The sequence below is a fragment of the Lutjanus erythropterus genome, chromosome 10, assembly GCF_056507025.1.
Source record: "Lutjanus erythropterus isolate fLutEry1 chromosome 10, fLutEry1.hap2, whole genome shotgun sequence".
Lineage (NCBI taxonomy): Eukaryota > Metazoa > Chordata > Actinopteri > Lutjaniformes > Lutjanidae > Lutjanus > Lutjanus erythropterus.
In genome coordinates, this window is record NC_139326.1 from 2,711,899 (window position 1) to 2,856,077 (window position 144,179).

The 144,179-nt window shown below is 39.0% G+C and overlaps 1 protein-coding gene across 8 annotated transcripts; it reads left to right on the plus strand.

Annotated features, from left to right (window-relative positions):
• Positions 1–20,906: 20,906 nt before the first annotated feature.
• pbx3b (pre-B-cell leukemia homeobox 3b) lies at positions 20,907–111,631 on the plus strand. Of its 8 annotated transcripts, none has more exons than XM_084727870.1 (11): positions 20,907–22,435; positions 23,339–23,418; positions 88,394–88,635; positions 92,304–92,494; positions 93,516–93,651; positions 96,408–96,437; positions 103,304–103,469; positions 104,935–105,012; positions 105,461–105,573; positions 107,025–107,114; positions 110,859–111,631. In XM_084727870.1, the coding sequence occupies exons 1-11, from the start codon at positions 22,188–22,190 to the stop codon at positions 110,949–110,951; spliced, it is 1,467 nt and encodes a 488-aa protein (XP_084583996.1). In that variant the 5' UTR covers positions 20,907–22,187; the 3' UTR covers positions 110,952–111,631. The 8 variants fall into 8 exon arrangements, with proteins under 8 accessions (XP_084583996.1, XP_084584000.1, XP_084583997.1 ...); XM_084727871.1 differs by having other exon boundaries at positions 20,908–22,435; positions 23,345–23,418; XM_084727874.1 differs by lacking the exon at positions 105,461–105,573.
• Positions 111,632–144,179: the final 32,548 nt, after the last annotated feature.

Consider the following 144,179-nt stretch of genomic DNA (forward strand, 5'->3'; position numbering starts at 1 on the left):
TCCTAGGATGAAACAGACATCCTAAGTGCACAGTACATAAAAAAAACAGTTCTTATAGCAATACAAGCCGACATCTCCAGTTTGGTAAGGTCACATGTTCCGTTACAGTGAGCAGAGAGTGGATCCCCCCCCCTCCACCCCCCCGTACATCCAACAACTCAGCCCTGCTGCACACCAACCCTTCTGAGAACAGCCAAGCATGGAAGAAATATTCTTATTTAGATGAGGGCTCTGCGAGGGGCATAGTATGGGATAACAGAAGAAGAATACAATGTACTGTGGCACGCATTGAGAGTGACTCCAATACAGCCCCCTTTACAGAAGGCAATCAAATCTGGCAGTCATGTGTAAAGATACTTATCTGCCTGGAGAGGATTTCAACACCATATTTCTGTGAGAAATGGAAATCAATGCTGACAGCAGCATGTCAGTGTTATATATTCAGAACATCTGATCTCAATAGAGAAACTTCCCTGTGAAAAGGGGAATAATGAAGAGATATTTCGTAGTGAAAGGTCAATCCTACATTGTGAATAAAGTTAAAACACAGAGCAGGAGAGATTTGTTCGTGCTGTAACTATTCACTATCCAGTCACACTTTATTTTACAGTAATGAGACATAACAAGATGTCCTTTGGATTGAAAACTAAAAATAACAAGCTATTTATAAGACAGTACAGTACACTAATAACATGTAGCAGTGCTTTGTATCAAATTAAACAAGAACTAGACAATTGTTCTTTATCAGACAGTTTTAGACCATTTATTAGACCCTTATTAGACTTTCTTAGAGGATAATTAAGGACACATTACAACAGAACTGTACTGTAAACTAAAGTTTCCCACTGTTACCCAAAGATAAAATACATCTCTACCTTTACAAGTCTGGCTTTTACTCCGTAGATCTGTTCACTTATTGTGTAAAAACAGAGAAGTAGCAGATATGCGGTTTCACTTAAGTTTACAGTACAGTTCGGTTGTCATGTGTCCCTGATTATCCTCTAATGAAGTCTAACAAGGGTCTAATATACTTTAGTTAATAGTGCAGCTCTGTTTTCATGTATCCTCAATTATTCTCTAATTAGGATCTAATAAAAGGTCTAATACTGTTTAATAAAGAACATAGTATTTCTAGCTTGTTATGTCTTATTAATGCACTGTAAAATAAGTACAACCCAGTATCCAGCTGACAATAGATATTTCAAGAAAACACACTTTTCACTCCACTTTTCTTCTTGGTTTTGTTTGAAATTTGGAACATTGCATTGCTTCACAAAGGAGAACATATCTGAATACCTCTCCTCTGATGTGGTGTTTCAGATATGTTGTTCTGCCATGTTCCTTTGACATATCTATGAATTTAGTGTCAAAACTAACCACACCGTCGCCTTCTGGGAGACTCGTGAAATATGACAATACTCCAGCAAAGAGAGACTTTGGCACGGACAAAGGCACTTTTTATGAGCTGGTATTCCTGCAAATGTGGAATTATCGCCCCAACCAGCGAAACGACTTCACAATTCCAGCAAGCGGCGTTAATCAGATTTTCCCAACAGAGCTGTAGTTCATTGTCATTGCTAATGGAGCCTCCTCTGCAGGTTGTTGCTCTTCACTAAATTAGTGTGAAGTCTTATCCCAAAAACATTGACTAATACTGCAGTTAATCTTAGAAACTCTCAACTCCTGTGAAAAATCTCATCTGGAATGACACTGATGCATCGGAGCGTCGGGCCGCACTGCATTCATCATGTTCCTGACAAAATTAATCTTGATAGACTGAAACCAAATTACACCTGAGTTCACACCCATTGCTCACCACAATCCACTGAATAAATATTTATTGATGATATGTGTAATTTCTTCTGCATGTGTGTGTGAAGTTGTTTTAGAAAATAAAGATGAAATAAGAAAACTTTCAAAACAGGATGCAGAGTTATTTGTGCTAAAGAAGACGCTCCCGGGCAAAAAGTAGAAAAGAGCCGAGGGCATCTCCTGAAGGTGGAAAACATGAAAGACTCCACTGAAGGCAAGTTGAAACAGAACAATTAAAAGCTCAAACACGGCGTCTCGTCTATACTTGAGGTTGGAGTCACGATTTATTTCAGTATGAAGCAGCTTCTGTAGACGGTCTTTTTTTTTTATCTCTCTGCTCACTGTGGTAACAGAAAAACTCCCAAAAGTTAGAAATTTGGGCTAATTTCAAATTGCCAAACCACCTCATTTTCTTTGCCGTCTCTCTGTTTCCTCCTGAGGTCACAATCGTCCCGTATTTCTCTTGATTTATGTCAAATTTTCACACCTTTTTTCTTTTTTTGCCTCACTGAAAGTTTTCAAAGTTAGTCAGAGCAGCCTAATTAATATACCCTTCAAAATGGTAAAATATTAATTTTCTCTGTTATTGTAATCAAATTAACAGTCTGTACAGTGTGCAACACACTCTGTCCTGTAAACACTTGCAATCAAATTTGAAATTGAAATACTAGGCGAGGCTAAATGCTATGATCCCAAGTGTTTTCCAGCTAATAATTGTCATCTGCAGGCATCTGTGTGCAAAAAAATAATACCCTATTTATTATTTTGTTATGTTCATTCTTTTAAAGTCACCAGAATGCAGGAAACAAAGTGAAACTTGCTCATAGATTAACTAAATCGCAGGAGCAAGTTATCCAGTGGACTTACTTTGTTACTGCATGGAGCATTTTCATTAAGTTGCATTGGACATGATTACACTGCATATATAGCAATATTTTGTGACATAAATTACTATTTTACTGGTTACACTATAATTTTCTAATATTTAAAAGGATCATGAAACCTGTTTAAGTAGCCTTGTAAGCTGTTATATTATGTTATTAGTCTGGCAATAGAAAATTTAGAAAAGTTTGTGCTGATTTGCTCATGGGGTCACAATTCTCCTGATTTATGACACATTTTCACACCCTCCTTTTTCTCTCAGGGAAATTTTTAAAGGAAATTAGCACATTTTTTAAAGAACATCCTAATTCAAACACCCGTAGAAAAACATTTCAAAAATATTAGCTCTCTGTGTTATTGTAATCCAGTTTGAAATTGGACCACCAGACAAGGCTAAATGTGTTTTTCAGCTAATAGTTTAGTTTTAAGTCATCTTCAGGCATCTGTTTGCATATTTATGTTGTTACTGTCATTCTTTTAAAAGTCACCAGAATGCAGCAAACAAAGTCTCCAAAACTCAGACGGCTCATAGATTAAGTCAATGACAGAAACAAGTTAGTAAAATAATGACTTTTTGTCGCTGCATGGAGCCATTAACTAACATTTTAATCAAGTAGCGTTGGACATGATTACAGTGCACATAAGGCAATATTTTGAGAATGTTTTCGATAAATCCCTTCCACAAACATTATTATTTCATTTGCAGCCCACTCTATAATTTTGTATCATTTTAAAGGATTATGAAACCATCAGCGTTGGTTTTTAAGTAGCTTAACAAGCTATTATATTATGCTGTTAGTGTGGCAACAGACTGCACTGGCATCTCATAGACACACTTGCCAACCCTTTCGATTTTCCTGTGAGACTCCCGGTTTCCTCCGGGGGTCACAATCATCCCTTATTCCTCCAGATTTATGAGAAATTTTCACACCCGTTTTATTCTATTTTTTTCTGACAAAAAATTTTAAAGGATCCCATTGTGCTCTCCAGCAAATTAGTATCAATTAAAAGTCACCCGCAGGCATCTGCTTGCAAAAAAAAATGTGTATGTTACTTAGAATTTTGTCATTTTCATTCTTTTAAACATCACAGGAATGCAGGATAGAAAGTCTGTGAAACTCAGATTGCTCACAGATTTAGTCAATGACAGAAATAAGTCAGCAAAATAATGACTGTTTACTTTTTGTCGCTGCATAGAGCCATTAACTAACATTTTAATCAAGTAGCGTTGGACGTGATTACAGTGCACATACAGCAAAATTGAATGGATGTTTTCAATAAATCCCTTCCATGAACATTACTATTTTATTTGCAGCCCACTCTATAATTTTATATTATTTTGAAGGATTATGAAACCATCACTATTCCTATTTATATAGCGTTGTAAGCCATTATACTCTGCTATCAGTGTGGCAACAGAAAACTTTCAAAATGTGCTTGTACTGGCATCTCATAGACACACTTGCCAACCCTCCCGATTTTTTCCTGGGAGACTCCCGGTTTCCTCCTGGGGTCACAATTGTCCCATATTTCTAAAGATTTATGACAAATTTTCACACCCTTCTCTTTTTTTTTTCTCATGGAAAGTCTTAAAGGAAAGGGGCACATTTTTGTAAGAGCAGCCTAATTAATATACCCTGAGACAATCATTTGTAAAATATTCATTTTCTGTGTTATTGTAATCAAATTTGACACTGGACTACAAGGCAAAGCTAAATGGGTCATAATTGTCAGTTATAAGTCATCTGCAGGCATCTGCTTGCAAAAGAAATGTGTACATTACTCATTATTTTGTTATTTTCATTCTTTAAAAGTCATCAGGATGCAGGAAACAAAGCCTATGAAAAACTCTCCCTATTTTTGAGATAGAAATGACAAAAACAACTTAGCAAAATAATGACTGTTCACTTTTTGTCACTGCATGAAGCCATTAACTAACATTTTAATCAAGTAGCGTTGGACATGATTACAGTGTACATAAGGCAATATTTTGAGAATGTTTTCAATAAATCCCTTCCACAAAGGCTACTATTTTATTTGCAGCCCAATCTATAATTTTCCATTTTAAAGGATTATGAAACCATCAGCGTTGCTCTTTAAGCAGCTTCGTAAGCTATGCAAATTGTGCCTCTCTCCTCTGTGCGAGAACGGGGTGAAAAACACCCATCTTTAGCCCTGCCAACCAAAAACAGACATGCACAGCTCACGTTATTTATCTTCCAAATGAACTCATTTTTCACGACTAATTAAAACATGTTGAGATGAGGAGGAACATGGAGGAAGGGAAGCATTTGTTTGAGAACTGCACAGTCATTCATTTAGACACGTATGTTTGGCTTCTGTTTAAAGAAAGCAAAGTGATGTACGAACACGGAGCAAGTTGTTGTCACTAATAGCGAGCGGGAGTCGTTTGTATTGTCACCATGACGCTGACACGCCGAACGGATTGACAGGCCTTAAAAATATCGGGAGGTTTGCCAACCTTTTCGGCCGCCATGTTTTAAAATAGATCATCCCGTCGCTTCTTTAATGTACCTTAATCTATTAGGTACACAGCAAAGCAACAAGAATATTTTTAGATGATGGGTTTTACGGCTTTGTGTCGGTGATTAATTGAATAAAAAGATGGCGTTTCACAAATCATCCCTTTAATTAGTCTGCGAGCGTCAGAGTGACGACGCTGCCTCTGTCTGAAAGCTCCGAGACGGGGCTGGAGGTACCAGCCAGAGCTCCAGCAGGGGCCGGGGGCCGTTAGGGGGCTTTGAAGAGGAGGAGGGGGGGTGTGCGCCAGGGAGTGGTGGTGATGGTGGTGGGGGGGGGCCAGCGCAGCCCCAGGCAGCCTGTGCTGCACACCCAGGTGCTGTTGTCAGCTGGAGTCCTGCTCCAGCTGCTCGCCAAAGATTGATTTAATTATTTCCATTCCCTCTGTCCCTGTATTTCTTAAATTCTTTGTCTTCTCTACCTTGTTGCCTTTTGGCTTCTCTCTCAGTCTCGACTCCGTGCTGATATGGAAACCTAAAGAGCCATTGTTGCCAAAACAATACATGATATATATTCAAATCTGCACATTTAATTTCATGCACATATAAAGCCTCCGCGTCTTACATTTCAAAGCAGCACGCAAATTGAAAAACACTTGATAACTCACATTTTCTAAGCCAAATTTTTGACTCTCGTATCACTTAATCTACTTCCTTTCATTCGGTTCATTTTCACACATAATGAGACAGATTCATTTTATAATTACAGATGTACTGTATTGTTACAGTCCATAAGTGCTGAAGGAGATTTCGGCTCCGCTCGCTGACTTTGAGGTCACAGGACTCGTGTTATCAATTCTCAATGATTTAAATTACCAAAGTTCTTTTTCTCTTATCTGATCTTGTAAAGGGCAATGAAAAGGCCCATCTTTTCACTGAAACCCGTCCTCAATCACTGTTAATGTTAAACTCCATGTACACATAAGAGGGCTGATAAAGAATCATTAGTCTCGTTAATGGAATCACAGGTCCAATCCCTCTATCCTTTTCTATTGAAAAGCGCTCTTCATTTCAAAGTTGTTCTGCTTTATTAAAGCTCATTACCATTTCTCTTTTAATAAGCACTCTTTAAAGTCATTACCTGCAGTGGAGTTAAAGGCTCAGCTATTAAAAGGTTACTTTAATGTGAATAATGGCCTCCCGATATACTCAAGTTAATTACTATTGGATACTGGATCTGGTTTAATCTAATGCTTAAACCTTAATGAAAGACATGTCACAGTACAATGAAATGGCAAAAAATTGTTCCCGATCAACAGAAGTGTTTGTGCTATCTCTCTTCACACAGGAAGCGTTCCTCCATCTTCAGCTCCAAAGCAGCCCTCCAATACTTTGAATTGCAATGTGCACTATTTTCTCAGAATATCAATAGGCGCATGGTTAGAGTAGTTAATTGCAATTGAAGTCAATCTTATTAACATTGTCTTCATCAATCACCTTATGTTGCAGCCACTTAACGCTCGTTCCTTTTATTCTTCATGTTATAACTTTCCGTTTTAAAATCAAAAAAGCTAATCCATGCTGCACTACAGTGATGCTGCAGATGTTGCAAATGCTGTGATGAAGGACACAGTGTTAGTAATGTTATGTTTTTAAATAAACATAAAGTAGCTGAAAAAAAAGCTTCCTCAGTAATGTTATACTTAAAATAATGGGGAAAGCCTTTTAATGAATATATCTGCCCTGTCCAAAAGCACCAAGGCTGAACAAAATGTACGCTAACATATCTGCTCATAACCTCTCTAATGCATGATAAAACTTTTCTGTATCGGTATTTTTATATTAAAACAATGAATCAAATGACTGCTTGACTGTAAAAGGGGGTGTTTGAACCCGTAGATGGAAGAGTGGGCTCAGCCAGGCAACAGATGGTGAAGCACCTACTGCAATGCCACAACGTTCCTCCCACATTAACACGAACCCCACGTGTGCTGTCCGTAGCTGAAGCAGTTGTCCAAGTGGACGCTCGTATCAAGTTTCAAGAAATAACCTCCAAATATTTCTGAGACATGGCCTTCTGGAGAACGGGATGGACATGAGGTCATGGTGACCTTGACCCTTGACCTTTGACCACCAAACTTTAAGCAGTTCATCCTTGAGTTCAGGTGGACATTTGTGTCAAGGTTGAAGAACCTCTCTGGAGGCGTTCTTGAGATATGGCGTTCATGAGATTGGGCCATGGCCATAGCTGTCACCTGCGTGGACTCATGGACTTCTCATGGGTGTGTTCGGCTGGTCACAGGCATGGCAGATTGTCTTCACTGTCGTCTGCGTTGCCCTGAAATATAGCAGAGGAACGCACTCCTTCACAGCAAAAAGATGCAAAGCAGTAGAATGAATGTTATATTCTACAAATACAGTTTCTATCTGTGTACACACCAACATTTTGATCAGTAACTGTAATCTAGTTATATATTTTTATAGTTTTTTCTCAGTACTTGTAACTGCTAACAATTTGATCGTGATTGATTTTGTAATTTAATACAGGCAGTTATATGTGACTAGTTTTTCCCCAGAGCTGGAAACCGTACCAAGATTATGTTAGCAACTAGCTAATGAACAGCTGAAGTGATAGATGTTTCCCTCAGCAAAGCAAAGCTAAAAGAATGTGTGGAAATTTTTATTATTTTGTTCAAAACATTACTGGGAACATAAATTAGCACTATATAGGCCTTATGTAATGTCTAGAGGACAGGGTTGCATTCAAGGCAACAAATTAATGTAGAACAAAGGACCACTGAGAACACCAAATCTGTGGACATATTTGCAAGAGAAGCAGTCAAAACCCAGAGCGTGCACGTCAAATTATTCACTGCTCACAATTCACTATATTCCAGGCCTGTAATATGACACCTTTGAACTCTGTGTTATCTTCCTCTGTGGGGGCACCTGGTCAGATGATGAAAGCTGACCTCTCTGTTTCAAACAGTTTTAATTCACAAGTGAAAAGCCTAATTGCGGTGATCTGCACAGAAGGCCAGAGGTAAAGGCTCCTGAGAAACATTAACCTTGAGAACTTGGTGCAGCACACTTTGCAGAGAAATCGGTGCTGCAAACTTCAGGAGAAAATGTGGAATGAATTTTACCAAACAATCGAGTCGGGCTGATCTGAGCGTGTTGTTAAAACAAAACCTCAACACCTTTCGTCTCGCTCACTCACTTACTTTCCACTGCCCCTCTGGGGACTGACGTACAGATACACGGTATAATTACTGAATTCTAAGATGCTCTCGCTGACACACTGAAAACCTTTCAAATCAGCAATTTTCTGTAATTCGCATCTCATCACAAGAAAAATAATTATAGCCACGATGATATCACCAGTTAACAAATTACATGTAGTCCTAATTGCTAAAGAGCAGATTCCTTTAATGTCTAAGATAGAGAATAGAACGCATCAGTCTAAGGCTCCATTTTTATTTTTCCTGAAGTGAAATATGTGTCGTATTCATGCACAGAATTAATGTGCACCAAATGCACCACATTAGCATTTTCCAGTGATACGTTTCCCTCTCTCTTAAGGTCATGTGGCTTTAACGGGAGGCTTAAGTAAGACTCATGTGCATGCGTATGACCCATTTCATAAATCCCATCGCCTCCTCAGTGAGATAGTGGATACTAAATGTCACAAACCAGTGGGTCATCTAATCCCTTTTCCTCGACAAACTGCATTAAAACAATGATAAGGAATGAGCAGCGGTTGTGTTGGAGGGCCTCACCGTGCTAAAATACTCTGATGACAACAAACATTTTCCATCATGTCAACAACAAACGGTGCATTCATGAATAGGTTTGTTGAGATGTGGTGGACAGATGTTGTTATAGTCGTTGGTCTCCACGCTTGACAGATTATTTGCAGAACTTCAATGTATCTTTGAAGCCCAGGGGTCGCCCACTGCCAGCCAAACAGAAATGGCACTGTCAGAGAAAGGATGGACAAGCGACTTCCAGCGAAGAGCGGCATGATGAAAAGACACAACATTGTTTCTTGATCAAGAGCATGAGGCTTCTATTGTGTTGGCTTTTAAGATCAAATATTTCAGCAGAAAATTGGCTGCAGCGCAGGCTGTATGTTGGTGTACTTCATAAATATTGTACTGTATGTTTCACATGAATGCCTTGCTAACAAGATGAGCGCGACACAGACAGACATATTCACCTGGAGATGTTTGAAGAAGGCTGACAATAAAAAGTGTAATCCTGTGACTTCATAGAAGCTAAAAATAAAGAGTTTTGCTTTTAGCATTTATTAAAAAGCTCCTGATTACACAGACCAGACTGACTGCTGAGATGCACCTGATCTTTTTCTTGCTTTCTTTTGTTTTCATTTCCCTTTTCTTTGAGCTCTCCGTACAGGACACTTAAGAGAAAAAAAGACAGGTATTGGTGAGTACGGTCACATTCGCACCGCCGCTTGTCAGCACTCCAACATTAATGAACTCACTGCTGAGTTGTTAGCTACAATAGGATCATTTTCTATCTGGCGTGTTTTCATGAGAAATAAAGGATGACAAATGTTTGGACAGGGGAAAAACAACTGTCTTAGCTACTGCCTGACATGTGTGTCAGCATGTCATAAAGAAACAATAAAAAGTAAACCTCATTACTGTAAAAAGAGACTTTTAAGATCATATTATAGGAGTTTGTAATTAAGAATCTGGAACACGTTGTAAAAGAAGCTTTTTATTTTAAGCTAGCTCAAAATCATTGGATTGTAGTTTTTATACTGCAGAAATGTGCACAAAATCTGAGAAATTTAAAGAAAATTATAACATTTTTGGGAAATACATTTATTTCCATTCTTGCTGATTGTTAACTGGGAAGAAATTATGGATCTAACGTAATAACTTAATGTGAAAAAACTTAATGTGTGTTACCAATTTAGGTATGGGTGTAAACTGAAAAAAGAAATTCTTCAGAAATATATTAAGTATTTTTCCAAATCAACATAACTAGTTAGATTAACACAATTACTCTTAAATTTACATGAAAAAATTAAATTCATTTGTGTGTTCACATCATTTCTAAGTCTTTTTCAGTTTAGCTTAGCACAAAAAAAAGCTAGCCCGATTTTGTTAAAAAGTACCAAATGCCTCCCAGCATCTCTAAAGTTCATTAATAAACACATCACACCTTGTTTGTTTAATGCTTACTAAAACCAACATGTGAAATTGACACTTCACCCTGTTTTCGGTTGTCATGCTAAGCTACTATAAACTAACCAGCTGCTGGCGGTAGCTTCAGACATCAGTTGAGTATTGTGTCCTTGTCTACTTAAAATAAATTAAATTTTCTCATAGTTTTCTCCTGAAAAGTGTAGTTACTTAGCCAGTCTTAAAAAAAGAATAAGCTTAACACGTCACTAATGAGCGGCATACAACAACAGCTTAAGAACTCTCTGGCCCTAAATTTTCCGGTCCGAATTTTGACCAGACCATACATGACACGTTTGACCACAATTTATATCTAGATGTACTGGGAAACTCCTGTGGGGCCTTGTTACACAGAGATAAACTGGTTTAAATCCTATTTGAAGAACTTGCAGTACTCTGTGTCGTTTGGTAATTACACATCTATGAGTGTAAACATGGAGTTCCCCAAGGCTCTATACTCGGGTCCCTTCTTTTTCAACATCCATCCCAGTAGTGCAGATCATGGAAAACAACACGTACAACATCAGATTGCTATCATGTTCAGAATATAGCAAGAATTAGAAAAGCTACATCTCAGAGGGATTCAGAAAAGCTTGTCCACTGTTACGCTGTCTTTACTGCTCTTTCTAAAAAGTCAGATTCAGAACACTGCTGGAGTCCTCACCAAGACCAGGAGTCTGTCTGTGTGTCAAAAGCATGACTTTAAAATACAGCTGTTGGTTGATAAAGCACTGGCCCCAAAATATATGCTGCTCTGGTATGAACCGTCCAGATCTCAGATGATCTGGGACAGGCTTGCTTACCGTGCCCGGAGTCAAAAATAAATATGGAGAAGCAGCATTCAGTTATTAGCATTAGCATTCATATGTGAAATAAGCTCCCAGCAAACTCACAGTTCTTTTAAATCAAGGCTTAAGACTTTTCTGTTCCCACCTTTAATGTGTATTTATTTGGGATCACTCATTCATATTGGTGTTTCCTCTATCCTGGTCCTCAGAGCTCACTGACCTGCATGTTTTAGATGTTTACCTGCTCAAACACACCTGATTCACATGATCAACTCATTATCAGGCTTCAGGCGATCAGGCAGAGGCTTCATGACGAGCTGATCACGTGAATCATGTGTGTTTGAGCAGGGAAACATCTAAAACATGCAGGTCAGTGAGCTCTGAGGACCAGGATAGGGGAAACACCGCATATGATGCACTGCACTATAGCTGAGCTTCAGTTTTTGTTCTCTTTGTTTGTCTTATATTTAGCTATTTTTGTCTTCTCATTTATTTTACTCATCAATTCAATGTAAATGCGTCTTATTGTCTTGTTTCTATTCTTAATGTCTTTTATGTCTTATGTAGAGGACTTTCAATTGCCTTGTTGGTGCCAGAAGCTATAAATGTTGAACTTCGAGTTTGGATTTTATCAGGTTTTACATGCAACAATTTTCTATCCAAAATGTGTTTCTATCCAAAAGCAACCAACTTTTCTTTCATGCACCAAAGATTTTCAATATAATGACAAGACAGTCTATTTCTGAACAATGCACAATATACTGCTCACACCACATTCTTCCCCTCAACTGAGAGAAAAGATAGCAACACTGCACCTCCATAAGAGCCTCATAAAAATAATGAAACTCCCATGCTAGCTGCTCTGCCTGCTTCCAGCTACACTACATTTGAACTGTATGTCGACAAAGCAACAAAGTCATCACTATCTGCAGCGAGCGCTTGCATTTTGCTGATGAATGGAGAGCCCTGCCAGATTACTTGATTTGATAAGCAGTACAACCCATCGGTAACATAATACATCACAAATTGTTTTGTCAACAATTTATGATACCATTTATCAAATGACCATCGCAGTGGGCTGAGTTATGGTGTCATAGCTGGCATAATGTCAATACTCAAGCTGAGTTGAGGGCAGTCTGGCCACAGTGATTTAGACGCGCTACACTCTGACCTCTTTGGAGATTTTCTCTTCATTACCAGACAAATTGATGTTGAAGGGAGAAAAAAGTTGTAAAATTTAATGTTTAAATCTTTACAATTAAATATATGAAGGAGATAAAACAAGTGAGATTAAGTCGATGTTGTGTAGGTCTGCTGTTCTTCAGTGGAGACTTCAGACGCACAAAATGGGAACACGGTCGAGCTGAAATTTAAATTTTGACTTTAAAAAATCATGCAGCTGTTAAAAAAATTAACAATTAAAGATTTAATTTAATACTACACTATAAAAGGAATTTTTAGTCAACCGATCTCTTGCCGTTAACATAAATATACAAGTTTTATCTGTATGTATATTTGTTTATTTTTCATGATCAGTGGCAGAGCTCACATATCACGGGTTTAATGCAGACATACACCATACCAACACATTTTCATCACAACTCTCAGCACTGTATCTGATGCTGAAAATACTTGCAGTCCGGTTCAGTTTAGGCACAGAAATAACTTCGGTAGATTTAGAGTAAGACCGTGTTTGGAATTCCAATAACCATGTTATGTTACGTACATCATGTGACATCACTGAGGCGACTTGCAAAACGAAATTAAATTTAATAAACATTTGTCACAGTTACTGAAGAGTCTTTGGGTCAACTGAAGTAAAACTGAATTAATATCAAGTTCATTTGACTTTGATTTGTTTAGAATCATTGTAAAATTATCTCAACATGTCTTTTCAGATTCAATCAAGTTTAAAATTGTAGGATTTGTCTGAGTTGTTTATTTGTTTGTATGAGTCTATACATTGTTTTTTAGGAAAATTTTGCACATTATGCCTTTAGCTTAACTTTAACTTTTTTTTTAGGTCAAAACAAATAGTTTATTTTTGCAGTGTAGCTGATATTTATGGTTTGTATGAAAATCTCTCTTAACTTTTTATATCTGTCTATTTTCAAGCAGCTGATCTGCATCAGTGTCACAGTGGCAACAGGGCGGGCAGATCACTACAGACGTCCCCCTCCACGGCAAATTCCTCCAGCTTTCAGTCACATAAAAAGCCTTTAGAAAATCTGTCAAATGCATGTGAAATTTGCAATGAAAGCACTGCAATCAAGGTCTGATTTTATTCCCCGTGCAAGGAGGGAATCAATTTGGGCTGCAGCCTGGATGACAATTAAAATGTAAGGCCTTAAAATGCCTCCTCAAGTCAATCCGTGTCTCTGGTATTGACCACAGTATATGGCCCGTGTCCAAGCCACCACCACTCGCTGGCCAATCTTAAAGGTTACTGCAAACCACTACATGTACCCACATTAGCAGGACACTCACCTCTCTGGGTTTATGGCCTGTGTAATAATTTTAAGCAAAGAGAGAAGTGCATTCAGTGGAGACAGTAACAGCGAGCGAGTCGAGGGAGGACAAGTATAGTATGATTGATCGCGGCGAGCAGTCTAGCTGTGTACCTCTCACAACCCCCCCCCCCCCCACCCCCGATTACTGCCTGCTCCTGATCTCTCACATCTGTCTCAACTTCCTAAAGAAACAGATTTCTGAGATATGATACTTTTCACTCTTGGGATTAAAACTTTGTCACAAGGTTGCTTTACGTTTGTGCAGTTATACACATGGATGAAGTGTCGAGTGGAGCGGCCAAGGTTACAGCAGGTGTAGTGTATTGATTACGAGTATTTAGATGGTAGACGATCAAGGAAAGGAGATTTCTCTTTTTGGATGTTTATCACACCAATTTTTTCCAGCTATTCAGGTCCAACAAACCACAAACAAACTACAAAGTAACTGGACAAATCCACTCCTGTCCTACAAACAGTGCATTTAACATTCTAAACAGTTTATTAGTTTACCTCCCACACAAACACTTGAAATTATTTAATAACCACAGGGGGAGTTACCAACACTCATTAACAGATGCAATATTTCCTACATAGTTATCTACCTTTCAAGCACACTCCTGTACATGCAGTCTGTGCTGGGATGTAACAATGTGCATTTACTCAAGTACTGTACTTCAGTATAATTTTAAAGGTGCTATATTTGAGATTAAGTCCAAAGTCAGTGTTGTGTGGACCTGCTGTACGAGAGGAAGACTTCAGATTCACAAAATGGGCACAAAGTTTGGCTTAAATTTAAGTTTTGACTTTAAAATGACACAGCTTATGCTCAAAAGAATTTAAGAATTAAAATTCTTAATTGTAAACTAAATTTTAATACACTGTAAAAAACAAAAACATACAGGACTTTAGTGGAATCAACTAATCTTTTCTCATTAACTTAACATCAATATACTTTTTTAATTTGTATGTACAGGAGCGTTTCTAAATTCTCAAAGTTAATCTTATCTTATTCAGCTCAACCAGTGATATGCATGTGCAGTCAGGGTGCAGTCAGGAAAGCTAGAAATAAATTATGATGAATTTATTTACAAATTTCATGAAGATTTGATAATTTATCTCAGGATTACAAAGTCAAAATAGTTGTTTTAAAAGTCTGCAGAGGCTCTCATAACTAAAATTATCAAAATTGAGGCAAATCCAACTGTGCCTCATTGCTATAGTCATTGGATGTTTCATGTCATGTGACATCCACTCCTTCTCACTCTGGACCACGTCCTTCCCCACTCGACTAGCAGCGCACCAGTTCACAAACATGAGTGTGTAAAACCATCTGCTGTGAGTTGAGCTAACACGTTAGCTTACATGTCATGGTGGGATTATTACGACGTTTTAAAAACCAGTAGCTTCTAGGGTGACCAGGCAGTCCCACTTTATGGGACTGCTTATTTTCATCTCTTGCCCCACATCCCACATATCAAGACCATGTCCCACATCTTGACTGGCCTTACTTTTCAAAAGTCAAACCTCTGCAGGACAGATGCTTTTCTGAAGTCTGGCTCTTAACCAATGGCTGTGGAGAAAGCAGGGAATATGTCATCATGGGCTTGTGTTTGATGTCAGTCAAACTGCACACTCCTGGGTCGAGAGCAGGTTAACCTGTCACCGTCTTTGCTCCTTTACGCCCATCGTTGAAAATTGCAAGTCACCACCAAGTCGCAGGCTCTGCAGATTTAGGCAGAATATGATGGAAACTACGACAAAGAAAAGGACATGCTACTATTTTTCAGCCAGAGGGGCACAGCATAGAGGTGTTTCCAGTAAAGGCTTTATTTTTTAAGGCCTAATATTAAAAATTTAGACTATCTATCAGCATTGGTAACATGTCCCATATTGTCCCACAGGTTAGCTGGGCTATGGTCACCCTAGAAGCATCCATTAAAACGACATATGGACACCATGTGGATATCATCTGCAGTTTTAAAGACTTTTTTGTTTGAGTCATATCTGTGGAGTTGTAATGTGCCCTTAATGTACCTTTTCTGTGCAGATGTCAGCGGCCGACGTGGATGCTTCTTAACTAAAGAAGATTATCAACATTGAAAGAAGAAAAACAGAGCGTATGTGTTCGCTCAAGGAAAACCAAAACCTCAGGTAGGCATTTGTTGATTATCTGTTGTTACCTATTTGTTGATTGCCTAACTATTGTACTCTATATTTTACGTATCCATGCATAATATGAACTTTGGCTGCTGCATTAAAAAGAACTTTTCTGCATTAAAATGTCTATAAATGCTATGTTGTATATTTTGTAAGTGTGTAAGTTGTGTACTAACATTATTGCAAATGTTTCCAACAATGGACAAACCCAGAGAAATGTAGCCACATGCCACATTGATAGGTCACTGCTTACCCATGCAAAGATTTACCGTGCATTACTGTGCTCAATATTATCATATCATATGTTTTTTTACACTATGGTAGTGCTGCTTTTTCTTAACGTGCAAATATATATGAAAAACAATCAGAAATTAACTTTATGATACAAAATGTGAAGGAATGACAGTTTTGACATTATGTCTTGTAATTTCTTGCAGCTTCTTAAGCCCCTGCCTGTCCTGTTTGTCTGTTATACAACTTTGCACCTCAAGAAGCAAATCGATGCTGCTTTCCACCTCTGGAGACAGTGCTTGGTGAGCAAAGAGATGAAGTTTGATGCTGAACATGCAACGTTTCTTTCAGACTGGTAGGTAAACAGCTGCTAATGCTAACACTGGCTAGTTAGCGATGGCTTATAGAAGTAACTAATTGTCTAACGTTACTCAGAGTGTTGATATATTTGCTAAATTAGATGTTTGTCAAGAGAAATACAGAACTTACGGAGGGACCATGCATTTCTTGTTTTTATGAATCAGACAGGTGACCAATTTTTACATGGAGCTCCTTTAAAGACCAGTGTAGAATTTAGTTTCATCTAGCAGTGCTAGTGTTCGGTTTGTCTCTTCTGGGCTACCGTAGAAACCTGTAGATATAAACACCCCCTCTGTAGATATAAACAGCTCATTCTGAGGTAAAGAAAAATACAACAATTCTCATTTTCATGTGATTATACACCAGTGAAAACATACATGAATATTATGCTTCATTTCTGCCTTATTCTGTTAAATGCTCATAAATCTTTTGCTGTTTATACTCTTGAATGCACTTTATTTGTAATGGAGTTTTTTTTTTTACACTGTGTTAGTGCTACTTTTTCTTAAATGTTGATCTGAATACTTCTTCAACATCTGCCTGCAATACACAACAAGTATTTTGCACTTTGAATATCAGCACTGAAACAAACATCTCAATATTTAAAGGCACCATTCCTTGGATATCAGTTTACTACACGCAACCAAGGAGCAGATTCAACAAATATTCATGCTACCTCTCTCTGCTTTCACATGTGCGACCGTAATGAAGACAAAGTGCACGCATACCAGCGTCAAATACCAGGAAATAAATAAGAATAAAGTATCCAAACCAAATGAAAGACTGTTCATAATTAGGTTAGTAATGTCTCTGGCACCGTCTGCTCGGTCATTTCCTCCAATCTCCCCGAGCAACAGGGGATCACACAGGCGACACTCAAACCAGGAGCTATGTCGCTGCCGTGTGACAGGCTGCCGTCACCGGGCTCCTGCATTCTTTCACCGCCTTCAACTCTGATGGAAGGAAGCTGAGAGAAAAGACGAGCCGCATCTTCAGATGTAAAACACGCAGCGATTTCACAAATCTTTTAATGATTTGTGACCCCTTTGTGGACAGCGAAATTGTGAAATCATGCACCCATAACTTCTCACTTAATCTGTATTACTCTCATCACAACAGAGCAAGCCACTCTATCAGTAAATGCTAATCTCCTAATTAACAAGCTAATTAGGCAATTACAGCTTTGCAGAAGGATGCCTAAATGAAATATGACAACACAGTCACTTTCTACAGCACCTGTGGGTCTTTTCAGATGTCACAATGAGAAGCATGATGACAAAGTGTTGTCTCTACACTCATAGGTGCTAATTCCTATGCCTCGCTTAGCTCGTTTGTAAAAATATTGTCATTTTATTTAACCTAATGTACAGCGCATGTGGAAACAACTTGTCAGCTTACATGTAATTTATTTCTCTTCAAACAAACTGACCTGCAGCGTTTTTCAGGACATTTTTACAGCGATGTGATTTTAGAAACGAAGTGTGCAGATAACAGTGGATAGCACAACCTTTTGGTTATGTAAACAAGGTTTTGTGAACTAGTAGCGCCACAGTGTCTCCCTGTAAGGAGCTGTCACACACGGAAATGAATTATGTTGACATATGGCTGAAAACAACGGCGAATAGGCCTGCTATGCAATGCAATGAAGAATCATGCACTGCAACAGAGGAGAGGAGCCGGAGCTGTACCTTTGAGCCCTTCTTGACAGGTATGTAGTGTGACTTGACAGCTCAGTATTTCAATGATAAATGCAGTAGTCCTGGGACTCCCAGTCACTAAACTCAAGAGCGTGTTGCTCCAATACTTCAAGGTCAAATGAGTGAGCAGAACCACACAGACCGCTAAAGACAATCTGTAGTTTATTTCACGTGTATTGAAATCTTGTGATGATGTGAACTTTAAGATGTTTCAACATCAGCAATGTCCTCAAGTTACCTTGTAAGGACAAATTCAACCCCTTAATCATAATACATGAAGCTGATATTTTTATGAATAAAATTATATATATGAATCTATTTTAATTACATCCTGTATCAAACTAAATGTAGTACAATTATTGTATGTTATTCCTCATTTATTTTTGGATGTCTTTGAGTCATCCTCATCTAGTGACTCAAAAGTGAGAAGCAGACAGGTAACAGCAGTGGGGTGATGTTCACTTCCATCTCTAGGAAGATAATCAAATTTTATTCAAAGTGATGACTCACTGTATTGTGACCTTAACTGAACTTCTTTTAGGAAAAGTTACTTCCTTCTGAAGATGAATCCAGCCACTCACTTCTGACTCATGAAGATGAATCATGATGTACAGTATCAACTACTTTCTACTGGTAAGTAAGAAAACAGTCTTTCAGAGGATCACTGACTAATTCCAAAAGTATATTCAAATGGATGCACAGTTTAAACCCATATTTTCCTTTAGAGCTGTAGACTTATGATATGAAATACAATACGATATCATGTATGTACAATACTTACAAAACACATCAAACAGTCAACACACATTACATCCTTTGGATTCAGCTCTGAGTTAAGCGCAAAAAAATTCGGCTACTGGAGGGCAGAAGTTGGCGATTCCCATTTAAAACCTTTGCACGAATTTGAATTTGATTACATAGTATCCATTTTTTGACAGAGGTGACTAACTCCAAAAGATCTGAGTTTCCCAGTATCTTTTTACAAATAAATTCAAATGAGGAATCCATGATAGGCTGCTGTCTATTTGTATGAAAAAACCTGTACTTGCACTTCAATGCACCTGCAATCTAAGTCACACCATGCAAATATCAATACTTATACTTTTTATCACAGACATTTTTGTCTGATTTCATTATTCTATGAAATGTTTAGCTCTATTTGTGTTTTTCCCCAGTTTGTACCTTAAAATCTTTCTTTTGCTGCAAAGCAGTCGAGCAGGTTCCAAGTCAAATCTGACCCAAAGGCAGCCATTGTAAAACACAGGGACAGTTGCAGAGTACCAGGCCAGTGATGCCCAACACTCGACGTTCTGTTCTGTTCTTTAAATTAAAGTAATTTTTGATTGTGTCAAAGAATCTGTAAACACTGGTCACTCAAAATGCTGCATAGTGCCTTTAAAAGACAAAACAGCACCTCATCGTATGTTAAAAACATTTTGTGTGCACAATGAAAATCAGCACACTAAATAAAAACATGCCAACAACAAGACCTCTGGAACAGGAAGAGATTATTTAGAATTTCCTCATAAGAATTGAAGTGCTCACTGCCTTCGGTGACTGCAATGCTATTTCTTCCAGCAGATGAGAATAAACTGGCGTCTGAGAGGATGAAGTTTGTCAGGACCTCAGTCTGTTTGGCTCGTCAAAGTGTAACTTCAAAAAAGATGAACAGGACTGAAATTAGAAAGGAAAACGGAAAAAGTGTTGCAGACAGTCAGATTTTCCAGGGATCATCATGATCATTGCACATTTCCTCTTATTCTCCAAACTACTGAGAAGCCACAGTTTAAAACATTTATTGATTCTCTGAGAACTAGTTTTGGTAGAAATTACATCCACAGTGGTTTTTTGTGCTCTTTTCTTTTTTTTTTATTATTGTTTTCCATGCTTTTAAATGATGAATGATGAATATATATATACATATATGTGTATATATTAAACTTCTTTCCAGGTACAACAGATGAAAAATACTGACTTTGGCACATTACAGCAATGTTGATTAAAGCTACTACAAGGATTTTTCATACTGTGATAATTTTGAGCCCCCTGTGGACAAAAGTGGTAGTGTTTCTTCCGCCACAACCACAAAATATAACATCAAAAATGAAATTATCTAAAAAAAAAAAAATCTCATTCTTCCTCCTTGTAACTGGTGAATGTAACTTTTCCTGGGAAAATGTAAACATGGGCTCATTCTGACCTGGTGGCAGGCAGTAAGTATAACTGTCTTATGGTCCTGTTTGCTTATGTAGGTCATATAGAGGCATCAGTAATATATTGAGACTGTAGGAGCTTTAATGTGAATTTTCCCTGTTAAATAAACCAATAAATAAATAAAAATAAACTTCCTCATCAAACCCATGCAAACTCTGTCAAAAGTTCAGCATCAAAGCCTCATGTTGCACCAGACCTGCTGTCCATAAGTCCAACCTGCCTGTAACTCCTCTCTTCATCCCTGCATTGTTACCATGAAATGCCCTTTAAAAATAAAGTAAAACCTCTATATTTTATTTTTCCTTTATAAATTAGGAGATCTAGATGCTTAGTAGAGCTGCACAGTATATTTGCTGCCTTGCATCCAGCTCAACAACTTGTCTGCTGCCATAGCAACTGCGGAGGAGCACCGAGCAGCGCCGCCTGCTTGTGCAATGGATGTCACTCGTGGCAACGTCCAATCAGAAGTTCCCATCCTTTTGTACGAGCGGTGTGAAGATGGAGGGATGGAGTGGGTGGGCTCTGAGCATCATGCATCTGCCAGTAATAGGACCCGAGGATCGTCAGTCTCCGTCAGTCCGGGCTGGGATTGGTGGAGGAGCTTTACTTTCCAATAATATAAACATGTCTACTGCTCGCCTGGCTTGAACCAAGGCTTACAGGGGACTATGCAGTTCTACATCAAACTGTATAAAAACTCTCATTATGTATTTGCCTGTGTTGTTGCAGGACTAAATCTTGATTATTGCTAGAGAATATGCACATAGCTGCCCGTGCACGCGTGAGGAAACGAGGATACCCTGCTGCTGCTGCAAGAGACAGAGAGAGAGGGGACTGTGCCGTGCTTTCATCATTATAATCACCATCCTAAGTACTAGCTCTTAACATTTTGTTTTTCGGTGTTCAGGCGAGAAGTGACAAGAATATAGACCCCTCCTCTGCAGGGCGGAGCGTGCATTTTCATTCCGTATTTTGTATTTTTTATTTTTTTTTTCTACCCCTGTTCCCTGCTCTGACACGTCTGCACTGAGTGAGTGGCATTGGCACACTGTCAATCGCTCACTACCGCTGCCATCAAACAACATAAAACACACACAGGCAGAGGCTGGAGCTCATAAATTTCAGCAGGGCAAAGATATTTTTTGCGCATCGCCTTTATACAGCGCTGTGTCCTCATTAATTTCTTCTGCCTTTTTTTCTAAAACAGAAAATCTCCCAACTTTTTTGTACATTTCATATTTTTTATAGTCACATTTGGACACCTTAACGCTGCAGATTGTGTATTTTTTTAATGTCAGTTGTCGCGGGAATCATTTCTGCACATTTATAGTTGGCAACACCTGCAAGATTTTCTGATTTCTTTTTTTTTTTCCTACATTGGATATTTTTGTTGCCGCTGCTTCTTCCCGTGGAGGATTTGGACATTTTTTTTTGGAGAGGTGGAAATGCGCCGGGAATCCCATGAAGAAGAGCGCTAATAAATGAGAGATCACCAAGGAGCGTTTCTGTCTCCAGCAGCCGTCAAATCCAAGAGAAAAGACAGATTGGCATGAGGATCCGTGCGGGAGACGATGGACCGTCAATTTTGACAAAGAAGAAGTGTTAAAAAGAAGAAGAAGAAAACATTGATGCATTTTTCTACAAACATCACAGTCACGCGTTTTGGCACTTTGGACCGCGCGTAAAAAAGCGAGGATCAGCAGCGAGAACTTGGACACAAGATTTTACGCTAAAAACATCCCTGATAGGCATTTTTTTAAACGTGTGTGCTCCGTATCTGCGAAAAACCCCACAGCCGTGCATCCCTCCGTGTCTGCGGCACATGTTGTAGCCGATTTCGTATATGAGTTTTTCAATTTGTGTGGCTCAGTGCACAGACTCTTTAGCGACTACCATGGACGATCAAGCCCGGATCATGCAGTCGATCGGCGGTGTCAGTCTGGCCGGCCACTCGGTACAAGGAGGCATGGCACTGCCGCCTCCACATGGACACGATGGGACAGACGGGGACGGAAGAAAACAAGACATTGGTGACATTCTGCATCAAATAATGACCATAACTGATCAGAGTCTGGACGAGGCGCAAGCAAAGTTGGTTGATTTATATGTTTTATTAACTTCGCCCCCCCTCAAACACGCTGAACGCATCATTATTGAGATGTGGCCCGCTTAACTCAACTCCCCCATGTGTAACAACAATAGGCTGGAGTGGATTTAATGATAATCTCACACTAAAAGGTGTATTTACTGCACATGAGAAAGTTGTCACTGAGGAAACAGCAGCATTTTGTATGTGAAGCTGAATGAGCTTGAGTCAAAAAGTTTCTGTGCACATGTCCTGTAGTAAACCTGCAAAACTATAACTGCTGATGAAAAATTATGTAATATATGTCAGAAAACGCATTACATATTATATGACGACAATATATTTATAATAGAGCATTTTATTAGTGTAAAATATTTAACAGGTGCTTTTATTTTGTTATTTTTTACTTTTCGTGACGTGTTGTTTGGGACATTGAAAGGCATGACACAGTGACAACTAAACTAAATAACTTCAGTATTTTATTTACTCCTTTATATCTAAATATTATATTTATAATGCAGCATTATAATAGTCTAAACCAATCAACAGCTACTTTTATTTTGTTATTTTTTATTTTTGAGAGTTGTGGGTTTGGACATTGCAAGCCATAACAGTGATAGCTCTTAAATATCTGAAATAATCTATTGTTAATATCCAACACGTGGTTTATCAGTGAATTTGTTTCAGTATTATTTCTTGTTTTATACTGAAACTGCATTATTTTAGTCTAAACCAATTAACACATGCTTTTATTTTGTTATTTTCTACTTGTGAGACACGTGTGGATTTGGACATTGCAAAGCATTACATAGTGACAACTAATATCTTCAAAAATCTATATACTTGTTAATATATAATATGTGATATATCAGTGAATTTATTTCAGTATTATTTCTTGTCTTATACTGAAACAGGAAACATGGACTGAACTGTCACAGAATGAAACCAGCACTCTTCAGCGTTCTCTGTGAAATCAAAGAAAAGACAGGTAAGATCTTTGTGTACAAATATATTCTACTAAGAAAAATAATATTTGGGCACACAGACATTTACTCTTTACCTCTCAGTGACCCGATGGCACCCTGCATCCAGGTTACAGGAGACCTCTGTCCACGTGAATCAATCACTTTTTTAAAATATGCCATAGTGCCACGCAGAAACGCTCAGAGGTGTTTTTGTCTGCAGGAGCGTCTTTTCCAGCATTGGTTTGTTTCTTGGATTTAAACAGAACGAGCACACGCTCCTCCAGCTTTCAGCCCTCAGTACTCTGGCACTGAGCAGGATGGGGAAATCCCGCAGCATATGCTCTACATAGCTGAGATCACAGTGAATTCATGCTTTATAACCTGACAATTGACACACTTGTTTTCTACATGTGGAGGCAACTACTCTCTCAATCAAATCAATAATTGTGTTAAAATTGCTTGCAGACTCCTGTCCTATAAATGTGGGCAGTTAAAGGTAAAATGCAAATAATAGCATCAGCTTGGAGAAAATTATTGATAAAATTAATTTAGAAATTAAATATATTTTTGTTGCATATTGTGCTCTTTGTAAGCACCAAGTCTGCAGATTTATATGAGCATAGGTGAAAACTTTAAGCGTGTATGCACACACATACATATATATACATACATATATACATATATGAGAGACAGCTGAAATTATAGTTCATGCTTTCATGTTTCATAACTTTTGTTGTGGCTCAAACATTTCTATAAAAGTCACCTTTGTACAGACAGACTGCTGTTTTTACACTTCAACCACAGTGCTTATAGGACACATAATAAACTGTATGCTTTAAATTAAACTTAAATGTAAATGTATATAAACTTCAATGAGTCTTAGTTCTAACAGCTTTTTACAGACCATACAAATAGACCAAAAAAATAAGTGTTAACAACAAGGATGGAAAAATTAAAAAGGCTTTATTGTTGTGGCTAGATTATTTAAAATGTCAACATGTTTTGACCACGGCAGGTCTTCGTCAGGGCTTTGAACACACCTGCTTTATATTTATGGGATTGTTCTGCTCTTGAAACTAGGAAGTGAACAGATTCTTTAAATAATCCGACTACTCTACATCACCAGTCATTTGTATGTTTCTTAGTCAAAGAAAAAATAAGAATACAAGGAAAACAATGCTGGTGTAATTTACCAAACCTGATGCCTTTGTCAGATTTGTGACCTTTGTGCCGTTTATGAGGAAATTGGCCTGGGAGAGATCATAAAAGTTTATGAACTTCCCCAACACAGGTGGTGTCCACAGGGGCAGGCAGGCAGAGGGTCCACAGTCTAGCCGATGTGTTTTAGTGTGTGTTTGTGAGTCTGTTGAGTTTAGACAATGAAAGAGACACAGCAAGAAACGCACTTTTATTTTGTATGCAGTCATTGATTTGATGGGAAAGTGTTTTTCTGCACAGGAGCAGTGTTGCATCTGTAGACAGTAGACGTCAGTGCAAAAAAAAGCAGATATGTGATTTTATTTTCAGGTTAAGTTGTGTAAAAATCCTGTTACAATGTCAGGTTTACTCTGCAAGTTACTTTAATCAGTTTGTATGTCGACGCTTGTATGTTTCTGCTCTCAAGTTGGGAAAAGATGCTCAAAGAAGCATGAAAAAGTTATAGAAAATGAAAAATTTTAAAATATATGTACATGTGCGAAATCTTGTACGTGCACTGTGGAATGAGTGTGTTTGAGAAAGAGATGAGACGGAGGAGGAGAGGGAGAAGTAGTGTGTGTGTGTGTGTGTGTGTGTGTGTGTGTGTGTGTGTGTGTGTGTGTGTGTGTGTGCATGGTTAACCTGTGGTTTAGAGTCACAGCCTCCCCCTCTTAGCCATTGACAGAGCTCAGCTGGTCCGGTGGCCTTGTTGACCGGCCTGTTTTTGCAGCACACAGTGAGCCTTTCACTGGCTGCTGCTGCTGCTGCTGTAGCATCGTTCACAGGGGCTTCCTTGGCCCCTTTCATGTCCGCTCAGATGGCACAGGGGCCGCTGTCGTTTGGCCATGGGATCCAAAACGACTTTTAATAATAAATTTGAAAGCGGTCCAAGAATCATGGGTGTAATTACTGCGCGCATGTATCATGTTATCCAGACTTATTGTCTCGTGTGTGGATGAATAGTGTGAGTCCAGGGTTCAGCTTCAAAGCTTTGGAAGCATTTATGTTAAAAGTGTTTTTTTGGTGAGACAAAATCAAAGAGAACATGAGAGCAATCTTGAATTTCTTTGTTTTTTTTTGAAGATGAGATGTAAAGAAGTGGATTTTCTAGTAAACTCAAGATATTTTGCAGACTTTTCAGGCTGTTTAGAAGTTTCTGGCACTCTTCTAACTGTTATTGTAGAGCCACAGCGTATTTCTGCATTGCTAATGCCCTAGAAGTATTAATTCACTTTGATATGCTAATTAGAGAGCATTATGCAAGAAATGAGATTAAGTGGCAGCATGAAGTCATTTGCCTGTCACTAAATTGAGTGTTTTTAGCAGGAGGGATTTTTTCCCCCAAAATTTCTTGGTTTTGCATTTAGATAAGCTAAATGTGAGATTCGCCTGGCAAGTGCAGTTCTTTGTCCTTCAGTGTGTGATGTTTTTCTTTTGCTACATACATGAAAAAAATGGCAATTAAAATGTTTTATTCCCTCGTGTTTCTGGCTGTTTTCAGGACAAAGGATACATTCATGTTGTACCTTTTTCCCTGTAGGCTACACGAGAGGACAATGAATGCATTGAGTGAAAATTGCCTGCGATTCAGATGAGTTTTGCAGTTATTCCTCTGCGCTGGGGTTTGTTTTATCCTGCTGGCTACTCCCTTGTCTTGCTCTCATGCTCGGGAGGAGAGAGGCTCACAGCAGCAGCAGCAGCGGGAGCGGCAAGAATAACAAAGGTGAAAGATTACCTCCATATGGTATTTCTGACCAGGAAAAGAGAGGTTCTGTAGCAAGACTCCTCTTTGATGTGAGGTTTAATCAATAGAAAGAGATTACAGAAAACTATTACAGGCTAAATCACGGAGTGCCACAGAGAGGCTTAGCCTTCTCCACAGCTCTCTCAGCTGCATGGCGCTTCTTTTGGCTGCGTATTGACTTGTTGTTTTCCTGACCTTTGACTCATCAGGTTCAGAAACAGGGGGTCTGGAGAGGTAGAGGAGGGAGGGAGAGGAGAGTGTGTGGCAGATTCAGGCTGATAAATGCTCCGACCCAGTGTTCAGAGCAGTGGATTAAGGGAGGGACTCCACTCACAGTCCGAGCCAATGTCGCTGTTTTGTTGCACGTTTGATTAGGCTCCTGAAAATCTAAACGTGCTCTCGTGTATGTTTATTGGTTTGTCTGCGATATATGTAACGTTCAGCTAGGAGAGACTGTGTTAATTAAATACAGTTCAGGATGAGGCTGTAATTAACCACATGCAAGGCTGACTAAAAGCATTACCTGGAGTAAATAGAGTTAGGGCTGAGGAGGTAAGCATTTCTGAAATCTACAGGGAACATTAATTTCAATGTTTCCTGACAAAGTTAATGACCCCTCTCATTCCAATTGGGTTATTAATACAAATCTATTATTATTATTATTATTATTGCAGCTGCAGCTAAAATAAAAATAAAGGGAACAAAAATATAATTTATTTTGTTTTATTTTTCTACCTTGTGTGTTTTTTTTTCATGCTGCAAAAGCTCCAGTAAATGCATGACAGAGAACAGAAAGCTATTCAGCAGCAGAGACAATTGACTTTGGCTGCTTTTTGTCTCAGAGAGCCCCAGTGATGCGGCTGCAGTGACTAGATAGTGTTGTGCCGAATAGCTTGCGCACAGCTGGGTTCCTGACTGGCTCAATGGCAGGGCCACTAGTGCTTCCTCCTCTAAAGCACGAGGGGGACCGGGGAAGATGTGGCTATTATCTAAGTAGCTCCCAAATACCCTCCATTTCCCCATCAGCAAAGATGAAAAGAAGGAGAGAGCCAGACAAAGAGGGAAAAAAGGGGGGAAAAACAAGAGTATACATATCAGTTTCATTTGGAAGGGAAAATGCTTTTGTGCCGTGGAGATAGATGCCTCTGCACCGGTGCTGCTATCTGCACACACACGGCTCCTCAAATCTGGTTTTTTGCACGATGATTCAGTGCTGTCCCTCCATCTGCACACACACGAGCACCCATCTTGCAAACGTCTCCCTCGCTCCCTCCTCCATGGCTCCGAGCGTTTTCTGCGGGGCTCCTGCGCGATCAACAGCTCATAATTGTTTTTTGCACATACGTTATGCAAATGAGTCTTTATGGCAACTGGCATAACAATTAGCATCCTCCAACAATATTTTAGTAGGTTAATTGCGAAATTTCTGAATTGTACATCTGAGTTGTTAATTAGGCATGACAGAGGTGGTGAAATAGTTATCTTCAGGCGGTGGCAGCCAGCAGAGGCTGCTTGGGATGCAAAAAGGAAGGATTGATTGAAATTAGTTTACAGCAGGAGGAACGTGGCTGTTGTTGGAGACTCTTTGCATTTCTCCTTTTTTCCTTTTTGAGACTTGTGTCTGTCGCCGGATGTGGAAATATAAACCTGAAGCAGAGAGTGAGAAGCTGTGACCCCCCCCCCTGTAGAAATAGACTGCACCTTTGTGTCCATTTGAAAAAAATTATGTAAATAGAGACGTGAACGATACAACTTGTTGTCATGTCAGCATGGGGATTTTTTTTTTTTTTAATGCATCGTGAGGCTGCACGCTTGTCAAAACACTGAAACACCTTTGACCTGCAGGACACAGTTAAACCAGGTTCTCAGTTTTTACAAGTTGCAATATGGAGTTTTCACTGCTTTAAATACATTTAATGCCACACAAATTTAAGACACTTTTATGGGACAGGCTTAGAAAATAAAACTCATATTTGTGTTATTTTTATTGCAGGTTAATGTTGTATACAGTCCACCTTGGTACACACTGTAGAAAAGCAGTAGTTCAGTAGTAGTTAGAGTAATGCAATGTCTCACTCAGATTTCTGCGTTGTGGATTCACAACTTGAAATAACACTATGTTCACCCTGATATTCTTATTTTAGTTAAAGCCTCTTTGGTTTCTCTTGGTGTTGTGCGTCTGACGTCATGATGTCAGTTGACACGCCATTTTCTCTTGATGACTCAGAAAATCATAGGAGCAGTATTTTACTTTTGGATGAACAATTGAGTTGGGAAATGGGAAACTTTTGAGTCAAATTTAAGTTGCATTAAGGCAAACTGTTGATTTGAAACATCTGATTTAAAGCTACTCTGTTCATCTAACTTGTTAACATTCTGAAAAAAAAAACCTTTAATGTCCTAAAACTGGTGCCCACGCCTGATCAAACACTCGTCCCTCCTCTAAACAGAGAATCTCACTCAGCTCTCTACAAATGAAGGCAGAGCGTCAGACGTCATTGCAAAATAAGTTTGTTTTTTTAGCCTACACAGTATCCAGACACACAAACCATTTGTTTTGTTAGTAGTTTTTGGCACCAGGAAAAAAAACCTAAAAAGTGCATTAAATGTGTTAAAAAAAAATTAAAACTTTAAATGTGCTTGTGATTATGAGAAACAAATGTGTTATTTTGTGTTTTATAGGGTAAAAATTTGTGTGCACATACTTTCGATGTTCAGCAACAACTTATTTATTAAAATCAAAGGGCTGCAGCTAACGATTACTTTCACTGTTGATTAATCTGTCGGTTATTTCCCAATTAATCGATTAGTTGCTTGGTCAATTGATAATTGTCAATCACTGTGTCCCAAAGCCTCAGGACGACATCCTCAAATTTCTCGTTTTGTTCACAACACAAAGATTTTCAGCCTTTTTTTCTTAAAAAATTACTCAAACTGATTAATCGATGATCAGAATAGTTGAGGATTAATTTAATAATTGATTAATAGGCTTAATCATTGCAGCTGTATAGCATATATTTATTTATGGCTAAAAAAAAGCGTGAACTTTTCCCTGCATCTCCTCCTGTGTCCTGACGTTCATTACTGTGTCACTCGATGGCCGAGCCCACAGTATGTAATGCCATAGAGCTGGTTATTAGTGTAAAAAGGGTTAGAGTGAAAGACTGGTGCAAAGCAAGTCCTCTCTCAGTAATGACTCTGCTATTTATAGGTCCCTATTTCATTAGCTCTAGTGTTTCAGGGAAGAGTTTTCCTCATGGGACAATAGACACCATGATGTTCATTTACTCTGTACACATTACATGTGGACAACTAAATGACCTATCATCTGTGAGTGCTCCAGCGCTGAAAACAATCCTGATACTACTTTTGCTTTGGCTCCACTAATATTTTCTGAATTTAATCTTTTTGATAGATATACTGTTACTTATTTTTTTTTAAATGTCTTTATCTTAGCCTGTTTTGTAGAGAGTGTAAGTGTGACGGTGTTACTCCTACAGGTGATGGATTTCTGTAGATAACATGGTGAGACGTCAGTAAACGCTACACATTTTAAATCTCATTTGTAATATTTTAACACTAGCAGTTGTTACCTGACAAAAACAGAGTGACGCATTGTTGTCACCTTTCTTTCCTTTACGTGAGATTGTTTTCCAAAAACAGAGAAAAAAAAAAAAAGGAATCGGTGCTGTCTTTTTCCTCATTTGTGAGCAAGAAAATGAAGCCCCCTCTTCTTCCCATTGTTCCATATGCCATTGTTCCACATGTTTCATACATTAGAATGATATATTGAAGGCAGAAATGGGAAAAAGACTGCAATGCAATGAAATTTTAATCAGCGTCTTCTGCTGCTTTAATAAGGCAAATAATTCTTATTGGCTGCTGTGTTAAGATTTCTAATATTTAATTCATAACAAACCTTGCATTATTCTGCTTTAGCCCTAAGACAAGCTCTGCTCTGCCACACTGCCTGCCAAAAGGCAACAATGTGGAGGAAAAAAGATGCAAAGGGAAGTGCACACTGAGCATTTTGTCTTATCAGTTGTGGCATTATGCTTTCACAATGTTTTGATATTACTTGTGAATTTAAACAATAATTTAAAATAAATTAAAATTGTTTTTGGAGTTACTGACAGAAAAACTGGACTGGTGATTGGTGCAAAACACCTGAAAATCCTCTCCTTTTGTAATTTTGTCAGTAAATTCTGAGCACTCGCTCCCGTCTTTTTTATTTTCTTAAGTCCTTGAAGTTCATTTTTGTGCCTGAAGTCATGGAAAGATGGCGAGGGGCCAGCAGCTAGGTGCTGGCTCATGTTACAGCGAAACGGCGGGCCCTGTTTTCGTCTCCCGGTGAAATGGCTTAATTGGTGTCAGAGCCCCAGGGATAAAGGCCTCTTGCTCTGAAACACAGCCACACAGGCCCTGTCTTCCCTCAAACCAGGAGGAACGGCCGGCGTCTGCTGGTGAATGAGGACTAAGCCGTGGCATAACAATACCAAATGATGTTTGGGATGACAGAAATTAATATGCGCTTGCTCCCAGAAAGCTATGATTAATGACGGCGAGCAGGGGAATGCTGTCCCTCCTTTTTGCTCCTCTTTGATGGGGATTGAAAAGCAAAAAAAAAAAAAAAAAAGGCTGGTTTCTCCTCTCTTTAGAGAGTGGAGGTCATCCAGAGTACATTACTGCTATTCTTCTCCTGCTTTTTCCTCAAGCAGGAGACAGGAGAGGACTGAGCGCTTGTAATGAATTTTGGAATGATTCACTAACATTGTGAGTCGTGTGTATTGTCCTCAAAGAGACACATACCTGATATGTATCTGTGCTAAGAGATTCCCCTCACTGCTTATAATAATTAAAGGCCTGAATATCACACTGATAATTACAGATTTATTCTTTTTGGATCATTTGAAGTGATAATTTGTGCCGGAAAAGTAGCAACTCTTATTTTAATAAGTGAGTTAATAACGGATGTTCTTACAGTTCTTTCATATGGAATTTTAATACACACATCAGGGCTGAGCGACAGGGCTTATAAATAATATCTCAGTATTTTTCCTGATATATCTCCATATACACATTTTCTCTAAAATAGCATACTGTAAATTAAAAAACAATGCAAATAAGGTTTGTTAATGATCACTAATTAATCGACTAACTGCCATTAATGATTTGGTTTTTATTGTATTTTTTGTGTATTATTTCTCCAGAGCTCACAGGATTTTCTCACTGTTTAGTTTGTTTATTTGACATGGAGGAGTATTTATGGCATTTATACTTCATGAATTAATGTATCACATCACTAATGTGCTGCTAGAATTGTTTAAATATCACTTAAAATGACAAAAAAAACATGTGCATTTTGTATCTTATTAATTATTAATGAATCAATTGTGAACATTTTCAACAATTGGTTTAAAGGAAAATGCTCAAAATTTGCAGCCCCAGTCCAAACATACGATGATCTTATTGAATAATGATGCGTTGCTGTAGATTAAATTGCTAAACAGTATATAAAGTATTTAGGGCAGGGCGATATGGACACAAAATAAAATTTTTGAGAAATAATCAGTGATGTGGATGTCATGACTAAGTTGATAAGTTCAGAAAAGGAAAAGACATATTTAATATTTATCTCGAGATTTTTAGGCTATGCTGCAGTATACGATAAATATCTCAATATGCACGTTTTCTCTACAATAACATCGGAAATTCTAAAATAGTGCAAACATGATGATCTTATAGAGCAGTAACAGATTAATGATGCATGGCTGTAGATTAAACCAGGGGTTCCCAAACTTTTTCATGTCAAGGAGCTCCCAACGACCCCTTACCACCAACTCAAGGACCCCTGTAGGTCCCCAGACCCCAGTTTGAAAACCACTGGATTAAACTACCCAACATTAGGCTTGATGACATGGACGTTTCTGCTGTCACAAAATAATAACAGTGAGATTTTTGCTAAATAATTTTTAGTAATGTGGATATTTATGACAAAGTGGGTAAAGGCAAATATGTCTGTCCATATGTCTCTCATTGTCTCTCTTTTCTTATGGAATTTGTATACACACACACACACACACACACACACACACACACACACACACACACACACACACACACATACAGCTTCGGAGCCAAACGTGTGAACAAAATGGTGGTGTGCTGTTGCCATGATAATGATCTGTATCTGTTGTGTCCTAGGAGGAGACACATGAATATTTAATTGTGTCTGCTCGAGAGATCCCCAGACCCTTCTGTTCATTTCTTACTTTCTCTAATGTGTTTCCACCCTCCCAGGTACTTCCTCTCTAAGTAATGGAGAATTAAAGCGTGCATTAAAAATGATATAAATTGCAATGTAAGGGATTTCTGAGGACATTTGTCTCGGCACAATATGGCTGAAAATTCAAATGGCAAGTTTTGACAACGGACATTCTGCTGACACGGCGCATTTGCCTCCACGTTGGCTCCTCAAATAAGCATTCCCTCTGTCAGAGTGATTGATATGTATTAAGCATGCACTTTTTTACATGGCGGTGCTCCGTGAGATGATGTGGGTGCAAGGATATGAGTTTTAAACAGTGAGCGAGTTCCCCCCCTCATATTGATCTATTTGTGTTGGCGGAGTGGCAGGTGCTATGCGCAGACTGTGTCAGCTTTGATTGTTTGTGTCAGTGATCCGAGCCGACACTGAGCTCTCTTACTGTTCGTCACTGCGCTGGCTTCCTCTTGATGAATGGCAGCGCACTGCACAGATCCTCAGAAAAACTCATGTCTGCGCTGTCTCACCGATCCCTGTGAATCAGCAGTGGTCTTCGCAGGTTATTTATCACTCACGTACTCAGATTTCTACATGCAAAATTGTGGGATGCACCTGTAGGGCTGCAGCTAACCAATATTTTCATTTCATTATTTTCTCGTTTAGTTGTTTGTTTGGTGATCGGTGTCTTCCAAAGTCCAAGATGAAATGTCCTCAAATGTCTTGTTTTGTCCACAACCCAAAGTTATTCAGTTTATTGTCAGAGGGGAGTAAAGAAACCAGGAAGTAGAAGCTGAAATCAGAGGTTTTTCTCTTAAAGAATTACTCAAATCGAATATCAAAAAGTTGGTTGATAGTTGATAACTAATCGATTAATCGCTGCAACCTGTATTCTTTGCAGAAATTGTCTTGAGGGTTATTCTTGGTCTTTACTGAGCCAAAGTCAAAGATGCCAGAAGACAACAGAAAATGTTCACATTTAAGAAGCTGGAAGAAGAAATTTTGAATTTTGTTCTTAAAAAATGACTCAGACCGATTAATTGATTAGTTGTTTGGTTTATAAAAAAAACGTGAAAACTGTTCACATTGGGTCAAGATATTCAATTTACTCTCATAGACAAATAAATCAGAAGATATTCACATTTGAGAAGCTGAAATCAGAGAATTCTGACTTTTTTCTTTTACTTAAACTGATTAATTGATTATCAAAATAGTCAATTAATATAATAGTTCGACAACTAATTGATTAGTTGTTGAAGCTCTACCTGTTATTCTTTGTTCCTCGGGTTGTTTGTGGTCTTTAATGCAATTATGTAAAAGCTTCCTGTGTGAATGTCAACATTAGTTGTAGCGGGACAGGAGGTGTGGTTCCCTGTCCTTCTCTAAAATAGTCAAGATTAGTTCTTAACCTGTGTCCAAGACTAAGATGACGTCCTCAAATGTCTCATTTTGTCTTGCGAAGTAAAGAAACCAGGAAACAATAGCATTGAAGAAAATGGAATCAGAGAATTGTGACTTCTTTTTCTTAAAAAGTGACACAAAATTTTCAGAAAATGATGAAAATTGTTGGTTGTTTTGTCCACAGCACAAAGATATTCATTCATTCATTCATTCATTCATATTCATAAAGTATCACAGCTGAGGAGATTATATCAGACAACTTAAAAAAAAATGCTCTGATTAATCACTTATCAAAATAGTTGGCGATTAATTAGCTGACAACTAATCGTCTAATCGATTAATCGTTGTAGCTCTACCTGTTTTCTTTGTCCCTCGGGTTGTTTTTGGTCTTTTAATGCAATTATGTAAAAGCTTCCTGTGTGAATGTGAACATCAGTTGCAGAGAGACAGGAGGTGTGGTTCCTTCTCCTTCTCTAAAATATTCAAGATTACTTCCTAACCTGTGTGTGTGTGTGTGTGTGTGTGTGTGTGTGTGTGTGTTGGCAGGCCCACTAGGCTGTGGCGTGAAGGTGAGGTGCGTGATGCTCGCAGCCTCTGTAAGTATGCAGAGCACGGCGGGCCTCTCGCGGGTGCTGAAGGAGAGCATGGAGTGGCAGAGTTAATTTATTTAATGACTGAGCGTCTTATATCTCCCCAGCCCTGATTAGAATCCATGCTTGATGAGGGAAGCGATAGAGGGGTGTGCACTGCCCCTAGGCCCTCGCACGTACGTTCACGGTTTTCTTTCTCCAGTGCCTTTATTTCCCCTTCCCCCAATCCGCTGGGTTTGAAAGTAAAAATTAAGGAAAAAGGAAGAATGCAGCACAGCCTGTTGTGATATTTTGCGATTATGTCCGTACGTGTGATCGTTTTGTCGCGCGGGAGCTCTGAGGCTGATTAAATGTGTGTGTTTGTGTGTGTGTGTGTGTGGCGTGCTCAGTGATAAAGACGGAGTGCCGTGGAGCTCTATGAACGTGGGAAAGCCAAACAGAGTGTGTCACTTTGGCAGCGCGGGCTGTCAGCATTGGGGAGCTGCAGTTGTAAAAACCATGACCTTCCTCTTTGCCAGCATGTCTCTCGCAGAGCCAAAGTGCTGCCCTGTAGATCTGGAGCTGGCTGTGGGAGGGAATACAAACACAGAGGAAAGGACAGACAGTGGAAAAAACCCGTAAGAGCCATAATTGTGAAGAAGAAGAAGAAGAAGAAGAAGCAGAAGAAGAAGAAAGGGGTGGAGGGGGTTGAAGTAATGAAATACTTCTTGGAGCTATCATGACTGAGAAGGTGAGGGAGGGACCGGCGAAGAGGGAGAAAATACTCCTCGGCTTCTAACATTTCCATGAGCCATCATCAGTAATGCCGCAGCAGCCTCACAAACCAGAAATTATTTCTTCAGGCGTCGCTGTCAAGTGTTATTCAAATAACACCAGCCTCACATTTGAATAACAGCCGACATTTTGAATTAATTAATCAGACAAGATAGTCTGGGCCTTTTCTCATTAGTCTACAGGTCAGGCTGGGGAAGATATATGCGCTGGTGATGATATACTTGTCTTTAATAGTGATTTATGGAGATTTTGGATTGTACTCGATTTGTCAAAGGGCCCGGGAGCAGAAAAATAGGACGGTGCATATTTCATTACCTAATCTTTGATACGTTCCACGATGCTAAAAAGATACAGTCCTGTTGTTTAGATGCACGGGAAGCTCGTTTTATGTTCTTGAGTGAAGAGAGGCACACACACACACACACACACACACACACACACACACACACACACACACACACACACACACACACACACATACACATTTAATCTCCTCTCATAGACCTCTCCCATTTTACTTTTCCTATGCAATTAAGCGAGGGCTGTAAATTATAACTGTGTCGTACTTTAATTATCATGGTGTAAAAATAGAGTTCCTGTCTTTGAGAGGATTTCATTAACTTACTCAATATTCCATGTCAGCGCAGAGAATCACGAGATTGCAGCGAGGTTTGTGCTCAACATGCTGTGAAGTGTTTTTTATTTAGACCTTTACATATATTTATATATCTAAACTTAATAAAAAAAGAAAAAAACAAGCAAAAATAAGTGAGATTACGTGAGCATATTAGTTCCAGACAGACATATTAGTCAGGTGATATTATTGGCTGACACTGGCCTGTATCCAGTATATGTCATCTGACATGAAAACTTTCTTTTTAAAATAACACGATGCAGATTGTTTTAATTACTTTTTGTTTTAGAGGCAGGATTTTCTGTTTATTTGATCTTTTTTCTTAATTCATGTTTAATACACATAATTATTAAGTATATATATTTCTGTGCGTACCTCATTTTTAATTATAATTATTTATAATTATTGAATATACCAATGAAAGTTCACTGTTACAGGAAAGTTTTTTTGTTGAACTGTAAAATATCCTGCTTCTAGTTCCTGACCGATACTGGAGTTTTTGGGACGATACAGAGTCAAAAAAGAAAAAAACAGTTTACACACGTTTTTGCAAAGATCCCTCAAATGATTAATCCCTTGAGAAGATATAATGGAGGCATTTTTTTTTTTTTTCTACAGTGTAACAGTGAACTTTACTGTCCAAAATGACATCAGTGCACAGATTCAGTAAACTTTAATTGGCATTTTTAATAACTACAAATAGCTATAAATAAAAAAAAATAATACAAACGGCAATAAATATATATTCGTTAAACTCAAATCAAGAAAAACATACATTAATATATACAGAAACGCTGTCTTTAAAGCTAAAAAATGAAAATAATCTGCATTATATTCTGTTAAAAAAAGTTTTCAGATACACGTTCATGCCAATACTAATATTGACTGATATAGCTGTTATAAACCAATTTCAGGCTGATAAAATGGGTTGGCTGATATATATTGGTTGGGCTCTGCTGTAAAATGTCCTGACTATACTTATATATATTTATTTGATGAGCACATCTGAGAAATCATTGTAGTATTGACCCATATATCAATATTAAACATTTTTTTACTCCCTAATATAACCAGAAATCCAGTATTGGCATGGTGCTGTTATATATAAATGTATGTTATATTATTTCATGACTGTTTGTGGCTTCACCTCTGCTCACCAGCTGCTGTGACATGTCATGTTTAGTGGGTTCATACAGGGTGGCGTGTGTGGTCATGGAGGTGTAAATGAAAATATATATTTTTAAAGGGATGCTAACGACGCAGTGTCACCTGCTTTATCGGGTGTTAAATATTAATGAACACATCCAGTTTACCAACACTATTTTTATTTTCCGAACGTACACAGGTTTTAATTATCCAAATGTAGCACATGCAGGATGCATCTGTGATTTTCTGCCAGTCCAGGTGTGTGTGTATATGTGTGTGTATGTGTGTGTGTGTGCACAAGTGTCAGGGAGCTACGAGCTGTTGCCATTCTGGTGAGCAGCCCACACAAAATGCACCAACACCAGTGTGACAAAACATTCAAATAAATTGCTGTCAGGCTGCCGAAACACCAAGTGCAGCGATTTTTATCTGACATGTGGAAGACCCAGACATGCAGTCCTGACAAGTAGCGCCGGAGCACCTGTGAGAGACGGGCGATAAAAATCAGGATATGCCTGATCCTCGGCATAACAATACCTATCATTACTTGATATTATTACTCTTCTTTAAGAGAGAGCTCAAGATGGAAAGATAGCACGCACGTGTTGGCTTTTTTTTTTAAAGATAATAAATGATGTGAGGCCGTTGTTTGCATAGATGCACTTAAAATGTACAGTGAATTATGCAGTCTGGGGGCATATCAACAAGTACTGAACCGGCTTTTATATTCATGCAGAATTGTTTAGTACTCGGAGCAAGCTCGGAGTTTATTTGTCTGCAGGCTCATTGCAACAAATCCAAGGTTAGGACATTTATTTATTCCAGTCCAGCCTTGTTGTACACAGGTGTATTATTTAGAGAACACAGTCGGATTCATGTGTACAATAAGTGTGTGGGATTTGTATTTGGGCTGCAACTGACGATTATTAGTTGTTTGGTCCACAAAATGTGAGAAAATGTCTGTGGTTTGTCCACAACACAAATGTATTCAGTCTACTGTCATAGAGGAGGAAGGAAACCAGAAAATATTCACATTTGAGAAGCTGGAATCAAAGAATTTGGACATTTTCTGCTTAAAAAATTACCCAAAAGGACAAAGCAATTATCAAAATAGTGTAGTAATTGATTAAGCTCTAATTTGTAGCAAGATGTAAGATGTAGCTCTAATTTATAATTTTTTTTTTTGAAATGACAAAACTTTTCATTTATAATTTTTCCTGCACGCTGCACTGTTAAAAACGCTGAAATTCTACCTTGTAAAATATAATTTAGTCCAAATTCAATACGACTGATGGCACTGATTGACCGTGTTTTCCTTTTTAAAGCAGCGTGGAGGCACAAATAAACACAAAGCGAGCCTATGTTGCTTCACTTATTTTCATTGAGTCTACAAAATTGACTCGGTAATTCTTAAATCCAATTGAGGAGCGTAAAAAAAAATGCTTTTCAGAAACTCAGAGACAAAGGAGTCACTGTGGAATGCGCCATCCATTCTCTACTGTATTGTTATTTTCTCCCTTATAGGTTACTAATGAGGAATCGGCCCTCATTATGATTTTAAGGATGAGAGAGGAAAGCTTTTAATTAATGATATGTAAATGGTTCTGAATTGATTATGTTAGAATATCAAGAGAGATGGGTAGAAGCTGTGGTGTAATATATTTTAATTAAGAATTAATTAAAAATGATGGCAATTTTATAGAGGCTCACAGAAAATAGAAGAATTTATTCTCTGTCACAAGTAAATCAGCCCTTGATTAAATAAACAGACACATGCTGTATTCATTGAGGAGTTATATTTATACTTTGCCAGGAAGAATTATCCCGATTATTAAAAAAAAAAAAAAAAGATCAGTGCCGTGTGTCAGTGGTCGACCACAAGCTGGGTTCTCTGGGGTTAATGGTGATTTATCTCATTCCTAATTCATGAGATCCTCCTGGTCTGTGTTAGGTGGATCAATAAAGCTGTGTTTCCTTTTTGAATTCAGTGTCTACAATTAGATTTGCGACGTGGAACACAATTAGAAGTAAGACATGAATGCGTGTTTTTATCACTTGTGGCAAGCGAACGTGCAACCCCCCCCCCCAAAGATATCAATCTGTTTATGAGGTAAAAAGATTTGTGTGAAAAAGATGAGTTGTGACGAGACGTGGACCCTCGTTAACCTTTTTAATTGCTATCTGCTTTCTTTCATTCATTCTTCAGGGCAGAGGCAAACACAAGACGTTAGCTGCATTAACGGCGCGCGCCACTATTAAAGGCAGAGAGGTCTTTGTTTTCTGCTAACGGTGGCATGCATGCTCTGTGCTAAACTCCGCGATCAATGGCAGAGAGGCTGCTATCACAGCACTCGGAGCAGGCGTAGCTCAGGGGGGAGGGAAAGGGGGGTCCCTGGTGGTTCATTTTGATTGGAGCGCGGAGTTTTGTGTTGAAAGGCGAGGGAGAGACAGGCTGTTGGAAGCAAATCCCCCTGGATCAGTTAGAGCTTTGCAACAAAAACACCTTGATATTCCTGGGAACATTTGCTTAGGAAAAAGAATGAATTTAAATAAACGGGCAACGAGAGAACGCAATGATCTAAAGCATTTCTGAAGGTTTGTGTGTTCAGAGAAAGCTTGTGTATCTCCAGCTTAGAATTAATTTAGAAAGCATGTTTCAAATCATGGTAAATCGCTGCAGTGTAAAAGGGGAAATCAGTGTAACTGTATTTTATCGATACGCTGTTCCATATGTTCTAAAGAGATCTTGTAAATGAAAATATATGTTAAAAGATGGTGTGTTTTTACTATCTGTTGACTAGCAGACAGAGGCAGTGTGTGTGGAGCCTTTATGAGCTCACCAATCTGTTATGGGCGGCAGGGAGGATGTGCTGCTTGAGATGGAGGGAGTGTTGAATGGATTATTAGTCAGAGTCCCCCCATAGCAGGTCACATGTAAAGGCTTAGAGGCATCATGAACATGTGCGCACACATACACACACACACATCAAATGTCTGCGAGCGCACACACCCATGTACACATACGCACGTTCCGAAAAAACATGCAGGGGCACAGACGTGTGCATGCATGCATATATACTGTACAGTGCATGCACGCCAATGGCTGGCAGAGCATCTTCTTTTTGACACCTGCAACTAGTTGCAATACATCACTGTCAGGATCGCTTTCTCCACCTATCCGCATTTGTGCGTTAGTTATCCGCGGAGGCCTTCGTCAAAAAGTTGAGCAGTCTTGACATCAGCTCCCCAGTGGGAACAGAAAAGGTGAAGTTGTGCTGGGAGGTGCCACGGCGGGCGTCTGTACTATCTGCACCCAACAGCATCCTAATGACAACTGAAGAGAGAGATGATGGGTTAACATACAAATATTATGCCACAATTAATTCTGTAATTGACATGTGAAGAGAAAGCAAATATATTTATCGTGAGTCATACATGTGACTCTGCTCTGCACTAGAATTGTCATGATGCCAGAATTTTAAACTTTGATGCAAAACTACTCCATGCTTCTTTCGATACCCCAGTAAAAAAAAAAAAAAAAAGCAACTAAGGAACAAAGAAGGAAAGTCTTTATTTTTGTTTTAACCTACATGTATGTGGACAATATTTCTTCTATCTGAAATAACTCTGATTAGAAATTCAAACTTAACTATTTACATGGATGCTAAAGAAAATGATCTGATAAAACGTGTTTATATGCCCCAAAGCATTAGTGATGTGATTTGCTGCCCTGTAATTTTCAAGATCGACCCACATCTTATCCTGGGAACAATATTAGCATCTTTAAATCTGCTGCTGACCAGTTCTGTTTTGCTACCGCCGTGTTTCTGTTCCTCCCCGGAAACTCATTCGTGACACTTCATCTACCCCCACGTGGGGTAGACATGCGCAGAAAGCATATATTTATTCCAGCCAGAGAGAAACGATTGAAACAAGTGTCAACATGGTTATTATTTTCATATTGAACAGATTACCAAATGTTTACACCATCCCTCTCTTGAAAATTTCTTCCGATTCAACTGACTTGGGTCATTCTCTTCCGATTGAGGGTTTACATGGGGCAGTTTTGTTCTGATTGGGGTATTAATCTGATTATTTGTGCAAAATTGAGAAAATAAAGGCATGAGCACTTTATTATAACTTCAGAGCTTATACTGAATGTTGGTACTGTATTGTTTTGGTATGCATCATTGAAAAAGGTACTGGTACTATAGACTATCTTACTCTGCAGTAGGGGTGTTGCAATATGCTAGTATTGACAACAACTGTGATTTTAAAGATGAAATATTGATATCGTGTCAATAACAAACATGATAATGATAATCCAGCACCTCTTAAACATACTGTATACTCTTGAATCCTTTGTGTTTCTTTGTTTCTCTGGTTTATAAGTTCATCCAGTTGTCTTTTAATTATCCATTTCAGTGTAACTGCACTTTTGCAGATGCATTTTTGCAGTTATGGTTACAGACTCTCTCTCCACCTCCCTACACTCAGACCTTTATTGTGATTCATTTGCCACAAAAGAGACAAAATGCACAATAAACAAAGCTGAAGATTTAAAAAAAACAAAAACTTCTGTAGATAGCGCAATAATATCATTATCATAAATTCTTCTCTTCGTAATCATATAGTGAAAATCTGATATTGTGACAGCCCAACTGTACATGCCAGTGGTTTATTTTGTAGTGAATGTATGTGCTTATGTAATTGACAGTGAGTGTAGCTGTTGAGGAGGAAGTGAGGGCACGGCGCCTCCTGTGTGAGCTCACTGTGGAGATGACGAGAGTCTGCCAGTGGCACCGCTAGTGGTGAGCACCAACAGCTCCGGCCACGACAGAAGAGAGGAGGTGGGGAGTAAAAGGGGGAGGTAGTGGTAGTGGTGGGTGGGGGGGTCAGTGTCTGAACTGGCTGATGGGAGCCAGAACATGAAACAATGCCGGGGGAACGTCTGGTGGGTTCGCTGCACAGAATTACAAGCGAGGGAGCAGGCCTGCTGAGGCAATTACAGCTTAATGGGGTCATTTGGAAGGCAATTGCCAGGGGTTAATGTAGTATGGAGAGATGAGGTGAGATTGAAGTGAAATTTTTGGCTAGAAAATGTGTTCAAATGAAAAGGGAGCAGGCAGACAAGTTGTGCACTGATGGGGTGGGAGGTTGATTGGGGGAACTGGAATGCAGGCTTTCACTGCCACACAGATAGACGCGAGACCTGGTCGCTCGCTCGTATGTGCATTGTAGATAGAACAAGTGGACAGAGCTTCAAGGTCTGATAAGTGAAGCCAGTGCAGAAGTGCCTCAAACATGCATTCTTTCCAATGGCCAGCAGGGGGCAACTTCACTGGTTGCAAAAAGAAGTCTGATTGTATGGAGTCTTATGAGAAAACAACCCTACTTCTCACTTGATTTATTACCTCAGTAAACTGTTTCCTAATGAGTCTCAATCCCTAGTCTCAAGTCTTCTTCAATACTGCATGATGTTCATTTTGTAGATTATGGTCCCACTTAGAGTAAAATAGATAATACAGCAGGGTAAGCCTTAGGGCGGGGCTAACGCGTGATTGACAAGTAATTCTCAGTGAGTTTGTCCAGTGCAACACACAAGGCTCACAAAACTCAGATCTAACTGTCTAACTAGGCAGTATTGATCAAATATGCATTAAGAAACTAAGATTATACTGTAAACATGGCAACGTTGATTGAATATGGATCAACGTTCTGTTCTACTTTGCTTATTTCTTGCTCAAAATGTAATATATTTTGAGAAAGATCGCAACCAGGCAGGCCGCCATTATTTTCTGCTGAACAGAATAGCCAAAACCAAGCAATGCCCAAGTTGCAGCACATAAACCACCAGCTCTTCGCTCTTGTCGGTACTGCACATGCTCAAACAAAACAAAATTTGGAGTACTATTTAGTTGTAATACAAGAAAGATTGTGAGCAGGCAGACTGCCATTATTTCCCACTGAAGGGATCGGTACGTCAACCGTCAGCTCCATGCTCTTGTCGGTATTGTGCATGCTCTGGTTGCAAAAAAACAAGATAATGACTGCCTTAATCCCAAACTTGTGGTTTCAAAACGGTAGTGCACAAACCATTGGCTGAGGTCACGGTGGCTCTGTCCACTTATTCTACTGTCTGTTATGTCCACAAGTGCAGGCGAATGCTCGTGAGTGTGTCCACACAGGTGCTTTTGCCTTCTTTCTCCTCTCTGCTCCTTTGACCAAGCCTGTTCCCTGTCATCTGGCCTAACAAGTGCTCCACTGTTCTGCTTGTACTGGCAGACTGTTTGTTTTACTCACAGACATTCCTAGCAGTGGTTTTCTTTTGTCTTGAATTACCTGTGATATCATTTCCTGTTTTGGGAGCAGGACACAAAATAGAAAGCAAAGTGATACAGAGAAAGACGTGTCAGAGAAACTACAAGAGGCACCTCAGAGAACGGGGATAAAAAGGATCATTATGCGTTGTTACGTTAGCCAGTTCATTACCTTAATTGCCCAACATAATCCGGTGTTGGAAGGGTGCACTGGAGCTTTGGGAAGGAGTCTTTGCCAGGACCTCCTCGCCCAGGTCTCATCTCCCTGATCCCCTGATCTGTAGCAAGCGGACCGATCGTGCTAAACTTTGATCAAAGCCAAACTTATTTAAGGTCAGCCATGTGAAATCCCCTGGGAGCTGCCGTGTTCGCCGAAGCGGACTGCAGTATAGGAAGTAGTACAGCACTGTGCCTTGCTGCTGCTGCCTGTGACCGTGCTGGATCACTGGACAGCAATAGCATTATCATCAGCCCTTTCAAGTCTTCAGCATTTTTTCGCGATTATGCTCAACAGTGGAACTTAACATCATCCATGGGTGGAGATTCCTTGAGAGTTTTGCTCTCTCTGTCTGTCTTTCTCTCCCTTTCCCTCCCTCGCTTTCTGTCATCTCTGTGAAGTCTATGCCCCCCTCCTCCCCTTCCCCTCTACACAGGGTTTTGGCCAAGAGCCGGCCACTTCACTGAGGCAGATTTTCCCAGGCTCCCCAAAGGCTATTTTACCAGGATTCCCATTAGGTCTTTACCCATTACCAATGTTCCAAATCATTTACAGAAGAATCTATTTACTTTATGTGGTAATGGATTCATTTGACATGGCTTGCTCTGAAGAAACTCAGCATTTAACATGCACTTCGCGCCGATTGAATCTCTTACTGTATTTTCGTTTATTTTTTATCTTTTCGAGCAGCGATTGTGCCTTCAAATCGTCCCCTGCACTATGCTTTCCATCACAGTGCAATATTGCACAATGTAGAGGTGGTGGAGCATTGTGTCAGTGCTGCAGGAAAAACAAGTATGATGCAACTCTGTTGTCATTTAAGAGTGACAAATAGACAGTGGCAGACCATCAGAAAGGGGGAGAGAGTGGAATGGTGTCACTGACAAACTGCTATGACCTTTGGGTCCCCTGGCCTCCAGAGTGCACGGCACATACAGTGTTTACCTCAGGTCAGCAGCAGCGTGAACATGCCGGTCCCCCCACATGGAGGAAAAGCCTGGCCTATTGCACTCATCACATTTGAATCATCAATATCAATAATAAGGTAACCCTTAGTTAAAATTGGATGTGTCTGGAATCAGATGCAGTCTGTATGTCTTTTTACATATTAAAATACTATTAGTTGGCCATGCTAAATCATACTTAATTCACAAACGGTCCATAAAGCAGAGCCGTTACAACAGCAAAAGAGAAGCATAGCGCCTAAAGCTACTGCACACTTCTCCTGCCTCGATTCCATGTCACCAAAGCATCCCATCAAAGCCTGCCTCCTTCCTGTTGTAAGGTAGGAAAAAAAAAATCAATGCCGCAATCTTTTCTTTTTGCCTCCTCCAATCCGTAATTGAAATGGAAAATCAAATGAACGGCAAGCAGATAATTGTTTTATCAATATTCCCTGCCTGCCCTACAAGGGTCAGTGCAGAATGATCATGAGTCGGGGATATGACGAGGACAAAATGTGAAATTGAACAGCTAGGAGGCAATAAATCAGCCTTGACAACTAAGAGTGACCAGCATGTAGCTGCAGCAGGCAGCTCTCCCTTCAGAATTTGTCCTAAAGCTGTCTACACTAAATGGGGAATATTCATCTCATTATTGTTGCACTTAATATTGCTATCAAATATTATTCTTAGAGTCCAGACGGGAAGTCAAGGTCACTCGTGCTATTATTGTTGTCATTGTTAGTGTGTGATATTGAGACTATAATAGAGGGCAAAGCCATATGGACTGCTGGGCTTATGAAGAGGCAAAGAATAAATTTAGTCATTTGTTAGAGTTGAGGAAAGAACTGGTTTGCTGTTTTGACATGTTCATGACTATTACTGCTGAATGTAAATAGTTATGGAATTCTTAAACCAACAAAAATGTTGTACGAGAACACACAACATTACCATCACTGTCACTGATTCCAGTTTCTTACGTTGGCAAGTTGATGAAGTTTTTCCTCAACACTGTCGCCTCAGTGCTTGCTCTTGAAATTCATTCTTTTGTCTTTTTGAGCTCCTGTGATTACTAATAATCATTATCAGCCCTGAAAAAAAAAAATGTATCGGTTGATCCCTAGTTTGTATTGTGCTTATAGACGCCTAATATGGTCACAGCTCAAACTCTAGAAATAATATGTTCACTCAGACATGAGACAGACAGTCAGAAAAACCTGGACCTGGGTAACGTTTGGAATTGATGCTTAAAAAAATGATTGAAATGATTAATCGACTACTAAAATAGTTGCCTTTTAATTTTCTACCCATCATCTAATCCATTAATGACTAATTGTTTTGCACACCGGCTTATTTTTGCCTCCCCTCCATTATATGTCTTAAAATAAACCCATCGTGCCAGCTTTCTAAGTCTTGTAAAAACTGCAGATAAAACTGTTGCCAGAAAATCGACATCCTAAATCATGTGACGTCCCTTCCCATCTGGCTCATCCAGTTGCAAGGCATTGACAAAAATATGAAATTGATTTGGTTGAAGGGTGTTAAAGAGCCGACAGGAGAATGTCACAAACAATGAATGGTCACAGCTTGGAGGAAAATCAATGGCAGAGGTTGAAGCCAGTCTAGAGTGCTACTTGGCAGCGTTACACTCTTCTCCTGGAAAAGAGCTGTCTTCTGTCTGCCTGTCTGATCAAAAGGAAAACTTGATAGGTTTAATGAAGGAGGCTACGATAAAACTGACAAATGTAATGTAGACATCGCAGCACAGATTGTTTGACTTCAGTGTAGGTGGCAGCTATATGCACTGCTGGAAATTAATTTTTCATGTGCGGCTGACTTTCTATATCCGTACTTCATATATATTACTCACTCTTGAGAAGAATTGGGACAAAACTATATTTTGAGGGGGTTTTGATTTTTGATATTGACAAAATGTTTTTGATTTCACAGCATAGTTGTAGTGAGCATCCATTTCATTTTAGTTTAGGAATTAAAAAGATTAAAGCAAACCTAAACATTTAATAAATTACATATATTTCATATATATAAATCCTTTAAGAATATACTTCCACCACAAAATTGGAATTAGAGTGTTTGTAGTTTGCAGTTTTTAATTTTTTTGTATGACATTATTTGTCCCAGTTCTCATGAAGGGGTATGCAGGATTGTAATGCAATCACTGTGACTCCCTGGTAGCTTGTAGGCAGTTGTTGTCACCTTGTAAACCCTTAATGTGTTCATATCATTACGCTGTTTGCAGTACAGTTTAACATTTTGGAGATGTGTAACAGCCTTGCCCCACAAATCACACCGGCCTGGACTCCAGAGATGAGAGAAATGTCTGTATTTTACACAAGTTATGTTAATTTTACTGCGTAGATTATGATCCTTGGAAGGAGAGAGAAAAAAAATGAATTGGCAGAGTGTCTTTCAAGTGGACAAAGTGATGAAAATCCCCCCTACTTTGTTGGGATTGCAGTTGTAAGCTTTGCACCATATGCTACTTTCCTCTTTAGCTGGGATTATGCCATCATTATTGCTGATAAAAGCTGTTTACTGCCTTGGCTCCAAATCGATGCTCGGGGCGCTCTGAAACTGGCATTCCCTCTCCAGAAGAGTTCATTCCATGCCAGCTGCTCAGGATTCAACCCCCTTTGTTTAAGATTTCACAGTTTTTGTAATGTTTATTTTCTATTTAGTTTCTGCCCCCCTCCCTCCCTCACACATGAGGTTTTTCCTGCATTAGCATATGTTTGCAACAATTTGACATTCACATTTGATTTGCTTACAGCAGATTGAAGGTGTCTCAGACATGGTTATACAATACTCTTGGAGCTACGATGCTAGTTAACCCAGCAGAGACTGCAAAATATAAATAATAAGACCTATTTTGAGGAGGTGTTTTTCGGTACCAAAGTGCAGTCATGGCTTTGAAAAGGCTCTGAATTCGGAGCAACATCCCAAAGGCTCCCTTCTCACTGTGTTACCAATCAATGGCATAATCAGTCAATGCAGATTCAGCCCGACAGCTGTGTTAAGATAACAACTGGTTCTCATGACTATAGCGGCCCCAATGACCTTGTGTGCCTCAAATTAATAATGTAAAATCAACACTAGACAACCACCCCCCTGGTTCCCATGCAGACAATGATGAACTACCTTTTCGCCTTACCATCAAAGGCCACTCAGACTAAGCCATGTTTCAAGGCATGGACCATAATGTCACGTTTTTTTTCCCCCTTTTTTTTCAACTTAGGCTCCATGTCCCTTAAATAATGTCTCTCACTCTTCCTCTACAGCTCCCTAGTACCCAGGGAAATCATACTGATCAATATTTCCCATTTTAGAGGAACTGCAGCAAACATTCACACAGGATTTACTGTAGCCCTCTGTTAGACTTTAATCAAGCTATAATTTAGATCCAACAAACAAAAGGTTTTGTTGAAAATAAATGGAAAGTCTATTTGCAATTTTATGGATTTTGTCCTTTATAAGGTTTATTACCTTGGTCCCTTTTAGCTTCACACATAATCTCTATCTATCTATCTATCTATCTATCTATCTATCTATCTATCTATCTATCTATCTATCTATCTATCTATCTATCTATGTTTTTACTTATTTTTCAGCGACTGTGTGTGTTGGCGTTCATGCATGTGCTTGCATGCATTCATAATGTCTTCACAGGGCATAAATCAGAACATGCTATCTCAGTACTTCTTTATATTGGTCAAGGGCCATTGAGCAAAACAGCTTAATGCGCCCTTAACCATTTCAGTCGTGGCAGGAAGTGGAAAGACTGCTGACTGGCTGACACTGGGGCCGACACCCTCTGCAGTCTGTATTTTTGTTTAATAAAGTGTGTCGAATTTTCTGAAAAATGCTCTAGAATAGAATGCTGCAGGGGTGACGTATTTTTCTAGGCCCACTGTGGTGGTTAGCATTGCCCTGGTTCCCTCCACAAAAAGCCAAAGGAATATTTCCATTGTATTTTGGATGAGTGCAGAAAATAACCTCTGTGGTGAATAAAAATGCATGAAACATGTTTTGTCCAGTAAGATAATCTTCACAAATGAACACCGCTTTTATCATTTTTGTAGCATAAATGCAATCACCAGATGTAAAAAGGTAACACTGGACTATAAACAAAGAATGGTTGTGTAACTTCAACATCACGGTCACTAGGTGACTAACATTCAGCATGATGATGTTCAGTGTCCCCGACAACTGCTGTAATCTCATTTAGCCACTTGTTAGCAAGCAAACCACCTTTTTTTACACTGGGGTATTTACTGACATACTTTATGTTTAGAACAAAATGTAAAAATATTTCAAGTAACCACAGACCTTATTCCAGGCATTCAAACAAAAAACTTTTTGAAAAACCAATTGACTTTGAGTCGAGGGAGCTGGAGATGCTAAAATGCTAACTCATTTTGTGTTTTAGGACTCATTCCTCCTCCACTTTGTAACACTTAAAATGTTTAAAACAGAGTGGATGGACATGAGATGAAGAGTTTTATTTTTAACAAGCTAGCTCTTTTTTTTAGCAAGCTAGCAGTTTAGTAAGCTAGCTTTTTTTTTTGCTTGATAGCACACTTTGCTGTGCACAGAGTGACGTAAGCACAGAGTTCTGGCATAACATAACTAGCTAAGCTTACTGATTTGACAACAAAACCTTTCATTGTGTGCAGGGCGACTGCTAACGTCAAAACTGTCAACAGTGCAGAGCTAGTCTCTGACTTATCGACTATCTTCTGTTTTCAAATCAGTGTTAAATGTTGATACATTGTGTCATAGCCTGCAAAAACAGAAGTAACAACCTAAAACAGGGAGAACACAATGATAAATTAAGTGTTTATCTGGTTCTCTAATGCCAGGGTTTTGGCAGTTGATATTCCTTCCATACCTCTTGGGTATTGTGCAGCAGGTCCTCGTACGTGCATAACTGTCGGCACACAAACTGAAGTTTAACCCTATCGAGGGAGCGCTCCCAGAGCTCCAAAAGGTTTGGCCAGCTCAGACAGGATGTGGAGCTGAGGCAAATCCATAATGAACATATAGTCACTGTTTCTTGGGACATATAAATATGCAGAAATTGGAGATATGTACAGTAAGGAAGTGTAAGGAAGGGGTACATATGTTACAACTTTTCCTCAAGACTTATTGCTGTGTGTGCTCACATTACATTAGATTGTGAAATAGGCTTTTTTCACAGAAGACATTTTAACATGTTTTAGTAGGAAAAGCACAGGTGTAAAGAATGAAATGAATGATTGGTGAATGCAGTTTAGCTGCTGATGTTTCTGGGTCATGGTAGAGACCCTTTTAGTACCAATGTTGCAGTTACATCAGTGTTAGCTGGCAACAAAACAAAGGAAGAACTAAGCAAAATATCATTTTACTGTATTGCTGAGTGCTGGAATAGAAGTAGTAATGGCTCAAAACTTAAGTTTTATTGCATACCATCTGCCAGTTTAAAAGAAACCAGACAGCTATGGTTAAATGCTAATCAGAAAGGTGGGCATGACAGCTGGGAGAAAATAAACAAATTGAACTCAAAAACTGTCAAGAAAAGAAATAATCTCACACCTGCTTAACTTACTAAACAGAAAAGTACAACCAGTTACCATCTGAATTCAAGTTTCTCTCTTTTACTGAATGAAGACAAGCTTAAAGTGCCTCACCAAAACTGTCTTGATCAATCTCTTTTCTCACCAAATCTGGTTTGGTCAAAATTAATCCTTAATTCACCACATCAGATGTGAAAATAGTCTGGCTCCACAAGCTGTTTGGATGCGTCCTGTGCATTGCCGAGCAGATAATTAAATTAGCAAGGAAAAATTACAAAAAATTACAAAAAACCCACAACACAAGCAGCAGTGAAAGCCGATATGTTAGTCCAAATTCATCCAATTCAGGACTCGTATTTTCTTCAGAAAAAGAAAAAAGAAGCAAGCCAATAAAACTTGCTAGCTAGGGCTAGCTAATGTATTTAGGTTATTGTTTTGCCTCCACCTAGGCTCCACCCACAGAAATCTATCTATTGTGCACGCTGGTTCGCTGTCACACTGTCTTGACAGACTGGGACTTACTGGTTTTTAGTAACAGCAACACTTTTCCCATTATGACAAGTCAAAATGTCTTTTTCTACAAATAAGCATGACCACTGTGCGTGTTTCCTAAAGGATTCTGTGACTGTAGAGTGAGCAAGACGTTTGTCTCTCCTTTCATATATACTTGAACTTGATGATAACTGAATGTCCAGAGTGCAGACTGTTGTTGACTGTTCTCTATGGCAGGTGGTGACAGAACATGTGTGGTCCCCATCACAGGTGTGTGCAATTAGCTTGACAGCTAGTCCTGGATTGCCATGAAATAAGACCTTCAACTGTTTATGTGACTCTGTGTGTGTGTGTGTGTATGTGTGTGTATGTGTGTGTGTGTGTGTGTGTGTGTGTGTGTGTGTGTGTGTGTGTGTGTGTGTGTGTGCAGGGGTCTGCTCTTGTGCATGCATATGTGTGCAGACTAGTTACCGGCAAATATAAACTCCTGCACATCCACAAGATCCTTTAACAGAGCTCTGTGCTGCAGCAGCGCTGTGTGATGTTGTGCAGTACACGATGTAGATCCAAACTGTCTGCATGTTGTTGCTCAGTAGCAGAATCTGTGTGTCATTTATTCAGCCTCCTGTAATGGGGAATGGACTTGGAAGAGAAGAGAGGGTAATGTATTGGAAAATATCCCTTTCAGCACCTCAGCATTACTTGTCATAGGTCAGGCTTAAAACGTAGCTTGATACAGTTATTAACTCTAATCCGGGCATAAACACAAATCCTCAAGCACCAGCCCAATTAATAATTTGCATAATTAACATGCATTTTAAATAGAGGCTGGTCTTGTCGTTGCCAAAGCAGGGATGGGGGTAATTAGGGCTAACGGAGCAGTGCCTAGGGCCCTCGCCTGCGGACGTGCTGCAGTCGTTTCCAGCGAAGGGGATTGACAACTGCAAGACAAGCTCTCTCGGCTTAGAGCGAAACCCCCTTTGACAGAATTAATAGTTGACAAACTGCTCCTAAAGCCCTGGCATTGTTTCTGTCAGTTGTTTGGTTTGATGTCACTGTTAGACATTATAAATCAATAGTGTCAGGATTTAGTAATGTTTATCGCCATCCATGCTTTATTATTTCATGTGACTGTCATGGACAAATAGTATTTATCATAGCTGTCTATAAATTACTGCAGACAGACTGTTGGTTTACCCAAACCCACTCTGCTCTTACAGGGCCCATTCCAACGTCCACTTACATATTTAGAGTAATTTATTTTCTCAGCCGTAGGCCCACATTAACCCTCTGCTTTCTCGCACTCCTCTGAGACTTATTGTGGCTTGATTGCTGCGCCTCCGCTGACACATTAACACATCAAAAAAGCTGATCAAAGCTTGTTCCAAACAGCTTGTCGCATCTATTTCTAGAACATATTTTATCTGTGAATTTGTTCACAGAAGGTCTTAAATTCTGACTAGTAAAATTGACAGCGGGTTCTTTTCATGTTTTTACAGTACACACTGTAAACCACAATTCAATCATAACACAAAACTGTTGTGAGTCCATACAAATGTATAGGACTGTCAAATGGCATTAAAACTTTAAGTTGACTTGATACAAACACTCATCCCTTGTCAGACTGAGATAAGGTTTTTATGGTGAGTCAACAAGTTTGGATTTTTGACTTAATTTAACTCAAATTATGCAGCCGACAGCCTAATTACTTCAATACCAATTAATAATACATAGATTCTACATATGCATACTACATATACTGCATATTACGTATATTTTGATAGATCAAAGAACTAAAAAAAGGTTGTAAAAATATGTACTCAGTGTTCCATTAGCATAACAAAAATACATTATTACAACAAGCATCACAGTATGTTAAGCTCACTGAACATGTTCTCTCAGGTTCAGTTAACTTAACACAATGTACAAAATCTCAAATAAGATTTTAAAGCAGGGCTGCAAATTTAGCAAATCTGCAAATCAATTTATGAGGTTAAAATGTATTTTTTTTTCTCATTTTAATTTTTTCTATTTTTCTTTTTAGCATTTTAAATTTAGGCTTCCTTTTTCCTTAAATGGTTCAGCCAGACAAAAATGATTTCAAATGAGGTGTATTCACTGTCATTTCTAAACACTCGACTGATACATTTTTAAACAGTTCTTGACAGCGATGAATCGATTAATGATTAAACATTGAGATCCTATGTTAAGCAACTTTTTCGACTTAAGTTCAGTTGAGTTTTTAAGTTGTACTAACTCAAAATTCAAGTTACGTGTGCGAGCTGTTCTCCATGAATGTTTGAGTTTATTCAGAAATAAGTCATTCTTAAGTGTTCAGTCCTGCTCCATCACTGTCACCCTTTTATGTAACAAATTTACAACGCGTTCATTCAAGCAGCCGGCTTTCAATGTAACAAAATTGTCTTAACCTTTGCATCAGTGCCACACTCATCAAAAACAATTAGAATCATCAGTTTTAATGAGGTGATTGATTAGTCAGCTCTCGCAACACTTTGTCAACACAGAGCAAGAACACAATTCAGTGATTGATGCTATCAGGTAGCATTACTTACATTAACACATGGATTTGTCTTGTTTACATTCTCCATCATAATGAATACGTAACAATGAGACGTTATTGACCAGCGTGCTTTGTGTTCAGCAGTCGCTGTTCAGGTGTATTGATGAGTTTCAAGCTTATTTAAACATGAGCGCATATGTCTCCTATTTAAATCTGATTTAATTTTGTATTAAACTGTCTTTGATATCTTTTCTGAGGCTGTGAGAGGATTTCAGTGAAACCTTAAAAAGAGAAAAGAGAGGGTAAGCTGAGCTGAAGCGGTGGTATTGATCAGCTGTGCCATGGATTATAAGGTCCACTTTCAGCAGGGAGGTCATTAGTTACTCCTGTGTGCTAATTCATCCCCGGGTTGAGGCGTATCCGTTAGAATGCTAATTCACTACTATGATCTGACAGCTGGGGTAAAGAAAGGGGCAAGCAGGCTGCCGCAGAGAGAGGAGGAGAGGAGAGGAGAGGAGGGGGCTGCAGCGGCCTACTGGTCTGCTCTTGTGTTTGGGTAAGGAGGAGGACTTCTGTACGTGGGATGTGGCGGAGTGTGCACAGAAAAAAAAGGGGTGCGCAGCTGACCCCTGCTGTCTTTGCCCCCCAGCACTAATGATGTAAAAGAAAGATGACATTTGGTGTCCACATTTAACTTGCATTTGCAGTCCACTTGAGAGGTCCAGTATGCGTGACCTACCTTGATTAAGCCCGGGGCTTCCTAGGACTGTACCCTTTAGACTGAAACAAAAAGTGGAAGCTCACAGGAGAAAGCTGAGCCTGTATAATTGGGCCAAGTAGAGCTGCGGGAGGCAGCCAGTCTCCGCTTTGCCTTTTGTATATTCATGACCCCCTCGACTTGATTGATGGAAGGATAGCATTTGGTGACACTGTCATTTGCAAGTTGAAAAGGTAGTGCAGTGGCTGGAGCGGCGCTGTGGCTGTGCCTTAGAAGGGGCATCGAGAGGAGGCTCATTTCTATGCTGATGATATCCAGCCCCCTCTCATTTTCTTTGTCTCCGTTAGAAGGACATCTGCTGACAACACGGAGTTTAAAAAGAACCAAGTTGAAAATGAAAAGGGGGGAAAAGGAACATACATCTGTGTGTTTGCATGTGAAAAGCGCACGGTTGAAGCGCGATTTTAATCAGTGCAAAAGTTTGCTATTTGATATCTGCATAATTGTGTCTTGCATTTCGGTGAAATTGAGCGTTTTGAAGCAGATGGCTTAAGAAACATATTATATAGTAATGGGAAGACTCACACAGAGTGCTTTTTGATGTTTTCGCTTTGAACTGGTGTTATTTTCACTGTCAAAGGATCTAATCACTAAACATTAAGAACAGGTAGCTGTGGTTTTGACAGATTAAAATCAGATCTCACCGGTAATTTTTTTTTTCTAAGCAGCTACTGTACTCCACCCAAGTCTCCATATGAAGCTCTCCATATAGAGTTATTTCTTTCTGTTAGATTGTTGTCATCTTTGAGAATTAATCTTACGTTTACGCTCACAAGTTGCCTTTTGGAGGAACTCAACAGGAACAGAAATACCTCAGAAGTGGAATAAAGGAGATCAGGCTCCAGTGCACACTAGTTAGTTATGAAGCATATATATTTTTACCAACCATGTGCTGAATTTTACAGTCAAATGACTGACTTAGGCTATTGCTGCTGTACTGGAAAAGAGATCTTGACATTGGACGTCAACATACATATTACTCAGCAATAATCATTTCTGCATATCTGTGGGAATATAAAACAAAAATACCAAAGAAAATGAGAAATTATTCATTTGATTACATTACATTTGTATCCGTTTTTAATAGTTTTGTTGTAGTTAATATAAAACAAATTGAATGTAGGTGTTTTTATGAGGCTGTACTCTCTCACTCTCGGGGGCCTGTTCTCTGTGCTACACATTATTGAAAGGCCTCCAATCTCTCTATTGGCCCCCCACCCTAAGGGCCCCAGTGCAACCACACTGTCAGCACTGTCCATATTTACGCCCCTGTAGGAAATCCATGACATTGACAAAGTCAACTACATTAATAACATTTTTCTATTTTCCTTTATCCAGACTGACTTAGCAGTGTAATTACAATTAAAGATATATTTTTTCCTTCCTGATGCTGATTCTCATTCCTGAATTTTGCATATCTGCCAAGTATTGATCCAATACCAGTGCATGAAAAGAAATATAATTTTTAACAGCCGTGTACTCCTATCCCTGCATGGATGTGATATGATTGCTGTCATTGTTTTGCAGCCTGGCTCAGGTTAAACTCTTAGGAAAACATGAAGAAATGCACACAAGAATGAATGAATAAGACATGACTTCACCATCCTGGGGGGAAAAATGGTGCACAGGATGCTACTGGAAAGTCACAGTCTGACTTTGGGGTTAATGCGTTGTATTGGATCAGTGTATAGACCCGCATACTTGCCAATACCATGATTTTGGGCAGTATCAGAGGCATTTTCCAGTACTGGTATTGGAACAACCCCAGTTACAATTTTCCTGATCATTCAGACTTTTGAATAGCAGCATCATATTTGTTATACTTTAAACTTTAGTTATGTTAATGCACAATTAATTATTATTTAAAGTTATCTTTAGTTTTCTCCTCAGCAGTGCCACAATACATTTACATTTCTTTGCATCTGAAGCCTGTAGTTTCTGTGAAGTAATATACATAATAGAAGCAAACCACTATATGTTCCTTAAGAATAAGTGAAAAGAGTTACAGAAATCACTTTTCATCAGGTTTGGTGTTATTTTCGGAGTTGCAGGTTTCTAAGAGTAACTGTGCACTATGAATATCTAATTATATTGTGTTTGATTTACCCTGTTTGAATGTAGTTGGAGATCTGATAGAAATGCAGAACCATACATCCTAATTTGAATCTGGAATGGAAACTCTCTCATGTCTTGACAATTAAGTTGACAACTCGGTCTGGAAATAGTCGCTGTGGCATTTGACATCCGATGGTAAATGAGACTTTCAAAGCCAGACCATGCAAAGATGTCTTAAGCTGTCCAAATATTTTTCAAGCTGTACTGCGCTTTGAATGTGTAAAGAAGGACGAGGGCTGCTGGTGACAGAAATATCAGTTTCCTGGAGACACTTCTGCTATCCCCTCAGCACTACAACCCACACTTATCAGAGCCACAATTTATAGCTGCGTTGTGAAGTGTTCGCCTGCAACTCCCATCTTTGTATTTACACCAATTAGCACATAAACTCTAATTACCGAGATCAAGGCAGCCGGGAGTCCATAAATGCAAAGCGACACGGAGAACCGAGTCAGCTGACAGAGAGGGAAGGTGACAATAAATAGGGAAGTATCAATTAGGCATCAATGACGCGATGATGCATGTGCGTGCTGGGAGGTGTCACGCAGAGGGAGGTGGGAGTGTGAAATGTGTGGGGGCAGCGGGGTCCGCGCAAAGTTGCACAGGCTGTGGGGTCTTGTAACTCACGAGCTGACACACGGAGCGGTGACACGTTGACTGTACAACACGTTTCCATATTAACACCACAGCAGCACAATCAGGCACTTCTCTTGTGTCTCAGTGAAAAGTAGTATTTATCACAGCACTGCGCCCGCGTATAAGGTAACAATTAACACATACTAATTTAAGGGGCACGCTGCAGAGTCAAAAGGTATAAAAGCAGAGGTGGCAATCTGAACTCAAGTAGAAGTACAGATACTTGTGGAAAAAAACGACTCTGGTAAATGTAGCAGTACTTATTCAACTTCTTTACTCAAGAAAAAGTGAAAAAGTTCAGGACCTGACATGTACTCAGAGTATAAAAGTTAAAAGTCGTCCTTTGAAGGACATTTCTACTGACTGTGTCTGTGCAAAACAAACTGAACCTCAACTTTTTTCTGCAGTCTCCCTCTCTGTTTCGTCCTGTTACATCTTTTAATGTCATCACGCCTTTTTTGTCTCATGTCTTTGTTGTTTTGTCTGTCATTTTTGCTTTGTTACATCTTTTATGTTGCTGTCATGTTGCATTTTTTTTACGTAGTTTTTTGTCTCGTTACATCTTTTACATCATTTTTGTCCTGTTACATTTTGACGTCTTGTTGTGTCTTTTACATCATTTTTGTTTTATGTCTTTTATGTTCTTTTTAGTCTTGATACATTTTGTCATCTTTTTCATTTTTTCCTTGTTATGCATTACGCATTACACATTGTTACACATTTTTTGCGTCTTTTTCTTTTGTCCTGTTATGTCTTCTACATCGTTTTCGTTTTGTAACATCTTTTTTGTCTTGTTACAACTTTTACGTTGCTGTCTTGTTGCCTTGTTCTTGAAATCGGTCTTGGCGTTGGGAAAATAAAAATGGTACAGACACCTGAAAAGTCTACTTAAGTACAGTAATGAAGTATGTTACTTAGTTACTTCCCACCTCTGTGTAAAAGATTCAGAATGAAAAGAAATTAATAGCAAAGGGTCATTAAAGGCAAATTTGACAGTTTAAACTTGTGTTTAATTATAAAGACTCCAAACTCAATCACAGCTGGAGAAAATAGGCGCTTCTTATAATGACTTGAAATGGATCATAGACCACGCTTGAACCTCAGGTTAATCCCAATAAATTGAACTTGATCAAAGACTATAGCAGTAAAAAAAGTATGGCTCTGCACATTAATCTAACAAACACATAAAACGCGACTGGCTCAGCTCTATAAATTAAACTCTGGCTGCAATAATGCTGATCAGGGGAAATTCTGCCAGCATTGGCTCAAGCCGCCTCTGTATGTCTCAAGTCTTGTTATCCCCTTGTCTTGATGTGGAATGGTGTTATCTGTTCCCCTCTCCTTGTGCAGCTTGGATTCTTTTTTTTCTGTGCAGGATGGCCCAATGATGGATTTGCAAAGAGGCTGTTTACAAGAGAGTGTAGAGCATTAAAGAGCTGCCAGAAGGTCCATTAACATAAATGTTTAAATCAGACACACAAACTTATGCACCCAAAATGAAGATGTTTCCTGCATTAATCTGCCACAGCTGCCTTTGGTCCAACAATTAGTCCCGTCTCATCCCACTCAGTGACCAATGTTTAGAGAAACAAAGACATGGGGGAGCAGATATGTCACTGCTGAGGCAGCAGCTTCCAGTTACCCCGCCAGGATTCAGAAAATAATCATCTCTCTTCAATACTAGGATGGAGCTGTATCAGTCACTGTAAAAAATCATACAGGAATTAACATAAATATTCAAACTTCATTTATTCAAGTTAACTCTGATTTTGAATGTGAACATTTTTGCTATACTGGAGGCTGAAATGTCCCTCTGTGGGATGAGAAACTAAAAAAAATCTTTTAAAAGCCTCTTGGATCAGCTGGAAAATGCATCGTCACAAAGCCGAAAGCAGGGATCTTTCTGCATTGCTGTAGGATAAACTACCCAGAAGTACACTGTAAAAATCATACAGGACTTTGGTGGAATCAGCTTATCTTGAGTTTTATTTATTCAAGTTAATTCAACTTAAAATGCCTCATATTTCTTTTCAGAAAACTTCAGAACAGAATTCTTCTAAATTGAAGTCTTTCAACTTGAAATGATGAGTTGAATGAATGTACCATACAGAGTTCAGTCAACTCATTCAATCAAGTTTCTTAAGGAACATGATCAGCATATTAGCAGACTTCCCACAATGCATTGTTTGAGTCCTGATGCTCTTTTTTATGCTGCTTTTATTGATGGAACAAAGTATCTCCAACAAGAGCTGCTGAAGCTGAAGAATGAGACTTAAAACTGAGAAAATGTAAAAGGAAATCAAATTAGTTTGTAATATTTATCAGTGTGGGTTCAACTTAATATCTTGAACTTGTTTTGTAAAGTACAACTGAATTAATATTTTTTTATTTGACTAGAGAAGTTTATTTGTTTTGAATCAGCACAAAATAACCTCAACTTTTCTTCTCAGATTTAGTCAACTTGAAATTTTAAGGCAGCCCGGACACTAACTTTTGAAAGCGAAAACATTTTTTTCTTTTTACAGGGCTGATTTGAAGCACCAGACAGTTTACTTCTTCTTTTTTCTCTCTCTATCAACACATGGCTCCAGTGCTGATTTAAAGCCCTTGTAAAAATGTCTCATTTTAAATACTGTTTGCATGCAGCAGGCCCCTGGAAGACATTTCATACTCAGCAGATTTACATTATAGCCATTATTATGATTTTATGATGCTGAAGCCTTAAAAACTATTTCCCCAAAAAATGCTTGGGAATCGTCAGAGTATTGGCAAGTGTAAATATTTGCCTGCACTACGTCTGACTTTTTTTTTTTTTCCCACCAGAATCTGGAAGGTCCCAGACTCAGACGTCACTGGTCACTTTTTTTTTTAACTCTTCAAAGAGATAAAAGCTCCTCTCGGGGGAAAAGGTTAATGACGTGTTTCTCCTTGAACCAAAATCAATCTGTCAGGTTTAAGTGGACTTTCCAGAATTTAGAGAAACAATGAAAAGAAAGTGGCAAGTCATATTTGCATGTCCTTTATCTGTAGTTAGGAATAAAAATGTGTAAAACAATGCACCTTTTTAGTTTTTTCCTCTATTTTATTAGTTTTCATTATGTCACAAGAACAGGAAAAATAATATACCTTAGAAATAATTTGTCGTTTTAATAAACACAGTGTTGTATTTTCCATATTTTTTTTTGTTAAGTTTGAATCTACTAAATTAAAACTTTTTCTAGAACAGACATAACCAATAAATAGGCTAATTAGTGTCCCTCGTCTTTGAAGGAATCATTTATTTACACTTTATTTCATATTTATAAATGATCAAAATGCCGGACTGAGGTTGTTAAAGGACCACAGGCTGCCTGGTCTTAAACAAGTCAAGTGCAACAGTTCACTTCCAGCCTCACTGGTTTACAAAGTTACTTAGTGCTTTAGCTTAACTAAGCATTAACTCCCTAACTATGTCAATATTAGCTTGACTTATATGTTTCTTTTATCACCTCTGACTGTTGGACAAAGTTGGAAGTTGTTGCGTCTCCATCTGTAATGTTCAGCGCACATTTTACATACTGCAGTTTGTGTTTTTGTTGACCATCATGTAGTTTTTGTTTGCGAACCAAATTATCTTTGGTATCATTTTGTCCCACTTAGTTCTTCCTGGTTCTCTCCTACAAATTGATTAGCTGCTGCCAGATTGGTTCAAACAAAGTGGATCTGGGGAAATAAGTATCAACTCACTAAGAAATAATAGTTAACGTCAGGAAATGAAGGGGAATGAATTGATTCTTGGCACATTAAATAACAGATTCTTTAATCTTTGGACTTGAGGGGAAGGTATCAAATATTTTCAGGTCAAGAGGCTCAAGTCACAGTCCAAGTCCAAGTCAAGTTGCAAGCCTTTTTTGATTTTGTACAGTCGAGACTAAAGTCAAATCAAATTTGTGACTCAAGTCCAAGTCACAATACAGTATATTTCCTACTGGTATAAAGGGAATAAATGACCTGACGGATAATACTAAGTTTCATGTTCCTAACCTTTTACTGTGATAGCAGATCGAATGGATTCTTATGCCGCTAACAGCAGAGCAAGATGACAGGAGCAGATTAAAGTAGAATTCGCCTTTACTTATCCTTATCCCTTCCATTATGTTGTGTATTTCGAGACATCAGCCCCTTTTTATCAAAACTTTCAGCCCATTCCAGCGACATTCTTCTCTGTCTGCTTCACGTCTTTGAGATCCTGGAAGCGCTACTGGAAGCAACCTGAATGTCGCTGCGACGAATAAAGCATGTGAATTGATTCTTCCATCACCTGGATAGGCTGTTGATTTTGGGGAGAGTTATCGCTGTTTTCCTAAGTGTGGCGTGGAGATTTGCTGGAGGGCTGAGTGATCGATTCAGCAGCCTGGAGCATCCTAGTGTGTTTATACATGGCTTGTATGGCAGCTTTCATAAGACATTTACCCCATGATTTGCGATGAGCTTATGTGTGAATAATTAATGGCAATTAATCCTTAATTACAGTAATTAGGCAAGTCACAGGAAATTAGGCTGCAGCTGGAGAAGCCCGTGCCTAGGAAAGGGAGGACTGGGGCTGAGAGAACGTGCCATTTAGTGACAGTGGAGCCGTGCTACAGTGATTGTGTGGCAGGCAGGCCTGCACCAGCGTGTTTGCTTGCCAGCAGAGATAAGAGTGCAGGAAGACACAGATGCTGCTGGCCGGTGAGCCTTTCTGTGGTGAGCCAGGCCTGGAAAGCAATCACAGGCACAGAGCACCAACACACCCAATAAAACCACCTATAAACGTCCCAGCAAGGTGACCTCTGACCTCCAAATCACTTAAATTTCTTTAGTTTGCTCAAAATTACATGCTAAAACCACTTCAACAGGTTGTGACTGATGAGCTAACAGTAATTGGTTAATGCTCCTTTTTTTCTCACTTTTACACAACTAGATTTACCACTTATTGGGGCCCCTGAGGCTGCAGACTTTAGCACCCGATGTGCTGTTAACACCAAGTTTATGAATCCGCTGTGGCTGGAAGGAGAGTCGGTCCAAAAGAAATATTTATTTGTACCTCTAATAAAACAATTAGCCTGCTTGGAATTATTAAAGGAAACTACAGCGGGCAGAGTTGTTTGGTTTCATTGTTTGGTAATGGTCGGAGAGATTAGGTGGAGCCGTTCTGGGCAAAAAGAGGGAGCAGAAGAATAGGGACGAGGCTCTCTCTGTGTGTCTCGCTCGGAACTCATTTGTGCTTTTCCATGCTTGCCTTGATGAATTTCCGCTTCTTTCTGCTCCTGTTGCTTTCAATTACACTCTTATTCACAATCCTAATTGATATGCCAGTCTCAGTAGATGAACCATGGACTTTTTACAGTCCATTTTTCTATTCTTAGACTAACGTTTCTCCATGACAAAATGGGACTATGGATATCACAGATGTGAATTTTTTAGTCTTTTGTTTTCCTCAGACGTTAGTTTACAACATTATAATAATGTATTACTCGATTGAAAATATTTACATATCATTTTGTTTTAATCTATCAGGCTTAATCTCTTTTTTGGAGTAAATCATTTGGACTTTTTGCGGGCCTGGACTCCCACAATTGTCACCTCCTCTCATGCATCGCATACTCTTCCTTCTTTTTTTCACATAAGGACTTTTAAGCTAACAGGGAATGTAAGTGAGTTGAGGAGGCATCCAACTGTGATATTACATTAACCCATAGTGCTTGGCCATGTCTGTCAGTGACTGCAGAATAAAGAGAACATGCTCTGCTCTACTCTTTAGCCTTCACAAGTGCTATTAGAAATAATGAGGATTTATAGTAAGATAAAAGACGCTCTCCTTGCTCCTGAATTCTGAATAACTGCTCATATTCCACCACCAAAAGCTAAATAAGGCTCATTGGATGATGCATACACAACCATACTGATATGATTAGTGTTTGCATTAGATTGTATATTGCACTGGCTCTCATTTCTCTTGGATTCAAGCACCAGATACGTTCAAAATCTTATGCTATTATATGTAATAAAATCTTTTAATCAGAGCTCAATGGGCATTCAACATGATCCTGCTCTGCTGTCATGCTCAGAAGCCCTTAGTTCCCCCTTTATGTATAACACAAGCAGGAAGCCTCTGAGTGCTTATGGGTAACAGTACCTGAACACCAGTGAGGCTCCTCACTAGCACGGGGAGATGCTGCTAACAGTGACAAGGTCAGCATGTTCTACAGGCCTCGCACATACATTCCTCACCATAAGTAATATAAATGAGGTTGTGTTAGCCGTAAACTCACAGCGTGTTGCCTGTAAGCTAAAGGGTAACTGCACAAGAGCAACGCCTCCAAATCTCCTCCTGAGCAGCTCTGACTCTATACACGGGAGTCTGCAGAGTGAAAGATAGAGCCACCTGCTCAAATCGCATGTCCCGTTTTTACAGAACTGAGAAAAAAAAGAAATTTTGCCAAACATTGTTAAAGTGCAAAGTTAATATATTAAAGTTACAGCGTGTAAGAGTTATGGGGATCAATTGGCAGAATATGGTAGAAATAGAATATAACGTGCATTAATATGTTACCTTAGAATGAGCCCTTTATTCCCACAGAAGGTGCAGGTCCTCTTCTGTGTTGCACCACTATATAAACTATATCTAGAGCCAAAACACTGGCTCTGGAATCTGTAAGCTCACCACTGGATACCGTGGATCTGAACAGCTTGATAGTGCTCTCTATAAAAGCTCAGAAGAGCTGATCAGATGACAAAGCAGCAGGGTCTGAAATGAACACCCGCCACGCATCAAATGCAGGTAGATTACCTGTTTGATGACTAAACCTCGAATACTACGGCGGTAAAATGTTTGCAACCAAATGGTCACTAAAAAAAACAAACTCTGCTGAGAGTCTATACCATATTCAAGTGCCGTTCAAGGGCGTGTTACACACAAGGACAGGGACTTCATGGTGCATTCAGGTGCACCCCGTTAATGCTTAAATTGTATGTGATTGTAAATTGTATGTAACAGTGATAGAGTACATATAGAAGAACACATAAAGTATTCCTATAAGTGCTCCCAGAAAAATAGCAAACAGATCTTCAAGTACCACTGTGATAATTTTGATGTTTTATACTAATTAATATACAGTGTTGTTTAGAATATGTCTATGCTACATGATAAATAGAAGACATCAAATAGGCCCAGTGATATCAGCCAATATTGCTTCCAGACGTTGGTGATCGGTCCCAAAAACCCTGATCCGAGCAGCCTGAGAATATATCTACAGGAGATACTACTGGAATATTTTTCCCTGATAAATGTGACAGAATACAGTTTATTTTCAACATTAGCATGTATCTGGAAACTCCTCCAAATTTGTTGAGCGTACAGCTTTAAGTGGGAGCAGCAGTTTGTGTTGTTAGGGGCATTCTTGTATCTACAGTGGTGTTTACTCACATTGGCAATTAATTATTAATGCAGAAGCACTGAGAGGTTACAGTGATATGGCGCTCAGGCTTTCCAAGCACTGTCTATATATGAACAGTCAACATGGTGAGAGCTTCAAAGAGGCCCTCTGAAATGTTTCAGACTCTCATGGAGAAAGCTTATTACAGTTGAAATGTTTTTCTAGGGGCCCCAGATATTCTTTGTGAATGCTGGAAAATATGGGGTATTTTTGTTTGTCTATATCAAGAGACATGTGAACAAAGAGACAGTCAGCATTTGCAGCTTACTTGGCGTGAGTATTGCAGTTCACAAGCGAGAACTTGTTTGTGCAAAAAAAAAACTGTTTTGCGAAGAAACTGTGAAGATTTGACACAGAGCAAAGATGTAGGATTCCATTTACCAGTCCAAGATTTTCTTTTTTTTTTCTCCTAATACAACTCATCACACATGACATGTGCACAGTGCAAGGCTAATCAATTTTTCCCATTAATTTCAGAGATCATATGTCCAAGTAGACTGAGCGGGCTGTGAGGGGTTTTAATAATGAGTACTGAGATAAACATCAATTGGCAATCTGCTCTTTTCGAGGTGTCTTTGTTGCCTGCAGAGCCCTCCTGATGACACCTCCGCGGATCTGCTAATGGAGGAGGACCTGTAAGGCTATCCCCTGGCCTTTGTCTGACCCCTTTGTGGAGCTGAATTCTTCAGATGTTTGCAGGATCAAGTCACTTAATCTGTAGCACAGACTAGGGCCAGAAAAAAGAGGACAGGGGGAGCATGGGAGACGGAGGAGGAGGAGGAGGAGGAGGAGGAGGGGTAGCAGACAAGCGCCTCACTCTGTCTGAGGGCAGAGCATTCAGCTTCGCGCAGGGTAAAGAACTGCAAATGTCTGCCTGTTCTGTTATGCACCATTGTTTCATACAGAGCTGGAAATAGACAGAAACAGTGTAGCAGGCGAGCTCTGGCAGGCGCTGCGTTTTATTACCACTAGACCATAGACTTAGACATTAGTGAATATGGCTCATTAAATGGCATGGAATGTTACCATTTTACATAATTCCTCCTGTATCGTTGTTGTAAATGAAATCCTGCTTCTGTCTCTCACTGCACTCCAGTCACTCAACAGCCATTACAGCTTTCCCATCATGCCCTGGCACTCCTTGAAAGCAGCTATCTATAATTTCAGGTCTGTGTCTCACACAAAAAAAAGGGGCTCTCTAGTCTACAAGCCTAATGGTTCGGCGTGGTTGATGTGCAAAGGATATAGCGAAAATAGGAGGAAATCTGAAGAAATATTTGAGAATTAGGCGATGATGTATTCAGATGACTAGGGAGACTGGGGTGGGCAACAAATATAAATAATGTATGTGGCAGGGCTCCCAAACATAAGCTGGAATTTGCCGCTGCACTTTTTGTTCTCAATCACCTTGATGAAACAATCCCGAAGCAATGGCTGCGTGAATGAGACCACTGACAAGCTGATTTTCCACCCCTGGCATGAGGCTGCTTTCTCCACTTAATGTTCTCCGATAAAGTGTTGCACAGAAGTAAACTAGAAGAGCCTCCACTCCTGACACATGTGACAGTATTTGCATCAATTATGCAGTCTACGGCTGCAGCAGGAGGGAGCGGGAGCGCGAGGGGAGGAGATAGGAGAGAAAAGGGTTTGTGACAAGACGCAGAGGCAGAAATGAGAATTTCTCTTTAAAATGCATTCTTTAGAAAATAACATTCAAGATCATTTACATGAAAGCGGCTGCAGCGGTGAACTCGACAAAGCGGCAACAAAGTCTGCGGAGCGTTTTGACACTAAAGACTTTGGCAAACAGAGTACAGTATAATGGAGAGTTCTTTGTCTCCTCTGCATTCACTGTACGCTGAATATCTACCCTGAAGAGAAGCGGAGGAGACAGTGAAATGAGGAGAGAGCTGAGAGGGAGGCTTGAGTGCCTTATTGCTCAAGTTCAAGCAAAAGAGTTGGGAGTTGAAGGCCAAGTAAGCAAAATAAACACCAGTCTGCGAGGGCTGGACTTAGAGAAAACACACACTCAGTGTAAAGATCTCATGTGAAACAAGAACTCAAAAATAAGGTATTATTTAGAAAAATTGACTTTTTTAAACAATCATCCCATTTGAATCATTTTAAAACAGCCCTCTGACCAGTGCAAAACATTTTTAGTTGGAAAAAAAGCCTACATAAAGAAGCAAAATGTAGCGTGTTGAGGTAGATCCTGTTAAAACATATTCGTCTTGATACTGACGGTATTTTGTGGGTTTTTTTGACAGTTAACAGTAATGATTGCAGTGAAAATTGCATTGTTTTAATTGACCTTATATTTACATTTTTTATTGAACTGATCATAGTATAATTATTTTAGGAATTATTCATGACTAATGTTATTATTATTATTATTATTTTTTTTAATCTCGCGTACCCCTTGCAGTACTCCAAAATACCTCTAGGACTACTAGTACCTCCATTTGAGAAATCTAAAATATAAATACCAATTCAGGAGGAAAAGTTTTGATTGCATTTAAGGATTGTAGGGCTGCACAATAAATCAAAATATTAATGAAATCACAATGAAACTTTAGCCTTATTATCTTTAGCCACTGTGGCCTCAGTGCTGCTCTCGGTGTGAATTATTGGGTCTCTGTAAGTAAAATCGTAAAGAGTTCAGTCTGGAGCTGCTTTATAGTAAAAATGCCCACAGATATCTTCTGTCATGATTTGACGCTATACAAATAAAATTGACTTGACTTGACTTACTGGTGATTGTCGGTCCACATGGTTCACAAAGGGTCTGACATCAACTGTGAAATGTATCCATATATGTCTCTTCTTCTCTTTCTCCCATACATTGACATTTCTGTACAGTTTATGAGACATGCAGCCACTGCATGATAGTCGACTTCCCGGGTAGATGAGTACGATCCGGTTCTGTGCGTTTAACCACACGAAGAGATTCAATCTCCTCCCACTCTAACATTTTTGGTACATTTTATTGGATGACAGAAGAATCTATAGATTTTGTCCAGGGCTGTAAGCAAATATTCATACACTTGAGTATCACGATATTTTGTTTCGTGATAACTGTGATACGTGCATTTGTGGCAGTGGTTCATTTCGTGTTGTGTTTAAACCCCCAGCTGCTAAATATCAGTGTTGATATCTAACTTCATTGTTGAGACTGCATAGTAGACTGTTTATTCATATATGACATTTTCTTTATTTTCTTTAAGATTCTTGCCAGTACACAGCCCTAATTTTGTCATCATATTTTGTTATCGTCTTTTTAGTCAGTGAAAAAATGTTAATGAAAACTGAAAGAGAAGAGAATTATCAATCAACAAAATGAACGCTGATACACAAGCTCAGTATAATGATCTTCTGAAAATCAAGAATCCAAAAATGAGGTATTAATCAGAAGACAGAATTCAAATGCAGCTTTTGATTTTATATCGTGCCGGCTAACAAGAGTTTCCAGAAATGTGTGTGACGAACAATATTAGCAAATCCATGTGGTCGTGGTTCCCTCAGAACCACAGCAGCAGCAGAGGGAGATGCTGCTTGTTGGCAGAGAGAATAACTTTTAAAACCGTGTCCCAGTTTCAACAGACTCCAGCACAGCATTTTATGTCACTGTGTCCAACCCTATTTCACATCCTAGTTAAGTACACTTACAAATCTGCTGTGCCATGGTTTCTAACCTCTCATACACATGTGAATCCACACACACACACACACTCACACACACACACAGAGTCACATCACTAGGCCTGTCACTGCCTTTTATCCATCGTCAACCTTCAGCTGTATGGTTTATCCGTAGTGACACTATAGCAAAGTGCTTGACTGCTTTTTGCCAACAGACTGCAACACTTTAACTGTACTTAGTCATGCATCATTATGGCAGACTCAAAGCGGTGTGTCTGGGAACGCCTGCAGATGGTGGAGGCTGAACCATTTGGAAAGGAAGCCTCTGTGACAATGATGCTTATTGCATGAGTAAGTGTGTATGGACACAGGAGTGTACTGTGCTGAATAGAGAGAAAAGAAGCAACAAACAGTTAATAAAAAGAGGCTCCGCTGTTAATTCAACAGGCTATCTGTTTGCAAGCTATGATATATGAAATCTACATGTAGGTCTTTGTTAGAGGGATCCTTTTATGTGTGTATTGATCAGTCATTGTTTACTCCAATCGATGCTGACTTTGTGAAACGCACCCTCCTCTCTGTTCTTTATAGAGATTTAACCCTCTTCGCGTCGCATTCTGCCGCTTTGTTCTCCTCTTCAAACCTTCCTTCAGCTGAAAATGTGATAGCATTACTGTCACTTGTCACTTTCTCTTTATTTCAACAGATGACAAAGCTCCCCACATTCAGTATTCTGCTCCACACATGGGTATTTTCAACAGATCTCTCCCGCTATTGAAAGATAAATGTTAACTTCGTTCAATAGAAACCTCATTCAAGGTTCATTCAAAGCTGACTTCTTTATTCTTTAAGGAAATGAAGAAACCATTAGCGAAATATTCACTCACGGAGAAAGAGAATCTTATCTTTATTCCGCATGACCATGCAGAGCCATATTCCTTTTGACATCATTATGTAAAACCAATTTCTCTTTCATATCATTTCCGCTGTGCTGCATTACCACATCTATACACTCACTATTCTTTATTACAAAGTAGGTGGCCTGGAGGAAAATATATGCATTCGTTCCCTATGGCATAAAATATGCATATAGGTGCCTCATTTCATCTCCAATCTGTGTTATTCCTTTAAAAATTCACCACCGCCTGCAGTTCCTCTTTAATATTTAATTGACAACTTTTTAATCTGTCTTTATGCGGTGATGAAGTAATCGTCAGCTGTCACAAAAATGATTGAATTATACAATGGGATTGAAGTGACTCATAGGTTGTAGGCTTCATTATTTGTTTTGCTTCAGCCGTAACGTGAGCTTGAGGGAAAGAATATCCTTTCACACACTAATTTATCTTCCATCTTTATTCATCTTTTCTCCAAGGGCCCCCCACACAGAGCAGAACTATGTATAACATTCATGCATCATTCATACTTTGTTTACTAGCTTTTATTTTGAAGCAGATAAAAATACTACAGCCTGTTGTATTTAAAAGACAGGGTGTTTCATTGTGCTGCTTTTCCAAAGCCCTTCACTTATTAGTGGGAACCACAGAGCAATGATAATTACTCCCAATCTTTTCTTAGCTCTTCTGATCTTTAATGATCACAGATTATCCATCACGACGGCTAAATAATTAGCGGGACTGTCTCATGAACTAGCCACCGACAGATGCTCCAGCAGCCACAAGGTGAACATGGGATGCACTGTCTGTCTGACCAGAGAGGAATCATTTGGAAAACTAAACAAATAGATAATGGAAGCGACTTAAATGAATGCTGCAGCAGATGAATGATCAGCTCCTGCTCACTCTGTATAGCACCACCTCTGCCGGCCTCTCTGGCAATCTGGCCATGTTGGGCCCCCACTGTGGAGCAGCATGGCACTGGGAGTTGTGGTAGCCAGTCCCCCCATAGCCCCAGGCTGCCTCTACCTTTGGTATGCTACTCAAGGTTAAAGGGATCCCAGTTGGGTGTTTAACAGTGTTGTGTGCTCGGATCCGAATGGCTTTTTCTCCCCCCTTTTTGACACTATCTGCACTGTGGAGAGTGAACTGAGAACTATACAGGACTGTTCATGTTTGGAGTTTTTTTTTTTTACATCTACAGTGTCAGAATTAGGTTTTACTGGTCAAATATGTGTACATATACAAGGAGACAGACTCATCGAGAACCGTAAATAATACAAAATGGTCAGGCCTGTAAAGTACATGACTATGTTGCATAGCTTAGGACGTAAGCTATGCAATGAACTACTATGGACAAGGTCAGAAAAACAAGGCATTTTAACCAACAGTTTAAATGTATGCTGTATTTAAAATATATTCACCATTTTACTTTATCAACTTTTTTTGACACAAAATATCGCTCTTTCTCCAAACCAACCTCTATAGGAAAAATCAATAATTTAACCTCGGAGAATGGGGGAGTTGCCGCTGTACCGCTGCCTCGATTGGTTCGTTATTTTGGGTTATTGTGAAACTCCAAACTATCCTCTTAAAACGCCAAAGTCGCACAGTAACACGAACAAACTAACAGATTGAAGCAGCGGTTAACCAGCAACTCCTGTGTTCTGCAAGGTGAAGTTACTGATTTCACCTGTGGAGGGGGGTTGGTCTGGAGACAGTGATCTGTGGTTTATATAACAGCAGTGGCGCAAATATTCTAAATATAGCATGCATGTAAATTGATACTGATTTTTTTTAGATAGATCTTTTATGATGTCCACAGCACTGCTTAGGTTTCATGCTGGTGCTCCTCTCTGATTCTCCAAACTGGGATTGATATGAACCACATACAACCCCGCTCTAAATAATACAAACTATCCCTTCTTAAAAAATAGGTGTACATGAATAAAAAAAATAATACTGCCCTACAAAATAAAAGTGTATATAAATTGTGAACAATATAAATAATAAGAAATAAAAAACATCCATGGAGTGGACAGTATAATGACATGTGCAGGTTAAAACCTGTGCATTTTAAACTGTAAAAACCTGTCTACCCCTGCTCAGTGTAGCCCACTAGTCCAGCTGTAATATTCCTACAGCAGACCTTTAAATCCCCACACTGCTGTAATACTCTTGTAAAGTAGCAGTGGTAAGTGATTTGAACTGTTTTACTGTGAGGATCTGCTGTTTGCCATACACGTGCAGCTTTTGCTGACATTCATTTTGAAACCACTCGGAGCACTCGCGACTCAGAGTAACAATGCTGAGGGAAAAGTGCCTGCTGAGCTCTACAGTGAATATACCTCTGACCCAGACCGAGGAAAGGGAGATTTATGAAATCCACATGTTTAATACATTTCATTTTGTCCAAGGGATTTGTATTGCTTACCACAGTATTTTAGGGTTGAAACATTCTGTATAGTCACAGCTTGTATTGTCTGCGGAGAATAAACCCTGTCCGATTCTGCCTGCTGAAGATTTGTTTTATAGCACCTCCTTTTGCCTTGCACACATCAGCCGTGTGCTGTCGGAGCTATTGCATTTTGTTGTGCTGAGGTGTTAGGTATACACACCCTTAATCTTTAATGCATAATCCCTCGAAAATCCGCCACGTAAATGAAAAAGATAACCCTCATATCAGCGTGGTGACAGAAAAGAAGATAGCTAGGTAATTTAATAAAGGATTGACGCTGGCCCTGCTCTGATATGGTGTGTGACCTCTGTGTATTCATTGTGTTGCACAGAGCAGGTGAGCCCACTGCTCGTAGAGGAGTTCCTATTCTGAAAAACCCATCCTGGGAGCGTAACATCTGCGGTGACAAACAGAATGCACCATATGGATTAAAGCGCAAGGAGGGTAGTCACTGAAATATTTGCTTTCCCAAAGTGTTGACACAGTATGAAAAAAAGCAGAACCATGGCCGCGCTTTCCCGCTGTAATCAGGTAGCAGTTATCGCAGTGAAGTGTTTGCCTACCTAATGGTGTTTCCATTTTGTGTGTGAGTCTGTGTCATCGGCTTCCCATTTGGAGGAGAAGCAGGAAGGATCTGCCTTCTCGTGGAGCAAGTGCCGACCCACCGAGGCTCAGTGTTTGTTCTGCCGGCGAGAATCAACAAGACAAACTGATGAATCGAGTGAGAAAGAAAGAGGAAAAACATCATAACGTGGTCAGTGTAGGAAGCATTTAGCAGCTGACCGCATCAAGTCATAAATAGTCCTCCCAGGGAGCGCTTGTTTTACATCTAAAACGCACTTGAGTGTAATATTGACAGATATAGCTTGTGACGAGTGATAGTCAGAATGTATGAGCGCCCATTATGCCGCTGTCAACCTCTGGTGCCAGACTGAAAATAAGCAGTTCACCTCTGTTTTCATTCAGGAGAGTGCAGCAGACAGCACCGGCTTCTCCGCTGTATTTATTGACTTGTTTTACTAGCCTGAAACAGGGTGCTTTTATACGGGCCTGCTCAGTCTTAAGACTCTCCAGACATTTACATTATTCCTGACTGAGTTACACACACGTATAAAGCAGCACGTCCGCAGGCTAGGTTAGATATATGCTCTCTTTCCACCTCCCTTACATTCATACACACTCATGCACCATTTTATTACCCCACCATTTTAGATATTGTTACACTGTACTTTCCTTCTATTACTGCTTCATATTTCCAACACTGAATCATTTCTGGTTTGTGCAAGTTTGCGGAGCAGCAACGATTAGTCGAGTTGTCAACTATTAAATTAACTATTTTGATAATCAGTTAGTCATTTTGAGTCATTTTGTGAACAGAGTATCTTTTGGTTGTAGGCAAAACAAGACATTTGAGAACATTATCTTCAGTTATCAACATTTTTCACCATTTTCTGACATTTTTAGGACCAAACAACTTATTGATTAACTGTAAAATGATGAACAGATTAATCAATGATGAAAACAAATGTTAGTTGCAGCCCCAAAAGTTTATATTCAGGTTATCAAAATCATAATATGCCCTCCTGCAAATTTCAAATTGCAGGAGATGCAATATTTGTTAAAGGCAAAATTTGCTCAGGATACCATTTTAAAGGTCCAATTAAAAAAACAGTCGAGAAGGCAGCTGCCTTCAATAGATGTTTGAGTTTTGAATCAAACTCAGACCTTTAAGTTTTGAAATAAAGTTTATCTTAAGAAGGAAAGTAAATTATCTCAACAAAAAATTATTAGTTTGCATTTTGTGCAGCTTTTGTGGTCACCATAGGTTCTACATATTTGAAAGAAAAGAGTGAGATGATGTGTTTGCAATCTGCAACCTCACCACTACACCACTAAATCCTGCACACTGACCCTTTAAACTTAATATTGTCGTGCTGTGCAGATGTTCTGACCTACACATCATTGTCTACAGACTTAAAAAAAACATCTTTGTTTGGTGCAGATCCCTGCAGAAATTACACCACAATCATTTTAATGTTTTTCACTGAAAGTGAGAGTAATGATGTAAAAATGATCATTCCCTCTATTATTGCAAATCACATTGCAATAACAGTCAAAACAATCGCAATTAGATACTTTTGCAAACTTGTTCAGTCTTAATTTAGGCAAATTAATTCGCTTTCTCAGTTTTTGGCATTCTGTTTTTCAGGCTTGATAAATTCTGTATATTTGAATACTGCATTAAAAAAACATTTTTTTTCTGTTTATGCCGAGGCTGATTCAGTCGTATAAAAGCATAGATTTCACGAGGCTCTAAAAATCATCTTTCGCTGACTAATCTGCACAACTGCAGCGGAAGATAATGAATGCAACGCCCGAGTCACAGCCGACACTGTGATCCCCCCCACCCAGCCTAAACCTCCAGCAGTATTTAGATGATATTTCATTTTAGAATAAACCTCTTTTCTCTCCCACTGTGAAGATATTGAACTCTTTCACACAGATGTCATCTTAACCAAAGCTTATTAAAAAGATGGACATCAAAGTTGTGGGTGCCCATTTATCTTATAGCACTCTAATTGGCCACCACAGGCAAGAGAACAACTAACTCCAAAATAGGAGGCGTCGAGTGGTTGGGCTAAAGAAGAGGATGTCTAAAGACCTCTCAGTGGATTCATTGCCAATAAATCCTCTGGAATGAAAGCGGGGCTTTTCTTGGGGGGTATGGAATTTCGCAAATACATTATGAAACCTGATACGCTGAATTAACTGAACACTTATGGCCACGGGGTTTGGTTTCTTTGTTCTGGTGTGTTTTGTGGCTACGATGTCCTGCGCCTGACCTGCAACTTCAACGCTGGCTTGACATCGACCATGAGGCAGTACACTCTGAAAAGGTCATACAGTGCGGTAGCCATGAGTGAACTGAGATTTCTTTTTCTTTTTTGTTAACTCCATATAGCATACCGCATTGCTTTGAATTAAAGGGACAGTCCATCCCAAATGCATCTTTTTCCTCTTCTCTGTTTATCCATCTAGATTATTCGGTGTGAGCTGCTGACTTTAGGAGATATCAGCTGTAGAGATATGATTTTTTCACAGTGTAGGAACTGTTTACCAAACTACCAAACTACACCTGCCAATCATTTGACTACGCTAGCTTGCAATGTGGTGCGAATGTTACAGCTCAGCTGAGGAGGACGCCATTCATGTTTACATCCTGCACTGTCTCGTCCATTTGTAGATGCATGCTTGCTTCAGTGCAGTGATTCAGTTGGTGGATGCAGTTTGGTTGTCAGAAAATAGTTCACACATGAAACTGGCACACAGAAAGGTCTGTGGATTACCTTAAGTTACCAGATCATGATTTTTGGGAAGAGGCAATGCCGTTAAGTTTTGCAAAAGTATTTTTTCATGTAGTTTCAGTATACTAGAGAGAAGGCAGACATCTCTGTGGCTGATATCTCCAGAACTCCACTGCTCACACCAGAACAATCTATATGAAGAGCGCTTTTGATTTTGAGGTTGACTGTCCCTTTAATCATTCACCACACTGAATGAAACAGAATCTTTAGCCAGAGTCGCTGCTACTCCATCAAACGCCACACGCACAGGCCTGAGGTGAATAATGTATTATGTTTTCCACTCAAGTGGGCAATAAAAACACAAAAACAAAGTCATTAATTGCCCACATACAGTAACCAAATGCCATCAAGAGCCTGTGCTCTCATTAACCTGGCACCTAATTATCTGCCTCCAGTCTGAGTCCTGACAAGCCCCACCGTCTGAACCCTCAGCTTGGTTTGTGTTGTGTTGTGTTGTGTCAGCACTCGCCAACCGCAGCCAAGGCACCATTAGGTACAGAGAAGACAAAAGCTTCTTGCAGCAAAGGTTCCCTCTGCACGCGCCGCCACAATGTTCCTCCTGTTAATGCCTTCCCTTCCAATTAAATCTGCAACTGTTAATTATTGTAATTATGAGAGTGAGCTCCCAGCTCTACCCCCCACCCCTCCAACCCCTCCCTCACCGGTGTGAGGAGACGCTACGGGAGCCGTTGTGTTGCTTCAGTGGCGCCTTGTCTCTGCTCCAGTGAAGCCCTAGCAGGGAATTGGATGCGGAGGGGGACTCGGTACACATGACAGGGGTGACGTGAGGGAGATTGCACGGTTCATCTTGGATAACTGGGCGAGCAAGTCACAGCCAATGGCCATGCCTCCAGTCTAACTCATTAAATGGTGTGTAAAGTACATGCTGGGAATAATTAGCGCCAAATAACCTTTTTTGCTACCTTGTTCGCAGGGTATCATGCAACAAAAAAAGGTGGAGTATCATCCGTAGGTGTACAATAGAGCGATTTAGCTGGTCAAATGAAATGAGGGAGATGATATTCTCCCAGTGATCATTCACTCATTTACTTTGAGAACTCCGCAGTTACTTCTCTCCTTTCTTATGGTAATGTGAAGCTCTATTCTTGCCATGTTCTTTGAGAGACACTTATGATGGATTCAAAGTGATGTGTTGAGTATAAGGAGGGCTGAAAAAGAGTGGATGGCAGGCAGAAATGCAATATAATATTTAGTTAAGGATGTTTTCATACATTTAATCACCTGAAAATGAGCTGTTTACTGCTGAAAATTAGCTGTTTATATCTACAGAGGGCGTGATTCATCATTCTATTTTTTTTTTTTAAAGATTCCTGAGTCTGTTTTCTGATGGCAGAATTGATTCAGGAACAGTTTGCTACTTTTTACTATTTTTATAAATAGAAAAGCAATAGTGCTGGTGAAATAAATCTCAGACAGACTGACCGAGATGTGACGTGCCGTGTGTTTGGAAGTGTGACTCATGACATACAGTCTCTACAAGTGTATCATTCAACTTTTTCCCATGGTCTCAGTGTTATAAAAGCAAATAAAAATGCCAATAAATCTTAATATTGAATCGCAATATTACTAGAATTGCAATACTTGAGAAGCACAATACACATCAAATCAGCACTCAAGTATCAAATTGGGATTTAAGTGTATTATCCCAACCCTAGTTTCTGCAGTAGCCCAGATTGTAGAAACCAAACACTGGCTCTAGATGGAGACTTGTGCGTTTTGCACAAGTTTTGTGTCCACCAGGTTTTATATATTTGACAGGGGAGACAAGGGGGTTCAGTGTCTGCAAGGTCACCGCTAGATGCCACTAATTCTTACACAGAGGCTATTTAAATTAAATATTGTTGTGCTGCAGAGATGTTCTTTGAGAGACACTTAAGATGGATCAGAAGTGATGTGTTGAGTATAAGGAGAGCTGAAAAAGAGTGGATGGCAGGCCGGCTGCCTGTTAAGTCTCTGCGTGTCTCAACATCCTCTTTGGCCTGCTTCTGTCACAAGCTGTTGTTTGGCCTGGACCTGATCTGCCTGTCCACTCCTCACACTGCACTCTGCAGACCCAGCAGTAACCTGCAACATCAGGCTCAGGGTGCTTGCAGAGGCATTGCTCCTGTTCAGGTGCATGCGTTCAGCCCAAAGACACTGGAGGTGGATGTGTTTTTGTGAGCTTTATCAGTCCTCACCAAGAGACGCTCTGAGAATCAGCACGTCAAGCGCAGCCTTATTCCAGTGTCGTAACCTCAGTTGCCTCGTAGCAGAGTCCTCACACGCTATATAGCACAGCTAGCAAAGGATTCTGGCTTCACAATTTGGAGCTGAATTCTCTTCTATAAAAGACACTGAAGGAAAGAGCAGCTCCTTCTGCTTCAGGCAATGCAGCCTTTTCGTGGATACACTGCAAAATCTAAATGATGGACTGTCAACTCTCTTGCAGAAATGCCACTGCAAAGAATAATCTCTCTGGCAGTGGATCATGGTTGGCTGTATGCTACCAATGCCGTTTCTTTGTTTATGCGAGCATGTAGCCTTCACATGCACACATGCAGACATGAGTGTATGCATGTGCACAGATACACACATACACAAATACAGAACACATACACAAAATGCTTCAAGCCTAAATCCTTTCTTCGGGAGCATACAGTGAAATATATGGGATTAATAACCTGAATAGCATTATTTTTTCACCTCTAGCCTTTAAAATAATGCATGCTTGGCTTGGTGTCGGGATGAAGTTTTGTCTGCATATTTGCCTGGTTATCGGTGTGTACAAGACCTGCTGTGTGACCTGGTTTCATGCAATCTCCATCTTCTAATTAGGAGGCTGCAGAAAGGCTGGAACGAGAGGAGGAGTGATTAGTTGCCTTTGGGTATTTCATAAGTGGCTTTCAGTGCCACATTTGCATTATTTGCTTGGGGTCTGAATAACAAATCAGCCTACCTTTGCAGCAAATTGAGGCTAGCAGCTAGACCATCAATACATGAAATATAAAATGAAAGTGAAGAAAAGAAATAAGCAGAACATGCTAACACAATATAGGGGGATAAAATGAAATATTGAAACACAAGACACAATAACTGTCTCATATGCTCTAAACTCCAAGTACTGCACAGATTAAAATATGCTTTGACTCTTCTGAGTATATTTACCTTAATGTCCATCTTAGATTTGGGGTGTCTGCCTTAAAGGGACAGTTGACCTTAATATCAAAAATACTTATTTTTCCTCTGGCCTGTAGTGCTATTTATTACTCTTGATTGTTTTGGTGTGGCTGTAGAGATGTCTGACTCCTGTCAAATAAAATGGAACTAGATGGCATGTCTCTTTCCAGAGATCATGACCCGGATGCCCAAGATAATACACAGACCATGTTGTGAGCATTCTCATGTAGGAATTATTTCCTTTCCACTGAATTACACCCACCTACTGCAACACAGTGCAGAAGGAAGTGTGCATCTACTCATGGAGGAGAGGTTTGTGCTCATGACACTGTGGAATGTAAATTTCAATCCCCTTTTACACTGGGCAGAAAACCCACTAACATCTGACTTCTGTCTTTATTGGGAAAGGGTACTATCAGCATTCATTTTCCAGATCGAATGACGTTGTTGCAGTTACAGGTTCGTATCGGCTCCAGCTCCATTTGCCAGTGATGGAAACTAGACACCCTTTTTTAGTGGAGGCAATGAAGGCTTGTAACTGCAACTCTTTTTCCCCTTTTCCATCCATACACGTGCTGCTTGGCTTGACTCGGCTCGCGTAAGCTCAGCATGGCACAGTTTGGACCTGCAGGTGTGTATTTAACTGACACATGCTCATCTTGACTTGAGCGGCTGTAAAATTTCACAGTAAAAGTCCCTCTGTATTTTGTTTAAACCACAGAGATTCAGTTAGAAGCAACAGAAATATGGAGAGCTGAACACACAGAGACTTTTAAAATCTTGTTTCAATGGGAAAGTAGCCAGTCACATACTTTTAGCAGGTTTTTAGCTGGTGTAGCTGCATTAAAAAACAAAGCAAAAAAACAAATACATGCTAATTTTGGTGTTAAAACTGTTGGTGTGTGTAGTTCAGGATAAAGAAAATTCTTCCTGCTTGAAACTGCTCACAACAAGGTGTGTGGATTATCTTGATTAACCAGCTCATGATCTCTGGAAAGAGAAATTGCTGTTGAGCTCTTGAAGTTGATTTTTTTTTTTTTTCTTTTATTGCATTTTTAGCACCACAAGCTGAGTGCCGTCTAGTTCAAATATATGCACATGTCACCCCAGCATAATTTAGATGGATAAATAGCATGGAAGGACAGAGGCAAAATGTATATTTTTGATTATTTTGGAATTTGGGGTGAACTGTCCCTTTTACTGCACACAAATGTGTCAGTGATCGCGGCTCATTCTGTGACCAGCAGACCATGTGAACCATGTGAGCCCTACGTCGGAGCCCCATGCTGTATGTGTCCTGTAGGGTCAGTCAGTGTGCTGATCTGTAGCGGAGGTCCTGTCCACTCATTTGGCCGGTCTCCCCAACCGCTGCATGCGGCCGCCACCGCCAGGCCTGGTCAGCCATCACTACACCACTTGGCCGTGTGCCCACATCGAGTCTTAGAGGGCAGGAAACAAAGCGGGCGCTCACATATAAACACACACACATCACACACACATGCACACATGATCGCGGCGAGTGACAGTGGCTCTTGTTTACCCAGCCCCCGCCCCCACCCCCCTCACCCTCCTTTCATCCTCTCCCTCTAGTCTGTCATGTTGTGTGTCACTTCCCACAAATGTCAGTGCCACCATGGGACAGTGATTAATTTTGGTGTGCTTGGCAAAATGTCTTCAAGATGTTTGTTTGGGTTGTCTTTTCCCACCCCCTTTGCCCACCCCCGCTCCCCCGCGTGTCTTGGAGTCGTGGGTCGAGAGTGGCAAGCCCCCCCCCCCTCCCCTCACGCCCCTCGCCCCCACTGTCACAGCCTCCGCCTCTTTTGGGAGCAGGCGGGGTGAGGGGGTGGGGGGGGGTGGGGGGGATCATCATCATCGAGGGACAAAGGCTACCTGAACTGACAGAGATCTTCTTTTCTGACCAGAGCCACTTTTTGTCACCCCCACCACCACCTCCATGCGCTGTCTGTTTAGTGTGTGCTGGTGGTGTATGATGGGAGAAGTCTTGACCCAGCACTGAGGGGCTGTAACACTTCACTGTCAGCGCGGCTGATTAGCTTATCACTCACCGCACTGGGAGGAAATACATCATCATTCTAGACAGGGATTCCCCAGTTTAGGGCCCGTTCCCTGCCTCCTTTTACTCTGCATTTAATCACCAGACTCTCTGTCCCCTCCAGTATTTCAGCCTCACCTCTAAAGCCAGTCCTCAGAGCCTTACAATGAGAACTTTCTGCCTTTCAGCTGTTTTTTTTTTTTTTTTGGTAAATCAGAACAGCTACATTACAGGGATAGTTTCTGAAGTGGTGTTGTATGACGTGCTTATCCGTAGTCAGGGTTTTAAATCCAGTAGAGAGCCAGTTTAGAGAAGCAGAAGCAGTCCTGGTATACAAAACTAATCAGTTTAAGTGTATATTTGTAATATTTTCAACCACTTTACCACTTTTTTCTAAAAGGCAAATATTGCTCACTCCAAAGCCACAAAATTCCTTTGACAAAAAAGGCAATTTTACTTCACAGAAGACGGCAGTGTTTTAAAAAGTTTGCTATGAACTATAGCGTACATTTGATTATTTTTTTTATTCAAGATTAAGATCTTTATTGTCACACCTGTTATACAAGCACAAATGTATGAAAAATTATGGTTGGGATGCTCCATTACAACAAAATCAGTAAGATAAGTAACAAAAATAATAGTAAGTAAATAAGAAAAGGCTGCATAGTTTTGTAAAAATAAATATATAGAAATAATAAAGGTTGTATTGCGCTTAGATATGTGAGTCGGTGTGTGTTTTAAGTGTAAAATTTATTTTGCTGCTTCTCCAAACTGTCATCAGTCTTACACTGACCATGAAAAAATAAATCATACAACTCCACCTCAAAAAGATCTGAAGTATCTCTTTAATGTGTGTAAGTAGTTCTCACCTTTTGGCTCAGGTGAGTTGCTTTATACTGCTGCTACATGCACAGACACTGGTACGTTCTGTGTGGAGGGGGGAGCAGAATCTTCCCCCATATTCTTCTTTTTCAACTCATTCAACAAAGAAAAGTGAAACACAAAGTGGCAAATGTGCTGTGGCTTCCCCACCGTGTGGTATCAGGTATGGTAATTACTCTGCCATTAACATTGGGAATAGTTAATGTGTATTAATGTGTTAATGGCATGTTAATTACTGTACATGCTAGAGAGAGCCCGCAGGCATTCTCTCAGATTCTTTGTGCCATGTGGATGTAGGCCAAGCTTAAAAAAGCCTTTAAGAACATCGATGAAAGAGGATCCTTATGTTTCATTTGTCAGAACAAAAGATTTTCAATGGTAATTTGATCCAGCTCCCTGCTCGTGGAGCTGAAAGTCACTGATCCAGGCGCCACGACAAAGGAGATGATATGAAGTCAAAGGAGACGTGGAACGCGGCTGTAGTGACACTGGCCTCTTTGTGAAATGGATACTCTAAGCCCTCTGTAGTCTCTAGTGTGTTGCTTTGGCAGCGGGTTTTAATAACACGGTGGATTAGAAGCCTTGGATCCTGAGTGCCAAGCCAGAGTTAAAGCTCACCTTGGACGAGCCTCAGTAACAGGCTAGATGCCACGGTCCTCCTCCTCCTCCTCCTCCTCCTCCTCCTCTCCCGAGCCGCCTCTCTGCTCACACCGTCTACTCCGCGGCTTTAAGAGAGATGACCTTTGCAAATATTGACAGAAAATAAATTCTGTTTCGATTAGTTAGCTTTGGGAGACCTTTGCGGATCAATGCAATTAGATGAACAGAGTGTCGATATGTGGCCGGAGCCGTTCACTGGAGGCACTGGCGAGCAGAGGAGCTGCAGGAGGTCAGGGTTACTTGTAATGAACAGGATGTTTTGGAAACACTGGTGGAAGTAACACAGTCACAGTGTGCATCATCAAATGCAGTTTAAGGGATAGTTTGGAGTCAGCAGGAGTTAGAAGACGCAGCAGGAAGCACCGGTGTGGGAAGCTAAGCAATGTACTGATGTAGAAAGGGTCAGCAGCAAAAGGCATTTTAGCCGCCTAAAAAAAATCAGTTATATCAGTTTAAGTGTATGCTATATTTTATATATTTTCACCGCTTAACCTTGCAGTCAACCTTTTCCAAAGGGATAACGGTAGTTTCCCTTAAGCCAAGTATCGCTCACTCCAAAGCCACCTGACTTCTTATGCAAAAACAGTGATTTTACTTTGCAGGACATGAGAGTTGCTGATGTACCACTGCTTCTATTGGTTTGTTTGTTTCTGTGGTTTGGTGACGTCTGAGTTTTAAAAGATTACTTTGGGTTCAACAGTGTCACACAATAACAAACTAACCGATCAAGGCAGCGGTTAACCAGCAATCCTCGACTCTAAATTACTCAATGTAGTTTGGTGGTTTTAGAAAAGAGCGATATTTGGCTTATATAACAGCTGTTTCCCATCAGAAAGAGATGTCTGATGACAAGGTAAAACAGCGATATTCTCAATATAGCGTTGTAGTGTACGATCCACAGCAGTACATTGTTTAGCTTCTTAGCTTGCTGCACCAGCACTCCTTTTGCTTCTCCAAATTAGGGACGTGAAGACCACCATCAACTGTAGGTAATCCACTGATTAGTATTCACACCATCCCACTTCAGAAAATCCAAACCATCCCTTTAAACACAGTCAGGGCCACTTTACTGCAATGCACATTCTGCAAACAGCACAAAACATTTTGCCATCTCAGAAAAAAAAGTTATTGCAAACAAATATTACATGAAAAAAAAAAAAAGCTCTGCCTTTATATCTGCAAGAGGCGCAACTCTTCCAGTGCATTGTCTGGCGTCTGACAGTGCAGTCAGTGCAGCAGAATGAGGTGGAGGAGAAGCCCAGAGCCACCCCTTCCCTCTTCAGCAGGCCACATTAACCCAGCAGGGCTCTGCCTTTATGGCTCTCCTGCTCACACTTCAGTGATGAGAGTAAACAAGCAGCGGGCCAAAGGTCAGCTAAGCCCACAGAATAAAAGAGGGCACAGGGGGAAAAAGAGGTGGGAGGAAAGGAGAGCGGCCCGAGGCAGTGCTCAGATCACTGTCAGGGCTTCAAGCAGGGAATGATGTACGAGACAACAGCCCAGGACCGGAAATGATTATAAACAGAGAACAGGGGAGAGTATATGAGAGAAAAGGGCTGCATTGTCTTTATCTGTCAAATTTGTTACTTCCTCGGATCTGATACGGACGGTGAAACCTGTAAAAAATGAAAAGGAGAACCACCCCTGACTGATAGGGATGGATTAATCACAGTGTCTCCTTTTGTCTCCGTCACAGAGGAGAAATGAGGAACAATCATATAGGCAAGTGCTTTTTCCCCAGCTACTCCACCTGTATTGTTGAATGACAAATGAGGCAGATTAAGGACACGTTACATTATTATAACAATTTCAGTTTCTTTTTTTCCTTTTACATCATTAAATTCAGTGTGGTAATTAAGTGAGCCGGCATCATCAGAGTTAGGTGAAATAATAACCAGACCATATATAGATTTTTCATTCTTAAGTTCCCATTGCTCGCAGGCTTGCTTCACCAAGGTGACACGACTCCCGCACTTTCCCTTTTTGCACTGAGATTAATCCCTCTTTGACTGTGGAGGTGGATTAGAGCTAAACTCGGGTGCCCAAACTTGTTTTAATACCCATATCATCAGACAAAAACAGGATAAGGATTTGAGCAGGCAGAGCAGCATCGCAGTGCTAGAATGTGACTGGTGGCTTTGCAAGTTACTATACAGATTTGTCAACCGCACAGCAAATTAAAGATATTATCTTGCTCGAGCCTATTTTGTGGAAGTTGTGTGATGATGCTGAGCTTAGACAGTGAATCCGCAATCTTTTAGCTCCTCCAACAAAAGGTGCACGGGAAGAGAGACAGAGATACACTGCACCTGTTTTTAAACCGGAAATCTGTAATATATTTACTGAAATAAATCATAAAATTCATAATTTAAGGAAACATTCCAAGTTGAAATACTTGCTTCTCTGACAACAAAGCTACAGCTGCGGTGTCTTCTGGAATAACTATTTCTGTTTGCCTGATTCACCTTAATCAGAGCTCAAATTAATACTGAATGTTCTGAAAGATTTAGTGTATGTTTATGAGTCATAAGAAATCATTAATAATCTTTTAGAAGGAGTAGATATTTGTAACTTAAGCAAAATGTTAATGGAGTCTGGCAGGCAGAAGGCAGGCAGCCACTGAAGTCAGACTCCAGAGTGTGTATTTTCAGAGCAGTGGGCTTTTGTTTTCAGGATAACAGGCTGAACTTTTGAACTTTTTTAGAAAGTGAAGATGAATAACGGTTAATGGAATACAATTCTGGGGCTTTTTAAAACTCAAAGACTCGAGTTTATCCAAAAACGTAAAGTAAAATATCTCAACAAAAGATTATATGTTGGCAAAACTTTGTTGAGTTAATTTCAAAATTCAAAACTCAAAAATCTAGTGAAGGCAGTTGTGCTGAGATTTTTTTTTACAGCGTATGACTCCAACTTGCTGTTTGCTCTGCTGTGCTCATTTTTGGATGTGCAAGTGTTACATATTGCTCCTTTATTGGCTATTTTTTCTTTCTTTTTTTTTTTTTTTTTTTTAAGATTTTTAGTTGTCTCAGACAGACGCGTCATCCCTCACAACATGTGTTATGAATGGCCAGTTGGAGCTGCTGTGGCACAAATACACCCTGGTGGACTCCTGCAGGGCCGTGTGTGTTTCTCAGGGCAGCGCAGTAATCATTTTTATCCTGCTGATTTCCCAAATAGAAATGGACACGTATGATAAAAATGTCACGGCCACTCCACATGTCAGCAGACTAACAGGATTACATGTCACTTTCTAATGCCTCGCTCTGTTTTCCTTTGCTGTGAATGGCCACATTATTGCACACAGGAACTTTGTGGTAATATATGGTAAGAGACTGGTAGCTGTTTATGGCCTGTGATTATTTAGTTTGAATGAAACCAGTGATTTATGCCCATTTAGCTGAAAAGCCCTGTAAATTCCCCCAGCTGCATTTCCCCTGGATATAGAGTGAGTGGAGTGAAAGTGACAACTGGGTTTGGTGTGGAAATGTACGCGGCGTCCCAGAGTTATATTTAATATACCTGACATGAAAAACATGCCTACCTACTTACCACCACCCGCAGCACAAAGGAAAGTGCAGCCCACTGAGCTGGTGTGGAATCAGAGAGTGGGAGTAAATACTGAATTAGGAAAACTTGAGCTGTAGTGGCAGACAAACCACCAGCTATTAGAGCATGTTGAGATACGCAGCCAGGCATCTGGTCGGTCAACGTTTGAGTCGTGTGCCATTTTGTTTCGTTCTGCACAACCTGGAATAGAAACAGTTAAACCTGTCAGATATCAGTTAAGTTTACATTTAAAATATTTTCATCACTTCATCTTGCTGTCTGACAGCCTTTTTAGACAGGAAACTGCCGTTATATAAGCCAAATATCCTCAATCTGCTGCCCAAAGCATCCAGATTCCAATCAAACCAATCAATCAGCATGGCGGTAAACAAGAATTATTATTAGATAAAATTACTGTTTTGTCAATGGAGTCTGGTGGCTTTGGTGAGAGCAATATTTGGCTCATATAACAACAGTTTACCCTCAGAAAAACAAATAAATATAAATATATATAATAAGTGAATATAGTATATAAACCAAATAGCTCTCTCTCCAAAGCCACCAGACTCCTTTGACAAAAAGGATAATTCTGCCTTGCAGAAGACAGGAGTTGCAGCTTTACTGCAGCCTTGATCAGTTAGTTAGTTTGTGTAATTGTGTTTTTAAGATTCACCAAAGTCACACAATAACACAAATAAACAAAAAGATTAAGGCAGTGGTAAATCAGCAACTTGGGTGTTATGTGTGGTAAAATTACTCTTTTTGTAAATGGAGTTTGGTTGCTTTGGAAAGAGCGGCATTTTTCTTTGGTGAGGGATGTTCGCTGCATCCCAGAGTTCTATTTAATATACCTGACATGAAAAACATGTCTACCTGCTTACCACCACCTGCAGCACAAAGGAAAGCGCAGCCTGCTGAGCTGGTGTGGAATCAGAGAGTGGGAGTAAATACTGAATTAGGAAAATATGAGCTGCAGTGGCAGACAAACCACCAGCTATTAGAGCATGTTGAGATATGCAGCCAGGCATCTGGTCGGTCAACGTTTTGAATCATGTGCCATTTTGTTTCATGCTGCACAAACTGGAATAGAAACAGTCGAGCCTGTCCAGAACGAGAGCTTTGGGTGGAGTTGTTGCAGATGCAGCGTGATGTGGATGAGGGTTAGTGGAGCAGCGGCATATTGTCCACATGGATGGCTTGGCTCTCTGCAAGCCTGATGGAGCCTTGTCCAGCATCTCAATGTCTCCAACACAAATAGCCACATTCATCCACTCCTCTCACACCATTACACCTAAAAGACTCAAAGCCAGCCGATCCATAAATAGAGGCAAATTTGTTTTTCAGTGGCACTGCAGCCGAACAAAACACCAACAGAGGTGAAAATATCAGAGGCTACAATATGGTGTGTTTCCTAATTTTTTTTATTCAGGAATGTGTTTATTGAAAGAAGAAAAGGGGTGTTTTCTTTCTAGTATTTACTCCTGCGGATGGTGTGCAGGGTCAGTCGGTCAAAGCGTGGTAAAAGGGCTCCTCTGATTGCATGCCTACTGGCTGACACAATAGAGCCACTAATCTTCTTATTTAGAATCCAGAGGCTGGCCATATCTTAATGAAGCTGTAATGAGCTGTTGAAAATCCCTGAATTGCGGGAGGGATTATTGAATTGAAACAACTCTGGTAATCATAACGTTCGAGTAGCCACTCAGTATTTACTGCCCATTGAGCCACATTTTTATCCACTTATTAGAGTGGATTGCTCTGGCTTGTTTTTGTTGTAATTCTGACCCACAGTCGGGTTTTTTTTGTTTGTTTGTTTATTCTCTGTAAAGCCTGGTATTGTGGCTGCATTGCCAATGCATCAAGGTGTGCATGTAAGCTATCTGCTGGGTGACTACAACACGCTGTCAGAAAATAAACAAAAACAGAATTCATGAATGAGCACTTTGCATAAAATTCACTCTGCACTTATTTTTCCATTCTGCGATTCTTAGGTACCACTTTACAATAAGACCACACTAATAAATGATTTAGAAATGGATTGTAATTAGGTAATTAATTAGGCTATAAACACTTTATGAATCATTAATAAGCCTGTTAAAACACATAGATAAACAGTGACCTGTTGCTTGCAAAGTAACGAGCCCACAGCCTTTGTCTTCTCCATCAGTGGCATTTATACCTGCCACCATTATTGCATATGTGTTACTGGCATTTAAACACCATCAGCATATCTTAATAGTCAAAAAGTTTCGCTTGGCATCAAATTACAAGATTCATACACTTTGGCTTTTGCGACATTGTATACCTGCTTTACATTTAACAACATGGCTCACTTTGGCAGTTAGAAATGGCAGTAATACTATAAATAGTACTATTTTTTGTATTTCCTCTTGTTTATATTGCTACATATTTATTATTTATTGCTCGTCATTGATGCTTCTTTCTATTTTTTCAGTCCCCTTCGTTGCTGTAACACTGCAGATTTCATTGTGCAACTAATAAAGGATTCTCTTACCTCATTTTAAATAGAGATGTTTTTTGCACTCAACAGTAGGACCCAACCGATATTTGGGACCGTTGCAAAAAAAGTAAACTCTCACTAGTTATTTTTATGTTTATGAATAGCTATAAATGGGAAAAAAGTAAATAAAACAAATTGATTTAGGAAAAAGGATCAGATATGCATAAAGTGCTGCCTATAAAACAACAACAAAATCAAAACAATCTGCATTATGTTCTGTAATATATAATATATATGCACCAATACATATATAGACTGATACAGGTGTAGAATCTCATTAGTAAGATTAATTAGTACTAAGCAGTTACTGAGTCTCGCCAAATAGTGAGCCGACATCGATGTATGAAAACTTATATAACTTGTTTATTAATGATTTATAAATTGTTTCCACCCTAATTAATAACCTAATTCTAAATTCATTTATACATAATTTATAACAAGGCTAGACCTACTGTAGTGTGGGACCAATTCTTTTTCAGCACATTTGTATTGGTTCTTAAATATTGCAGAATCAGGGATGTGAAATAATACAAGATTCAAACCTTATAAGCAAACAGAAATGAAGAAAACAGCAGCTACTTTTTGGAGTTCCCAGCATTCACTGTGTCAAAGACAGAGACACTCACTCGAGGTATAGTTTTCTGTTTAGCATCCTTTCACAGAGTAGAAGTGCCACTTCACCATTGAGCATTTGTCAGTTTATGGATGTTGCTGTCATGTCAGCCTTCCCGTACACACAGTGTGCAGCGCAGTGTGTAAATAAAAGAGAACAGGCATAGACATGGGCGACAGGAACACAGCACATACACAGGAGGCACCCGGTTCATACCTGCAGGGGAAACATCACACTATAGCAGACTACGCTGCAGACATAATGCTTTTAATTGCATTCAACAATTCAGTCTGGGCCGATCTGATCTGTTTCATCATATATTAGGATGATTTTGTTTTTCCCTGGATGCCGTCGGCTGACCCTCTGTCCCCGTCTGTGTTGCTGCAGGTCTCAGCATCCGCGGTGCCCAGGAGGAAGACCCCCCAGACCCCCAGCTCATGCGTTTAGACAACATGCTGCTGGCAGAGGGAGTGGCGGGACCGGAGAAAGGTGGCGGGTCTGCTGCCGCCGCAGCTGCAGCCGCGGCCTCGGGCGGGGCGGGCGACAACTCCATCGAACATTCCGACTATAGAGCCAAACTCACCCAGATCAGACAGATCTACCACACAGAGCTGGAGAAATACGAACAGGTGGGGAGGAGTCTCAAACGTGTCGTATGTAACAGATCTGCATTAAAATATCTAAAAACAGCAGATGTTTGTTGTATATTTTGTAGGCCTGCAACTAACTAAGTTTTCTCAGTTAATCGATTAATTGGTTCTTTGATCTATAAAATGTCAGAAAAACAATGATCAGTGTTTCTCATCAGGACGTCCTCCAGCGTACTGTGATAGAGGAGTAAAGAAAGCAGAAAATATTCACATTTAAGAAGCTGAAATCACAGACTTGTTTTCCTTATCAAAATAGTTGCTGATTAATTTAATAATCAATTAATAATCGGTTAATCGTTGCAGCTCTAAATGGTAGCAACTCATTCATAATTAGTAGGAATGAGAGAATATTTCTTTAAAAAATAATAAATTGATAATGGATTATCAAAATAATTTGCTGGTTAATTTAATACTTGACAACTAATATTGTTGAGTTTTGTACTTAAATTATCACAAATGTTTCCAACCATGTTTAAACTCAGAGACATACGTGATTATTAAAGGAATTGGTGAGTTTTCCTGCTAGCTGTTACCCACTGAGCACATCCAAAAGACATCTTTTGACATCTTGAATGAAAGGTCTTTTTATGGTGTCTTATAAATGTCCAATGTTGACATCAACAGTAGCATTAAACCCTAATTTCGCCCTAATTTAGCACCTCTCTTGTGCATCCACTTAAAGCAATAAAAATGTTGTTAGTATACTATACATATTATGAATTTGTTTAATCACAAATGAAAAATATTCCAATAATAACAAGTAGATTTTCTACACCATCCTCCCACATCCACAGACGTCCAAAAATCTCTCAGCCAGATGTTCAGATGTTGAAGTCAACATGGAGGAGGGGTCGTCGTCAGGTGTCCACATATTCAACCTGATTTATTTGGACATTGTGCTGACAGACAGATGTTGTTCTGTGCCAACAGACACAACACAGACATGATCTGCAGGTCTGGCAGACAGGACTGGGCGATGTAGCTCAAAAATAATATCTCAATATTTTTAGGTTTTGCCATGATATATGTATATCTTAATATACATATTGTCTCTAAAATAACTGTAAATTCGCAATTACTGATGATCCTATAGAATATGATGTATTGTTGTATATTAAATTATATAAAGTGTGAGCTGAGCAATAGGAAAAAAATCTAATATTACAATGTTGTTGTCCAAACACTCTAATATGGATATTGTGACAAGATTGTAAGAATTAATATTAGTGCTGTCATAAACTATTAGCCAGCACAATGAATTTTTTGATAAATAATGTGGATGCAATGACTGTGTGGGTAAAATACTAGAACAGCATGACCAGCCTGATAAGTTCAGAAAACTACATGTCTTCACTGTAATGCAAAAAGGAAAAGACATAAAGTATCAATATACGTTTTATACTTTTTCCACCATCAAAAGCTTTAAATAACCATGTGACCACCTACCTATTTGAAATTTCAATATGTGTTCAAATGCACCTAATGAGTTGTACTTTATACTTCACATGGGGTCAGAACAGCCAGAGCAGCTTATTCCTGCTTTAGCTGGAACATTGCAGAGAATCTGCATGATCGGGGAGAATGTGTTATTAGCTTGGAGAAAAAAAAATTGCAGTATTATTCACTGTGTTGTAGCTGATTATAGAGATCCAGAGGAGCGCCTTAGTCATCTGTGTTAAATGAAAGTATGATCAGCTCCTTCACCTAGCACTCTGAGCCTGCCATTAAACACAGAGGCATTATGGGTGAAAATAGAAGGTGTAACAGTGATGCCTCAGCAAGCCGGTGAGGTAAATTAGACTAATTTACTCCGTGCTCTCTGAGAGAGGAGGTGGGTACGCGGGGGCACACAACACTTCGCCTGGAGTAAATGCATCTTTCTTAAGGGTGTTTCCAGGTTTTAATTATCTAAATGTAAATACTTAACGAATTTTACTCAGAGTAATGAGCTAAAGTGTGCACTACGTAAATGAGTTATTCTAATTAATCATGTATGAACTACTGGTTTAACGAAAAGCTGTTTAAATTCGCTCTGCATTAGGGCCAGGCCAAATTACAAATCTGCATTTATATTCAAAGATGACTTCACCTATTATGTCATCAAAGTAATATATAAACAGCGAAGCTTTTAACGAAAAACGCTTGCATGTAATGAACTCATTTGCTATATGAAAAATGTAGACAACTTTTGAAGATCTGTCAAAGGGCTTTTGGAAATTGTAAAAAGCTCTCTGTTGTGTAGAGTTGCAGCGAGGGGTGGACGATATGGCCAAAATCATGTAATCTGATATCACAGTATGCGTCACAATACAGTTATTGTTATGTAAATTAAACTAGGAACATGTAAAATAAATATAATGTACCATGCTTCATCATATTTGATTATTTTCTTCTTTTTATGTGGAACTTTTATACGAACTGCCTCACGTGAGACAACACTTGAATTAAAAACAAAAGGCTCAAAAAAGTAACACGAACATCCCTTCAAAATCTTCTTTCTCATCTTGGATTGTATTCGCACATTGACTCTCCCCCTCCATGTTTTCTTTTACTCTCTTCTTCTGTGGTGGTGGCTGGCAAACCAACTCAGAGGTGCATTACCGCCACCAACTGTTGCCCTCATGCCACGTGTGAACGTAGAAGCAGTCCTGCTGCCCCAGTCACGCTGCAAACCTTGCGATGCAGCCGGATTCACAAGATTACAAGATCATGCGAGAAACCCACCCTGATTTTCTACACAGCGTGCCCCGACTACGTACTAGAGGCGCAAAGGGGTGGTTCCCGTGGTGAAAATGGTATTGCCAAATGTCCACCAGGGAGATGTTAGAACGGTCTTTTGAAATGGAAGGTTCCAAATGAGAACAATATTTTCAAGTGTTTTGGGTTTTAACAGGGGGAAATAAATACCAGTCAGGCTGGGATGCTTCCTGCTCTGTTTTTAACCTGTTTAGAGATGCAGTACTCACACCAACTGTCACTCTTGCGAGACGGTAGTAACAAATCTCTACCAGTGGACACATTTGCACTGTCACATGGTATAAACCATCATATCGCCCAATCCTAGTTACAGAGGTACGTCGTTTCAGGGTATACAGTAGTATGAAAATTATAAATCCTCTGTCCATATGTCACAGTGTTTTTAATGGCTGCACAGACCACCGCTGTCCACAACACTTCCTCCGCTTTTGCCTTTTTCTCAAGAGGAACATTATTACAACCTCCTGCTGTGCCGCCATGTTTGTTGTTGTTGCTTTGACTTTTCTTCCTCGTTGATGTAACTTTTGAGTTTTGAGTGACGCCTTCTGGTGGATGTTTCGCTCAGCATCCATGCCAATGTGAAGGATGCATGGTCAGAGACAGTTACATAGATTAAAACACTTCTTATTTATATGCAAAGGAGGCATAAACGAACCTGTACTGTTAGAGACATAATATTTCATGAAATTATAATGTTCAAGATAAAACAAGTCTTCTGTTTCTTTTACTGTATTTGATTATAATAATAACAATAACTGTGTAGAACCATAACACCATGACATTTTCTGACCATGAAGATCTCATACCATTACAACCCTTCAACTGTCATTTTGGACGTTTACTGAACTCAAGTTGGTTGTCTTTTTGTCTCTTTCCTCATCACTTGGCAGGCATGTAACGAATTCACTACCCATGTGATGAACCTGCTGAGGGAACAGTCTCGCACGCGGCCCATCTCCCCCAAAGAGATTGAGCGCATGGTGGGAATCATCCACCGTAAGTTCAGCTCCATCCAGATGCAACTGAAACAGAGCACCTGTGAGGCTGTCATGATCCTGCGCTCCAGATTCCTTGATGCCAGGTCAGTGGATCGTGTGTGTCGTACTTATTGTATATATGCATGTGTGCGCATTTGGTATCCAGAAACTTTTATTGCCTCTGTATGACCCATATAAGCAAATCCAGTGGGCGAGGTCATTTTTAGCCTGTGTGCAGGTCTGAAGTTTGTTTTTCCTCCAACTTTTCTGGCACAGCACACAGTATGAGCACTGCAGAGATGCATGATTTTAATTGTGTCCATGTTCCATGCATTATCCATTTTCAAGACAATCATGCCCCCACACCTGAGAGCAGTTAAGACCAAATGAAATGGGGGACCGAGTCATGTGTAATGGATGGAGGGGAGGTCATCAGCAGGTGTTGTGGATTACTCTAATCGCTAACAGTGTGGTGCAGTGTGGAGCTCTGCGGAGAGCAGCACAAGTTCGGGGCCAAACAAGCCAAGTGGAAGCACATTTGCTGCCCACTGCCTGTGTGAAGCGCGGTAAACAAGGCAAAATAAGCAAATGCTCAACAACATGATAAGTAGTGCCCTTGGGAGGGAAGGGGACCCAGATCTAGTTAGAGTTTGCTTGTTTCTACTGGAGATCCCTGGGGCTGTGGCACTTCAGGAACAATGCTCAACTGTGCATGCCGTGATTTCTATAATGTACCGAGATGCACTCCGACTGGGCTTTGCGCTCCATCACAAAGCCCACCCATCCGCTGCACTAAACTCCACACATTACACGCTTGGACTGGAGATTGGAGACCAACAGACCAAATTAAACATTGTATGTGTTTTGTGACTGTGTTTGTTTGTGTGTGTGTGTGTGTGCGCGTGTCAGTTTATTGGTTGGAGTCTGGTCTTCTGTGTGTTGACGAGACTCTTGGAGCAGGACACGATATTCTGCTCCTGAGGGCCCTTAGAGCCCATTCCTCATTATTTTCACCATTTATGTGTGAGATTGATTGTGCAATTTGTGCGATCCAAATGGATGAGTTAATGCTGGTCCCCACTAATAGGCTCGCTCGGCCTTTCTCTCGTTTTGCTCCCCACTCAGGCGGAAAAGGAGAAACTTCAGCAAGCAAGCGACGGAAATTTTGAACGAATATTTCTACTCGCACCTCAGCAACCCGTACCCGAGCGAGGAGGCTAAAGAGGAGCTGGCCAAGAAGTGCAGCATCACAGTTTCCCAGGTGGGTAGTGCTCATCTAACAGTAGCTGGTGGGTAATCAGGGTGGGAAAGGCTAAAGCCTAGAGGGATAGTTACCGTAGGTCACACCACCAAGACACAATGTCCTTAGCTAACCTTGACATTGTGGCTGCCTAATGATGCTTCAGTCAAGGCTGGTCCCAGTCAGTCAGAGCAGGGCCACAGGGAGGGGAGGCCTATATCATCTTGGCCTCAATCAAAGCACTATGCTGTCCTTCCTTAGTCGCCCCAACGCTGGGTCCCCTGCCATTTTTCCCTCTCATTCCCATCCACCATGTGTGCTCTCTCTGTTGCCTGGTCAGTCGCTCAGGTCATAAGCTGGGAAGAAAAATGGCATCATCCATTACTTTAAGAAAAAGCAGTTAAAGTCTGGTGCTTCTTCAAAACACCAGATGATGCTGGGTATTTATTTATGTGTTTTCTGTTCAAGTGACCTTGCAGGACTTCTGCTAATTCACAGTTATATTTTAGAGTTAAAGATTTCCCACTTTATATATCGAGGGGCGAAAACCACTGGGGCGTAAGTGACATTTTGGTCGAGAATGAGTTATTTGTATCGAATGAAAGCTCTTGATGAGCTCTTTCTATGGAAAAAAAAGCACATATAAAGTCTAACCAGAACCAAAAGACCTAACACTGAACACAGTGAACTATTTGGGGGCGTAAGTGCACTTACATCCTTTTGGAGAACAGGATTGCAGGCACAGGACACAGAGACGGCAGGCACAGGGAAAGTAATAAAAAATATGCAACCATATCATTTCAAATCAATCTGAAATGTATATAATCTGTATGAAATATGCTGTATATATTTTACATTGCTATATTCAACATTTATTATTAAATTATTAACGTTATTTGGCGAGAATTACGGTATCAGAGTGTGTATTTACACCCACGTGAGACTTATTATTGACATTTTTTAAAAGATTATTTTCAGTTTTCAGTCACAGTTTGGTTACGTTGAGGCAACAAAACTACTTGGTGAGCTTTTGGAAGAGATCATGGTTTGTCTTTGCCATGTGGATGTAAATAAACACACTGATTATTTACGCCTCAGGTGCAAATAGCACTGTTGGCTACAGTCACCTGGGTGCTCATATCTGCTATTCTTGGCCGTATACAAACGGGTGTAAATAGAAACATTGACTATTTCATCCCAGGTGCAAATAGCATCTTTCTTAATGTAATTAGATATTTTATATATTATCACAATGGTGTTGCATATTTTAAATGGGTTATTTGGAAAAAGGGTTATTATTGTTTTAACAGAATTAAATTCAGTAAACTAATATGATTAATGGATAATTTTTTATACAATATTTTGGGTCATTCAAGTAACTTCATTTTTTCATTAGATGCATGATTTTTTCATATTTTGTATCAGATAAAATGTTGCTTCCAAAAAGTTGCATGTGACTTTCTTCCAAATAAATAAAAGAAAAAATATAGTTTCTCAATGAATCTCAAAATATTGTGAATTAAGTATTATCATCCACATGTTTAAAAAGTTTTAACAAAGTCAGGACAAAGAGAGTCATACTGTAAAGTGTTTGTTTGAACTTAACAAAGTTAGTACCCACCTACCTTAAAAATTAAAGTTGACTGAATTTGAAAATGATGTAACTTTGTAACTTTTCTTGTCAAATAAACTTGAAATTAATTCAGCTACACTAGAGAAAACTTGTTCAGTAAACCTGATATTAATTTGAACTAACAAACCTTCAGACACACTGACGAATACTGACCTTCATCATTTCATTTTGAAAACAAGTGACTGTGACTCATCTTTAAGTGTATGACAGACAAACATTCAGTTTTCATCGTATGTTTTCTTCAAAGGATAAAAAGAGCAGGACCTCAGGAGAGCTTTAAGTCTCACACAGTGCATGCTGGGAAGTTTCAATAAATTTAATTTACTTTAATGAGTTGATCAAACTATATGCAGCACATTCATCCAACTCATCATTTCAAGTTAGAAGAACTCATGTTTATAAGTTCTGAAGGTGTGGCAAGTTTACATATAACAGCATTCAGACAGAAGGCAATTTAAAGTGCTTAGAAATACATAAAAAATAAGACATTCAGAACATTTTACAATTACATTTAAAATACAATGAAAATAAAAAGTTAAAAACAAGCAGATAAATGCACTTAGATGACAAAAACAAAAAAGCAAACACAGTTACAATGTTCTGAAAAAAGTTTCATTTGCTTGAATAAATAATGTATTTTTACATGAAGTTAATAATCAAAGATTAGTTGATTCCACTAAATTCCTGTCTGATTTTTTGCATATTTTTTTTGTTTTGCTTCTCCTGTAAAGTTGGTCAAATGTCACTTCTCCCCGCCTGGCTGTCACCCCTCGATATAGCATCGCCTCCTTGTTGGGTAAACCTGAAGGCAATATCTCTCACACCTAACCCCCACATCCAAAGTATTATTATTATTATTATTATTATTATTATTATTATTATTATTATTATTACTATTATTATTATTATTATTATTATCATCCTGTGCTCTCTTTTTCTGCTGTGACTGGGACTACTATCTAGATTTTTTTGATACTCTCTATTGTTCTATGGTTGTCCTCATGAGACACAATATCAGAGAAACATGAATCTATACAATAATCTGCAGTGTATTTTTCTGTGTGGGGAGGGGGTGTTGAGGGGTATATTGAGTGTAGTCATGAAGAGTCAGATACTGTAAAAGCCCATTCTTTTTTGCCTTCAGGGGGTGGGAAGCACCATCACAGTATCACAGGTATGTCATAACTTCTCCTGATCCACTGTTTTCATTTTTTTTCTGTACCTCTCTTTGTTTTATGTATGTAATAGCCTCACAGTTTTTCCACTGCACAGAACCTCCCTCCCTCACACCACTGGATCAATGCTAATGTTATCATCAATTACAGTATTTAGAATTTACATTTTTAAAAAGAGTGAATAAGATTTTTAAGCATTTACATCCCACCTTTAAGTCACACAAGAACACAGATTCATATTTTTAAGCTACACCCATATTCTCACCATATTATGTGTGTCACATGAAATTTTTACTTTTTTGGCTATTTTCTTTACCACATTATTTTGCTTTTGTTTGTTGTAGAGCGTCGACTAATGTGTGGTCTTTTCAATCTCTGAATCAAAGTGCGCTCTGACTTTATCTACCCCCACACCCACCCACCAACCCACCTCGTGATCATTGTGTGCTTTATAGCCGCTAAAGAAATGGCCAGCGACCCTCACAAATGGAGCCTCCACTCTGTTTTCTGAGTGCCTCGCAACACAGGCCACTGTACCAGTTCCCATGAGAACAAATCAGTCTGTGCAGAAATTAGAGGGCTTTTAAAAATTCACTTGAACTCATCTCAGGCCCCATTAGTGGCGGACTCCTCGACAAGCGGAGGCCATGGCAGACATTCTTATTGACTTATTCTTAGTGCTTTGGCTCATTTTAAGTGAGTAACAAAGTCGGAGGCTCGATGTGATGCCGAGCGCGCCATTAAGTGCGTTATCCCTCACCATGTCAGAGTCACAAAACGGCTCGTCGTGGCCGCGCCGAGGGCTCAGATAAGTAATTTCTCAAACACCCCCAAATTCTTTTTGCGGGCTTTGTTGATTGCACAAGCAGTTCATTAAGTAAAACCCATCCGTCGTGAATGGGATGCCAATATCGGTCCGCGGCCTCGCTCGATGCATCATCGCTGACGAAACACCCGGCATCATTTTAGCACAGATCATTTAATATGCACAGTCGTCCTCCCTGAGAGAGAGATTCCTGCAGTTCACATCCAGTATTTTATTTTATTTATATCTAATGCTGCAGTGAGAACCTTGAATGAGCTAAAAAGTGTATACATCAGGTAAAGTCAGGCCTATTCAACTGGCAGCACATGGGCTGAATCCGGCCCTTTGATCACTTATAAATATGAAAAAAAGTATATCATGTTATTTTATTTAAATATCCTGCAAAGATATCTTCATTTAATTTTTGGGCTTATTAGCCCATTCATTGCTTATGTCTGTTGTAAGAACAACATTTATTATATTAAAAAAGTTTTAACTCAGACTCAGCAGAAGAGATTTAACAGAGTCAAACAGAATTAAAAAGGATGTTAAATGCACTTTGGTGTTCATTAAAACATCACGCTACTGCACCTCTAATCTGTGATTACAGAGGGGCTTTGTTTTTTTTCCTGTACTTTTGTACATAATGTTTCTTTTCCATTTGTGAAAACTCAAACAGTGGAGAAAGAAACTAAATAAAAAGGTGCACTGCAGAGTCCTGCGCAGGTTCAGCTTTGCAAACCTGCAGCCACACGCATCCAGAGAGCTGAGCACCACGACCTGTTGCCTGCAATTATGTCCAAGTCAAATCTGGACCCTCCGTAAACTGTTAATATAAGTTTTGCGACCTGACCCGCGCCTGTAATTAAACACACACTCATGTGTGTTCTCAATTGGCGCAGCAGCCGTGTTCCTGCAGCTGTTGATGTGTTTCCTCAGCGCCAATGTGCCTAGCTTACGGCTATTAAAGGCTAATACTATTTTAGCACTTTTTACAAGCCACAAAGCCACTGACAGTGTTATTCTCACAGTCTCTGGTACCCAGTTTCTCTCAAACATCTGACTTTGCCTTTGACAGTGGTTTTTTTTTTTTTTTTTTTTTTTTTTTTGCCTTAATGCCATCCATGTTGTTCAGCAGCAAGCTAAAGTGACTTGGCGTCCCATTATTTGGCAGGATGTGGGGTTAAAGGTTGTGTTGTAACCTGTCACAATAAAATGAAAGGAATCCCGGTGGCTGGTTTGACTGGATATTATTAGATTTAAATGTTAAAAATGCTGGCCAGTGATTAATCTTTTATTTCTCCAGAAAAAAACATACTGTGGTACATTATTATGTTGTTCTCTCTCTCTACCCCTCCACAGTTAGTTCATATTTACCTGGGCCTGTACCCGTGAATTTGGACAAATATATTTTTTACCCATCACACAACTGTTTTGCAGGTTACCCAACTTGATGCAGGACTCTAGTGCATTGTTTTACACATTTAAATTCCCAATTTTACAGGTCAGACATGGGAAATGTCATCTGGCCCCTCAGCACTTTACTCTTTTCAAATCTGTCCATTCCAAAAAAGTAATTGAACAGGCCTTATCGGATCGGATCTGTCAATTTGTCTGTTTTGATTAAAACTGAATCCTGCTTGTGAGCTACTGACATTATTTGGATTATCTAAGTGCCTCTGAACGCAGGATGTCGTCTTATCCCCTCTGTCACTTTGCATGTGCTGTGCTGGACTCCTGAATGAAGGCATGGCACTGGATGGCTGTGGTTTGTCTCACGGTTTACAGAGGCTATATTTGCCAAAATCTGCATCAGTGGAGCTCAAAGATTGCTTTATATTCCTTACATTTTTCTTCTGAGTGACACTATTCAATATTTCAGGTCGTGGTGAATTTAGAGAAGCTATGATTTGAGTTGTTATTCATTATTAATGCGGCCTCTATAATTGATGGTATCACAGCTAGTGAGACCACCTTTGCATTTGTATTTAAGGCTCAGGGCGCTGTAAGCTCAGATATATTGAGATCATAGACAGATCGTGCATTGCCTTACATTGACCAGCGAGGAGGTATTGACCTGAAATAGGGTGAAATAGTTTGAATTATTAACTACAGCGTCCGCGGCCTCTCTAGTGGGCGAGCATTGGAGGCAACGGTATCGTGTTCTTGCACAGGAGTCTGCGTGGTCATTATACAATCGCTGCCTTTGAGGCTGCTGATGTCAGGTAATTCAATCTCACAACCTGGTTCTCACCACACATAGGAGTCAATTGAATGCATGGCCTGCCACAAGATAAAAGGGAATTAGTTCTGTAGATTGGGTTGTGCTCCACACCTTCCAGTGCAGTGCATTTGTTCAATATTTAGCTGAACCCGAGAATCACTAAAGCCAGAGTTCAGTGGGCAGGAGAGAAATGTGGTGCTGTAATGTCCAGAGGATTTGATGCCAACACTGCTCAGGCTGTCCAGGCTTGTAACACCATACAGTGGTAGAATACAGTCATAACACACTTTATCATAAAGGACCGGATTAAAGTTGTTTGTTTAAACTGTTATGAAATAATCTCATTTCAATATGAAACTGTAGAATTAGCAAGCAGGGCCAGACGATATATGGATATTATATTGATATCATGATATGAGACTAGATATCGTCTTAGATTTGAGATACCCTGATGTTGTGATATGGTATAAGTGTCGTCTTATCTGTTATTATATCCAAATTACTGATAATTATCAAGTTTGATCTGCAGCAATGCAACTTATTCTAAAGATCATCGTATGTTTGCACTCTGAGAACTAACAGCATGTTATTTTAGAGAAAATGTGTATATCAAGTAGAACCTTACATTTAAAAACGACTTTCAGCTGAATTTGTTACTTTAACATCTACAGTGGTCGAAAGTAACGAAGTACATTTACTCAATGTATTTACTACTCTACTGTATGTCAGATGCAAATATCATACTTTCTATTTTAATAGGTTTAGTTACGAATTACATTGACAATACAAAAGATTATCAACCAATACGTTATGATGTAAATTACAGATTTAGATGAAACTGTATTAAAAGTCACAAGCTGCCCAGCAGATAAAGTAGAGCCTGACTGATATATCAGATCAGCCTGATATATATGTGGTCTGATATGTGCATATATTATTTTTTTTAACAGAACATTAAGCTCTTTATTTGCAGCATTTTATGTATGATTTAAGTTTTCTTCATTCAGGTTTAATATCTACATATTTTTCCTCTATTTGTGTGTTGTTGTTTTTTGTAATTTATAGTTATTTATAATTAGTAAGAATAGCAGTGAAATTTTATTGTTTCAATGCCCTGATATCATTTTGGACAATAACATTTATTGTTAAAGTAAAACACCCTGCCTCCATTACCTTTTTTTTTTTCTTTTTCAGTGTTAACCATTTTTGAGTGATAATTGCAAAAAAAAGTGTCATCTAAAGAATTTTGACCAATATATCAATAATAGATGTTTTTTTTACTCTCTAATATTGGTATCTGCATTGGCCCCAAAAATCCAGCATTGGGCCTTAATTATCGAGACATATATCATGTATCGCTGCATAGCCTAAAACTATCGAGATATTATTTCTAACCCATATCTCCGAGCCCTAATTACTGCCATATTGGTGTTTGATAAAAAGTAAACTAATATTTATCTACCGCTGTCAGCTCTCAGACTTAATGACACAAATATGTCTTCATGTACAAACAGCACAGCTGACTTTTTAATAAATGTAGTTCTGTTTAATCCACTGTTTGCGCGAACATTTTGTTAAATTAAACAAACTGATGAGCTTTAGAAAACATTTTCTATGATTTCCCAGGGTTTGTGGGCACTTTGTGAGCTGTCTAAAAGGGCGAGAATATTGCATCGTCTTTGGCTCCACAATCCACCATAAGCAGGTTAAGTAAAAAGGATGATGGCCAGGGCTTTCATTGCTTCCAATTAAACCTTGCTTGTTAGTTTAACCTCTAGGTAAACCCATCAAACAATTGATGTCAAGGAAACCCTGCCAACAGTGGGCCTCGCCTGAATGGTCATTAATTTTAATTGCCTAGATATTAAAGATTTAGAGCACAGAGACGTGCAGGATAGAAATGATCTGATGTCCTGCAAATCCAGTCAGTTTTTACGCCACAGCATTGGCGGGCTGCTGGGGATATTAAAATTTAAGCACATGGGTGGAAATTAAATAAAGCGTCATTAGGGGCAGCTGCTCTTTGGCTGGTCCAGCCGTGGGCTGCAGGGCCTGAGAGGGGGGCAGCAGCAGCACCGCGACAAGACACTCTAATTTATAGAACCATTAAAAACAAGCATCATCTCATTATTATTCCACAGTTATTGCAGAGCCAGCATTCACACATAAGGTTCACCCCCTCATGCAACTTTTCAGTGTCTGACTGATGTTGGATGTCATCATTTCAATTCAACAAAATGAGCATTCCCAAACCGCTCTAAATCTGAATTTACACAGTTTCAGACATTAATTTGAACTCAATATCTCCCTGTGCCTTTAGACTTCCATTTTACTTCAGTAAATAATTTCTTTATTTTTGTTTTTTTTAGCACATCAATTAACACCGAGTGCCTCGATAATCTGTGTTTACTGCTTCACATGTCTGCAGGTCTTTACCCTCCAACTCTTGTTTTTGATAATTACAAACAAAAGTTGCTTCCCGAATCATTGAGCATGCATACAAACACACACGCACAAACACACAAATGTTTCATTGTTGTATTATTATGTTTGTCAAGTTAAAAAATTAAAGCACTTTAGTAAAAGCTGCCTAGTTCAGCCTGTTAATTAAAGGAGACTGTTTATTAGATTATAAGGTGGGATGCATGTTTTAATTAGAGACAAATATGAACATTTGGCTCAAATAAATATTGTTTTCATGTTTTCTGTTTCTGTTAAATTTGACACGCAGCCTTACATACAACATGTAGGAATTTAGTGGAATCAACTTATCCTTTCTCATTAATTTAACATAAATATACAAGTTTTATTCATGCAAGTTGATTAAACTTAAAATTTCTAGTACTCTTTTTTAAACATTTCAGAACTTACAAACGAGTTCTTCTAACTTGAAGTCTTGAGTTGAATGAACGTACTGCACAGAGTTCAATCAACTTCCCAGCATGCATTGTGTGAGAGTTAAAACTCTTCTTTTTTTAGAGTTTGAAGAAAACATACATGGTGAAAACTTGCTGTGTTTCCCCTCTATACGTTAAAGTTAATAAATTCACTGGGAGCTGTTTTACATATTTTCTTTGTCCCAGTGCTGGAACAAAGTGTTTTTTTTTTAAGTTTTTAACTTAAAACTTATTTTATTAAAATAACTACCACATTACTTCCACTGATTATAATGCAATATTATAATATACGTTACTCTGAAATGAGAAATTCTGTACAATGTGTACTTTTACTCTTGGTACTTGAAGTATTATTTTGATGCCAAGAATTTTGTGCTTTTACTGTAAATTGGGATGCATGACTTTTACTTGTGACTTGTGAGTATTTCTTTACTGTGGTATTGCTACTTTTACTCAAATACAATATCTGAGTTCTTTTCACACCACTGAATAATTTAATATTTATGTATTTACATAAGGTGTCAGTCACGTAGACTCAGTGATCTGGAACGAGTGAGTATTCTTTAGAGGGTAAAATATGAACATTCACATATTTCACTGAGGGATTTATATCTGTAACAATCAGCCCTGATATGAGAAATATATGTAATCCACTGACTTTAGTGTGTGTGCAGTAGGAGCCCCTTGTGTTTTAGTTTTGTCAGGAGACAGATCTGAGAGCGTGTCATGCTCCCATCCATGAGAAGACACAAGTGGCTCCTGATTATGGCTTAATTAGCTTGTGTACCCGGCGGACATTACTGCAGGGGCTGGGAATTGGGTACTTGATGGACCCAAACATGACATCTTGAAACAATCACACTGCTCAGTGCACGGTGCTGTGGCTGCTTGACGTCTGACTCCTCTGCTCCTCCTCCTTCTTCTGCTCTCCCCACACAGGTATCCAACTGGTTTGGCAACAAAAGGATCCGGTACAAGAAAAATATCGGCAAGTTTCAGGAAGAAGCCAACCTGTATGCCGCCAAGACTGCTGTAAATGCGGCACACGCTGCAGCCGCTGCAGTGCAGAACAGCCAGGCCAACTCCCCTACCACACCTAACTCCGGTAGGCACTCCTGCATATAGACAACAAAAAATAAAAAGATCTGCCCTCTACCTCAGCCCTTAACCTGCTGCCTACCTGCCTCACTCTCTCATGCACGATTCACACAGGCAAGAGTGACAGGCTCTGCTCCCAGCTTGGGGATCACAGTGTCTCCTGTCTATAAGACAGTTGATGCCAAGCAAACTCATGCATAAAGAGAGCGTTCCTGACTTGTGAACCGAGAACACATGTATTTTTGGCAAAGTAAAAAAATTCAGAAGGATGCCGTGGGATTTGTTTTCCCTTGACTTTCTGTCAGCTTCATGTCATTTGTAATGTAATGGTATGTAGTCCCACTGAATGGTAGTGCTTTTTATGTTAAATAAAGTGAAACATAATTGCTGGGAGCATTTTACCTGCAGTAATGGTAGTATATCAGAATGGCTTTAAATGCAGTTCATATTGAATGAGAGTCTTACAAAAACACAAAGCCTAAAAGGGCAACCTGTTCTCATCCCAACCACAGATGTTCTGTAACTGCCCCTCAGCATCTAATACTGATGCTCAAGGTACCGTTTAGTGGCTGAATGAGATGCTGCCAGAGAGCCTCTTTTAACACATGATGACAATGTGAAACGGTTGCATTTTGGGAAGGTTTAGATGACAAGGTAGGTTTAGAATAACCCTACAAACACAGCATGTCTCTGCAATGCTGTGATTGTGATGTTCGTTCATTTATTATGTAGCGACTTTACTGCAACATTACACTTAAATGTTACTTTACACTGATGCAGTTGGAACATTGCAATTAAAATGTTATGTTTCGGTGATGTTACTGCAATATTGCACTTAAAACATTGCATTGTGGCGACATTGCTGCAACATCACACTTAAACCATTATATTGTGGTGACATTACTGCAACATTACACTCAAAAGTTTACTTCGCAACATTACACGTAAAGTGTTACGTCGCGGTGACGTTAATGTAACACCTCTGGGATATTGCATTAGACATTTCGGTGATAAAGTGACAATGTCCAACATTGGTCTGTACTGGTGACATATAAAATAAAATGCTGGTGACAACACTGAAATTTCACTTGGTAGGTTGCTACTGTACTGCATGTGGCAGTCCAGCAATGAATAACGGCACAAAAATTACTTTCCTGCAACAACTTTGCGTTATGTACATCACATGATGTCACTGATTACTGAAGCTCTGTCCAAACCTCATACAGCTGCTTACGTTGAAGTCATGTGAAAGCCTGGTGCATCTCTCTCTCAGCCGCTAACAGGTATCGTGCACATTTGTATGCATCGAAAAGGGGAGGTGACAGAACGTCTGTATTTGAGGAGTTGGGAATGAGAATGGGATGGAAAGGGGCATGTTTAGTCGGGTTTATTGAGTAATGTAATGCTGAGTTTGGACTACCTGCGTCGGGGTGTGGTAAGCTTATGAAGTGGTCCCTTTTTCTTGCACCCAGGATTCCAGATGAAAGATGAAGAGTTTCAGCTGGATTCTGCAGAGAGCAAAAACACTCTTTTAACCAACATGTTTACTGGTACTGGTCTTTTCATAAGCTTCTTATTGTCCTTGTCATTTACCATGTGATACCTCCCTGCCAACGTTAGATTGGAAGTAGGTGATGTGGAACAATTGGGAGCTTAAGCGACCAACCGCATATAGAACCGGTCCCCCTTGTGTCATGTGATTTTTCATTTCATTTGTGTCCATCGCATTCATAAAAAAAAAAAGATCCTCTCGAGTCCTTCTGCATATCTCCTGTTTGTTTCTTTGCCTCCCTTTCTTTCCTCCCTTCACCCCTGTAGTTGCTTGCTTTATGGGCGTCTTTCTTCAGTGTATTTTTCTGCTTGAGTTGGGTCTGTGTTATGCAGACACATGCGTAGTGTGTGTGTGTCTGCGTTTTCTGTGCGTGCGTGTGTGTATGTCTGTGCTTTCCCTTTTATAGCCTTCTCATGTATTCAGCTACTTACATCCTCCCTTTCCAGGTTCTTCAGGTTCTTTTAACCTCCCAAACTCTGGGGACATGTTCTTGAGCATGCAGAGTCTGAATGGGGATTCTTACCAAGGGGCACAAGTCGGAGCCAATGTACAGTCACAGGTAGGATCAACAATCAGGGACAGTTCCTGACAACCAGTGCAGAGAGCTGTCCTTGTCTTGCCTGTGTACTGAGCCATCCACAGTGCAGTCTGAAGCACAAACCAAAAATAGACAAAAACAAGAAAAAAACACGCTGCTCATGCGAGGGGCAGTCCAACCTCCTCTAAACCTCCAATTGACTAACGTGTTGACTGACTATTTCGCTTTGGATGGAATATTTTGGCAGCCAAAATATAATCCCACCCCACTGCTATCATACCACAAAGGTTCCAAACATCTTAAGTAAAAGATTTTGTGAATGCATTTGGCTTTGACTTGAACTCTTGGGTTGGTATTGGGTTTTTGGTACTGTGTTTTCCCCTTTTTTCTGTATTCTATATTGCTATCTTCCTTGTCTCATCTTGTTATTGTGTGTTGTTGATGTCCTCCATTTTGTAAGTTTAACGCAGCTACACAACAGACTACGGAAGCATATTGCTGCCACACCAGAAAAATATAAACAGATCAGTACCACATTATACCATTTAATGTTTATTATAACAAGATGTTTTCACATTATAAAAAGATATTTTCACATTATTACAATATACAAACTTATCACATTAGAATGTGAAAAGTTTATTGTTATAACAAGATTATTTTCAGGTTATAACAATGTATAAACATATCACAACAAACTTTTTTCATCTTGACAATATATTGTTTATTTTGTTACAACAAAAAACATCATAGTGTGATAACATGTTGTTGTTATAAGAAGAAACTTTTCTTGTTCTATATACTATTTATATAGCTCGTTATAATATGAAACGTTTCCTGTAATAAAGTGATGACACATTGTTATGACATAAAATGTTTCACATTATGTTATAACATTGTTATTACAAGAAACCTTTTGTTATAACAATATGCTCTTTATATATCTTGCTGTAATGTGAAATGTTTCGTGTTATAACAATAAACGTTTTACATTATAACCAGATAAATGTTATCTTTTATGACAGAAAAGGTTTCTTATTGTACATAAAAATATCTTGTTATAACAATAAACTTCTCATATTATAACGTGATATGATTCATTTTTATTTTTCTGGCATGGCACAATATGCTGCTGTAACAGCACAACAGCAAAAGCTATGCTTATTCATGATTAAGAGGAAGCTAATATAAAACTGGCACAGTATACTTGTTACATTATTGTTTTGTTTTTGTTTATTTTTTCATAGCTGTAGAAAATACCTTAGATTGGAGCATGCTCGTAATGTCAGTATGCCTTTTTTTTTTTTCATTAGAAAATCTATTAGCTGTGTTCCAAATTTGCTGTCTCAGGAGTCCCTTTGTGATTTCACACTAGTCAGTATCTGTTGCTTCACTGAGCATGTTCACAGTTAGTGTTGGCCTGCGTCGAGACACTCGGTTGACCAGCTTGTCCACCTTGTCTGTCCCCTCAGGTGGATACCCTGCGCCATGTTATCAGTCAGACGGCAGGATACAATGATGCTCTTGGGGGAAACACCATGTATAGTCCACATGGCTTGAATGTAAGTACAGCTTTTATTGGTTAGACAAAGGCAGCGTCAGAATATGCTGCTGAGGGTTAAAATTGTATATCACCATGAAACTTCCCCAGCTGATTACTTACATCAAGACAATTATTTTTCATTTTTCAGAATAAAATGTTATATAAATCAGGCTGAAAATGTTCGGATGAACGAACCCCTGACCTCTGTGCAAAACACTTCAGAATAAAACTGGAATGTTTGGTGTGTGTAAGTCGTAGTGAAGTGGAGATTTCTGCCTCACAGTGTGAGGATAAACTCATTTTGACACATTTTCCAAGACACTGAAGGTGAACGGGTTTTAAAAAAAAATGTATTCCCTACAAGTTTTCTGAAGTATGTTTAAGTTCTCAAATGAGAACTTATCTAATGCTAACTTTTAGAGAAATCTGAAGATGCAAATAAACCAAGTGTAATAAAATAAACACCTAAATGTCTAATTTGGATGTTTTCTTTCCACTCATTTAAAAGAAGACGTGTTATGGAAGAAAAATAGACCAAGATGTTTTGATAAAAATTGATCAGTACATGAAATAAAACAATGTAGTGTTTTGCCTAAATTAAGCCACAGTACATTAGATTGCATCACTAACACAGCAGGAACTGACAGGGATAACATTGCATGAGTTTTTGCTTCCCAAAGTCTGTGCTGCACAATATTTTTAGACATTAACACCCATTTTTCACCTGATATGAATAACAATTATATTTAATAAAACACATTACTCAGCAGTGGAATAAAATCTCCAGCTTTACTTTAAACAAACATCTTTTAATACTTTATTTGACTCAAACCAAAAATAAGATGAAAAAAAAAGGTTTTACTTCGCTGCATGGTATCTGTTGCATTTAGCTGTTTTGAAATGCTTCACAGAATTTTCTGTAGCCTTATCTTCATGATAAAATATGAACATGTGATCGCCTGCAGCCCTTTTCCAGACATGAATTCCATCTTCCTTGATGAGGTTTGATATGGCGCCTTTTTGTAAAGCAGCGCATAATCTGAAGCTATCAGAGTAAAGATTAATTTTGTTGATGAGAGAGGATGAAGAGAGAGGGAGAGACAGAGAAATGGTATCAGACAGCTCTCTCTTTCTCCTCTCTGCACTGTATCAGAAGCTCAGTATTTGCTCTCTTTATATTGTTATGCCTGTTGGGTAAAATGCACGCATTTTCACACTCTAATATTATTTAAAGCTTAAGCATCAGAAGTGAGGTATTAGATTTAGAGCAGTGTTACTGGAAATTAAAATTTCTGTGAAAAAAAATTAACACTTTTTATGTAAACAAATGGTGGGGGGCTGTTGCCAACGCTGAATGCTTTTGGTGTCATTTTGGCTTTGCTGCAGCCTTATTGCTATAAGCTCTTTAGACATGTCAACTCCTACCAGGATCAAGTGTTTTTCACTTTCTCACAAGGTTTCTCACTTCCACGCGCAGTGTAGACCTGTGCCTACTGGCTCACCACAGCTCAGTGTGATCCCGACTGAAACAGCAACTGACGGACTGAACAAACAACACACGAGAGAAGAAAATCAGAATAAATGAGAGACACAGTATTAAAATATTTTGGATAAGTCAGATCGTGGCACAGCTCCGGTTTTGTACCCTGAAAGTGCCTTATAGATACATTAGCATAGACTAACCTTTAGCTTTGTTGGCGGTGACGTCGAAGGATCCAGTAAAGGCTAGGTCACGCCTGGAGCAAAGCAAAGTCAGGCTGGCTAAGACTGGCTCTCTCGGAGAGGCCCCTGCCCTGTCACTTCCACTCAGCTCTCCCCACCTCACCCGGCCCGAGCCCTCCCTCTTCCTGACTGACAGGAGAATATGTAGCGACAAGCTGTCGGCCGCTGCTGGAATCTGCTTAGACACTGATTTCAGGGATCGCTCCCATTGGTCGGGACAACGAGACAAATTTGCTTCCGAGAGTCTCTTCTTTGCTGATGCTACTGTAATGCAAAGAATGCTGGACTAATCACACGGCATCATCGCGTGTCAGACGTTTTAACATCAGCTGACACGACCAGAAAGTCTCATTTCCATGTCGGAGCGTTCTGTTACATTTTGGGGAATAAAAATGTGGCGAGATTATGTTGCAGAAAACGTGTTTGTAATCTCAACCTTTTCCCATTTGTGTCAATATGTCACAAAACTGGCACAATGAGAAGCTTTTTCTTTGGAGTAAATCACACAATTCTCCTCAGGCTACAGAGCTTCATGCTGCTTTTCATGAAGCTGAATTACAGAAGATGTATAGTAATAACTTATCATGCAGCATGAACACAATTAGAAGAAAGTTATTTGCTCAATTTAAAGAAAAATGTTAAAGATATCTAAATTCTTAAATTAGTCAAGACAAAAAGAGAAAATTTTTTTGCTGATGCCACACTCTCAGAAATAAGGGTTTCAAAATGGTTCTTGATGAAGGGCTGAGGTTCTACTTGTGTTCTACCATAGTTGATCATTTTTGCCTCATCTTTTCAATACAGTTCTTCATAGAACCCTCAGAAAAGGCCCTTTTCCACCAAATTACCTCTGGTTCCTCAACTAGTTCCATTCAAGATCCTGGGAACCTTGGTGCTATCTAGTGAACTAGTGTGCGTTTCCAGCAGTTTTCAGTGGAACCGTTGAAATCAAGGATGTCATCAACAGAGGACGTTGCACATCTGCTGTTTTGGGTTCGAACTGGGAACCAACTTTTTGGTTCTAAACCACTTAAAATTAGGCACTTAAATCTGAACAAGGCTGGTTCCATGTTGATGGAAAAGGTCTAGTAAAGGGCACTGGATGGAACCTTTCCACCATAGAAAGGCTCTCTGTAGAACCTCCATTAGGCGGATGTGGATGAAACCTTTCACAGATGGTTCTATGTATAGCCCTTTATGTAGTGTGTTAGGTAGAATGTTCTGAAAGGGTTCCAGGTGGAAGATCTATATAGGTTTTTACCAGGAACCAAAAAGGGTTCTCCTATGGGGACAAACCAAAGAATACTAAGGATCCTATCTTACACAAGTGGAAAGCGCTTAATTTAGTCAAGATGTGTCCGAATCCACTTTTGCTGTCTTGCACCAGGGGTGCAGGGGTATCCTGTCCTGCCCCGCCCCTTGTACCACCAGTGCACGGCGGGATGCACCTATCAGGTGTGCCCAAGTGCCCTCATTAATTCACAGGCGAGTTTAGGCTGAATATGCAATAAACCAGAGAGACGGCGCTCATCATCTTTATGAAACAGGTGCGCCAGGAGCGCAAGTGGTGGCAACACGGCGGCGGATTTACCAGGAGAAAACAAAGAGAAAAGATTTTCAAGCAAGGAGACAGAACTCCTGGTTCGAGAAGTGAAAGTGCAAGAGCACGAAATAGGACAAGACATCTCCAAAGCAGCTTCATGCCCATGGCTGCACAGACCAGGTACAAGTGCATTTGCCATCTTGCACTGACGTCGGTGTAAGATAGCAAATCCACCTGTGCCACCAGCACAACAGCTTTGCACCGCGTGTAAGACAGGACCCTGTGTGGTTCTTCTTAGCACCTTTATTTCACCTTTATCAGAGTGCACTGCTGGACTGTCACACAGCGTCATTGTGTGTCAGACGTTTTAACATCAGCTGACATGGCCAGAACGTCTCATTTCCATGTTTGAAGGGTTCTGTTGCATTTTGGGAATAAAAAGCTCGTGTTGCAGAGAACGTGTTTGTAATCTCAACCTTTTCCCCTCTTGTGTTCCAGGCTAATGGGGGATGGCAAGATGCAACGACTCCGTCTTCTGTAATATCTCCGACAGAAGGACCAGGAAGTGTGCACTCCGATACCTCGAATTGATCCACTATTAATGCATCTTCGCCTCAAGCTGGGCATGGACTCTTTTCACCGGCTGACCAACAACAGCAGAGGATAATACAAAAACCTTTTCACGACAGATTTGTTTTTCCTGTACCTTCAAATTTCCACACACACTCCGTCATTAAGTGTTTCCTGATCGTTCAGTGTTTTCTTTCTGTCCTCATAAATCGACTCTGATCACCTTGCTCTGATTTGTTTGTCGTAGGGGTAAGCACACACACGTACCAATAGAAAACAGCCCTTAGATGATGCTCTGTCAACTTTCAGGATCTGAAATTAAAGGGGCAGTTCACCCCAAAATCAAAAGTACATATTTTTCCTCTCTCCTGCAGTGCTATTTATCCATCTGGACGGTTTTAGTGTGAGTTGATGAGTTTTGTCGGCCACAGAGACGTCTGCCTTCTCTCCAATATGACGGAAATAGATAGCACTTGGTTTGTGGTGCTCAAAGTGCCAAAAAATACATTTGAAAAAAGCAACACCAGTTTTTATTTCCACAAATCATGACCCAACCTCTGAATCTACTGGAACTACTTTCTGTCCACTAGAAAGAAAGTAGCTCCTACATGAAACTGGATTTTCTTTAGTAACCAGGTCATGATTTCTTCAACACTTTTAACTCAATTCATTACTCAGTCATTTTTGAAATACAATTTTTTTTAAAGTTTATTTACAGAAGGAAAGCAAATTCTCAACAGTATTTAGTTGGTAAAACTTTTCAAGACTTAAGAGTTTGTTGGGGTCAAAACTCAAAAATCTGTTTTATTAAGTTGCTTTGAAATTTTGAGTTTTCTCTTGAGTTTTTCTTTTTACAGTAAAGTTAGTATATTATATTGGTGAGAAGGTTAACATCTCTATGGTCCACATTTATAAAACAAGCCTTTGCATTATGAGTAAGGGGGAAAATATGCAATTTTGATTTTGGGCTGAACTGTCCCTTTAAAGATGACATTTTATGACATTTTAATCAGCCGTTTGTTTGTTTCTTCGATTTAATTACCACTCTCCATTTTGATAATTGGGTTCTCTCTCAGTTCATAGAAGACATAGATTAAAGCAGCTGTTTCTTTGACTGTAATGTGCTCGCAATCTTGTCCAGCAACTCAACAATGCTACTGTTGACAGCTCAATGGCAGCTTTGTAGTTCCTCCCAAGATTTATTTTTGCCTTACAGCCGTATGCATTAGTAGAAGGAAATGACTATTCAAACTCTGGAACATAAAGAAGTGTAATTGATTGCTTGACTATAACATGACACCATTCCATATTTTATAATTTGATGTTTAGTATGTACATATGTAAACATTTTTTTTTTGTATCAACAAATCGCCCCACAGTAGATCATTCCGTCACGGCACACAAACGCAGGAGCGGGCCCCCGTTAACACAGGAAAAGTTGTACATAATATAGCTTAAGAGTAATTATACACCCCACCAATCAATACACAGCTTTATTACCTCATTCAGATTCATACGAACCAATAATTTCCAACATTTCTGTAGCTTAGAGTGCTCACTTACTACCTCTAAACAATATCACCACCATCGTTTCTTTTGCCCTTATTTAATGTTTTTATGTAGTTATTTTGATTACATCTTGTAACACTGTAAACTCTTCATTCTCTATGTAATCTAATGTATATTTTAATCTTTTAATAAAATGCCGTTGCTGTAACTGCAACTTAAAATGATAAAAATAAAAAAATGAAAATGATAACAATATTAATACCATGAAAAATGGACGGGGGAGGAGGAGGGGGAGGGGAGGGGGGTAGGGGGAGGGAGGGGGCGAGGATGAAGTTGTTGGTCCGTGGCTTTTAACGAGGGGGTGCGATGAACATTGTTGATAAATTAACACCAAACAGTGAAACTGTTGTAAATACTGAAAAAAGAAAAAAACATTTTGAATGTTGCTCATCTTGTTACTAAATCATGCAAAAAAAGAAAAGAAAAAAATCACTATAAAAACTGTAATGCATAGAGGTTTCAGTATTCAGAACTGTAAATTTCCAGCAGCTCTGTTCAACAGGGTTCAAAACTTCTTTTCTCTTTTTTCTATTGTATGTGATTCTGAAACTGAAAAGTCATGACAAAATGATTTGTGGCAGTGATTCTAATGTATTAAAGATGTTTAGTGTTACTTTCTAACCAGACTACACCCTGGACTGAAAAGTCTTCCTTGTGGTAGTTGTGTAATTTCAAACATGAATAAACCTTTTGCTTTCATGACACCAAGTTGTGCTTTCTTTCTTATTTGGTGACTCAGGAGCAGAGTTATTATAGTTTTGTATTTTTTAATTAAAATTTTTTGTTTTCAGTGTAGTCTAGTTTCAGTTAGAGTCCAGAGTGTGTTTGCTCACTTCTGTTTCGTTTTCATTGTTAATGTTATAACAGTGAAAAGATTTTAAGAAGTTCAGAATGAATATTACGGTACAAACACAACAGTTTGTGAAGGCAGACTGACATGCAGTCATGTACACATCAAGTCTCAATAAAGACATAAAACACCTTCATTGAAGGCATACAACAAAATGATTTTTGGTAACTCTCAGACAGCAGCAGCAACAGAAAAAGGGATAAAAACGAGAATGAAAGGTTAAAAAACAGGATTAGACGAATAACAAACAAGACTGAAAGGATTAAAACAGGAATAAAGGGTAAAATAAGAATAAACAAGATAAATACTATCAGGTAGCCTCTTCTATCTGCTATATAACAAATAAAGGTTGCTGCACAGTTAAATAGTTCAAAACAATACTGAGACGTGATAACAGATGAGATGGATTGTGTGCTACAGATGTATTTAACTGAGCGCCGAGCCGCCGCACACGCTGCCATATTGGAACTTGGAACATCCTGGAAACATATGTACCAACGCCTCGTCATGCCTGTTGTGTTGACTAATTTGACCACGTCGACAAAAACTAAAACAAAAGACATTTCCTTTGTATTTTTATGTCATCTTGGTTCTAACTCCTCGGTTAGATTTTTCTTTTCATAGTCTAGTTTTCACAGTAAGTTTTAGTTTTAGTGTCTGTGGAGAACACATGTAGTGTGTCATGGGGGCACTGAGTATTATAATGCATTCATAATCATTTATGATTACACTCAAACACATAATGATTTTTGAGGCCTTATCTCAACAGTCATAAAACATTACAGATATGACTTACAATGAACTTTAAGTTTGAGTGTTTTATGGATGTTATTGACTAATTAAAAGTAAAGTAATCAAGAGGCTGACTGATGAAGGTTATAATATATTACAATTACCCACAGTCACCTTTGCACAGCTATATTAAGGACTCAAAGTATTTTAACAACAACAACAACAACAACAACAACAACAACAACAACAACGATACTACCACTACTACTTCTACTACTACTACTAATAATAATAATAATAATAGTAATAACAATAATACGTGTATTTACAAAGGTAGGATACCCAGAAGGCAAAAACAACAGAAATCCTGTTATAGTATGCTATATTAGTCCTTGCAATATAATAAGTTATTATTGTGTTAAGAAAAGTGAAGCACTGCACTGATTCATCTGCAGTAATGCATGTTTCATCATATTGTTTAATTGTTGTTTGTAAGTAAAATGAAAATGGGGTAAAAGTAAACTATTACAGTTTAAAACACCCAACCCAACTCATCACATAATGAAAATAAAGTATGTATTTAGTGTTTTTCTTACTTTGAATATTTCATATAGGTTTTATACTTTAATGTTCCATTTAGTCGCCTCGACACTTTTCTCCATCACAGGCTGCCAGTTAATTTAAATCCGTACATCTGCCACAGTTTTGAGCAATTCTACACTTTTCTTTTACATGATTTTATCAGTGTTGATCAAATCTAAATCCACACAAATATTTCAAGCAGTTTTTTCATCCTTTGCATGTAGAAATCTCTGAACATGCTGGAAGCTCTGCGGGGCCTTTGCTCCTGTTTCACATGGTGGGCAGAAGAAGACTTAACCTGGTTTGCAGCTACCGTGGAGCTGACATGGTTAGTGCAATTAACTGAAATGTCAGGCACTTCTAATTCAGCCTATTTTGTCTGTCTGTTGTGGAAAGGCTGCCTTAATGGATCATTGGTTACCAATTCCACATGGAGATTGACATCCATTTATCCTCATTTTCTCAGCAGAGTTCTTCATTCCTGTCTTCCCTCCCATGTCTGTGTCCAGCGTTTGTGTCTCTCAGTCATGGACCCTCCTGGATTTCTGACAGTGTAAATACCACAGCAACACAGGGCAGGAAATAGCAAATTTCCCCACTCATGATGTGCAGCTAATTTCAAACTTTTTGTGCGTGCATGCAAGTGTGCACGTTTGGTATTTGTTTTTCAACACTATGAGTGTAGATAGACAGGAAACAGAGATGTAACAGTGTAGCAGAGTTTAATTCAAGCGCAAAGCACAGACGGTTTCCCAGGAGAGCATATTTGTCCACTCAACCAGCGCAGAACTTCATTGAACACCTTTCTCTGGAAATCATATCTTTATCCGGATATCACACTCCCTGACACAGATTTACAAATGAAATTTCTCAATGACAATTTACCATTTACCAACGAACAGAAAAAACTCCCCACATGTTTATGTTTTAGATGGACTCACATGAAAGAGGCCACTTTTGCATTTTTTTTGCAAACAATGTAATTGTTAAAATTAAATATGAATCAAGTAAACCTTATGTATATTTGTTGTAAGTAAACTGCATGGCAAATTGTGTATGTATATGTACTGTATATGTTCCATATAAAGTCTGTTGAGGGCACACATGGTGCACACACTTCACCAGCTGAGCTAGGACACCTCGTATCAGTAGTTTGTAATTAAATATGTCTCAGTTAGAGACATATGCTTTTTATATTATACTGTATACATGTTTTGTTTTGTTTTTTATGTGTATATGTCATATATGTGACATCCTGTATGTCTTGTAAGGATTTCTATAATACTTGCAAGATTTCAGTTTCACTGATGGTTGCCCAACACCTGTACGTATGATTACACTTATCTACTGAGGATATTTAATGTAGATTTACTGTCATATATAGTAAAAGAGACTGGCCACAATCGTAACGATTAATTCTTCCAATCAAAAACAAGCTAGAGGGATGACACTCTGCACATGCTCAGTAGGATTTTCTCTGTGGACGAGGAACAGGATCATTTCACGATCATGAAGTTTTTTGATGTTCTTTTTGGATGTGCAGTATTTTTCTTATGCTATCTTAAGTTTACGTAACTGAAAAGTCCATAAAAGTCCATCAACTTAATCTCCAGGTTATTGGTTAAAAATTAACACAAACAACTTATACTAATATATTTGTTGCTAGTAAGCACATGAGATTTTATGATGGTAACATGGACATTTGTAAACCTGAGTTATTATTACCCACAAGCCTGTAAGCACCTTGTTTGTCCATCTTTTCTGTCAGAAAATTAATATATTTCACTAAATTTAAGTTTAAAATTACTTTTAACTAAATTCAAATATTAAAATTTAGTTACCGCCAGAATAATTGCCTCGTCTTTTGCTTTGAACACATTTGATGCCTGACATCAGTGTACAAAAGAATTATTACTACAGCAGTAAACATGATCATTTATTTGTCATACAGTGGGTTCATATGATTGTTTTTTTTTTTTTTTTTTTCAGTGTTATAAATGCTCCACCAACTGTTCTGTTACAACTGCCCCCACCTGGGGGGCACCATGGGGATCTAGTTGTATTATGGTCTGGTCCTTTTTAGTAAAAGTATATCAATATATTATTAATTAGTGTGCATTTGAATGTTTCTTATATGTGAAGATGAATGGTTTGTTTCAAGTTATTTATGAAGAAAAATGTAATAATAATAACAACAATAATAATAATGTTATAATTGACCTCTGTCTCCCTCTACCTATAAGTTCACAAATTTTCATTTCACACAACTTTTCTAAGGACCTTGTATCTGATTTGCCTGTCATAGTGATTGCAGCACTTACAAGTTTCAGATAAGAGGCATAAACATTTAGTAGAATTTATCTCTATATTTTTCATATTCTTAGTGTTGCCTTTAAGGTAAATCGAAAAAGAAACTTTATGGATTTTCAAAATTACTTTGCATACTAAGATATTTTGTCATGATTATTAATGGTGATTGATTTCAGCTTGAGGGAGATTTTGCAACATTTAGCATTTAGTGCAACATGCTGCTTTTCTCCATGGAAATGCTGCTAAAGACCATTCTTTTCCAATAAGACAGAGTGTGCATATGTGCATACATATTTCCCCTCACAGGAATTATAAAAGCATTTAGAGTTTGAAGTCCAGCTCTGCTGCTGTACCCTACCATTTGGATTACAATCTATTTGCTCACTCTACCTTTACAAATAGATACATTTGCTTCCTCAAGACTTCAACTATTGGATTTTAAGTACTGCACTCAGCAAAATTGGCCCCAGAACCTTTTAAATAAAGAAGTTACATTTTCTGAGATTATGCCTATTAGAGATTTTTCTAAGGTTCATTAAAGACGACATTTTCTAAGTAAAATTCACCATGAAAAGCATGCATCATTAAATATGGAAATCCAGAGTTATATTAGCAATATGCACATAGCTAGTGCCAATTAAATTAGAGAAAGATATCATTTATATTATTAAGGTAGAGTTCATATTAGATTAAATATAAAATGTAATTCTTTCACGGTTTGATTTATAGCCTATAGTGCATTGTTCACAGACCCATGTTACGCTGTATTTCAATAGAGAGATTGTTTATATTAAAATGTAAAAAGCTGTAATTGCATCACACTATTGCTAAATTAAATTGGTAGGAGGTTCAAACAGAAATTCATAAGCTGGCACGTATCTATTTTTCATTCTTAAATGTGACTCAATATGCAGCAGTGTACACACAAAACCTTGAAAACATCATTAGTGTCTGCAGCGACTTTGTTCTTCACTTTTGATTTGATTTGAATAATTATACTTTCTGAAAGCCTCACAAATGTGATATGAGAATAAAATAACGTCGTCTGAGCCGAGTCCAAAACAATATACAGTATGTTGTGTCTCTGGTTCTTGATCAAAGATTGGGATATGTACAGTATGAGGAAACATAATATTATTCAGAAAGCAGGTTACTACACCTGCGTTTTATAATATTATCTGTTTATATACCAGCTTCAAGATACTGTATGGATGTCAGCAGGAAGAAGATGGCATTTGACAAATACATTTGTAAATCTGTATATCTGCCTGCTATAAATAGTTATACTGCTTATACCTGCAAAAGTCTAATGTCTTTTTGTCTGAAATAGAATATGTTTTTATTTAAGCATAACAGTGCTTTTACGTAAAATATTCAACAAACCTTTCTTAGTTTCGTTGATCATACTCAGCCCACGGTGCGTTTAAACAGGGGTCAGTCAGGACGAGTGAAGGATGGGACTGAAACTGTAATTACAAATCTGTCTGCTACTTCAGCACCATGGAAAACATCACGGATCAATCAACATACAGCACAATTCGACTACTGGTATTTCAGAGCCGTGGTCGGGGCCATAGATTCTACAGACTTCAGTCAGATAAAGGATGAGACAGAGTATTCATCTAAACAAACCCTCTGCCTCTGCAGCCTCCAGGGGAGTGCATGTTGGGTTTTTGGTTAGTTTCCTTTTCTTTTGTTCTTTTTGTCAAAAAGTAAATATTCAGCAAACCAACAGAACTCTCCCCCTCTATTTACATGAAATAGTTCAGTCCTGACACCACAAATGGTACATGCTAGCAGTGATTTGAGGAGTGCATCATGTCTCAGCTTCCTAAAGAAAAACATGGCTCACAAAAATAAAATGAAAGACAGGAGAGAGAAAAGACTGGATGACAGTCACCAGGTTTAGTGAAGGACATCAGGACTGCAAATAATGATTATTTTCATTATTTAATTATCTGCTGATTATTTTCACAATGTCAGTGTCCAAAAATTGTGAAAAATGACATCACAATTTACCAAAGTCCAACCTGACGTGACAAAAATTGCTTCTTGTGTCCAACCAACAGTCCAAAACCCTGTCATACATACCAATTGTTGAGCTGAATCTCAAGACATGGGACTAAATACTACACTTCCCAGAGTGCACCAGTAGCAGCAAAGAGGTGCTTGACACCTGATCAGTAATCACTGATTCAGAGCACCTGGGAAGGACTGGGGGAAGCTCAGTCATTCACACAAACAACCTTCAGAGGAGAAAGAAGCAAGGAAAGAACGAAGGAGATCCAAGTCCACTCATGGATTCAGTCCAAACATTAGTTAGTTTAGTTGCTTTCTTGGTGTTCTGAAATGTTTCTTGATATGGTCAAGTTTATGTTAACTGCTGTGTGATTGGTTAATGAAAGCACTGCAGCATTTACTTCATTGATTTTGTGTCAAATGAGTTTGAATTAAGATATTTTATTTTGAGTGTAAGTAAAGTAAAAATATAGAATATATATATTCTGCTAAATGTTAAAACTTTACTAAAACGTTGATTATTCTTTATTTAATTTAAAAGGCTTAAAATGTGGACACTTAATAAAAATTTGATTAGTCTTTATTTGCTTTAAAAGGCTTAAGTGATTGGTTCATTTAAAATGGTTAATATGTCAACTTTTTGGTTCTGTGTTTGATGGTGTTAAATTTGTTTCTCTGTCTTTAAAGGTTTACAACCTTTTGCAATAAGACGACCAACCAACTAAAAGGAAAATAAAAGTTTGAGTTGGAAACTTGAATTGAGTTGTCCTCGTGTCCTTTGGAGGGAAAGAGAGGTGGACTTGACACCAATGCAGCAAAGTTGAGAAGTTGGTACCAACCAATGTTCATCATTTTTGCTTAAAAAAGGGACTGAGATGATGATCAGTTATAAAAATAGTTGCCAATTAATATCGTTTCCATCCAACAATTGATTAATCGACTAATTATTGCAGCTCTAGTGGAAATGAGTCTGTTAGCTTAGTCCATAATGAAACAGGCTACTGTTGCTCTCCTAACATTAGTTACTTAATGTCCTAAATTCTAAATTCCTCTCCTCGTGTGGCCTGTGATGCTGGAGCCCAATGGACATCTTTTCATGGGACCCTGCATTTAAATCAGATTAATTTGAACACTGCAATGAAAATATGAAATTATAAGTTCTACTTTGCTTTGTCAAGGCTTTACACAGATACAAACATGCATCTGACCCTGTTTCTGGAACAAGGCTTTATGTTTCAAACTCAAAAATCCACGATTCCTCTTAATTTCAATTTAAACAGATCTGGTTAACTACGCTATTTCACCTCTCCTGGAGTCTCCCGTTTGGATAATGATTTTGCTTTGTTAGAGCTCGCTTCATGAGATGCTCATAAAGGCAGAGACACGAGCCTGAGAGTGGTGTACAGTTTGATTTAGTGAGCAGGAGTATAATGGAGCCGAGACTTCCTGCACTGATCTCTTCAGCAGCACTGACTTCTATTAAGAGATGAGTCCTGAGTGGCCTTTGAGCTTAAAACAGTGGAGTTAATTAACATTTGATCCTACCTCTCCTTACATCTTTAGAAGTTCATTTTCAATTCCATTTCAGCCCATTCACCCATTTTGGTGCCTGAAGATTGCTTCACGATCACATGTAGCCTCATCTCTGAACTGATGGTGGCTTATCAGAGCTCGTTGGGCAAAAGCAGGCATGTGAAGGCTTGTGACAGGAGACAGATGTTTGCCTTACCTCTTAGCAGACGCATGTCAGCAAGCAAGGGCTGCCTTTGTGCTGCTCAAATGTACTGACACCGAGGCAAAAAAATAGAAAACAGCTAAAAAAAAAACAGACCTGTATCTGTCTTCCTCTGTGTTTCTTTGTCTGTCGCTCTCTCTCACACACATACATTCACTGCACAATAAAAATCCCCAAATTATATCACATAACTTAATTAATCTGTTGTAATTTAGCTTCATAAAGACTTCATTACAGAGCCGAGCGTGTCACCATTCATTGAACGGCAAAACTTAGAAAGCAGGTGTAAGTCACCGAGGCGGATGATAGATGTAACGTACAGTATGGAGCACAGATTCATATAAAGCCACCAAAGGTTCAAGTACCGTAATATAAAACTGATTATGGTGACAGCTCTTAAATTCATTTGATCTATAGAGGTGCAGCATCTGCTTTTGATTAAAATTTGTCCTTCGTGGCCTCATTCATACCTAATCCTGACTGTTTTTAAGAAAATGTTAATGTGTGTGTCATTTCTACAAATACACAAGTAATAATGTGTTTTAGAGGCTGCAGTATCATCCACTGTGACAATGCAAACCTGACACCAGGGACGCCGGAAACACGCCACAGACTTTTGAACTCATTCAATGCTTTGTGTTTGAGTGATTCTTACTAAAACTCAGTAACTGAATACGTGGAAAGTAACCACAATAATTACCCATAAATATCTGCATAGAAAACGCATTGATTTTAACTGTTGCTCAAAGGATTTTTTACATGCATAAAATAGAAAGATTTAATCATAAAAACAAACAAAGGAAAAACAAGTTGACAATTTAAGAGTCATGCTTATTTGTAATATTAAGTATATTACACTGAAACTGTTATTGTCAAGGGTTCCAGAACTTTTCCACGCAAAGGTCTCCCAAGCATGAGCTTTAGCTAGCATTAATACACATTTTGTGAAGTGTCTTAAAAAACACATGTATGGCAAATGTAAAAGATAAATAAATAAAATGAGAATTCAGTAAACAAAAATACAATAATGTTTTAAAATACACATACATTATAATACATTTATTTATTTATTTATTTATTTATTTATTTATTTATAGCAACTTCTCTTCAGTTTGCTAAGGTCCCTCTGGTGCCCCTGCGTGGACCCCCTGTGGGCTTTAGTCACGGTGTTAAGGTGTTCAGGTAGGGCTATGAAGCAATGTGTGTTGTGTTAACAGAACTAATGAAGAAGGAACAGTGTGAAGGACTTAATGACATCCAGCTGTGGGCTTGCAGGCTGCCTCACCCTCCCCTTCCAAATAGCCGATATTTCTTTCCAGGATGGTGAAGGCATGACACACCCTAATCTGTCTCTGACTGGCTCACTGATGTTCTTACCCTAACCCTACCCAATCACACTCCTCCTCCAACACCTAACTTCACCAACAACAACAAATACGAGCCAATTTCAGGCAGAGTGGGGTGGGTTGTACCTTAAATAAAACACAATGTGTAGAATCTTTGGTGGCAACAAAATGTGAAAGACCCTCCCATGAGCCAGTGTTTGTTTTGTCTGTTCTGTAGAAACAAGGCGTTGCAACATGGAAGAGATCTGCATCCTCTGTAGATATGAACGCCTCATTCTAAAGTAACAAAAACACAACAATTCTTATTTTCAGGTGATTATACACTAATGAAAATGTACTTATTAATATTGTGCCAATCTTACACACTAGACCTTTGAAATACTATTTAAAAATCATCTTTAAAAATGCAATGACTGTGTTAGACTTCAAGCATCCACACAATGCATTTTGGTGAGAAACATTAAATGTAAATATAATTTTTTAGTGTTTACAAAAATATTTATAAAGCACCTTTAATGTCACACATCATGACGTGAGAACTTTCATTCACAATGAATTAAAAGTTGTGTATTTTTTACAAAAACAATTATTGTAAAGTTAGCATAAGTGAAACAAATATGTTTCAGTAGTTGTTCAAAATATTTATCTAAATATCTGTTTTGTTATCTAGAACATTATGCACTTTCTGTGCAGTGTTTTCTTCAGAAAATTCAAGAGCAACATCTCCGTCGTGCATTTTTGGTGTCAGTATGTGAGAGTGTGAGCTGGCAGGGCATGGCCATGGACAATTGTATAACTGTTAAGGCTGATGGAAAAATTTGATTAAATTGGCAGGGCACCGTAATATGAGTGTTGACTCAAGGGTGCACCCTAAACTTGTGCCTGGCTGTGGCATGAAAAATGATCCTGTGATGACATAAGAATGGGACAGACTCATATGTGTGGGCTGAGGAGCTTAAAGCAGAAATCGGGGAATTTGGCTTCGACTGTCTCGATTCCTGGAGATGTTTTGTCCTCTTTCATGACTTATACACTGGTTTATCCATTCAGAATTAAAAAAAAAATCCTACAGTAGTGGCACACAGTGATATTCTCCAAGTGGCTAAAAGATCTAAAGTCTAATATGTAAATTCAATGTCCTGTGTTCAAATACCATCCAGGATTTTGTCTCATGTCTTCTCCCTCTCTCTGTCTCATCTCTGTCTCCCTGTCTTCTCTTGGATATATATCCTGACATGCAAAAACAAATGATCCTGTTGTCAACTTCTGGAAAAAAGATAAAGCGGCTGAACCAATTTGTTATCCAAGATTAGGCAAGTGGGTCATTGAACGAGTTTAACAGACAACAGACGAAATTCATTTACAAGCTTTAGAAAAGGTATAAAGTGACAGGTCTACCTAAAGTGACAACATGTTTGTGATGAGACGCCTCTGATGTTTTTTTTTTTTCTCAGTAAACATAAAATGGCTTGTTAAATATCCTTTGCATCATTTTCTCGTGCTGGAGGTGGGACGATTCAAACAAGGATGACAACATGCTGAGAGAGATTATCAAAAGCTCCTGCAGGTATTCAGAGCAGTTCGGAGCTGCTGAAGGAACTCTTACAGGCAGAGTCACATTTGAGGTTTATAACCCCGATGAAGCTTATTGTTTCACCTCCATCACTGTTTGCTGCTGCAGCACACAGGAGTTGTTTCAGCAGGTTTACATCTGCACGAGTCTACAGAGAGGCTGGAGACAGTCATTTGTTCCTTCTGCAACTAGACTCTGAAATTGTCTCAGTGTTTCTTTCCAGCAGAACAGATGCAGATCATTGTTCACAGCGCAGTAAGATGCTTCTGTATGTTCTGCATGTGTTCTCCTGTGTCTCCTTGTCTGTGTTCCTTGTGCTGTAGTGTGTCAGTGGTGGAGGCATCATGAGATCAGAACTGCTGTTTGAGTTTAATATAAAGGGTTTGAGAAATAAGTCTTTTCTAAGCTGATCCATGTTCATTCTGTTTTTGTTTATAATAGCAACTACATATTACTAGTTACATCTAATTTAATTACAAAATAAATGTAATTGTAATCTTTTTCAGTTACTGAAAAAAATACAGTTAGGCTACTAATCAAATTGTTGGATTTGCAAAGGGGTTACATCCAAACTCTGCAACCAACCAACCAAATCAAAGCAGATGGCCATGTTATCAGACAAAAACACCTATTAGTGCTGGAAATTCATCAATATTATCCTTTTGATAAAAGAAAAAAATGCTCTAACACTCTTGTACAACATCTATAAGCTGCAGTCAGTCATAAAATAAAGTTGTGAGACTTTATTTTATGACTGTCTGGTTTAAATTGATATTTTAGGACTTTTCAGCTTTATTGCCAAGTTTAAAACATTTGTTCCAGAAGTAATCAAAAACTAATCAAATTTAATTAGTTACTTTGATTAGATGCTTTGATGAAGTAATAAAACAGTTACATTACTTATTGCATTTTAACAGGGTGACTATAAATCTGCAACCTATTACATTTCAAAAGTAACCTTGCAAATACCACAAAATAGACTCAACAGTTTGCCAGACGTGTGTCTTACCGTGTGTTCAGACTGTGTATTGATATAAAATCTGAGAATTTTTAAATGCAAAACAAAAACTTGTGCAAAACAAACAGCATCTGTCACATTGTAGGATACACACCGCAAGTGCACCTTTGTGCCAGTACTGAATTTGTAGGGGTAATTTGATTTGACCAACTGTAAATGCTGGATATTTGCATAGAGTCTTTTGTTGCTGTGTGCATTTCTCACTTTTTTCTTTTCTTTTCTCTCTTTTTGTGTATCAAGTCCAATTACTTCAAAGTAGAACAAGGAAAAAGTCAATAATCCAAAATCAGATTAGTTTGCATTTTCTTACGAATCAGTCGTTTACATCGCTAATTACAAAAACTTTGCCTGGCTCAGTCTGTGTTCTGTGGAAGTGAATTTGCATACAAAGTTAGTAAAAGTAAGTAAAACAGCAACTGGTCATTTTTACGGATTAAGAAAGCTGCTGGCTGAATGTAATAATATGTGAGCTTTAGAGGTTATGGTCAGGTGACACAACACAAAAGAGGGTATGTATATTTTGCAAAATATTCAACTATTACTTTAACTCTGATAGCTTCACTGATGCTGTGTACATTGATTGGGATCAGTTTGAGCTCACAACATTCTTTAAAAATACACAATGAATCTGATAAACTGCTGCACACGTCTGTTTTTCATAACGGTGAAAAATGTTAATTTTACTGAAACGTCTCCAAACCTGAAATCCACCACGCAGCTGCTTTGATTCTGCTAATTATGTGAAATAGCAGCTAATTTTTGGAGCACGTTTTCCCTCCTCCATGCACTGTCTAGTGCAGTGTGGCTATAGGCTACATCGTGTAATGGGAAGTCATTAGCTTTTGGTCTGATGCAGTTTGTTCTCAGTCCCTCGCTGCTACATTTATATTTCATATCTTATGTTTCACACTGTATTAACAGCTGTGGCTTGTTTTTGCCATCTGCAGACAATTACTTTAGTTTACTTGGCTTTGTAATAATAACATGTTTTCTTCTTGCAACTCTCTCAATAGACAACATGCTGCAAATTCTTGACAGGTGCTGAGGCATTTGCTCGGGAGACATGGTGAGGAGGATTATTACTGCATTATTTAGTTCTCCTGAAATAAACAAACACATTCCCTTCCTGGCATCATGTGCGACTAGCAAGTCAGCATTGTGCTGTGTTGCATCGCTCCAGCTCAGAGCAGCCAATTATGATTTACGTCGACTACCGAGAACCTCGGTGCCCCTTTTCACTACCAACAAGACCCACTTAGTGTCGAATATTTTCCCTCCCATACCCTCTCATTTGCTCAGTATCTCCTCCTTTTATGACCTTTTTACATTCACCTTGCCTTGTTTCACCTACTTGCTATCACCACAGTGGCTCAGGTTCCGCTCCACAGTCTAGTTTCAGTATAATAACTTGACACTTCACATTGCATTAGTCTTAGTCCCGACAACAAGGTTATGTGACCTATAGTGTCAGAGAGCATACACCATACTTGCCTGGAGTAGCTATTTATCAAGACAGCTTTGGGCCACCTATGATTCAGAGCAGAACAAATACAGATGTGAGGCGGTTATACCGAGGACATATTTGTCCAGCAACCAGAGTTTTAGCTAGCAAACACCATCAAGCTGTTTGCTCTCACAGGGATGTGAATGAGACATTTAATCCTATACACGTCACCAGGATGCATGTCATTACATACTTAACAAAATAAAAGCATAAATACCACATTTGTTCATTTCACTCCATGTGGTGTGAAATGAAGAGAAAATGTTATATATTTACTGTACTAAATCATAAAATGACCGTGATGTGTTATCACAGATTAAAGGTAGAATCAGTAAGATTGTCAAAGCTGTTTGTAAACGCACCAGAAAGATACCAGGATGTCAAATACCAACAGTTTGGGTTGGCATTGTGTCCTGAACATGGCAAAATAATAATAAGAATAAGGACATGCAGACAGAGGGCAGGGACTCTGCAAATACAGCCAAACCTATAGAAAGTCATAAATGATGATTGAAAGGGATTATGTTTATATGAGTCTATACACTGTTTTTAAATAAAATGTTGGATATTATACCTTCAAGGAAACATGCTAAGACAACTGACAGTTATAAACAGCTGATCAACCAGTCAGTGGAGGAGGGGGTGGGAGGAAACAACCTGGTTCAACCACAGATCATACAATAAACATGATTTCAACCTTTTTAAAATACCGTCTATGGCTCCCACTTACTATTTGGACTGCTGTACTCATTTTTGAACACTAGGGTCTTACATATTTCTCCTTTAAGAAAAATAAGCAGAGAGAATATAGCTAAGTGTTGATGGCCATGAACTGGGCGGAGGGGGAGACTCTGGGCTGAGAGGAGAAGAAGGGCGGCTCTGAACCCCGAGGAAGTCATTAGGAGACCAGTGACCTCACTGGTGCAGCGCTCGACAAAGCTGCCCCACCGGCATGATGTCATATTTTACATGCCATCAGTCATTGTACCACCCCCGGCCATCAAACCTGACGAGCATACAGATACCGACCACTTGATATCATGAAGAGGAAACGTGTTAAAGTGAGCTCGCGTTTGCAGTATGTGGACATTTTGTTTTTTTATCTCAACAGATTTTCTGATCAGGACTTTGTCGTTGCTTTAATCCAGTGAAGTGCACAAATCAGGCCTTGGGCAACATCCTCCACCACGCTCGCTCACAATGCACATCTGGCCCTCAGAACAATCTCACACATTATGTATGTACACTGATTTTATACATGAAGCTGCAGTTATGAATTGCCTGTATTCAAGACTGTTGTTAAGCTTTTTTTTTAGATGAACAGTGACCTTTGTCCCCATGTCAACCATTTAACTCAGACCACGTTGTGCTATTTGTGTACAGATGTTTGATTAGCCCCGGCACATTTAAGGCACATATATATATTCTTCACTGGGCATCAGTTGCTATGAGGACAGGATAAAGGTGGATTCTGTCACTTTATAAATGTGTGTCTCTGCCTGTCTCTGTCTATTTGAGACCCTGCTATAGGTGTGGTGTGCAGGTAAGGAGTGTGGAAGCCACTGACTGGGGGACCCACAGACCTCAGAGGTGTGTCTCTTGTCCTGTCTCACTTTCTTTATTTGATAATTCCAATTCTTCATGACTTTGTCAATCAATATGTTTGTAATGACTTCACATCATTGTTTTCTGTTTCTGTTGTGCTTTTTAAAACTGTGTTGGGGTTCTGGACGACAGTCAAAAGCACCTAACTGCACCTTTGCGGTCAACATTTTTTTGTTTTTTAAATGCCTAAATGAGATTAAAGCATCCAGATATAAACCAAAGTTATTACATGATACTGTTTTCTTACATACAGTATGATCATGTATATAATTTGTTTGTTTATAGACACATTTTACATGTGTGTTTTTATTTAGTCAGCGTTTCACTGTGCACTGGTCCTGACATCAGACTAGGGTCATTATCAAGACTTCATTTAGAGCCACAGACAGCGAGCAGCAGCATCAAACAGCACAGCCTGACTAACTGACATCGTCTTTTCATGATTAAACTAAAGGAGAAGAATCATTATAAGCTCATAGGTAAATCAGGTACTGGCATTCAAACAACACAGTGTATATTTGCATTCATCAGAATCCCCTGAGACTTTTTCACACGTCTCTGCATTAAAGCTCCGATGCGCTTTAAGAATCTCCTCAGAGTAGAAGGCAGTGTGACCGCTGTGGCTACTATGTTGATCTGTGCTACAATCTGCACCACTGTGCTGCATAATTTATTTTATTGCACAAGAAGTAAACCCCTATCACTCTTCCACACAATCGCAGCCTCAGTAAATGTGTTTATCTTGTTTATTTCTCTCCCTCTCTGGGTCTCTGGGGTCCGTGTGGCCCCTGTCTGCTTCCTGGTGGTGTCTGGGAGCCCAGGTCTGTGAGGCACCAGGATCATTTTCCCTCTGTAGCTGTTGTCACTAGCATGGACCCAGCTAATTCATCTTGCTAATGGCAGGTGGGTCAGTTGAGCGCTATAATTGTGATTTCCGTTTTTTTTTTCTCCCTCTCTTTTTTTGGTGGCTGTATAGTTGCTTGATCTAATAAAAATAGCAGAAGCAGCTTTGAAAGACAACAGCTCTACCTGCCATCTGCATGTCCAATCTCTTGTTCTTCCATATCATTTGGAGAATATGCAAATTCAACCAAGTGTTCACAGATTTACTGTTTTCAAATGCCAGACACATTTGGTTGAACTGGTTTCATTATCTATAAAGACTTTTATTCCAAGCTAAAATACACATTTTGTTTTTAGAAGAAGTGAGTTTGTACCAAATTAGGATAGGATTTTTGGTCATTTAAAGGGATAGTTCGGATTATTTGAAATAGCGTTGTATGAGGTGCTTATTTATAGTCACTGTATTAGTTGATGCAGGTCAACAGAAAGGAGTACCAGCAGGGAAGCTAACCGACCTACTGTGGACAGGGTCAGCAGCAAAATGTATTTTAGCCAGGTAAAAAAAAAGCCCACCTAAAAAAACACTATCAGTTTAGGTGTATGCAATATTTAGAATATTTGCACCAATTTACCTTGGTGTCAGGAAATCTTTTCCGACAGCCGCAGCTATTTAAGTCAAATATCACTCTCTCCAAATCAACCAGACTCCACTGACAAAATCAGTAATTTTGTCTTGCAGAACACAGCAATGTCTGGTCTACTGCAGCCTCAATTGATTAGTTTGTTTGTGTTATTGTGTGACTTTGGTGAATCCAAACCAACCTTTTTAAAACTCACAAGTCACACAATAACACAAACTAACTATCCAATTAAGGCAGCGGTAGACCAGCAACTCCTGTGCTCTACAAAATAAAATTACTGGTTTTCCTTAAGGAGTCTGGTGGATTTGGAGAGAGCAATGTTTAGTTTACATGATGGTGGTTTCCCACTGGAAAAGGCTGTCTGGTATCAAGGTAAAGTGGTGAAAATAACTGGTTTTGATTTATTTTATTTATCTATTTTTTTTGACTGCCCAACAGATGTAGTTGGACACCGCAGGAGGGAAGAAGGAGAGGATGTCTGGTCGGTAAACAAATAAAATGGGCCAAGAAATCAGAGACTGTTGTGTCACATCCTGCAGAGTGCCTGTATTGCAGATCAAGGTGTTGCACTTGACGTGTGTTTACACTGATGATGCAGTCAATATGTTGACCATATTATCATCACCATCCTATAGCTGCTGTTAATATTCAGTCTTATGCGGATTTAAAAAAATGCACTGCAGAATTATTTCCTGCATATATGTAGCCTAAAAGATGTACATATTGCTTTTTTATATTTCACCTCATTCCACTCTAAATTTAATTAATTATCTGTATGTTGCATTTTGTGTGTACCATGAACAAACTACTACTCTGATTTCATTGTACAACCTTGATAATAAATAACCTTGATTCCTTGTTTTTTTAAGTGGCTGAAATACATTTTGCTGCTGACCTTGTCCACAGCGGTGCATTGTTTGGTTTCTGTGCTGGTACTCCTGCTGCCTCTCCAAACTGGGGGTGTGCTGACCTCCATCTACTGTAGCTAATACACTGACTATTGACAAGTACCTCATTCAACCCCACTTCAAATTATCTCACTATCCCTTTAAGCCCTTGAGCAGCGCTTAGATTTTATCTGTACTCTACAGAACCAACTATGAAATAAATAATGAAATCCTTTCTTCAGAATGGATATAATGAACTCTATGCTTTTTAAAGAGTTAACAGATCTTTTTTTTTTTTTTTTTCAGAGCTGTAGCAGAATGAAGTCAGCAGTCAGTCGGAGTCACTGGGGCATGAATCTCCAGAGAGCGGTGGACATGGAATGAGCTCGGGCTGATTTCAGTCAGGAGGAAGGTCGTCACCACACAAATGAAAAACATGAGAAGTGGTTCAAGGTCTAATCAAGTCCTCAGACTGCGCTCACTGGGAGCAATTAAGTTCCTCCCTCTCCCTCAACATAGGTAACCAGATCCTCCTATTGACATTCTCAATAAAAGGTCATTTACTGTATGGATAAAATGATCAGCCCCCATTGCCTGAGAACCTTATAGCACAAAATGAACTCGAAAATCGTGGTCAGGGCTACGACCAAAAATAGAGCATTATTTACAAAATTGACAAGGACGTGAGATCGAAGAAATGATTCACATAAAAGAACAAGAGGATTACATCTAATAGTATAAATGCTTCAGCTGTGTGTTTGGATCTTCACTGCATGAATTTCAAGACCTTGGCACAGAGTCCAACCCAACCGCAGGAATTCATTACCATCATTGCTAGTCTGACACAAATTAAGTCCTGGTACTTTCTGTCTTGCCTCTCCGACCACAATACTTCATCATAAGTCATCCTTAATTTGTATGGTTGTCGCAGGCACTTGTTGTCAAGTCTGTTAGCTCGCAGCCTCCTTTGTCAAAGCCTGTCAGGACGGCACAGACTGGCAGCGAGAGAGCGACGAGATTTTCACACTCTGATCCCACCTAGAAAGCCTACAAAACTCTTGTTTGCCTCTGAGCCAAAATGTAAAATATAGTCCTTGAAAGTGCTTGTTGTGCTGTCTTCATTCATACATATTTCTCAGGAAGTGTGAAGTCATAGGGGAAAGACTATATATGATACAACTACAAAATCTGACACAGTCCAAACTGTAAGATCATGCAGTTTTGTCTTAAACTGTAATTTTAAATCAGGATTTTACTGATGCTGAGAGCACGTTTCCCTTCTCCATTTTTCACCCCAGGAGGAATCAACCTGTCTCTGTTTCTTCTCTGAGCATCTGGCTTTTGCAACACATCCCTGCTCAAATGAGATGCAACTTTGATGCTTACAAGTACAGTTGAATAAGGGGTGAAATGTCAGGGCTGGGTAGTAAACAAGTTGCAATTAATGCACATGAGATTACATGAGGCTTTGTTTTAAAAGCTGTATTTCTGAGTCAGTGTTCTACTTATCACTTCACTACATTTACCATTTATGGAAGGTATACTCACTCTTCTTGACTTGTAAGTTGGACTAACTGGCAAAACATCCTGCAACACGGCTGCCTTTTAGTAGGGAACAAACAGTAAAACAAACAATTATCTAATTAAAGTTGGACTTGACAGTGATCAGTGTTCATGAACATTGACATGTGGCCAGGAAGTGGGTTTCCTGACATTTATATCTACCTGATTTAGATGCTGGCGAAATACATAAAGCAAAGCCGGAAGTGATACAAAAGCCTGGACGCTTGGTTGTAATGTTACTTCAAGATTAAGGTGACAAGGATGCCAAGGGATATTCTGGATGTATGTGGACAGGTCTGTACAGATATTTTTATTTTATTTCATTATTGGAGAGACATGTTTACATGCAGCACAGTTTCAGAATATAAATATAAATGCAAGATGATAAGTAGTTAATTGATAAGTAACATTAGTCAGTACAGTTTTACGGATTACATAATCTGGATACAAAAAAGTTAATGGTAGCCAGTGATAATACAACAAACACAGCATGTCCTCAGTCACAACCTTCATGATCAATAATTATCAATATCGTCCGATATGAAACTTCACTATCGTAGAGTTTTCCACTATATTACCCAGGCCTACGTTCACTCCTCTACCCACCACTGGAAAATGCTAAATGCTCCTATAATGGTTGTGATTGGAGGTTTTAGTCACAGAGAATATGCAGATTAAGGTGTGACTAATGAGTCAGATGTTGCCTTTTCCTTTTTCCAGCGTAATAATGAGCAGATATAAATTCTCTTAAGCATGTCGAGATCATCTTAAGCTTTAACACAGTAAAAACACAGTAACACATATTATGGCCTTTCTTGTGGGCAGCTCTCGAGGGTTAACAGCCTTATGTCCCCAGTCAAGCACACATAATGGAAACAGGATGAGAGGGTTGGGAAATCATCCCCTTCCACATTCAGAACAAAGAAATGACACAGTCAACACTTAACATACAAGAATATTAACAGAGGTGCCCTGTGGAATCTAAAAATACTCGACACTCCAGGACAACATTAAGAGGAAGCAAAAGAAAAAAAAAATAGCAGCAGAGAAGACAAATTTAAATGTCTGATGGTGGGGAGTCAGCCGTCATTTCACCTGAAATTCTTTTGCTGCCACCCCTCCATCTCTGTTAATTACCTCCACAGCAATACACACATTCCCCTGGGCTCTGTGCAAAAAAAAAGCAATAAACATTGTATCACACTGACTCACCAATTGGCAAAGAACTGGAAAAGAAACAAGAATAAAAATAACCAATTAAACAGAAAAGCCATTTGTCCTGATTGGTAACACTTCAACTTTTCAGAATCAGAATAAGAAATGCTTTATTGCTGAATGGATTTTCACATATAAGGGATTTGTGGTGCAAAACAGTCAAAATAAACAACGTAAGATGAAGGCGAACATGCACTGTGAACGTCAAGAGTCATAAACTTAAAATAGAAATTTATTTTACTTTATTTCTGACCTTAAAACAACAGATAATATATAATATATATATTTGTTTCATGTAACAAAAATACACTTAAATAGCTGTGATTGCTGTTTCTAATTAACCTTTAAGTTTACTTATTTTGCACTACATAACATCTTTTAACACATTATTGGTTATTGAATTGATACCTCTCACATATACAGTAAATATGAGGCTACCACTAGACATTGATTAGTTTAGCTTATCACAAAGACTGGAAATAGTTAGCCTGGTTCTACATGAAGGTAACAAAATAAACCTACCAGCATCTATAAAGCTCACCATAATTCCTGGGTTGTCACCATGCATTGTGTCAGCCAACCAGAGGAGACTTCAGGAAGTCAATGCACCCAACCAGGAAACAATCTCACACATATAAGCTCCCAGTAAAACCACAATTTGTTGTTTTTCCACATAAGTTTTTGTATGCATTAAAAAAAGATGTGAACATGCTAATTAGTGAGCAGTAGGATGCTTATACGTGGAGTTTGTCACATTTCAGAACTGTTATAAGCATGGACTTTCACATTTTGTGCAGGTTTCACTGTAGGTTTTCTCAGGGATGTCAGATATGAAGGAAAAGGGGGACTGAGTTCACTGGACCCTCATCTGAAGATGGTCCACAAAGATACTAGAATGATTTTGAGAAGAGCTCATAGAGAATTCCTACTGTATGTGCAGGTTTTTACAATCTGCAAGCTCATTATTAGACAAAATCCTACAAACTGGTCCTTTAAGATGTGTATAACATCTGCATTTTGTATCCATTACATGGCCGAGTCGGTGGAAGCCCAGCTGATTCCGAATAAGAACTCTGCAGTTTATTCTCAGTAAAAAACAGTTTCTTCCCTTACAATGACTATGTTCTCTTTCAGGAACATATTAGCAATCTGAAGCTTATTAGGCATGTAACCAAATCTCCAGCCTGTAGAGGACTATTATCATGTGAATTTCCTCAACTTCTGGTTTTAGATGATTGCATTTCTTCATATTTCATGGTTGCTGTTTTGTCTTGGATTTAGGTAATTTAATACAGAGGCAAGAGAAAAAAACATGAGATTCATTTTTTTGACAGGGAATTACACATTTTGGCACTCTGACTCTATTGCAATGTGCAAAATCTCACAAAGCATTTATTACATTACAGGGAAAATTGTTCCAGAGCTATAAAACAAATTCATTGTTGCATGTGTCTGCCTCCACTTGTTGAATTGTTGTTTTACGTTATTTGGAAGTATTTCACCATTTGCTTATTTTTTACAATAAATTTACCTGCATGCATGCATGCTTTATTTTACCAATTAGATCAAACTGACAAGCAGCCACATAAAATGAGCACACAAAGACCTGGAATGTGGTAGCAAGTAAATGGTCGATTGTCTTTATTGTTTTCTATCATTTGAGAAACACACCCAGCAGCCCAGCAGGCAGTGTTGGGTCTAATACAGAGAATATCATGTACTTTTGGTCTGTGGTGAACATGGTCCAACTTCATTGTGCAACACGCCGTGCTCTGGCTGCGTTTCCTGTGGTAGCACTGTAGCAGAGGAATAAATGCCAAATTGTCTTTTTCCTAGTTAGCACTTTTGTGTTTCTTCCTCACATTTGCTGTAATTCCACTTTAATCACCTTTTTTTAAAAAATGATGATTGTGTGTGTGGGTTGTGTGAAAGGTCATAATGGAGTCATGAGGCTGATAATAATAATAATAATAATAATAATAATAATAATAATAATAATAATAATAATAATAATAATACAATGGTAATTCAGAAAAGGGTGTTTAGTTAACGTAAACCTTTACCTGCTGTGCCAAACGTTTTCTGCTACTACTTTTTCATTAAAAGAGCAGTTTGAGATTTGGGAAATGTGTATTTACTTTCTTGCTGAGAGTTAGATGACCACTCTAAGAACTGTACAGTAAATATTTAGCTGCAGCTAACAGCTGGTCAATTTAGCTCAGAGCAAAAACTAACAGGGTGAAACAGCATAACCTGGAAAAAACATGCATGCTAACAGTCTGCTAACATTCCTTTAGAAACTTAACTTTATGAATTGAACTCTTACAAACAACTAATAGAAACTTTAAGCTGAATTAATTTTAATAAATAAAACTGGTATATTTACGTGAGATTACTGTGATGCAAAAAGTAAAAAAGGCATTGTAAGAACACACAAAAGACATTAAGACATGTCCTTTGGTGAGACATGAATAAGTGTTGCCCATTTCACACAGACATTTTCTACGATATTACTTAATTTAAAACACTTTATACGTGTTGATATTACCACAGTGTCTGTGGTATTCACAGGAAACAATGCAGCTGAGTCTTCTGAATAAGTAAAGAGACACTATTACTAACATGTTCATGTTGGCACTATCAGCAATGAATCATGATGTGGTGAAGGGCTGTATTTATCTGAGAACAGGACAGGGACTGAAGAGGGTTATCAACAGTTTCACACATCCACCGACTCCCTCCGAAGTGAGACGCACCACAAAGACGTAAGAACGGGAGCAGCAAGAAGACTTGGGCGAAATGTTGGCAAAATCGTCATCCTGTAATTATTTATGGAGCATAGCGTTTAAAGTAATTATGTTGTGTGTTCCCACAAAACAAGCCAGGCTGCAAGCGAGGTCTTTATATTTTTATTGTCCACGTCAACTGTTTGTTCTGAATGGCTCCTAATGGAAAAGCACATTTCAGCAAAAGGTGTCACACTCATACATCTTGTTATGTGGTCAAAGTGCTTAGTTGCAAAGTGCCATTCTTATTCATGTCTGAGTGGGCATATGCCACACAAAGGACGCCTCACACAGAGCGGCTTCTAGTCAACGTGAGCGCGCGGTGAGTCGAAGTAAAGTCGTCGCACTGATGCATCGACATGACATCAAAGCAAACCTCAACATCAACACATAGCTGGCTATCTTTAGAAAGTGATGATGATCTTAGCTGTGCTTCTCATCAACACTGAGAAAGATTGCAATGTACAGCTGTCTGCGCGCTACATCCATTTGACACGTTGACACAGTAGGTCCTTAAAAGTGCATGTGTCAGGAACTCGGAACTAATAGTGCAATGTCTAACTTCAGAAGATTAGCCAAGCAATGACATAAGCTGTGGCTGCTCTGGTGTTTAGGAGCCGCTCCTTGAAAAATGTGTGTGGCACTCGTACGTGAGGAGAGAGAAATGAAGGCGATGGGAGAGGCTCTGCAAGAGTGGAAAATAAGTGAAATGTAAGTCACAGGTAGCAATATTTTGATAAAGTAATCATGCTTCAGGAGCAAAGCTCGGACTCCGATATCAGCCGTTGGTGATTCCACGGAGCTCCTGCGAACATGGCAGCATCAGATTTACAAATTGAAAATCATTAATAATTCTAACCAGGATGTGATAAATCTGGAATCACTCCCGATGAACCTGGACACACTTTCATAAATCAAAAAGATTACTTGGAAATTTTTTAAAATCTGATGTCAAAGTGTCAGGCTTACTAATGGTTTTTGTAGATCCCTCGCCGTGATATATCATTAATCTGAGATGCATTTGAAGTGTGTCACCGGGGCAATATGTGATCCCTCTAATATTTGGAATATGCTGGTCTGTGTCAATACAGGAGATAGAGGGGATAAAAGCGGGTGGGGGTGCAGGGGAGAAAGTTGCCGTGGGTTACATTTTGATAAGGCGGTTCAATGAATATTTCAAATGACCAGCAGGAACTGAATATCCTTACATCTGGATGTAACAACAGTCCTGGTGGTGATGGAGCATCACTGCAATCAAAACTGATACCAGACTGTACAAATGATAACAGAAACTAGTCTGCTGGCACTTTAGTTCATAGTGCACGAATAACATAAAACAAAATGTACTTTGGTTGAAATTTGACAGAAATTATACATTAAGTTCTTTATTAGACAACTATAATTAGCATATTATAACAGGACTGTACTGAAAACTAAAGAGCATTGTTTTGGTGTATTGGTGGATCCTTATTAGATTTAATTAAAGGGTAATTAGGGACACATTACAACACAACTGTACTGTAAACTAGAGTGCGTTGTTTCCTTCTGTTATATTCTTATTAGACTGCCTTATATTGCAACAGAACTGCACTGTTAACTAACGTATATTATTTCCCATCATTAGACCCTTAATACACTTTATTAGAGGGTAATTAGCATCACATTACAACAGAGCTGCACTGTAAACTAAAGTGTATTATTTTTCCTATATATACTTTCTTAGAGGGTAATTAGCGGCACATTACAACTGAACTGTACTGTACAGTAAAGTAAAATGTTTCATTATTAGACCTGTCTTAGTCTTTTTAAGGAGTAATCTTACAGCAGAACTGTACTGTAAACTAAAGTGAAATTATATATCCCTGTCTTCCCTGTTTAAAAACAATGTGTACCAGATATACTTAGTAAATAATATAATAAATAATAATAAATAATTCATCATGACATCATGGAATGGGAAATAATGCACTTTAGTTTATGGTACACTTTTGTTGTGATGTGTCCCTAATTACCCTCTAATAAAGTCTAATGAAGGTGTAACAGTTGGAAGTAACACACTTCAGTTTACAGTACAGTTTTGTAATTTGTCCCTAATTAAGGTCTAATAAAGGCTTGTAAGGGTCTAACAGTGGGGAATAATACACTTTAGTTTACAGTACAGTTCTGTTGTAATGCATCCCATATTACCCTCCAAATGAATTGTCAAATATTGTTGATAAAAAACATATTATTTATAGTTTTTTGTCTAATTTTATACAAAATACAGTTTGTTACGCCTTATTATTGTGTTGTTTGGTGCCTAATTGGGGCATAATTACTGTCTAATCAAGAACATATTTCTGTTTTTTGTCTAATTCAATACAAAGTACAGCTTGTTATGTCTTGTTATTGTACTGTACCACTATTTTAATGCAGCGCCAGTGTTTCCCTCCTAAATCCTGCGAATATCCACGCAGTAAACTCTGTATCCCCAAAATCCACATCACTGCCGAAAATACCTTCTTTATTCTGCGAGCAGCGCTGCAGAGACTTAGGAGTGCTATTGTGAAGAAGGAGGTATTGACCGTGATGGTGAACAGGGCACCTCTGTAATCTAAATGTCATTCCCTGAAAAGCATCTCCCACACAGCCAATGGCTTTCATCTGAATGTGCCTCCAAAAGATTCAATTACTTTTTCTCTCCTTCTATTTCTTTCACCCTCTGATCTCCACCCTCCTTCCCATGCACTAGTTGCTTATCTGCTGTGATTATAGTCATTATGAAGCAGCCGTGTCTGTAGTGAGATTTCATCAGGAGCAGACATGCTCAGCCAGCTGCCTCTGCAACCAGGTCCCGTTTAGTAAAGGAGCCGTACAAAGAGCTGCTGGCTGCAGACGTAATGCTCCGTATTTCAACTACACCTTCTCACTTACCATAGATTCTAGTAGTTATAGCATGACATGGGAGAGAATTACCAATAAATATGTATTCTGTGGCATATATTGTGTAAACATTATTCACATTAACATGAGTGTAAAACTGTGTAAAGGTTACGTACTGCAGCTCTGACTGTATTTTCCTATTCTGGTGAGGCGAGGGGAGAAGTATGGCAGCCCGAGGATAAAGGGCTGTATCAGACAACACAGCTGCTCTTTTCATGTTCAAAATCTGTTTCTCGCACGTCTCCGTCTAGGTTTCAGCGGAGGGGGTGGAGTTTAAATGCGATGGAACAAAACTCATTTTTTGACAATGACATCAAAGGAGATGGCTGCTTTTGTGTTTGAAGTGGAGCATGTTTGAAGTGTTCTGAAGACAGTGGAGTGGTAGGGCAAGTTCATTGTTGCTTCGCTCTGGGGATGATTATCAGCTGCTATCGGCGCGAATCTCTGAAACAACTGTCAGCATGACATGTGAATAATGATCTCCCTTTTTCACCTGCTGACGCCTAACCAACTCTGACACCTAAATACCTACAGTACTACGAGAGTTCAGACGTTCCTTTCTTCCTTCCTTCTTTGGTTGCAGTTTTAGACAATTCTTGGATATTACTGATATTATGGCAACGCCCATTCTCCTACTCTGCACATTTAAGCACTATAACAATTAAAAAATGGTTTTAATACACACTTAAACACATTATAATGCAGTTGTAGTTGGAAACACATTTTTAAGCATTTATTAGAGCTGCATCGATCAGATAATTTATCAAATAGTTGTCATCTGTTAAATTAATCACAGACTATTTTGATAATCGAGAAATCATTTTGACCCGTTTTTTAAGAAAAAATATCCAAATTCTCAAGTACAGCTTCTCTGATATGAATATTTTCTGGTTTCTTTATATAAAACATGACATTTGAGGATGTCGCCTTGGGCTTTGAGAGAGAGACTGATCAACATTTTACACCATTTTCTGACATTTTATGGACCAAACAACTAATCGATTAATTGAGAAAATGATCAACAGATTAATCTAAAATGAAAATAATCATTAGTTGCAGCCCTAGTGTTTATTAATGTCTCATAAGTCCTGTTATGAAGTATTAATAACTGATACATAAACAGTACAATGAATGTTTAATAACAGAGTGAAACTTTTTTGTTGTCATATATAATCATTTTATTTTTTCAGTACACACCACAATAAACAGCTTTAAACCTGCTGCTCATGTGTATGAACTATTTATAAATGTTGCAAAACCTTAAACATGAGAAACAGCAGCTGAGACGTCAGACAGTGAGGAGGGAAGTCTGCGAACTAGCTAACTGCTCTGTCATTTAAAATGATTTGTATTGCTCACATTGTGATATTACACGATTATTCACTGCTGTTTGCTGCACGTTCAACAATGAAGACAACAACTCCCATGATCCCACGCTTCTTCACGGCATCATCAAACGCCGTCTGTTGTTACTGTTTTGAAAGACCCTTACAGTACATTTAAAGAAAAGTGTTGATGTGTTACAAACACATAATATCTAAGAAATAAAGACATTTAAAATGTCCTTAAATCTGTTTACAGCGTCATCAAACCGTGTATTAATTGGTCATATAGTGCTTATAAATAAAGTGCATAATGGTATATGGTATAATCATAGCTATGTTATATTTATCAAGCTATATGATATTAATAGAGAGTTAAAATGTCCTTTAATTAGTGTACACCTATACAGGATAAGTTATTAACCATTTACTGCTTATTTACCACCTTTAACAGCTAAATCGGAGAGGTGTGACTTATTTTTTAATCTAAATAATTATTATTCAGCATCTATTAAGGATGAACATCCTCCAGTTTAAACATATTTGCTACCAGTGTCAAATCATGTTACATGCACATACAGAAGTTATGTATTTATGCAGGAAAAACCATGTTTTCCTCTTCTCTGTGATAATGGTGTGAGTCAGAGAGCAACGGCTGACACTGCCCTTAAATATAAACCCTTCTTTGATATTAGCTGCTATCATATAACTGTGTGCCCTTAATGGTTACATTAACCTAGTAAAATAGACAAGTTAACAGTCCTCCCAATACGTGTAGTGAGCTCTAGATTTAGTTGGGCCTCTAAAATCCTCCTCCGCTAACTATTATTGTACATGGGTTGGCAGTCTATAGTCCAGCCTGTAAAATCTTTCAGGAAGGGTCATTAAGGATATTTCATTATCTCCATATTGCCAAGGTCAGGTTGTCCATATATCCACTTTACGGCTGCTAGGGGAATATGCTGCGACTGTAGTATAATAGACCAGAAAATGTCCACACCAGGAATGATGGGAAATCAATATTGGGCCCAGCTCATCAATACAAACCCCATTTTCACAAGCAGGAAGAAGGTACTCTGGAAAAAAATGTTGAGGAAAATAGATTGAATCAGAGCGAGAAAATAAAATAAAGCAATGTTTTATTGTTAATAAAATGTTTGTTTTTTGGTGTACAATATGCTGGGAGAGTCGTCACAGAAGAGGTTTAAACCGGTTTGGCTTGATTTTGTTTTAATCTGCCAGCACTGGATCAGGCAGTCCATAAATGTCCCGGCACAGTCGTGTAACCACGTTAAAGGAGAAAGAAACATGGGTTGTGACAATGATTTGCCCCATTTGTTACGGCGGTGGCAGGAGCCTCAATCTGCCTTTGGTTTGTTAGAGGAATGTTGATGCCTTCAGTTTATTGCAGGGTAATGGTGAGGAGAAATGTAGGATGCCGACAAACAAAGGAACGTTTATATCATTACAACTTAGAGAGGAAACACAGTGTGAACCAGTCAGTCATTACTAAAACAATCCCACTCTGATGATAATCGGCACATTTTGATGTTTGCCCTCACTGGAAACCCAAATCCACAACAGCACTGTAGCTGTGTAATTTAAGGTTTTGTATAGGGGAGACTGGGGATGGATGCAACACTCTTTGCATTTCTCTCAGTTACTCAGAGACTATTTGGACAAGACAAACCAAATCTTTAAATATTAAACTTCCCCATCAGAAAAGGCTGTCTGACAGCAAAGTAAAGCAGTGAAAATATTCTAAATATAGTTTAGAGTTAGACTGATATTGATATTATTAGGTGGCTAAAATATGTTCTGCTGCTGACCCTGTTGACTGAAGTACATTGCTTAATTTCCATACCAGTACTCCTGAGGGAGACGTCAATCAAAATGTGAGTTGCCAGACCTACAGAGTCTTGAGGAACGGTCTAAACAGCCAAATGTTTGTCTTACTAGGTTTTCTAATAATTATAAATTTTACTTTGAGTCCGATTTTTGTGGATGCTTAATTAGAAACTCAACTTTGATATCATATATGCATTTTTACTACTTCAAGCCAAATATATCCAGAGGCTTTTAGTTAAATTAATTAAAGCCTGAACATAAAACATGCACAGCGCTCTTCTGAGGTGTAAATATTATAAGGTGAATTTGTCAGTACGTGTAAGGCTATTTGTTAAATAAACGTAGCAGAGCATGTTGTGGTCCAACAAGGAATTTACAATGTGCTATGGTGGAGAAAAGAGAAAACAGCCTGTGGTTGTTTAACCAGCCAGTGGTAGCCTTGGGCGTTGTTTGTTTATGCAGCACAGCTTCCAACAAATGAATATCACACTGGCAAACTGATGTTGGAAAAAAAAAAAGGACTCTGCATACAAAAGCTTCCCTCTTCTTTTCCAAAGCATCAAAACAATCCAAAATACTTCAGGAACTGTTTGTTACTCCTCTTTCTCCATACTGTAAAATGTTTTGTTTTTTGCCCTGAATTATTGTACAACAAACACTGACTCACTACTGTTACTGTACAGTAGATACATTGTCTTTGTGTGAACATTATATTGTCTGCTGCATGTTAATGGCTTATTGACCATGTATGGTGTAATGAGACCTTGGGTGCAGGGGCAGCCATGATATATGAGGGTAAAAATTGGCCTCTGCTGCACTGATGACCTAATTTCAATATTCAGGGACTTGGGGATGGAAATGACACTTTTCACATTTAAGTGCTTTGTATTAGCCCCTGGCTTACTGTACCTCTGCCTAATCCCAGTCCACGGACAGAACCGCACACTGCACACAGAGACGAGTGCACCGGCTGGCTGGTATGGACCCGCCAAATTACAACCATTCATTGCAGACACAGCAAGGTGTACACCCGACAAGCGGCAGGCAGCGTGCACGTAGAGAGAGAGAGAGAGAGAGCACGAGGAGTCACCTTCATCTTTTCCGTTCAGCTGACTTGATGCATGCATTCAAGAAAATAAAGCAGAGGCAGATTCCAAAAGGGCTCTGTCTTCAGAGATAACCTTGAGGATGCATGGCATTTAGCATTCCGCTCAACCCCGGTCATGGCTTCCTGAAAGCGGTCATGGCTTCCCTTAAGCACATATTTTGATCCCTAGCCTTATGTAGGGAAACATTAATACCTTTTCATGCTAAATAGGAGAATTTCATATATATTTTTTTCTTAGGAATGTGGCTCCAAACAGGAATTTAAAGACTGTCATTGTATGTTAGGGCAAAAGGGGGATGAAGCTCAATGACCTATTTGCATTTCAGTCTGAGAGAGGAGAAGGAACAGGAGGGCGAGGTAGCTATACAGCGGAAGACTTATTTATCATTCATCCTTTATTTCTCTTGTATTAGTGAGTGGAGGTGTCATGTTTGGCACATCGAAACTCTGTGTTCTGCCAAAGAGATGTGACGCCAAGAGAAATAGGTGTTGTTTTAACCTTGAGCCTGATTTAAGCAAACATGAATATATTACGTGCAGTATCCCTCACCCCCCAGCTGACGTGCGCTGTGCACTGTATTCCTGCTATGCTACTGTATATTAAGTGCAGTTTTTACTGCAGACAGGAATATGAGGTGTCAGGTTCTGCACAAAGGACAGCTGAACCACAGCTTGACAGCTTTGCTTTCTTCCTTGATAAGAGAAAAAAATCCTGAAAGATGCTCCGTAAGCTATCGCAAAAAAGTACAGATAGATGGATAGATTCCCTTGTTATGCACAATTGCATATTTAGATTAAAAGTGGTAATTAAAAAGTACTTTGTAAAGCATGCTGTTCACACTTCACACTTAAAATTCAAGTTAACTGCCATAAACATGGCAACAACAACATCTGAGGAGAAGTGTAAATATAGACAAAGCAGCTCGTGTGGTTGGATGCCCGCTGGCAATGTCTTGGAGAGAGATTAGGGCCCTTTGAGTTACTCAGATCCTGACCTCAGAAATACGCCTGTTTTTTCCAAGAAGAACTTGCATTAAATTAAAAATACTGCCACATACATGCCCTTGAAAAGGCCAATCTATCTCCGTCATTTTTTTCTTTATTTTTTTTTGTAAAATAGTTAGTAGCAATCTATCTATCAAACAAAATGATATACTTATTCTATGTAAACTATAAAAACCTACTCAGTTATAGGAATAATTTCTTATTTTCTTTAATATTTTTGATGCTTGGTAAAAATGCATGTTCTGATAATTTCTCTTTGAAAGTAG

Excerpts from the sequence above, each read along its gene's own strand:
- pbx3b (XM_084727870.1), top strand. The coding sequence starts at position 22,188 with ATGAGTTTTTCAATTTGTGTGGCTCAGTGCACAGACTCTTTAGCGACT. Across the intron at positions 93,652-96,407 it reads GCAGCATCACAGTTTCCCAG|GGGGTGGGAAGCACCATCAC; the intron begins GTGGGTAGTGCT and ends TTTTGCCTTCAG. Across the intron at positions 96,438-103,303 it reads GCACCATCACAGTATCACAG|GTATCCAACTGGTTTGGCAA; the intron begins GTATGTCATAAC and ends CTCCCCACACAG.